The 144,179-nt window shown below is 41.7% G+C and overlaps 2 protein-coding genes and 1 pseudogene across 2 annotated transcripts; all 3 read left to right on the top strand.

The window, feature by feature from the left end:
* The first annotated feature begins 17,095 nt into the window (after positions 1 to 17,095).
* Positions 17,096 to 46,893, top strand: LOC132489440 (aromatase-like). Its single transcript, XM_060098376.1, has 9 exons — positions 17,096 to 17,240; positions 19,250 to 19,400; positions 27,647 to 27,801; positions 30,041 to 30,217; positions 32,974 to 33,088; positions 36,949 to 37,063; positions 37,500 to 37,662; positions 45,201 to 45,442; positions 46,645 to 46,893. Exons 1-9 carry the CDS (start codon positions 17,096 to 17,098, stop codon positions 46,891 to 46,893), a joined length of 1,512 nt encoding a protein of 503 aa, XP_059954359.1.
* Positions 46,894 to 82,002: 35,109 nt separating this feature from the next.
* On the top strand, positions 82,003 to 114,157 carry LOC132489439 (aromatase-like). The gene is made up of 9 exons (XM_060098375.1): positions 82,003 to 82,147; positions 88,212 to 88,362; positions 98,787 to 98,939; positions 101,596 to 101,774; positions 105,548 to 105,662; positions 109,345 to 109,459; positions 109,899 to 110,061; positions 112,491 to 112,732; positions 113,909 to 114,157. The coding sequence occupies exons 1-9, from the start codon at positions 82,003 to 82,005 to the stop codon at positions 114,155 to 114,157; spliced, it is 1,512 nt and encodes a 503-aa protein (XP_059954358.1).
* Positions 114,158 to 134,517: 20,360 nt separating this feature from the next.
* LOC132489438 (programmed cell death 6-interacting protein-like) lies at positions 134,518 to 137,464 on the top strand (annotated as a pseudogene).
* Positions 137,465 to 144,179: the final 6,715 nt, after the last annotated feature.

Genomic DNA, 144,179 nt, shown 5'->3' with positions numbered 1-144,179 from the left:
AGTGGCTAGCAGACAGCACAAGCTGGTTTCTGGGGTGCCAGTCAGGTTTGGTTTCTTGATCTGCTGCTTAAATGCATATGCATTCACTTTGTGAAAATTCACTGAGCTGTGCCTTTTTCTACGAGTTTTAAATTAGATTTCAATAAAAAAATAAAAACAAACGACAACACAAGCAGATCTTGGGGTCTTGACACAGCAGGTTTCAGGGAGAGCACTGAGCCACCTGGCACCCACCCCAGTGCCAAACAGGGGTAGAATGACCAGGGAGTGAGGTGTGACCACCAACTCCATAGCTGGCTTCCTAGGGTAATCAGCCAACTCACTCATGTCAAGATGTGGTTGGATTAAAGAAACTAAACAGGGATTTCTCTGGGGGTGCAGTGGTTAAGAATCCACCTGCCAATGCAGGGGACACAAGTTCTATCCCTGTTCTGGGAAGATCCCACATGCTGTGGAGCAACTAAGCCCATGTGCCACAACTACTGAGCCCACACACCACAACTACTGAAGCCTGTGCGCCTAGAGCCTGTGCTCCACAACAAGAGAAGCCACTGCAATGAGAAGCCTGCACACTGCAACGAAGACCCAACGCAGCCAAAAATAAATAAATAAATAAATAAATTATTTTTAAAAAGAAACTAAGCAGTGCCATGGCACCTTCATTTCCTGAGTGAAGGCTGAGTGCTGCAGCAGAACCAGCTGGCCTGGGTTTGAATTTCGGCTCCACCACATGACTGAACAGCATAACCCTGGGTCAGTGCCTTAAACACTCAGTGCCTCAGTTTCCACATCTCTAAAATAGGGGTAGTGATAGGTTTGACTACATTAAATTTGGATCCACGTCCCACACAGAGTAAGTAGCAAGTAAGGGTTTGGTTCTGTTCTATCTATGTACCAGGCACTTTAATCCTCACATCCATTGTAAGAAGTGGACTCAGTGAAGGAGGAATTTCAATGAGGCCACATGCCTAGTAAATGTAGAATTGAGGTCTGAACCCCAGGCTTGCCTGGTTCCCGGCCCACAATCTAAGGCTTCCTGACAAAGAGGGAAAACTCTCTCTTAAAAACCAGGAAATGGAAAAGATGACCAAGAAAATCATTCAAGTGTGAGGAAACATGTAAGATTTTGGAATAAGTAAAGGAAATTATTGAATAGCCTTTCAATGGGATGTTAGAGCCTTCTCAAATTATTCGATTCTATGAGGGCTTTGTGCTTTTTTTTGCCTTTAGTTACTTTACAACTCTAAAATGATAAATAAGGGATAGCAATACAAAGAATTCTTGACTAAAGACATGAAAGTAAATTCTGGACCCCCAAGAAAATAATACAGCAAGTTTCAAATCCATATACAAAGTTACTTCAACATTTCTTTACCCCATACAAACCTGTGGTCTTTTTAATTCTTCTTTGAACCAGTTACAATATTTTATAAGTGCCCTCATTCAATCAGTGAATTTGATAAAATCTTTCACATGTATTTGTTTTATGTTTGCATGAGAATCATGATTTTATTTTTTTTAATCCCCTAACACACAGATGAGGACAGGTTCAGGTTTGTGCCCCAGCGTCTTCTGAGGAAGGTACACTGTTTGCCATAAATACAGTATTTTAATGGACACCCAAGTAGCCTATCTTTATTTATTTAATTTTTGTCCTCACAGTGCAGCTTGTGGGATCTTAGCTCCCCAACCAGGGATTAAACCCAGGCCCTCAGCAGTGAAAGTACCAAGTCCTGACCACTGGACCTCCAGGGAATTCCTATAAGTAGCCTGTTTTTAGATTCGGCCATGAATGTTTCTATTTTATGAAAGTCTGTATTTTTTTAACTGACGTGTTTCAGCCTAAAGCCACATCTCTTTGAAATATTTTCTAGATTTTTGTCCTTACAAATACATACTTTGTCTCTCATGCTATAATTCCAGTCAAAGATGTCCACAGTCTGAGAAACATCTACACTGGACAAGTATATTATTAGACATATCAGTGTTCAGGTTGAGGTTTTCCTTTGGAAAATAACTTGTATATTGCAGCTGGAGGATGTTTCCTGAGCTATTATGCCACTAAAACCTCTTAATGAAGAACAAGAAATGAAATAGTTGGATAAGGGTGTTGGCACTGTAATGCGGACCCAGATGAAGGACCTAGAAATATGGATGGAGGCTGCCTTGAAATGACTGAAATTCTCTGTCCAGAGAGTCAGGAATGGGGAGGTGAAGAATTTATTGACCATGCATCCAGGAGTAGAGGGTAGGCTCAGCCCTCTTGGATGTTCCAATCCAGACCCTGACCAGCCTGACAGAGATTCCTGAGTCCTTGAAATACACTGGGGCCTCTTTCAGCTCCCCATCATGGAAGGAGGGCCAGAGAGTGCAGGTCACAGTGCCACTCCCCACCTATGCTCAACTGAAGATGCGTCCCTCTCTAGGAGAAACCAGCTGAGACATCTGCCCCTGCCTGAAAGTTCTGGGGTCTACCACCACCGCCCTCATCTGAATTTAGACATTCCCTGTCCCTGGCTGTATATGGCCCCTGATATGTTCCATGGTGCTGTTTGAAACAAAGGAACAAGAAGCTTTCAGGGCCAAGGAACACGTTGTGCTCAACAGGAGGCCCCAGCAGCTCCTAATTGAATCAGCATGGGGCATGACACAGACTCCTTCATTTTAATTCCTGATCTGCTACCAACTGTGAGATCTTAAGCAAGTTGCTTCACCTCTCTCATGAGGCCCACATTTCTTCATCTATAAAGTGCAGATAATACCGTATAGGGGTGTGGTGGCCATACTGAAAGTATGCACAAAGGAAAGTATTATGAAAACACCCAGTACAATTATTGGTCTGGCAATATGTTGATGCTAGCCTTGAACAGTCTAAAAATAACTTTCTAAAAATAAAAAAGGCTGCTAGGAAAATTTTATGAGATTTCATCTTTCCACTTGTATAATTTTCATAAAAACTCTGAAAGTGTTAGCATGTAAACAATGCCAGATACTCATTTTCTTTATAAATATATCAGCTTTACAAAACAGAACAAACCCAAGTAAATTATATGCACATGATTAATTATAAACCTTTTGTCTCATGGACAAAAGCTTATCGAAATGTGAATTAGGAATGTAAGGAGCATCCTTGAACTTTCTGATCCATTTCTTCAAGCTTAACTGCAAAAATCTTAAGAACCATACATTCTCCCTCCCTGAACTAAATTCAAAGGAAGAGAGAGAATGGAGAATGAGCCAAACCCCAAGACTTGGGGATGTCTATGGTTAAAAAGTTGGGGAAGAATGCTCCAAGTCATTGCCATTCAAAAAAATAAAAATTAAAACTACTAGAATAGCTAAAATTAAAAGGACTGAAAATACCAAATGTTGATGAGGATGTGAAGCAACTGAAACTCTCATAAACTGCTGGTGGGAGTTGAAAATGGTACAACTTTGGAAAGGTTATTTTCTTATACAGTTGAGGACGTACCTATTGCACATCTGCACCAAAGTGTTTGCTCAAAAGAAATGAAAATGTATATCCACAAAAAGACTTGGATAAGAATATTCATAGCAGTTTATTCATATGGTCAAAAAAGAACACAACCCAAACTAATACCCCCAGGAAAATAGATAAATGAACTGTGGGTAAGATACATACTACTCAGCAATAATCATGAACAAACTACTGATAGATGATGTATGAATTTCACAGACATTATGCTGAGCGAAATAAGCCAGTCATAAAAGAGTAGACAATGTATGAATCTATTTACATGAAGTTTTACAAAAGAAAAAACTATCTATAGTGAAAAAAAATCAGAAAAGTGGTTTACTCCGGAGAGGCATGAGGGGACTTTCTGGGGTGATGGAATGTTCTATGCATCAGTAGGAGGAGTATGTGTGTGTTCCTGTGCCAAAATATATCAGATTGTACACTTATGTGCATTTTACCCTATATAAATTTTACCTAAAAAATGACTGAAAACAAATGCTGAACTACAGTTAGCAGACTGCATTTCTCAGTTCATGGGTTAGTAACTCTGAAACTACTTTCTGTGTATCCTAGTTTTGAGCAAATGAGTAAATTTTTTAAGAGGACTCAGGGCCAGATTTCTTACTATCAGAGAAAAGAGTTACAAACATGGATAAAGGAAACATTAGCATGTTCCCTGAGGCTATAGATTGAAACTGGAGGTATCCAAATGAACTCATGCTTTTTAACAGATAAATAGGTATATAAATAATTTTCTAGCTCTGTCCACTGAGAGCACTTAAAGCAATGACACCCCAATAGCAATGAACACATCTAGCACTTATGTCTTGTTTTCTAGCTACCATTCTTCACTAAAATGACCTGGGCTCCTTGGAGAAAAGCCTTGTATTCCAGAACTGGATCATGAAAAGCACAAGGTGAGCCTGGGACAACTTTTTGTACCAGAAACTAAGGAGATGCTCAATGAGTACTTGGGAAAATGACCCAGGATCAGCTCAAAGGAACTTCTACAGGACAAATCTGCAACAATTTGAGCATCAGTAATAAAAGTGTGTTATATTCCACTGTATAAAGTAAGAATCCATGAAAGCACGCTGTTATGAATAGATACAAACATATATACATATATACGTAGGTGAACAGAAAAGCTCTTCCTTATGGAAAAATGCTAATTCAGAAATATAGAAGAAATGGTAGAATTAAAAAATCATCAAAGGACACTAAAACTAGTTTGATAAGGGTGAAAACTTAATGAGGAACAGATATTTATCTAGTCTCAAAGTACTTCCTTACAAATTATTTACTTCTTACAAAGGGAAAATGGTAACTTTATGGTGGAGAAATATGGCAGACGCCACCTGTTCCAGTTACTAGGGCTGCATAACAAATAATCCCCAAACTCACCACCATTAATCAGCCATTTATTATGCTCGTGGATTCTGGGGTTTAGGAATTTGGACAAGGTACATCAGGAATGGCTTGTCTCCGCTCCATGATGTTGGAGTTCTCAGCTGGAAAACGTGAAATCTAAAGGCTGGGATCATTCAAAGGCTCCTTTACTCACATACATCACGTACTTGATGTCTGTCACTGGGAGATTCAGGTCTTCTACGTGTGGCAAGTTGGGCTTCCTTACAGGATGGTGGCTGACTGGATTCACTACTGTACAGTTACTACTTCTCACTTTGTTATTAATAAGTAGAGTTTTCTAGCTATAAGTATAAATACTCTGTATCTCAGTCATGACTTTTCCACTCTTTAGCATCTACTGATGATTTTTGCCTGCAACAATTACAGTTGTAGCATTGTTGCAAACTGTTTTTTTAAAATAAATTTATTTATTTTTGGCTGTGTTGGGTCTTTGCTCCTGCGTGTGGGCTTTCTCTAGTTGCGGCGAACGGGGGCTACTTTTCATTGCAATACGCCAGCTTCTCATTGTGGTGTCTTCTCTTGTTGTGGAGCAAAGGCTGTAGGCACATGGGATTCAGTAGTTGCAGCATGCAGGCTCAGCAGTTGTGGCTCTTGGGCTCTAGAGCGCAGGCTCAGCAGTTGTGGCGCATGGGCTTAGCTGCTCTGTGGCATGCGGGATCTTCCCAGACCAGGGCTCGAACCCGTGTCCCCTGCACTGGCAGGCAGATTCTTAACCACTGCAACACCAGGGAAACCCACAAACTCTATTTTTAAATGCCAGTTTACTTCACAGACATCTACATTTCTTCAAGAAGTCCAAAATCCAAACAGAGTATAGGTTGAATCTTGGAAGCATAGAGTTCATTTGTTTGGCTCACTAGTCTTCATCTTTGATAAAGCCCCTAGTTTTTCTAGTTTGACAATCTTCGTTAATCCAAAAGGCAACCAAAAAAGACATCTCATACATTTAATTGCATTTCTATTATTAAACACTGAAGTTGAGCATCTTTTCATGTTTAAATCGTTTATATTTCCTTTTCTAATAACTATTTGTTCTTATCGTTTATCCATTTCATTTTTACTTGCAGGAGCTTTTTTATATATGAAGAAGTAATTATGGAACAAAGAAATATATTATGGAAGATAGCTCTTTATCAGTTAAACAAGTTGCAAGCATTTTTCTCAGTTTTGTGTTTGTCCTTTCTCTTTTAATTTTGTTTGAGTATTCTTTCTTTTTGGGGAGGGGGGACCATAGCATAGTTTTAATAGGTACCACTTTGGACATTTTTTTTTCTTGAATTTTTGATTTTATTATTTTTTTTATACAGCAGGTCCTTATTAGTCATCAATTTTATACACATCAGTGTATACATGTCAATCCCAATCTCCCAATTCATCACACACACCCCACCCCACCCCACCCCGCCGCTTTCCCCCCTTGGTGTCCGTACGTTTGTTCTCTACATCTGTGTCTCAATTTCTGCCCTGCAAACCAGTTGATGTGTACCATTTTTCTAGGTTCCACATATATGCGTTAATATGCGATATTTGTTTTTCTCCTTCTGACTCACTTCACTCTGTATGACAGTCTCTAGATTCATCCACGTCTCTACAAATAACCCAATTTCATTCCTTTTTATGGCTGAGTAATATTCCATTGTATATATGTACCACATCTTCTTTCTCTATTCATCTGTCCATGGGCAATTAGGTTGCTTCCATGACCTGGCTATTGTAAACAGTGCTGCAATGAACATTGGCATGCATGTGCATTTTTGAATTGTGGTTTTCTCTGGGTATATGCCTAGTAGTGGGATTGCTGGGTCGTATGGTAATTCTATTTTTAGTTTTTTAAGGAACCTCCATACTGTTCTCCATAGTGGCTGTATCAATTTACATTCCCACCAACAAATCAAGAGGGTTCCCTTTTCTCCACACCTTCTCCAGCATTTGTTGTTTGTAGATTTTCTGATGATGGCCATTCTGACTGGTGTGAGGTGATACCTCAATGTAGTTTTGATTTGCATTTCTGTAATGATTAATGATGTTGAGCATTCTTTCATGTGTTTGTTGGCAATTCCCATTTCTCATGCTCATCAAGAAGCAGTGTGATTTTCATCTGCATTTCTGTATACCTGCAGACAGAGAGTGCCTGAATGTGCAGTCCATCTGGCAGTTACACTTTCTTATTTTTAATTATCACATTGATATTCAGGCTTGGAGTCCACCACGCAAATTCCATCAGCCTGAGTGGACTGATGGGTGCTGAGTGGGGAAGATATATGTGGAAGCCCACAAGGCAGAGCCTAAAACTTGGATGACAGTCAATTCACCATGGCAATGCCCTTCTGGGGGTCTCTTGGTACACAGTCAACTTCTTCTTATGATACTTTAGCCTAGACTTTCAAATGTCCATGGACTTAACTCAGAGGGAACACAGAAACAGTTATGCTTTCCCAGTGTAGCCCCTTCTCAGACCAAACTCACTAGGAAACAAACCTCTTTTCCTTCAGATGTCAGGGGAGATGGCTGTTGGGAGGTTAAAGAGCTTTTTCACAAGCATAGGAAAGGAAAGGAATTGAGAGCTTCCCCTGGAGTGAAATACGACTAAGGTCCTCCTGTGAGGAGATATGGTTGGTATATTAAAGCAAGATTTCTGTAAGTAATCCCTTGAAATAAAGGAGATGATTTTGCTGGTAACTGCTTTCTGAGTTCACTTTAAACCTCAACAGTAAATTGACTGATGTTGGTGAATAAAAATTCACATTTTTAAGGCAAGACTAGAAAAATTTCAACATAAAGCTTTTTCTCTGCCCTTTGGCCCCTTTCCTCCTCTCTAGTGTTCACTGTGCATCTCCATTATGCATTAACCAGACCTCCCTAATGGCAAAAATACCTGCTTAACCATAAAGATCCCTTTTTCTTCTTCTGACGTCAACCAGGTAACTCCTTAGAAGATAACATTCCTTTCTCAATGCTGTGAGGTGTCACAATGACCCACTACTCACTTTTTACCTGTGGATATCTTGGTAATTTTTATGTACAGTGACATTATATCATTTTCCTTAAAGATAGCAGTTGATGATCACACTGGTCAGATGACCTGGGGAGACACTGGGCCATACCTAAGCTAACTTAACTACTTACTTGTGACCCTATTAATATTATTAGCTATATTACTTGTACTCTGCCTCTTTTAGAAGATGATTATTTCTTGCATTACCAAATGTGTGATTGAGCCTCAGATACAATTATTGATGATTAGATGACTTGAATCTATTGACCAAATATACAGTCCTATAAGATCAATGACTTTAATAGTGTAACTCCAGATATGAGAAGAAGCAACAAGAGGGAACCATTTCCTAGACCATAATGGACTAGTAAGTCAGGCAGTCCAGAGGCTTTTGGCTACTGTTAACAGGGCCTAGTCCAGTAATAAGTGGCCTATCAATGAAATCCTCACCTGACATGGGCATAAACATTCCTAGCCCCTTGGGACAAACTGGTCATGAAATGCTTCCAAACCTTGGTTGAAATTAAAACCTAAATAAACGGAAGGGACTGTAAAATAAAGCATGTTACCCACCATCCAGTTCTACAAGAATCAAATTATTAGCCACTGCCATCACTGACACGCAATGTACCCTGAAAGGAATTCAGGGTGAGGATCAGGGTGAGGCACTCTATGCTAAGGGAAAACTGGCAGAACAAGAGTTTAGATAGTTGGATATTTTCAACAGAAATTTTTTATTAACCCAGTTTCTTATATCTTCCCATAGTTAGAAAAGCACTGAAGCCATTAACTGTTTGTTCCTCATGAATACTAGCAATCTTCTACTGAGATGACTGCTTCATTTCATGTACACCATTGCCAAAATCCCAAGTACACTGACCTCTCCCTGTATCTCTTTGAAACAGTTCTCAGGGTTCTTGGAGAGACTGTCTACTGGGTTATTATCCTCAGGATTATTGGCTCGAATAAAATTTTCCATCTCTTCCTTAGATTGACTATCGATTAACTGTTTTCACTGACAAAACTGTAAGTAAACAGCAAGTCAAAATTGTGTCTGCCTAGCCTGCTTGATGCCATGAAGAACATCAACTCAGCTTCCAGTCCCTGAGAGCAGGAGGCCAGGAAATTACCTTCCAGATTCTGTCTTTGAAAAATGGAATTCTGGATAGACATTTCCTGTCTCTCACCATCTGGTGTGTCTTGGTGGGGAGAGGGGTATCCTCCAAGTCTCTGCTTTTGAAAACTGACTTCAAAATGGAATTTAGGAAATCACTCTCATCTCTACACCACCTCTATCTCCTCCCTAATCTCTCTCCTCAACACCGCATTACATCCTGCTCCTCTTTGACGTGTGGGTCCCCAGAGGTCTACCAGAGGAGAACACGTACGACCTCTTGTCATTTGGTCAGTTGAGGTGACTTTCGCCTGGAAAGGTGTCTGTGCCATCTGGACCTGGTGACATGACAGTAAAGGTGCCGGAAAGGCTTGTCTCAGAGTGGCAGTGCTGGTGGAGAGCTCCAACTATCTCCCCAAGCCCCTCTCTTGCTCCTTAGGCAAAGGAGGCTCAGGGAGTGTTGTGAGCAGAGCCCAGAACTGATTCTTAGACCAGGGCACCTTCCACCAGGACATTTGATGAGCTGTTTCACTAACACACTAACCAATCACTCTTTAGACAACTACTTAGTCCACAAATGTTCACTAAGCCCCTACCATGGGAAAGCACAGAGCCTGGGTCACTAAAAGGAGTGGGAAGAAGTGTGGGTGCTGGTGGGGGGAGCCATAGATGGGCACATGCAGAAGGACACCTAGTAGACCCTGAAGTAGTAGCCCGTGTCTGCAGGAGGCCTTAGCTCCCAGGTGACAAAAGAGGATTCGAAAGGTCATATGAATGGCCAGGGGAAACATCCTCACCTCACAACTTGGTAGAGGGCTCCAGGCCCTTGGAACAGAGGACAGGCACTGCCAGCCAGGACCGGCTTCACAATCTGTGGGACCCAGAGCAAAATTAAAATCTGAGGCCCTTTGCTCAAAAAAAAAAAAAAAAGTATTAAAATCAAGAAAGTAAGAGCAGAACATTAATCCAAGCATGGGGCTCTTTAAGTACAGGACCCCATGTGATGGCACACTTCACATGCCCATGGAGCTGGCCCTGATGCTACTCATATTTACCATTTCATTCATAAAGCCAAGCAATGTCAGACCACCCAGTACCTAATCCAGGCAACTCCTGAGCAAAAAAGGAAGCAGAGGCCCAGAGAAATGAAGTGACTTGTCCACGGTCTCACAGCTGGTTACTGGCAGCCAGATCTCCTTAGAAAACAGCTACACCCTGCTTTTGCCAATCAGAATTATATCCTATAGATTTGTCTACCTGCTTGTTTACTTCCTACTGTAAAGCTGGCTAGGTATAGGATAAAAAGAAGAAAATATGCTCGTTTGAACATAAAATAAGGCCCCCCAAACCTGAAGGCAGAACACTTTATCTGCCCCAGATTCTCCAGCCACCATTGATGGCTCCCTCTTTCTAGGGAAGTAGCCCAGGTCCACCCAGGAAGTCTCTCCACTGTCCAGATGCTCAGGCATGGCTCATGGCACTCCACCACGTGACTGGCATCTTTCAAGGGTCTCCTGACCATCCTTGATGAGGGTGAGGCGGGGCAGAGCACAAATCACGACCTGTCACCGCTGAAAGGACCACGGAGATGAGCAGAATAACACTTCCATTCTATAGATCAGAGACCTGAGGCCCAGAGAAGGGCTGTGGAGAGCTGGGAGAAGCACAAAGGTCTGCTGGTAGAGAGCTTCCCAAATGCCAGTCTTGGCTCAGAAACTGTGTGTGACCATATTGCCAGCTGTACTTCCTTCTCTACAACATTGGGAGGTAAGCGGAGAAGAAAGACAAGAAGGTGTGATGGAAGGGGCTCCTGAGCCAGATAGACCTGGCCAGTTCTGCTGCTTTCCAGCTGTACAAGTTTTCCTATCATGGAAATACTAAGTCTCACTTTCCTCATCTAAAAAATGAGCATAGAATGCATCCCACACATTGAATGCAATGAGATGGCCTAAGAGGCCCTGACCCTGACATTAGAGCATGTGCTCAACCAAGGTTGTGTCCTGCCCACCCTCCCTCTCTTCCTCTGCATCAGGAGTTCCAGCTGGGGCCACAAGCAGATTTGGAAACCTTTCATGGGTGGTGTGAGGTGAAGCATCCCAGCATCTAGTTGCATCTCCTGAAAGATATGGACCTGAAGACCTTATGAGAAAAGACTTTAACCATGTATACAACTGGGGTTCTGACTCACTGGCAAACTAGGGTTCAGTGGGAAGCCATAGGGAGAAGCACAGGGATCCTCATTATGGATCAGCAAAGGCCTGGCATCACATCAGACACACCCAGAATGCCCAGAAATCTTTGAGGGAAGAGGGAACCTTGAAATAGCTGCTAAGATCCTGTGTGCCAGCAGGGGAAGTTAATAAGTAGTAAAATCCATGAGTTCCCATTAAGGGGGTCTCCTGGTTACTCAGGCTGCTGAGGCCTGCAACTGCCTTCACCCCACACAATGCCATCAAGAAGCCTACAGGGGCCCCTATGGGTGGGGGACTCCAAGGATTGCCCATTGGCCATTTCTGTCCCCAAAGCTGCTCCTTTCCAGCTCACCACTCATGCACCCACCTCCATGTACCTTTCATCCCCTCCTGCCTTCACTCCTGCTGACTCTCAGCTTAAAAACCCCTTTGTACCCAACGAAGTCTTCTCCTGTCTCAGCGCCTCTCCTTGGGGAAGCTCTTCTCACCCCATCAGCAGGAACCTCCTACACATTTGTGGTCCTTCACACTGGCCTGGATCTCTCTCCCGTGGCAGCCTCTCCCTGGGGCTAGGACCCAGGCCTTTGTCCCCAGACACTGTGAACCTCCTGGGGCAAGAAACTTTGAACTGGTCACCTCTGTACACTGCTCAGTGCCTGACACAGTGTTGGTGAGTGTCTTTGGTTCAATAAAATGGGATAATTGGGTCACTAATTATTCCACACACGTGCAAGTGTCTGCCCTCTACACTTCAGTCCCAGCGTTTGAGAAAAACAGAAAAGCAGGGCAAGAGGCCCAGATGCATCCCTTCCTGTGCTGAGAGCAGCACTGGGGGAGTAAGCAGAAGCCCACGGTACCCTTCCCCACCTCCTGCACCACACACACCAACCAGCACATGCACACTGCAGAGCCTTCACTGCTTTCCGGGCATTTCATTATCTTTGTCATGTTTCCCATGGCCTATGGGTCACAGAAAGGGGTCACACATGAGGTCACTGGGAGGGTTTACACCACAATCTCCCAGCAATTCACTGGGGAAATCCACCCCTACAGACCCACCACCTACAGGTTTTCCACAGCCCTGGTCTCCGACGTGCCAGCCCTCAAGACCCCTTGCTTCTGCATATCCTCAGGCACTTGGAGCTCCCCAAGGCTTCCATGTCCTGAGCAACCCCTCCTACCCAGAAACACCTGTCTCTGATCCTGTGTATCCAGCCTTGGCTCTCTCTGCAGTGCCATGGACTCTGATTACAGACACTCCCGTCAGAGTTCCTGCAGGGGACGGGGGCACATTTAAAACCATGCACACAAGGATGGAGGACTGAGTTCTGGAGCACAGGCACTTCTGCGGAGAAAAGAGGGGGTGAGGGCTTGGACTTAGTTGTACAGTTCTAGTTTTCTAAGGCGACGGGTAGGGATTCTAAAGCCAATGTGGCAAATGGGAGGGGTGTCCATGGTTGGCAAATTACTCTGTGTGTGTGTGTGCCCACATATTTCATAAATTTTTTAAAAAGAACAAAAGCACTTGAGGATATAAATACAACATACTTCAGAAACACATGACAGCACTAGGACTCTCCTAGACCTTCTGTTCATTCTTAGGCATTGGAATAATTTTGGCCTCAGTCTGCTCCCCAAATCAGCTCTCCTGAGGGACCTCCCTCCTCTCCTCTTCCCTAGCTAACCCTGGGCCCCTGCTCCTTCTTCCCTCCTGCCTGTGGCTGGCCTGCACCCCTTTCTTCCTGGGGCCCAATCATCTCTGCTTCCAAGACCAAGCCTGGCCCAACCAGCCCCCAAATTCTCCCACATCCTGCACATTCTTACCTTCTTCCCAGTGGCCCTCAGGCTGCTTAGGGCTGCCAGCCACAGAGCCCACACTGAAATTAACAAAAGGAATGCCTACGGAATCTTCACACATTCCTTCAATCTCATAGGAAGGAGGGTGTGGCCAAGAAGATCCTGAACTCCTTTCCTCCAGGGTCACACCAAAATTACGACTATTTACAGAGCAACTACTGATGAGAAAGGTCTGAAGACTAGCAGAAAGGATCTTCTACAACTAAAAATATAAAGAAGGAACCACAACGAGAGACAGGTAGGAGGGACGGGAGACATGGTTAAGATCTCTGCACCCCAGGTGTAATGAGAGGATAGTTATGACTGCAGATGTCTTCCCCAATGAGTCAGGCATCTGAAACCCACATTGGGCTCCCCAGCTGGATGTTCTACACCAAGAAGATGAGCCCCCCCCCCAGAACTTCTGTGTTTTTGTAATGGCTAAAATCAAACTTACTAATTTTTTTCTTTAGTTTTTATTGAAATATAGTTGATTTATATGTATATACTTTTTTAGATTCTTTTCCATTAGTGGTTATTACATGATATTGAGTATAGTTCCCTGTGCTATACAGTAGGTCCTTGTTGGCTATCTATTTTATATATAGTAGTGTATATATTTTAATCCCAAACTCCCCTTTGGGATTGATCCCTCCCCCAACCTTGCCACTTTGGTAACCATAAGCTTGTTTTCTATGTCTCTCAGTCTGTTCCTGTTTTGTAAATAAGTTCATTTGTATCTTTTTCTTAGATTCCACATATAAAAGCAATATCATATGATATTTGTCTTTGATACTAACTTCACTTAGTATGTTAATCTCTAGGTCCATCCATGTTGCTGCAAATGACATTATTTCATTTTTTTTTTTTTTTACAGCTGAGTAAGATTCCATTGTGTATATATACCACATCTTCTTTATCCATTCATCTGTCAACGGACACTTAGGATGCTTCCATGTCTTGGTTATTCTAATAAATAGTGCTGCTATGAACATTGGGGTACATGTGTCTTTCCGAATTACAGTTTTCTCTGGACATATGCCCAGAAGTGGGATTGCTGGATCATATGTTAGCTCTATTTTTAGTTTTTTAAGGAAACTCCATACTGTTTTCCATAGTGGCTGCACCAATTTACACACCCAACAGTGGTATAGGAGGGTTCCTTTTTCCCCACAACCTCTTCAGCATTTATTATTTGTAGACTTTTTCATGATGGCTATTCTGACCCATGTGAAGTGATACCTTACTATAGTTTTGATTTGCATTTCTCTAATAATTAGTGATATTGAGCATTTTTTCATGTGCCTGTTGGCCATCTGTACGTCTTCTCTGGAGAAATGTCTATTTAGATCTTCTGCCCATTTGTTTGATTGGGTTGTTTGGTTTTTTTTATATTGAGCTGCATGAGCTGTATGTATATTATGGAAATTAATCCCTTGTGGGTCACAGCATTTGAAAATATTTTCTCCCATTCCTTAAGTGGGCTTTTTGCTTTGTTTATGGTCTCCTTTCCTGTGCAAAAGTTTTAAGTTAAGTTAGGTTCCATTTGTTTATTTTTGTTTGTATTTTCATTACTCTAGGAGACAGATCCAAAACGATATTGCTGCGATTTATGTCAAAGAGTGTTCTGCCTATGTTTCCCTACAGGAGTTTTACAGTATCCGATCTTACATTTAGGTCTTTAATCCATTTTTAGTTTATTTTTGTATATGGTGTTAGAGAATGTTCTAATTTCATTCTTTTACATGTATCTGTCCAGTTTTACTGTGCTGTCCAGTTTTCCCAGCACCACTTTTGGAAGAGACTGTTTTTTCTCCATCATATTTTCTTGCTTCCTCTGTTGTAGATTAATTGGCCACAAGTGCATGGTCAATGCACTTTATTTCTGGGCTCTCTATCCTGCAGAACATTTGCCTTTAAGGCCAGTAGGGCTACTTTTGGGAGAGCCAGAGGTCTGTGGAGAATAGAGAATCCAGTCCTAAGAGGTGCATATAAAATTTTACATGCTCCAAGTCCAAGGGCAGAAGAAGTAATTTGAAAGAAGCCTGGGTCAAACCCACTTGTTGATCTTAGAGAGCCTCCCAGAGAGGCAAGAGGCAACTGAAACTCAGCCTAGGAACTTAGATACTGGCAGCAGTCACTAATGAGAGCACATCCCACTAAGAGAACACTGGTGCTGCTAATCACCATTGTGGAATTCTCTGTCTAGATTATTAGTGCAGTGACCTGCCCTTGTCCACTTGCGAGTCTGCCTCAGTCCCGGGAAGCCCCAGTCCAGGCAATTAGCTGGGCAGGGATACTGCCCCACTTACCAGCAGGCCTGCTGCCGAAGGACACCCTGCGTACCCAGTAACTCCAGGACTGGCCCTACCTACCAATAGGCCAGCAAAGCCCCAGGACCCTGACACTAGCCATCAGACCCAGGCCCACACACCAAAGGCCTACATTAGCCCTAAATCCATCCTCACCAACCATAGGTAGGCCCCAGCACTGGTCCCAACCACCCTCAGGTTGACGCCCACTCCTGAAACCCAGGGCACTGCAGCCAGAGACCCTGGGACCCAGCTCTGCCCACCAGAGGGTCAGCACTAGCCCTGAGGCCCCTCCTCAGCCCTGCCGCTGCCCACCAGCCAGTTAACATCTACAACAGAAACTCAGGACCTTGAATCCAGACACAGAGCCACCCACCAGTGAGTCACCCCTAGGCCTGGGACTGTCCTCACCCATCACTGGGTGGACAATAGCCCTGGGAAAACCATGGCACTGCAGCCAGTTGTGTTGGGGTCTGGTGCACTCACCAGTGGGGTATCACTAGCTCTGGGTCAGTCCGGAGCCCACGGTCACACAAGTCAGGAATTGGCCCTGCCCACCAGTGGGCGTACACCAGGCCCAGATACCCCTAAGCCATGGCCCCACCAATCAACAGGCGGATCCAACTCTGGGAGCCCTGAGCCTACTGCTGGCCACCCCAAGACAAAGCTTTGCCCACCACTAGACCAGCATTAGCCCAAGGACCCCCTTTCCCAGGGCTCTGCAGCCAATCATTTCATGACACGGCCCTGCCCACCTACCAGGGGCAGCCTATGCCCAAGGCAGGGCCTGGCAACCAACCTGACACAGGTGCAGCTACACCAACCACCACATCTACAGTAGTCAGCCTGCCACAACAGACAGACCCACGCAGTTCACATAGAGGGCACCACTAAATCTTACTGCTTGGGTGACCAGAGGGGAGTGCGCTGATGGGCCCCATAGGACATTTGCTCATAAGGCCACTTCTCCAAGATTGAAAACAAAACCAACCTACCAAACATATAGGACTAAAAATGGTGATTAGGCAAAATGAGGCACCAGAGAAATGTTCCAAATGAAGGAATAAGATAAAACCCCAAAAGAAGAACTAAGTGAAGTGGAGATAAGCAATCTACATGATAAAGAGTTTAAGGTTATGGTCATAAAGATGGTCAAAAACTCAGAAGAAGAATGGATGAAGAGAGTGAGAAGTTAGAAGTTTTCCTTCTTACTGGAAAACCTTACTCTTTGGGGGAAGTAATTTTGAACAGGAAGCAGGTGAGGGATTGTTTTTTTTTTAAAAAAACTGATTTGGCCTCCAGAGGAAAAGATTGCCTAAACCAGATGCTGATGAAGTCACAGAATGACTCCACCTCTGCAATGAGCTTCATTTTCATGTATTTTGGTAAGAAATTTGGCTCTCAGTTGAGAATTCAGTCACTCTACCTGTTCAAGGGCAAGACGATAAGGTTCTATCCAACCAAGTGTCTAAACAAAACTAAGACTCTACCAAGGTCAGAAATGCTGCACTTCAAGCCAAAAGATCTCTCTTGGGCTTGATTGTTTTGACTGATAACTACAAATTTGTCTTGTCTAAATGTCCAATCATATTATAAAACAAAGCACCCATCTCTACAGTACAGCATCCTCTGAAGTAACAGGAATCCTAGATGTACCTTTGGGGATTCTCTAATTTTTCTGCCACTCTGATTCCCACAGGACTTTAAATTGCTTCCCCTGAGATCAAGCAACACAAGATGGTTCTGGAAGTGCTGAACTCAGTGCATTATAACATCACCAGCATGGTGACCGAAGTTGTGCCTGTTACCAGCATTGCAATCCTGCTGCTCACTGGCTTTCTTCTCTTGGTTTGGAATTATAAAAACACATCCTCAATACCAGGTAACACAGTCATTTAGTTCTGTATCTAAGGAGAGTGTTTCCTTGGGCTTTTGGTCCATGAGGGTAAAGACAATTTTGCAAAACAGTGAAGAGTAAACCTGAGGAGATGGCTGAAGCCCAAGGCATATTAGCAAATGAATTCAGGTGAACATTTTTCTACCAGTTATCTGCATATGTTAAATGAAAGCATTAAAAAAATCTTAGATAATCCCTTCCAGTCTGCATTTTGTTTTGGTAAAATAGACTTGGCAAAAGTATCCTTTAAAGTAAATTTTAGATGGGGTGGAACAAAGTAAAATTCCAGGTTTTGGATTTTTTTTTAATTTAAATTCATTCCAATTTTGGTCTAAAGGTGAAAATGTCTCTGGAATGCCTTCTGTACTCCTTTCTGTCTCCCTCCCACTTTGCCTCATCCATGTCCTCTACACTCTCCCTTCTTGAATTTATTCCTTCTCTTTACCCCACGCTTCATTTTCTTTTATTGTTGGGCGTGGAGGTGCTGTGAGTACCACCATAAGGGCTGGATGGGACCTGGACAGTGGAAGAAAAATGGGAACACTATGGCTCCTTTGGAACCTCACACCTTGAAAGAATCTTCCACAAGCTCTGTGGATCAATCAAAAGTAGAGTATAATATAATTATCCAGATAATTCCAGTAGAAACAACACCACTCTACACTATCAGATTAACTCAGAATTCCCAGAATTATCAGATGGCTTTGTAGTTTCTTGGAAAATTCCTCATGGCAGGCATGTGTCCCCAGTCCCATAAAAAATTCTGTAAGTCAACCATCTACATATAATGTTATTAGAACCACCCTAAGATTAAGACCCCTTTACCCCAAGACTCCCAAACTTGTTTTGGTTATATAGAGATTAACAGACTTTCCATTAAGGGCAAAAAGAATACCCTGATAATCTTTTCCACATTAACCCAGCTACTTCAAAGTTAAGGAATAAACCTTGTTTGCCAGATTTGGGCTTAGACATCCAATTTAAATGATTCATCCAAAAACTTAGATTATCTAAATTATCAGCACTGTACTGTCTCAGATAGTTGTGTGAGTTTGGGCTGAACGACTATTTCACTGACAGAATGGAATTAAAGGAGTAAGATACAGAAATGGTATAACTTTACAGTAAAACTCCTAAAACCATTCCAACAAGCTTCTGACGTACTTTTCACCACCACCACTAAAATCAAGCTACCAAGTTCGTTCTCTGATACAAGCAACAGCAACTCCCCTGGCTGCTCACCAGATTCATACTCCTCACAATTCTGTCATAGCCTACGTCAGCAAGGGTGTAAGGGCCACGGCTCTTCACTAAAACCACATCACTGGACTCAGACTCTGGTCTAGACACTGATCAGACACACTGCCTCATTCCTCAATGCTTAGCTTTATTTTGTCTCATGAGATTTAGCTTAAGATTCTCTTCTTAAACCAAATCCTTTTTGAAGGAAATAAAAAAGGAATGCATGCTTTTTGTTGGGACATTGTCTTTGCAGACCGTGTCTCTCACAGTTAAAAAGATGACACCCAAACCACAGACTAATTCAAACTCACCCATTCCATTGACTGGTGCTTTCAAACCCAAAGTTTTCAGACAAAACTAGGCAGCCAGACAGACCTGTCAGCTTGTCACTTGTCCTGGTTTTCGTGCCTGTTACCAGAGGGACTGATTGACTTGTATTTGAAACTCATTGACACCATTTAACACAGCAAGAATAGAGTAGACACCTATTTCAGGTCTGTTCAGACTGAAATGCGTGAGACCAAATGGAACTGGAGTGGTGTAGACTCTGGATTACTTTTTACTCATGGAGCTGTGAAGAGTGTCATGTTAACTTGTGTTGTTGTTTTAATCATTTTGTGTGTGTGATTCACCTATATACATCAGAAGATAAAGGACAGCCAGATCAAAAGAACAAGAATAGCAGTTAATTTAAAGTAATTGCTCTTTTTGGTGTTGCAGAAATACTGATTGTGATCTGATGACTTTCCTAGGTCCTGGCTACTTTCTGGGAATTGGACCCCTCATTTCCTACTTCAGGTTCCTCTGGATGGGGAATGGCAGTGCCTGCAATTACTACAACAAGACATATGGTGAATTCGTAAGAGTCTGGATATGTGGAGAGGAAACCCTCATTATTAGCAAGTAAGTCTGTTAATAATCGGGGACATATTTAAAAATCAAGGCTGGGATTTTCATATTAAAAACCAAACAAACTTATTTCGATATCTTGATGTCTGTTGCTAAAGATGTGCTTTTACTACTTTTTAAATGAAGGATGATGCCTGCAGCTCAGGATCTAGGACAGTGCTTCTCACCCTGGCTGCATATTAAAGTAACCCAAGGAGCTGTTCAAAACCCCACTGCCCAGGCCACAAACCCAAGTTTTACAGTCTCCTGGGAAGGAGGGACCTGGGCATCAGTAGTGTTTAGAGCCCCCAAAATGATAGCAACGTGCTACAGAGCTTGAGGAGGAAAAAAGGTAAGAAGCTTCCAGAGTAGAGGGCCTTTCCCTGGGGTTGGGGAAACACCTAAGCAGGTTGGAGGGGTTCTGTCTAATTTTCTTACCCTTAAGTGTAGTTCAGGTGCTGGGAGTGCAAGACTAGACCTGGAGGGAAGAATGAAGCACATGTGAAAGGACCAGAGGACCAGGAAGAAATTGCTCTTAGACACTAGGTACTTAGATCACCAGATAAATTCCCAGGAACCCTGACCAGTTGCTGAAATAGGATCCTCGTTACAGTGCAGGTAGCACCTAGCAACGCTGCTGTCTTAATTAGGAAAGTGACCTTAGCGACCCTGACAGGGTCAGGTGCTGATTCACGCTGAGAACATGACAAAACTCACGCTGCCCTTCCCCCAGCTTTCCCAGTTCTTTCCCTTTTCTGTCCTCACAGGCTTTTCTCTGGTTGGAGTCTCTGTGTTCTCCTTAATTGCCGCCCAGCCGCTCAATTTTCTTAAGGGATGAGCTCCCCGCAGGAATAGGACATGTTTGTCCCCATCTCCTTCCCTTGTCTGCTCTTCAGGTCCTTCCAGAACTACCCATACCTCTTAAAAAGACCCCACTGGACGTCAGAAAGCTCTTCCTTTTTCTCTGAATAATATGCCAGGTATTTTCTCTTCTGAAAATTTTGACGTCTGTAGTTATTACACCTGTGTAGAGATTATGGGCCAACTTTTCCAAGCAGCTCAGTTCTGAAGTGGGGGGCTGCAGAACTTCGGAGCACGATGGGGTGGGGAGTCAGGCACCAGTGCTGCCACGATTCTGCCTGAGCAACTGGGGGCTATGGGGAGAGGTCCATCTAATCACCTGTAGATAAAGTGCATGATTCCCCAGGCAGAGATGCTCTAAATTATTGAGGGTCTACAGAAGTTATGCATGACACTATATGTCATGTGTATATGTGTTTGTCACGAATATCAAAAATAGAATGTGAATAGCATCCATAAAGAGGAACTGGCATTTAACATGATAATTAGGATGATACTTGGCCATATGTTAGCAATTAAAATAACAATTAAGGTTATATTATTTGTATACCTGTTTTAGTCATTTCCAAATTTATAGGAAATTCATTCTTTTATTCTGTAACATACATTCATTTATTAGAATTTACTCTATACTAAGCACTGGATGACCCTAAACTATCATAGAAATTATTGGCTCTCCATTCATTCATTAAATAAATATTTATTGAGAACTTATTACGTACAATAGGTATCATGAACAAATCACTCCCAAATCCCTACCCTTGTAGAGGAATATATTGTTACAGTATTAATATACCAACAATAAAAGGCTAAAACATAGTATTATCAGTAGGATGAACAACTGTCTTGGTTTACTTGGAACCAGAGGATTTCCCATGTTGTGGGGTTTTTAAGCTGGGCAAACCAGGATGGTTGTCCACACCATTATCAGGTAGATATGGGCTATATACAAGATAAGGTGGGTGGAGCAACTTTGGGATGGGGAGAAATCAGGATTCTATTTCAGATATTTTGACTTGACTTGCCTAGTACCACTGAATAGGATACTAAGAAGGAAGTTCTAACCATTCAAACCTTCGACTGTAGTCAGAAACTAGCAAAGGAGGGCTTCCCTGGTGGCACAGTGGTTAGGAGTCTGCCTGCCGATGCAGGGGATGCGGGTTCGTGCCCCGGTCCGGGAAGATCCCACGTGCCATGGAGCGGCTGGGCCCGTGAGCATGGCCGCTGAGCCTGCGTGTCCGGAGCCTGTGCTCCGCAACGGGAGAGGCCACAGCAGTGAGAGGCCCACGTACAGCAAAAAAAAAAAAAAAAAAAAGAAACTAGCAAAGGAGGCTGAGAAGAACAGCCACACAGATAAGGGAAAGCCAGGAGAGTGTGGTGGTTTGAAAGCCAGGCGAGAATGCATGTCAGGGAGGATGGAATAGTCAACTCTCCAGATAGGGCCACATGACTGGACAGAGATGTGAGCATTGCATTTAGCACCAGGGAGGTCATGGGTGACCTTGACAAGGGCAGTTTCAATGGAGTGCTGGGGGCAAAAGTCTGACCACTGTGGAGAATGGAGAGAGAAGAATTGGAGGCAGCAGGTATAGACACTCTTTCCAGGAGTTTGCCATAAAGGAGGCAGAGAAATGGAACAGAGTTGAAAGGGATGTTTGGTCCAAGGAGTTTTTATTTGTTAAGATACAAGATATTAGGACATGTGTGTTTTGATGGGAATGATGAGTTACAGAGGAAATTGTTGATGCAGCACACAGAAGGAGTGTGCCAGGTGAGATGACAAGGGGGTCCAGGTAACAACTGGACGTGGCCTTGAAAAGGGACACGCAAGTTCATCCACAGTAACAGGAGGGAAGGTTGAATATATGGGCACTGATACTGGTGGTTGGACTTGCAGAGGTTCCAGTTGATTCTGTCTTCTCAATAAAATAGGAAGTAAAGTCTGTAGCTGAAATTAAAGGTGAGGAAGTACAACACTGGGGGACAGAGGAGACCGGATATAACAGTCATCCAGGAAAGCGAGAGTGACGGAACTTGGGAAATTTAGTAGAACTGGCAGCTCCACTAAGGGCCCACTTGAATTTTTTTTATTAGTTTCTGCTTTATAACAAAGTGAATCAGTCATACGTATACATCTGTTCCCCCATCCCTTCCCTCTTGCGTCTCCCTCCCTCCCACCCTCCCAATCCCACCCCTCTAGCTGGTCACAAAGCACCGAGCTGATCTCCCTGTGCTATGCAGCTGCTTCCCACTAGCTATCTACCTTACGTTTGGTAGTGTATATATGTCCATGCCTCTCTTTCGCTTTGTCACAGCTTACCCTTCCCCCTCCCCATATCCTCAAGTCCATTCTCAAGTAGGTCTGTGTCTTTATTCCTGTTTTACCCCTAGGTTCTTCATGACATTTTTTTTTCTTAAATTCCATATATATGTGTTACCATACGGTATTTGTCTTTCTCTTTCTGAGTTACTTCACTCTGTATGACAGACTCTAGGTCTATCCACCTCATTACAAATAACTCAATTTTGTTTCTTTTTATGGCTGAGTAATATTCCATTGTACATATGTGCCACATCTTCTTTATCCATTCATCTGGTGATGGACACTTAGGTTGTTTCCATCTCCGGGCTATTGTGAATAGAGCTGCAATGAACATTTTGGTACATGTCTCTTTTTGAATTATGGTTTTCTCAGGGTATATGCCCAGTAGTGGGATTCCTGGGTCATATGGTAGTTCTATTTTTAGCTTTTTAAGGAACCTCCATACTGTCCTCCATAGTGGCTGTACCAATTCACATTCCCACCAGCAGTGCAAGAGTGTTCCCTTTTCTCCACACCCTCTCCAGCATTTATTGTTTCTAGATTTCTTGATGATGGCCATTCTGACTGGTGTGAGATGATATCTCATTGTAGTTTTGATTTGCATTTCTCTAATGATTAATGATGTTGAGCATTCTTTCATGTGTTTGTTGGCAGTCTGTATATCTTCTTTGGAGAAATGCTTATTTAAGTCTTCTGCCCATTTTTGGATTGAGTTGTTTGTTTTTTTGCTATTGAGCTGCGTGAGCTGCTTATAAATTTTCGAGATTAATCCTTTGTCAGTTGCTTCATTTGCAAATATTTTCTCCCATTCTGAGGGTTGTCTTTTGGTCTTGTTTATGGTTTCCTTTGCTGTGCAAAAGCTCTGAAGTTTCATTAGGTCCTATTTGTTTATCTTTGTTTTTATTTCCATTTCTCTAGGAGGTGGGTCAAAAAGGATCTTGCTGTGATTTATGTCATAGAGTGTTCTGCCTATGTTTTCCTCTAAGAGTTTGATAGTTTCTGGCCTTACATTTAGGTCTTTAATCCATTTTGAGCTCATTTTTGTGTATGGTGTTAGGGAATGATCTAATCTCATAATTTTACATGTCCCTGTCCAGTTTTCCCAGCACCACTTATTGAAGAGGCTGTCCTTTCTCCACTGTACATTCCTGCCTCCTTTATCAAAGATAAGTTGACCATATGTGCGTGGGTTTATCTCTGGGCTTTCTATCCTGTTCCATTGATCTATCTTTCTGTTTTTGTGCCAGTACCACACTGTCTTGATTACTGTAGCTTTGTAGTATTGTCTGAAATCAGGGAGCCTGATTCCTCCAGCTCCGTTTTTCGTTCTCAAGATTGCTTTGGCTATTCGGGGTCTTTTGTTTTTCCAAACAAATTTTGAAATTGTTTTTTCTAGTTCTGTGAAAAATGCCAATGGTAGTTTGATAGGGATTCCATTGAATCTGTACATTGCTTTGGGTAGTAGAGTCATTTTCACAATATTGATTCTTCCAATCCAGGAGCATGGTATATCTCTCCATCTATTTGTATCATCTTTAATTTCTTTCATCAGTGTCTTATAATTTTCTGCACACAGGTCTTTTGTCTCCTTAGGTAGGTTTATTCCTAGATATTTTATTCTTTTTGTTGCAGTGGTAAATGGGAGTGTTTTCTTGATTTCACTTTCAGATTTTTCATCATTAGTGTACAGGAATGCCAGAGATTTCTGTGCATTAATTTTGTATCCTGCTACTTTACCAAATTCATTGATTAGCTCTAGTAGTTTTCTGGTAGCATCTTTAGGATTCTCTATGTATAGTATCATGTCATCTGCAAACAGTAACAGCTTTACTTCTTCTTTTCCAATTTGGATTCCTTTTATTTGCTTTTCTTCTCTGATTGCTGTGGCTAAAACTTCCAAAACTAAGTTGAATAAGAGTGGTGAGAGTGGGCAGCCTTGTCTTGTTCCTGATCTTAGTGGAAATGGTTTCAGTTTTTCACCATTGAGGACGATGTTGGCTGTGGGTTTTTCATATATGGGCCCACTTGAATTTAACTGAGACCTGTGTGTGTGTGTGTGTGTCTGTGTCCATGTGCATGTATAGTTTTTTTCCCTGGCCCCATTCAGCTGCCAGGTGTAAGCACGGAGTAAGCTAAACTGAGAGTTGGATTTGGCCAGGGTTGAGGTTTTACCAGGCAATTAGGACAAAGTAAGCAGAGGGTCAAGGGACTTGAGGATGCATGAAAAGGAGAGACTCTAAAGATCGACAAGAAAATATTTTTCCAACTTTCTAGTAAGAAAAGTTCTTCTAGTTCTTCTAACAGGAAAGTTAGAAGAGCAGTCCTCTGCCCTTTTTCACCATGACCTTGACCTTCTGAAGAGACCACATCAGTTGTCTTACAGGATGGCCCACATTCCAAATCTCTCAGTGTCTCATTATGGTGTCATTGAACATATTCTTCTATTCCTGGTATTGCTTATAAACTGAACACTAGGTCTATAGGCTCTATTCAATTCAGGTTAATTGTTGTGTAATAATACCTTCCTGTTAGTCCTAGGCACTTCACATTGCATCACATCAAGAGACCGGGGAAGGTGGTCTCGTATTAGTGATACTAAATTTGATCAGCTTAGGGTGGTTACAGTCAGATCTCTTTGTTACAAAGATTCTTTTTCTCTTGCAGTGACCTCAGTATCAAACCTGGGTAAGGATAGAGGGCAAAGGACAGGGAAAATGTGGTACGATTGATGGAGTGTAAGTCACAGGCACAGAACAGGGCTACACAAGGCACGTGTTTTTAAATGTTTGGTACCAAATATTCCATTGATTGTCTCCCCTCTATTTCTAGTACTCATCAATCTTGAACCTGACCACAGGTGTGTGAGTTCTTTGAACTCAGAACGGGAGGGTGGCTTTTTCTTTACCACCTAAGGACTTACTTCCTGGCTACTTTTCATCTTGAAGAGACATTAGGTTTGCCATCTTTAGGGATGTCTTTTGACTTCAGTCACATTTCAAGAAGAATAATGACCCCAGGGATCAGGCACCTTACACTACCCACTGTCCCTTCTGAGCTTGGGGACTCACTCTGTCTCTCCTCAGTGGTAAGAAGTCCTCACTCTCCCAGCCAGTCAGTCACTCTGTCAGTCAATGTAACAACTCCCTCACCTGGTGTTACAGGCCAGTCCACACTGTGGGAAGGAGATCTCTAGTGTTCTCCTGAATATCAGGGGAGCTCTGGGCTGACATCCCTAGTTCATCACCAACCTTCCCTTCTTCACTTTCCTGATTTACTCCAGTTAGATAAAGCCAGCCTACTTTTGATAAGTGACCTTATTTTAAAGTGCTCATCCTTGGTGACACTTTGCTTGCTGTATCACTTCTGTCTTCCCTACTTTGTTCTTTGCCAAGTCAGAGCCTCTGTCTCAGGATAACTGAGATGTTGGTGCCCCCTAAAGGACAACTGACTTAATTGTTCGCTCTTTATTAACTAACATTTAATTCGGTTGAAGTTTTTAATTGTCCAGTAATTCCTCAAAACATATGGACAGACCAATGTGTTTTATGATATACTCAAAAGCACTAAAGGTCAGAGCAGAAAAATAGCATTCTATCTGTCAACTAATCACTCAAAATTTGTAGATCTGAGTTTGTGAGTAAAGAGTATACAAATTACTTGCTGCTTTGATTATAGAGTGATTTAGGGGATGGTACGAATAGCTAGAATTCTGAAGTCTATTAATTAAATAAGAATTTCAGTCCTTTCTATAGCATGATGTCATATACAGGACAAAATTTTATATATGTATCAGTCAAATTAATTCCCTGGAATACAAATTGAAGTATCTCGATTTGTGTATTGAAAATACAATACATGAAATAAAGCCACCCCACCTTTTATCCTGAAGAGACTAACTATCCATTTATCCTTTATGCTCTCAAATGTTAAATTATTTAAATGATTCATTTATACTTCCAATGCCATAGCCTAATTTATAATCAATCTTAATAAAACGTCTTCTCAACAAAGTGAGTCTCTCTGCAGTAGAATTCTGTACCACTGTCCTAAGAAGACAATATTCTCCTCACACATGGAGGCCCCATGACGTCTTCAGCTAGGATTTTACAACATGTTATAATGCTCATTGCCTTATCGTACCCCAATTAGAGTAGGATTTGGGGCAGGAAGCAAGTCCTGAAGGAGGACATGGGTGGGGAGGGGCTGCCTGCTCCTTCCTAGTTGCTCTGAAGGCCCAGCTCAGGCCTTAAGAGCCAGGCCTGGGTTGGGAATGGAGGGCAGAGCAGTGGAAGAGGAACCAGGAAGTTCAAGGAAGCCTGGGTTCCTGGCAAGGTCCCAGGGTTGACACAGCAAGGGCTTTCTAACGGCTCAGCGTGTCCTATGTCCTGGGAGAACTCTGTGACCCTGGAGACCTCGGTGAATCATGATGGATGCAGAGCCCCAAGACAGCTGCTGTCACCACCACAGAGAGCCTTCCAGGCCCAGCCCAGTCAGCCAAGTCCAGGGCCAGAGGTGCCCAGGAGATGTCCTTCTGTCCTAGAATGATACTACCCTGGAGGGGCCAGGCCTGATTAGAGCCTCTGGGAGATGGGTGGTACAAGGCAGAACTGCTGCTTCCAAACTAAAGAGATAAGATTTCAGTTACTCCAGCAACTTCCGATTATGAGGTTCATTTCTGCATGGGGAGCACTGTCTAGAGAGGGACTGCTTGGGTGCTGGAGGCTCTCAGGAATATGGTGGTGTGGAGGGTTCAGTTTCTTACAGGCTTGCAGCTTTGATAACATTAGAGGGTCGTATTTTAGTGACTTGGAGTTAGAGAAGGTGAAATAACGAATAACTGTGTGTGTGTGTTCGATCTTTAGGGATGCTCAAACAGAGAGCTAGTATGTAGAAATGTTTCAACTGGAGAAGGAGGTTCTTGTGCTAACACAAGTGCTTAGTTAATCTGAATACTAGAAATTATGCATTGCATTTAGATCCACAGGCATTTGGTATGAGAGCCACCTGGTAGGCAAACTCATCACACTGAGTTCTCCTGACCCTCAACAAGTAACCCCAAGGTTTGCTTTCTCTGCAGATCCTCAAGTGTGTTCCACGTAATGAAGCACAATCACTACACATCCCGATTCGGCAGCAAACTTGGGTTGCAGTGCATTGGCATGCATGAGAAAGGCATCATATTTAACAATAATCCAGTCCTCTGGAAAGCTGTTAGAACTTATTTTATGAAAGGTATTCAGATGTCCAGCTACATTCTGCTCTTTTGTCTATGAATATGCCTTCTTGAAATCATTTTTAACTTCTGCTGCTTCACAGTTTTGAAATAGTAAGAGCTAACATTCATTATACATGTACTATGTAGTAGGCACTGTTTAAGCCCTTGATAACTTTAATCCCACAGCAACCCCATGTGTTAAATACCCTTATCACCTCCATTTTACAACTGAGAAAACTGAAGCATAAAGAGTTTAAATAGCTTGCCCAAGTTTCCACCAATAGCAAATGGTAGCACAGGATACAATCCCAGAGCCTACGTATTCACCCAACACAAACTCTGTCCTTCTTGTTGACCCACAATTTCATGAATGTGAAGGAGAATTGGCACCCTACATACTTAAGATCACTTCAGTTAAGAACTTAGTATGTCAGCCATATAGTTGATTTAGCATAACTAACATGTTTGCTGAATCATTGGCTGACATCCCAGATGTCTTAAGATAGCAATTTGCAAATAAATTACAGAATTTTAGAACTGAGAAGAGTTGTATATGTCATTTCATCCAGACTCTGAGTTTTATACTTAAAGAGTACATTTCTAGAGAGCTTGTGATTTTTCCTCCAGGCAACATAGCCAGGTATGGAGGAGCAGAGACTGGATTACAAACCTCCTTATCTAGTGATTTCCCCCTTTACTATATGCTGCTGGAATGGAAGCCTTTGGCTTCAAACCACACATTCATTATCTTACAGTTTTATGGGTCAAAAGTCTGACATGGGTCTCACCGGGCTAAAATCAAGGCACTGGCAAGCCTGTGTTCCTTTCTGGAGCTTCTAGGGAGAAAGTGTTTCCTCACCTTTTCCAGGTTCTAGAGGCTCCCCATTCCTTTTATACGTTTGAAATGTGTTTTATACATTTGAAATGTGGTTTCAAGCTCTTGAACATAGAGGCAAATCATACATCAGTCTGGGAGTGGCAAATCATGCATCAGTCTGGGAGTGATAAACAAAGCCAACACTTCCATGCAAAGGATTGATTCACTGAGGAATCATTTATCTCACTTGTGATTTTGACAGTCTCCCAGGAAACAGCATCCTGGCCTTTCATATCTCCAGGTCCCTCCTAAAGTCAGAAAGTATGTTGCCAACCCAAACTCCCTTTTTATACATGGGTGGAAATGCTTAGACTCTAGGACCACTCACCAGGTTTCCTTTCTTATTTGCCAAGTGTGCCTTCAGGGGCTTCTGCAGCACAGCTGATTTGTTTTGTTTGAGGGCTCTGACTTTAACAGCAAGTCTGAATAAAAAAGACATAAAAAAGAGAGATTACTCCTAAAGAAAGCTTAAAGCAACCTTGAACAAACAGAGAAAGGAGGACTTTAAGAGTTAAACGCATGTTAGACCACCTACCATTAGGACCACTAGATGCTCAGATGGTCAGGAGCCAAGAAAGAGAGAGATCAGAGCCAGTTCACTCTACCTGGTTTCATTCATTCATTCATCTATTCATTCACTCATTCATTCATTCCTCCTTTTGACAAATATATATCGAGGGCCACCCTGTACTATGGACTTGAAGTACAATGCTAATAGGTTATCACTGTCCCCAGTGTTCCCAGTCCTGTGAAGAAGACTGTTCAACCAACAAAGTTTTGTTTTGTTGATAAGACATTGATTGAGTACAATAAATCTGGATGTAGTTTGAAGAGAAACCAAAACTAAGAGAAGGGTACATTTGGTAATTTATAAGACTAGGACTTTACACATATGAACTACAATTAAACAGGAAGCCCCTTAGATCTGAAAGGTAAGATCCAATTTGAATAGTTCTGTAGCAATATTCTGCCACCCATTGAAATATAAAATATCACCCAAGTGAAATCCAAACCTTCTTTAGAGAGAAATGTACATAATATAGAAAATTACTAATTTGTAATTTATGATCACAAATACTAAATGTTTCATTTGCAATCTCACAAATGATTTGTCATAGGTAGAATAAAAGTTTAATTTTGAATCATTTGTTTTAAAAAGATTTGTCATTCATTCATTCATTCATTTTTAATCATAAAACTGATACTTTCTAGTAGACAATTAGTAGAATATAGAAAAATGAAAAGAATATGAAAATTTCCACCCATTTATTGAATAAAAATTTGTGGTCAGTTAAGCTCCAAACGTAAAAAGTCAAAATTGCCTGATAGTTTGTATGCCCTGGAGTTGGAGGCGGCTCACTCTGACGTGTACCCTTCAGCTTTGTCTGGCCCCAGCCTGGTGCGCATGGTGACCATATGTGCTGATTCCATCACCAAGCATCTGGACAGACTGGAGGAGGTCCGCAACGAGTTGGGCTATGTGGATGTGTTGACCCTCATGCGGCGCATAATGCTGGACACCTCTAACAAGCTCTTCCTGGGGATCCCCTTGGACGGTACTGAAATTTTCACTTTTTTTTAATATATATATGTGTATATATATATATATATACATATATATATATATGTATATATATATATATTTTGGCTGTGTTGGGTCTTCGTTGCTGTGCGCGGGCTTCCTCTAGCCGTGGCGAGCAGGGGCCAATCTTCATTGCGGTGTACGGGCTTCCCATTGCTGTGGCCTCTCCTGCTGCAGAGCACGGACCCCTGGCACGCAAGCCTCAGCATCCGCGGCAGGCAGGCTTCAGCAGTTGTGGCCCGCGGACTCCAGAGTGCAGGCTCAGCAGCTGCGGCGCACCGGCCCAGCCGCTCCGCGGCATGTGGGATCCTCCCAGACCAGGGCTCAAACCCATATCCCCTGCACTGGCAGGTGGACTCCCAACCATTGCGCCACCAGGGAAGCCCTGAAATTTTCATTCTTATGACTTGACATTCAGCCCTGTATTAAACAGGGCATAAGAAGGATAACAGACTCAAGCAAAGATATGCTCTTTTGTACACTGCTCTTCTTTAAACCCTTCTAAGTATTCCCAAATATTTTTCCTGGTATGTCTGCCTTGTTCACTTATAAGGTCATAAATATCCACAGCAGGGGCCATCTTCTATTTCTTTTGTATCTCTCTTCATTGCTCTAGGAAATAGGATTCTACCCACAGCTGAAACTTAACAGATGTGATCATGTGATTTGGTCATAAATATATCCTACCACCAAACCTATGTATTTAACCATTACCAACCATTCTTTTGGGCATTGTATATATAGTTATATATATACACACACAAACACATATACACATTCCATCTATCTACACACACACATAAATGTACATACACACCTCTCCCTCAAAGCCACTAAGTATGAAAATTTTGACTCTATATGATGATAAGGGTACTGAGGCTGCTGGAAATGATGATGAAAACTAACATAAATTTAGTATCTACTATGTGCCAAGCAGTATAAAAAGTTGCTTCACATAAAGTTTGTCACTTAGCATTTACAACAATCCTGGCAAGATGTCTCACACAAGAAACTGCTTTCCTCACTATATTACAGAAACAAATATTAAACACATACATGCAACTCTACCGCCAACAAAATAACAAACATTAATCATGTGGATCCATTCCATTCTGCTGCTATCAGCTTAATGTAATTTCTCCTGACTTGATTTCTAGCAGTGTTCATTGATTCATACATTCATTCAACTAATATTTATTGATTGCCTATTTTATGCCAGGCTTAGGTTCTGGGGATAGACCAGTGGACAAGACGAAGTCCTTGCCTTCAAAGAGTTTACATCCTAGTGGGTATATGGACAGTAAAAAACTATCTATCTAATAATATATTAGGCTATAATAAGTGCCTTAAAAAAAAACAAAGCAGGGCAAAGGGCTAGAAAGTGAAGGGGGAGGTCAGTGGGAGGCTGAAGCTCTTGTGGAGAGAAAGGGTGGTCAGGAAAGCCTCTGTGGAGACGATGTGTGAAAATAGCCCCAAATGAAGTGTGACCATGAGCCACGTGCAGATCTGAGGGAAGAACATCACAACCATAAGAACAAGGCACGAGTTTCACACTTGCCCAGACCAACTGAGCTATCACACCTGCTCCCTGATTGACCATGTCTGGAGAAGCAGACAAGCGACAAGCCCTCCCTTTCTCTGCTCCACTCTCCTCGCCTCATCTCCCCAGCTCTTTAATGATTCCTTACCAGAGTCATAGGAACCCCATCTGATTGACATTAGGATGGGAGCCCCATTCACTCGGAAAGTCACAGCCTCTTGCCTCATCCCCTTTCACACAGGGACTCTGAAAGTCCTGTTTGCCTGTTCCACGCACATCTCTCCTAAGGTATGACAGGTACCTATTTTAGAAGTCCCTGCTCTTTGGTTCCCCACTGGCCTTGATTCTTAGGAGGGATCAAGTAAAGGGAATTGTACAGCTCTCTGTTAACTTATGGATACAGACTGCAGTCTAAGAACCTGCATAACCCATACAGACTTATGTGTATTTCCCTCTGCTCACCGGGTCCTTGTTAAACTCTCATTTGGCCTGAGGGACTCAGTGCACCAAAGAGGAAAGGACATGGCCCTAAGGTCAAACAGAATCGAGCTCCAGCCTAGGGACTTCCTGCCACTCTGGCTGTATGGTGCTGGGCAAGCTTCTTCATTTCTGTGAACTGCAGTTTCTGCATCTTCATGTCTCTTCCCTTCTCTTGTATATAATTTGAAAAAAGCAGGGGTTTTCTTTTTTCTAGTATTCAGTTTAATTCAAGAACATGTTAAGATCTGACTGTGCACAAGACTCAGGACAAGGCACTGAAAATTCCAAGATGAATTCTACACTCTGGACTGAAATATAAACAGCAGAGCAGCATGGCTTTTTGCCTTTCCAGGTGCCAGAATTGAGCCCGTAACAGCATTAATTACTTATTTCCCATAGTCAGGAAAACAGGAGGGATTTGGAGGCTCAGCCATGGAGAAGGATGTGAGATTCTAGGCTGTGTCTCTAGCACAAACTTGAAAACTGGCAAATCTTTGGTTAACGTGGCGAATTTAGATGCCAAGCAGAATAAATTAGTGTTGATTTGTTTAGTGGCATTCTTCTGGCTGAAACACCCAGTGAAGGTGGAACCTTGCCCTGCTTAGAGTCCCAGATGGTAGGAGAGTCTACAGGGGATTTTCTCTGAGCAGTGTACCATTCTTGGGCTCGCATTTTTGCTCATCTGTTCTGATCTTTTTCTGTTTTTCCAGAAAGGGCTATCGTGGTTAAAATCCAGGGTTATTTTGATGCATGGCAAGCTCTCCTTCTCAAACCAGACACCTTCTTTAAGATTTCTTGGCTCTGCAGAAAGTATGAAAAGTCTGTGTAAGTAACATATTTTGGAATTTTTATTGCTGAGATTGGATTGATCTGTGTTGTGTCTTAGTTATTGCTGGCCTCTTCGGCAAGCTTTCTCCTCTCCAGAACCGCACGGGAGCTGTTAAGTTGCTGGTGAAGCATTTCTTACAGCAATTTGGCTGCATGTGGCCAGACCACAGAGGAAAGGAAGACTTCGGCCCAGGGCAGTTTTCCCCTAGGAGGCTGAGAGCTCCATCTCTGGAATTAGGACACTGCCGTGTATTTTGAGTTGAAGAGGGGTTGGCTGAACCTATCCTTATTATTAGTCAAAATTTTCTTTGCATGTCTGGAAAAATCAATCATTTTATTGTTGTGTTGCTTCTGAATGAATTTAACTTAATTCAACTTGTAAGCACTGACAGTAGTTGCAAGAGAATTTTTTCATGATTAACTTTTATAAGATGGGTTGTTTGTTTAGTTATGCATCTTACATCTTTGGGGGATCCTATAATTGTCATTAAATGGCTTTGCTTTGATCTCAGACTAGTCTAGCAGAAGACGAGACAAATGCCCAGAGACCTACTGGATAATCAATGGGTTTTTAGAGTGTAAGTAGCCAGCCACTATACATGCCACCTCTAACCACCAGTGGAAAGCACAGGGGATCTAGAGGTAGACAGACCTGGTTTGTATCCTATCTCTACCACTTAGTAACCAAATGTCCTTGGGAAGTTCTTTGAAATAAAATATAACATATCCTCCGTGGTGGCAATATAGGTTAATGAGATCCTCTATGTAGGGCAATCAGCACAAAGCATGACACACAGTAGGTAGTAAACATGTTAGCTTTCCCCATCCCTCTGTTCATATCTTTCCCAGATGTCCCTGACTATATTAAATTCTCCATCTCTACAATTTCCCAAACTTGTTTGAAGAGCTAACTTCATCCTGTTTGCATGTTTTGAAATTCAGTAATATTAGTCTCCAGGAAGTCAGCTTGATGTTGCTTTGTATATTTCAAGCGGATGATGAGTATCAGGTGGATGATTTGGACACTTGGTCCTTTAAACATTTCTCTTTGTTTCTACTGGAGCTTATTGTGACTTGAATCGATGAGATAAATGGTTCATCTCTTCACTGCTGTCAGAAATTGTGGTTATCTAAAGCGTCTTACTGGTCCGCAGTTAAACTTGTTCATTAGTTTAGCTTCAGTATGGTCAGCAGGCCCATAGAAACTTATAACATGAAACTGTATAACAGTTTCTCTTTGGTTTCTTTAAAATTATCTCAACAACATTCCCTCTCTACATAAATTTGCCAATGGTTAGTTCACTATGTACTTTCTCCTCTGATCTAGAGCAGTAAAAACCTAGAGAAATCTTTTAATCTTCTTCCCCTGCATGCCTTTGCAATAATGCCGATACTTTTTTTGAGGCATAATTGACATATAACATTATGTTAGTTTCGGGTGTACAGCCTGATTCAATATTTGAATATATTGAGAAATGTTCATCACAATTAATCTAGTTAACATCTTTCACCATACATAGTTACAAAACTTTTTCCTTGTGATGAGAACTTTTAAGATCTACTCTCTTAGCAACTTTTGAATATGCAATACTGTATATTAACTGTAGTCACCATGCTGTACATTACATCCCCATGATTTATTGATCATATAACTGAAAGGAAGTTTGTACCTTTGACCCCCTTCACCCATTTCACACCCAACCTACTCCCAGCACCCATGGCAATCACCAATCTCTTCTTGTAAAACTGAGGTTGGGATTTCTCCTTTGGTTATTGTTTTTTTTAAGATCCCACATATAAGAGAGATCATATGGAATTTGTCTTTCATACTAATATTTTAAAAATTATATTTATGTAAAGGTTTCTGGGACATCTACTTCCATCCCAATTTATTCAATTTTGTATTTTCCCTCTTTGAATTCCCAATATTAGAACAGTATTGTTTCTACATTTTGTTTCGTCAAACGTAGGCTTTTCAGTCTCAGAATACATTAAGTAAGTGTTTGTGGCCTGGACTAGGAGCCCAGCCACCATTATTTTCATACAAACAGAGGAATTCTTGCAATATAATTTGTAAGTCACGGACTTCCTATTTCCTGGAAACTGACATTTAACTCAATTCTCCTTGTTTTTAATGACATACAAATTCAAATACATACATTTAAGCAGAAGCAAATTTTAACCTGAATAGGAGGAATACCAGTGGATATTCACAGGCCCCTGATTCTGTCCCAGGGAGGAAGGAGATGCTTAGAAGTGGATGCAGCTCCATCAAGAAATTCTCTAGGAATTCAAAGTCTAGGGGCATTTCAATACATCCCAGGCCATTTGGGGGCCATTGCTTAGGTAGGAATACTATGAGCATTCTAGCCCATTATTGAATAAATGTAGGAGATACTCAACAAATATTTGCTGAACAAATGGATGGGCAGGTAAATGAATAAACGTGAATATATCCCTGCTGTATATCTGGAATGGTGAGTGTGTGTGTGTGTTTGTGTGCACGCCTATAAAGCATACTCACAGAGATACACAATAGTAGGCATCCTTATTTAGAATGACACAATGAAAATACTACCCTGAAGAATATCTCTCAGAATGTTTAAACATCTTCCTTGAGATGCACCCCCCAAAACTTTTAAAGATAGGAGGTATCTTGGGCTTCCCTGGTGGCGCAATGGTTGAGAGTCCGCCTGCCGATGCAGGGGACACGGGTTTGTGCCCCGGTCCGGGAGGATCCCACATGCCGCGGAGCAGCTGGGCCCGTGAGCCATGGCCGCTGAGCCTGCGCGTCCGGAGCCTGTGCTCCGCAACGGGAGAGGCCACAACAGTGAGAGGCCCGCGTACCGCAAAAAAAAAAAAAAAAGATAGGAGGTATCTTAAAGAATCCTCCATTACTTTTCCTGCTGAACGGGAGTAAACATAGAGGCTATTTAGGTCAACAGAGTATTTAAGCATGTAGGCAACTGTGTCAACAAGAATTTCAAAGAAAGATTTACTGTACATTTAACATAATACAGAATACTGTTCCCTGAGATTGGGGAACAATACAATTATACGTGAAGTAATACACTTAAAGACAAAGTCAAAGATAACAGAATTGAGATCTCAAGGTGGCCTTATTGTTCATCTAGCCTGATCCCTTCACTTTAAAAGAGACATAAAACTCAGAGACTTAAACTAGGTTACGTGGAACGACAACAACCTGGACCAGAACCTGACCCTTTGTCGAAGGTGTTTTTCCCTCCTCCACACTGTCAAAACGCATATGCATATTGATGCAGCCAGTCATTCATTCAATAAATATTTACTTAGTGTTACTATGAGGCAGAAACTGCAAGGTATGAGATAAATATCAGGAAAAATACTTCCTGTGTAGAAGAGGAACCTCAAACTCAATAGTCTTCGAAACTATGCAGATAAAAGTGGGCTGGGTGGATGTAAGACACAGGAAATGGAGGTGCCCATGGCAGACTAGAGAGTGCATGCTCCCACTAAAGGCATTCACTGGCTTTGGTTTTTGATGTTTAACTTAAGCACTGTGCTGGCCCAATCAAATAGCAAAAAACATAATTGGATTTAGCCATTTGGTACCAGTTTTTAACCCTTAACTAGTTACAGCCTTGATTTTGCTACCACTAATGAGATATATGGGCTAACTCTGGTCCCTTAACATGATATAATGTGTATGTAATTTAAGAATATCTGTGAAGAATTAAGTATAAATTCAGTTATTCATGAGCAATAATGGATTCCACTAAAGCAGATCATTTTATTTCTAAACATGCCAAACAAATCCATTTATCTAGATGTCATATCTGTGTACAAGTAGATAATATTTACACTGTTTTTTCCAGCGAGGAGCTGAAAGAGGAAATGGAAATTCTGGTAGAAAAAAAAAGACGCAGGATTTTCATAGCAGAGAAACTGGAAGACTCAATGGATTTCGCCACTGAGTTGATTTTGGCTGAGGTACAGACCTGAACCATAATTCCCACACAACATACGTGTATGACTGTTTGTATCAGTGTCTAAAAATTCTCTCCTGTTAATTGTTGCATGTTTCTGCTTTGACTATATGCTCCAGTATTTCTATAATGCCCAGTCCAATAGCCCCCTATTAGACAGTCAGGTAAGATTGACCTTTAAGACTGAAACTTCTGTGTTTCTGCACAATAAAAATATGAAAACTGGGGAATCCAAAGACACTAAACACACAGATATTTCGTTAACTTCTTCAGCTTTGAGATGAAGATTGTTAATGCAAATGTCCATCATCAGACTCAGAGACATATAATTTCTATGATTTCATTTTATTGAGGTTATTAATCCTTGAGTGCCACCGCCCCTCCTGTTCTGAACCGTTTATTCACGTTGCTAATGTTTCTCCCCGCTTTCAACTGTTCAGAAACGTGGTGACCTGACAGGAGAGAATGTGAACCAGTGCGTACTGGAAATGCTGATCGCAGCACCAGACACCATGTCCGTCTCTGTGTTTTTCATGATGCTTCTCATTGCAAAGCACCCCCAAGTTGAAGAGGCAATAATGAAGGAAATCCAGACTGTTGTTGGTAAGACTTTATCAAGCAAACAATAGAGATTAGAAAACAATTCCTTCTGAATATCAGCTTCTAGGTCCTATGAATCTTATGTCAAAATCTTTATTAGAATACACCCAGAGAACAATAGAGCAAGTCAATGTGCCATATTTTCATTACGCCAAACAGGTTTCTGTGTTTTTCTAATATAAAAAAAAATACATGCTGGTTGGAAAAAAATCCAAATAATAGAGAGATGTATAAAGCAGAAAGTATTATTTCCTGATCCCTTCCACTCTCCTTCCCATTCCCCAGGGGGAATCACTGTTAATATTTTGATGTGTATTCTTCAAGGTCTTTTTTGATGGGCACATAAACACATATATGCGGTTCTATTTGTCTGTGTTTAAAAAAACATGGGATCATCCACAAGGATTTGCTACCTTATCAGTGACAAAAGGCTTTTGAGGGTCCACCCAGGGAAATGGCTATCATTTTTTGCAGTGTTTTGGGTTTCAAGCAGCCTGTTCTTCCAGGTGGTGGCAGAGGGAGGAGGAAAGGGTGATGATAGCAGAGGCAGGGGAGCGATCAGTTTCCCTCCCTCACCCTCCCCTCCTCCTCTGCAGGAGAGCCTCCAGGTCCCTGCTCAGCTCTTCCCAACTCTGCCCCCTCCCTGCTCTGCCTCCACTTCAGCATCACTCTGCCACTGCTTCGGATATCCCCACCTTTCCCTGGAGACACTGCCACGTTCAGAAGTCAGAATTGCTTTCTGGAGAAAACAGAATGCCTTATTTGGAATGTGCTTCACATAAGTAATCTCTTTAGGAACACATTTCAGACACATGTGAAGGGGTATCAGTAACGATATATATTTTTTTTCTTGACTTTACAGGTCTCTGTGAAACAACTTATTTTGTTGTTAAAAGGCAACATGTATTTTTTAAACTTTTTATCTTATTTATCTTTAAAACCATTTGAGTGCTGCTTGAAACAGATGACAAGGGGAAATTTCATACACGGGTTAAATATGTGAAAGGGTTCTGCAGACGCGTTGCCATAGGAGGGCCACTGCCTGGGAAGGTAGATACCAAGGAGCCAGAATGACATCCGGGTTTCAAATTCTGGAATGTTTTCTCAAGCACCCTTTTCAGGTTATGGGTTCTGTGCCAGGTGCAAGGGCACCGCGGTGAACAAGCCAGTGCCATCCCTGCAGTCCTGGGGCTCTCAGTCTCATGAGAAAAAGAGAATTCAAGAAACAGCTCAGTGGAGTGAGAGAGAGTCACAGAATGATGGGGGTACAGGCAACACAGGGGAAATTGCTCTTGAGATCATAAATCTTTAATACAATTTCCTTGAGACGTAAAAAGTTCTTGTGCCCCATGATATCCTCCTGACACGACAGTCCTCTTGAAAGATAAAACTGGGACAACCACTAGTACCTGTATACTTGTTCCCCCTAGACCCACAGAACTGGTAATTACTTCTAAAAGTATGCCTTTTGTTACCTTCTCCATCATCTGCCCTCTAACTCCCCACCACAGATAAATACACCCATTAGACTCTTACTGTGTTCGAAAACCAGTATGTGAGGGGCTGTGTTGTTCAAGTTCTCTAACCAAGTGAGACCACTCCTGAATAACCTAACTGTACAGGAGACAGAGCTGCCTCAGGACCCTGGGTTGACTTTCATTCTGCAAAAACAGTACCCCAATTCAGGATGCTTTGAAGTTTTGCCAATTCTGAGAGTAATCCAAGCCTCTTTGACCAGTGTTGAGCCAAGCTGAGACATGGAGGTGTCCATCAATCCCCAGCTCACCTGGAGCTGATGAGGCACCCCATTTGTTGTGGTGGAGAGAGGGCATTCTTGCCACTTTACCACCCTGGTTGTCCCTGATGAGATGATGAGGAGAAACTAACAGTGTTATTTTCTTTTTTAAAAAAAAATTTCTTTACTTTTTTATACAGAAGGTTATTAGTCATCCATTTCATACACATCAGTGTATACATGTCAATCCCAATCTCCCAATCCATCACACCATGACCCGCACACCCCGCTGCTTCCCCCACCTTGGTGTCCATACGTTTATTCTCTACATCTGTGTCTCAATTTCTGCCCTGCAAACCAGTTCATCTGTAGCATTTTTCTAGGTTCCAAATATATGTGTTAATATACAATATTGGTTTTTCTCTTTTTGACTTACTTCACTCTGTATGACAGTCTCTAGATCCATCCACATCTCTACAAATGACCCAATTTCGTTCCTTTTCATGGCTGAGATATACTCCATTGTATATATGTACCAAATCGTCTTTATCCCTTCGTCTGTCGGTGGGCATTTAGGTTGCTTCCATCACCTGGCTATTGTAAAGAGTGCTGCAATGAATATTGGGGTGCATGTGCCTATCTGAATTATGGTTTTCTCTCAGTATATGCCCAGTAGTGAGATTGCTGGGTCGTATGGTAATTCTACTAATAGTTTTTTAAAGAACCTCCATGCTGTTCTCCATAGTGGCTGTATCAATTTACATTCCCACCAACAGTGCAAGAGGGTTCCATTTTCTCCAAACCCTCTGCAGCATTTGATGTTTTCAGATTTTCTGATGATGCCCATTCTAACTGGTGTCAGGTGATACCTCATTGTAGTTTTGACTTGCAATTCTCTAGTAATTACTGATGTTGAGCAGTTTTTCATATGCTTCTTAGCTATCTGTATGTCTTCTTTGGAGAAATGTCTGTTTAGGTCTTCTGCCCATTTTTGGATTCGGTTGTTTGTTTTTTTAATATTAAGCTGCATCAGCTGTTTATATAATTTGGAGATTAATCCTTTGTCCGTTGATTCGTTTGCAAATATTTTCTCCCATTGTGAGGGTTGCCTTTAGTCTTGTTTATGGTTTCCTTTGCTGTGCAAGAGCTTTTAAGTTTCATTAGGTCCCATTTGTTTATTTTTCTTTTTATTTCCATTACCCAAGGAGGTGAATCAAAAAATATCTTGCTGTGATTTATGTCAAAGAGTGTTCTTCCTATGTTTTCCTCTAAGAGTTTTATAATGTCCGATCTTACATTTAGGTGTCTAATATATTTTGAGTTTATGTATGGTGTTAAGGATTGTTCTAATTTCATTTGTTTACATGTAGCTGTCCAGTTGTCCCAGCACCACTTATTGAAGAGACCGTCTTTTCTCCATTGTATATCCTAGCCTCCTCTGTCATAGATTACTTTACCATAGGTGTGTGGGTTTATCTCTGGGCTTTCTATCTTCTTCCACTGATCTATATTTCGGATTTTGTGCCAATACCATATTGTCTTGATTACTATAGCTGTGTAGTATAGTATGAAGTCAGGGAGTCTGATTCCTCCAGCTCCATTTTTTTCTCTCAAGACTGCTTTGGCTATTCAGGGTCTTTTGTGTCTCCATACAAATTTTAAGATTTTTTTGTTCTAGTTCTGTAAAAAATGCCATTGGTAATTTGAGAGGGATTGCACTGAATCTGTAGATTGCTTTGGGTAGTATAGTCATTTTCACAATATTGAAGCTTCAAATCCAAAAACATGGTATATCTCTCCATCTGTTGGTATCATCTTTAATTTCTTTCATCAGTGTCTTATAGTTTTCTGCATACAGGTCTTTTGTCTCCCTAGGTAGGTTTATTCCTAGGTATTTTATTCCTTTTGTTGCAATGGTAAGTGGGAGTGTTTCCTTAATTTCTCTTTCAGATTTTTCATCAGTAGTGTATAGGAATGCAAGAGATTTCTGTGCACTAATCTTGTATCCTCCAACTTTACCAAATTCATTGATTACCTCTAGTAGTTCTCTGGTGGCATCTTTAGGATTCTCTATATATAGTATCATATCATCTGCAAACAGTGACAGTTTTACTTCTTCTTTTCCAATTTGTATTCTTTTTACTTCTTTTTCTTCTCTGATTGCCATGGCTAGGACTTCCAAAACTATGTTGAATAATAGTGGTGAGAGCGGACATCCTGGACTTGTTCCTGATCTTAGAAGAAATGCTTTCAGTTTTTCACCATTGAGAATGATGTTTGCTGTGGGTTTGTCATATATTGCCTTTATTATGTTGAGGTAGGTACCCTCTATGCCCACTTTATGGAGAGTTTTTATCATAAATGGCTGTTGAATTTTGTCCAAAGCTTTTTCTGTATCCATTGATATAATCTTATGGTTTTTATTCTTCAATTTGTTAATATGGTGTATCATCTTGATTGATTTGCATATATTGAAGAATACTTGCATCCCTGGGATAAATCCCACTTGATCATGGTGTATGATCCTTTTAATGTGTTGTTGGATTCTGTTTGCTAGCATTTTGTTGAGGATTTTTGCATCTATATTCATCAGTGATATTGGTCTGTAATTTTCTTTTTTTGTACTATCTTTGTCTGGTTCTGGTATCAGGATGATGATGGACTCATAGAATGGGTTTGGGAGTGTTCCTTCCTCTGCAATTTTTTGGAAGAGTTTGAGAAGGATGAGTGTTAGCTCTTCTCTAAATGTTTGATAGAATTCACCTGTGAAGCCATCTGGTCCTGGACTTTTGTTTGTTGGAAGATTTTTAATCACAGTTTCAATTTCATTACTTGTGATTGGTCTGTTCATATTTTCTATTTCTTCCTGGTCCAGTCTTCGAAGGTTATACCATTCTAAGAATTTGTCCATTTCTTCCAGGTTGTCCATTTCATTGGCATAGAGTTGCTTGTAGTAGTCTCTTAGGATGCTTTGTATTTCAGCGGTGTCTGTTGTAACTTCCCCTTTTTCATTTCTAATTTCATTGAGTCCTCTCCCTCTTTTTCTTGATGAGTCTGGCTAATGGATTATCAATTTTGTTTATCTTCTCAAAGAACCAGCTTTTAGTTTTATTGATCTTTGCTACTGTTTCTTTGTTTCTATTTCATTTATTTCTACTCTGATCTTTATGATTTCTTTCCTTCTGCTAACTTTGGGTTTTGTTTGTTCTTCTTCCTCTAGTTCCTTTAGCTGTAAGGTTAGATTGTTTACTTGAGATTTTTCTTGTTTCTTGAGGTAGGCTTACACTGCTATAAACTTTCCTCTTAAAACTGCTTTGCTGCATCCCATAGGTTTTGGATCGTCCTGTTTTCATTTGTCTCTAGGTATTTTTTGATTTCCTGTTTGATATCTTCAGTGATCTCTTGGTTATGTAGGAACGTATTGTTTAGGCTCCATGTGTTTGTGTTTTTTACTTTTCCCTGTAATTGATTTCTAATCTCATAGCATTGTGATCAGAAAAGATGCTTGATACGATTTCAATTTTCTTAAATTTACTGAGGCTCATTTGTGACCCAAGATGTGATCTATCCTGGAGAATGTTCTGTGTGCACTTGAGGAAAAAGTGTAATCTGCTGGTTTTGGATGGAATGTCCTATAAATATCAATTAAATCTATCTGGTCTGTCAATTAACGCTTGTGTTTCCTTATTAATTTTCTGTCTGGATGATCTGTCCATTGGTGTAAATGAGGTGTTAAAGTCCCCCACTCTTATTGTGTTACGGTCGATTTCCTCTTCTATAGCTGTTAGCAGTTGCCTTATGTATTGAGGTGCTCCTATGTTGGGTGCATATATATTTATAATTGTTATATCTTCTTCTTGGATTGTTTCCTAGATTATGTAGTGTCCTTCCTTGTCTCTTGTAACATTTTTTATTTTAAAGTCCATTTTATTTGATATGAGTATTACTCCTGCAGCTTAATTTGATTTCCATTCGCATGGAATATCTTTTTCCATCCCCCCACTTTCAGTCTGTATGTGTCCCTAGGTCTGAAGTGGGTCTCTTCAGCATATAGATGGGTCTTGTTTTTTGTATCCCCTCAGCGAGCCTGTGTCCTTTGGCTGGAGCATATAATCCATTCATGTTTAAGGTAATTATCGATATGTATATTTCTATTACCATTTTCTTAATGGTTTTGGGTTTGTTTTTGTAGGTTTTTCTTCTCTTGTGTTTCCCACTTAAGAGAAGTTCCTTTAGAATTTGTTGTTCAGCTGCTTTGGTGGTGCTGAATTCTCTTAGCTTTTGCTTGTCTGTAAAGCTTTTGATTTCTCCATCGAATCTTAATGAGATCCTTTGTGAGTCCAGTAATCTTGGTTGTAGGTTCTTCCCTCTCATCACTTTAAGGATATCATGCCACTCCCTTCTGGCTTGTAAAGTTTCTGCTGAGAAATAAGCTGTTAACCTTATGGGGGTTCCCTTGTATGTTATTTGTCAATTTTCCCTTGCTGCTTTCAATAATTTTTCTTTGTCTTTAATTTTTGCCAATTTGATTACTATGTGTCTTGGCATGTTTCTCCTTGGGTTTATCCTGTATGGGACTCTCTGCACTTCCTGGACTTGGGTTGCTATTTCCTTTGCCATGTTAGGGAGGTTTTCAACTATAACCTCTTCAAATATTTTCTCGGGTCCCTTCTCTCTCTCTTCTCCTTCTGGGACCCCTATAATGCAAATGTTGTTGTGTTTAATGTTGTTCCAGAGGTCTCTTAGGCTGTCTTCATTTCTTTTCATTCATTTTCTTTATTCTGTTCCATAGCAGTGAATTCCACCATTTTGTCTTCCAGGTCACTTATCCGTTCTTCTGCCTCAGTCATTCTGCTACTGATTCCTTCTAATGTACTTTTCATTTCAGTTATTGTATTGTTCATCTCTGTTTGTTTGCTCTTTAATTCTTCTAGATCTTTGTTAAACATTTCTTGCACCTTCTCGATCTTTGCCTCCATTCTTTTTCCGAGGTCCTGGATCATCTTCACTATCATTATTCTGAATTCTTTTTCTGGAAGGTTGCCTACCTCCACTTCATTTACTTGCTTTTTTGTGGTTTTATCTTTTTCCTTCATCTGTTACATAGCCCTCTGCCTTTTCATCTTGTCTATCTTTCTATGAATGTGGTTGTTGTTCCACAGGCTGCAGGATTGTAGGTCTTCTTGCTTCTGCTGTCTGCCCTGTGGTGGATGAGGCTATCTAAGAGGCTTGTGCAAGTTTCCTGATGGGAGAGACTGGTGGTGGGTAGCTATCAGTGATATTTTCTGACAGATGACTGCATTGGATACCAGAAGAGAAAATTTCTGTGAACATCATTAATCTCACCATCTCACTTGACTACAGGAGGAATGAATGTCTTCTAGAATTCAGAGTAGGGGACAAAACTCAAGAACCACACAGGTGGCAATAAACGTTTGAAGCAGATTAGGTAGGTCTACATGATGGTGCAGAGAGGAAGTTCCTCTAATGGGCTCAACAGCCACACAGCCTCAGCCAACTATTGCCATGTGGGGATGTGAGTCCAATGTAACCTGTTTTTTTATTTCTCTACAAGTCCAGACATTTCTATGAAATCCCTCAGATGTTAAGATAATTGACTTCAAATCTGAATTTTCATAAGACACTCTGTGGACCAAACATAAAGTATTTTAGAATTATATATATAAATTTTTTCAACCAAGACAGAACTGACCTATAAGTACACTGATGTGAAACTAGGAGTTTTATGCCCATCACATGTTGAAACTAACATGACCCCCTTTGTCCTTTTTATCTGATCGCACAGGTGAAAGAGACATACGGATTGATGACATACAAAAACTAAAAGTGGTAGAAAACTTTATTTATGAGAGCATGCGGTACCAGCCTGTTGTGGACCTAGTCATGCGCAAAGCCTTAGAGGATGATGTCATCGATGGCTACCCAGTGAAAAAGGGGACTAACATTATCCTGAATATTGGAAGAATGCATAGACTCGAGTTTTTCCCCAAGCCCAATGAATTTACTCTTGAAAACTTTGCCAAAAACGTAAGAGCCCTTCCCTAAAACTGAGTGTACCACTCTTGAAAATGTCAACTCTTAAGACCTCTCTGTTTCTGTGTTTGCACCATGTACATTTCATTCTGTTTACTCATTTTCTTCACACCTCACCAGGAAAACACATTTCTCCTAGCTTGGAACATGGCCACCATGTCTGTCCTCAAGTCAAGGAGGCTGGCTCTCCAGCTCTCAGAAATGTCTTCATGGAGGTACAAAATAGGTCAAAAGGTGAACAATTCAGGCCCTTAATTTGTTTAAAATAAGGCAAATTTTCTTTAACCAAGCCATTTAAACTTAACTTTTCCAATTAAACTTATCACCTTGTCATCATGTAGATTGAGCCATAGCATCATCTAAGTCAAGGAAATCCACTTCTGCTTCAGATGGAAATCAAGTGAGAAGAAAAGATTTGGTTTCCCAAATGGCCCCACAAGCACTAGGCCTCATTCTATATAAGACTTTGTAATTAGAAGAGCCTCAGCTTGTTCTTTTTCTTTATTGAGGTGTACTGGAGATTCTGCCTCCATTATGTCAATTCTAGGCAAAGATTTTTTTTAACCTGAATTATCCAGATAGTTCTCTCTGTGCCCCCTTTTTCCATTTGCATATGGAAATATGATCTTAGTTAAACCAGTTGTCTAATTCATTCCATTTCTATATAAGCAACCCATGCCACGTTGGCAATTGGTCAAAAATAACTTAACTGAGCATGTATTAAGTGCCAGGCATTATGTGATTACAAATGGGGACAAGACAGGCAGAGGTGTCCCATTAAATATTTGTATAACTAAATATATTTAGATCCTTGGCACTAATAGACAGGGAATCCACACCTTTGCCTAAATTTGTCCTTGTCATCATGTTATATGGCCTGGCACAAAAACAATCTTTGCCTCAATGACTGGCAGAACAGCAGTAAAGCCGTGGTCTTCCCACAGAGCTAGTTGAGTATTTACATGAAAAGCAAAACAGGGGATTGTTTGAAGTTGTGTCTGTATCACAAAGGGTGAATCAAACTGGAGGGAGAAAGAGGCTTATCTGAGTTACAGTCATTCCTCTCCGTGAAGGAGCAGTATGGCCAAGTCACTGAAACCGAGCATTCTGACTCACAGTGTTTTCAGGGTGAATCAAACAGATATGCATGGCTGTAGCTTTTACTTCTCTGGCTAATTGTCTGATCATTTTCCTAGGTTCCTTACAGGTACTTTCAGCCATTTGGCTTTGGGCCCCGGGCCTGTGTGGGAAAATACGTTGCCATGGTGATGATGAAGGTCACCCTGGTCACACTTCTGAGACGCTTCCACGTGCAGACATTGCAAGGTCAATGTGTTGAAAAGATGCAGAAAAAAAATGACTTATCCTTGCACCCAGATGAGACCAGCGACCTGCTGGGAATGATTTTCATCCCAAGAAATTCAGATAAGTGCCTCGACCACTAAAAAAGTTTGGTCAGTCCCTGCCCTGGAGCACTTCTCAACAGTATTTCACATGGAAACCACCCACCTTTGCCACGTAATCCTCCTCCCATGAACAACTGTGGCCTCTGGCCTTTTATACACTTACTTCCTGTGGGGTGTCAGCGAGCCGGGAGACGCCAGTCATCTGAGCGCATCCAAACCAGAAAGCAGACTGCAGGAGAAAATACGGAGGCCAAGATTTGTGCAGGAAATGGCAGCCCTAAAGGCCCAGTTCCACAAAACATGCTTTGGAAAAGATAAGCCATCAGCAAGACTCATGCCCGACTCCTCACTGTCCTGCCCTGAGATGGGAGCTTGGTAATGACTGGGGCAGAAGCACTCAAGTCAATTACAAAGGCCAGGCCGACACTGGGTACCTAGGGCTAAACACACCCACTAGTGTGAATAAAGGGCTTTTGATTTTGTTTTCAGTGGGTTGGGTACTGCAATATTCACACCCTTGGAGAAATGCTTACAAATTCAGCATTTGCCTTTTCCTATGAATTATGTTAAATTAACTCTTGTTTAACCTCATGTGATTTAACTGTGGCAAAAGTTAAATGGAAGACTGTCATTTCCCAGTCTCTCAATTTATGCCTCAACCAGATTATATATGTGTTCTAGGAAAGAAATTCATACAATGGGTTTGAAATTAAAATAAAATTCCTTTCTTCATTATCTGCATTGTTGTTTAGTTCCATGAGTGCACTAAGAAAGAGAATACCCTAGGTGGTAGCACCTATTAACTCTTACCACAGGTCCATGATTTGGGGGAGGGGAAGTCTCTGAATCTATATCTAAATCTACAACCCAGTGAGTTCAAACTTCTAAGGAGTGCTCCTCATATACCATTATCCTTCTCCCTCAACATTTCTCCCCATCTTACTTTCCATGGCCCCAAAAGAAAAGAGCAACAGATGAGTAGACAACATGGCCAGGGTAGATCCCCTACAATCACATTTTATCCTAGCTCAGATTTAACAATTACCTTAGAGATTTAACAGTTATCTAGTTTATCTAATCATTACATGTAGCCAGGGGTAAAATACAAACCTTGGAATTAGCTCTTGAGAGAATAAAATAGATGAGTGAATTTTCCAAATACCAGTTTTGTTCTGTTATATCACCAATATGGATGTGTATACTGAAGGCCACTTAAAAACTGAAAAATTAAACTCATTTAAACACTTGTAAATCTTGGCCATTGAGTCAACCTGAATATTCTTGTCATCCTGCTATTGGGCAGAGCTCTTTTCTTTTGGAATCCATGTCGGTCTCCCATTCTTTTTTTTTTTTTTTCGGCCATGCCTGGTGACATGCAGCTTCCTACCATCCTCCATTCTTACTCTCAAGATCAGTACTGAATCAACACTCTGGCTCAGAGACATTCTAATTGACCCAGAATCCAGGTGAAAGGGAGAGGTATCCAAAGTGGTCAGGGATGGGCATTAGTAAAGCAGGAAATATTTGCACTTTGATGTACACCTGAAACTAACACAATGTTGTAAATCAACTATACTTCAGTTTTAAAAAGTAGGAAATACTTGAACTTGGAATTATCTGGATCATCTACATGGCCTAAACATATGTTGAAATAGGCCTGTGCACATGGATATGTCTGTAGTCAAGTCTAGACAAGCATCCAAATAATCCAGATCTGCAAAAGACAGTCCAGGATTTTAGACTTAATATCTAAATTAATTAATTCACATTAACTCACTAGATGATTGTAAACACACACTTTACTGTGACTAGAGCTGTACAGTAGAGGAAAACAGATTTTGGACCATTGCACTTCACCCATCCAATTCCCTTGAACATCTACTGTATTTAATGTGTACATACGTAGCCAAGGCCATCATCTATACAGTCAAAGTGAGACAGAGGTGGATATAGTTGTCTATAGATAATGCAGATAAAAAATATGCTAGGGGAAAACAGGACTAGGAGGTGGAGACCAGAGGAGGACCGGAAGAGGGGAACTGCTGGTTTGCACGATGAAAGCAAACTCTTCCAGAATCAAATTATCTGGGTAATTACTCAACTTGAAATTCTCTTTGTCCGGTATTGACAAACCCCATATGTTTGTACAGGCTTGGTCTAAGAATCTGGAGTGTCATTGATTCTTCACTGGGCTGATGGGCATATATTTGAAAATCCTGTTTTCTCTTCAGAATTTTACCTAGTTATTAAGTACTTAATGTACTTAACATAGCACTCTGAATGTGTTGTGGATTCTGTTTTTACTAACTCTCAGAAAACTGGGATGTACCAAAATGAAAATAAATAAGGAAATACAAGCTTTAAATGACACATTAAACAAGATGGACTTAATTGATATTTATAGGACATTCCATCCGAAAACAACAGAATACACTTTCTTCTCAAGTGCTCATGGAACGAACAATCTCTAAGATAGATCATATCTTGGGTCACAAATCAAGCCTTGGTAAATTTAAGAAAATTGAAATCATATCAAATATCTTTTCTGACCACAATGCTATGAGACTAGATATCAATTACAGGAAAAAATCTGTGAAAAATACAGACACATGGAGGCTAAACTATAAATAACTAATACTTAATAACCAAGAGATCACTTAAGAAGTCAAAGAGGAAATCAAAAAATACCTAGAAACAAACGAAAATGAAAACACGACGAGGGGATTGGTTCAAGATGGCAAAGTAGAAGGACATGCGCTCACTCCCTCTTGCGAGAACACCGGAATCACAACTAACTGCAGAACAATCATCGACAAAAAGACACTGGAACTCACCAGAAAAGATACCCAACATCCAAAGACAAAGGAGAAGCCACAATGAGATGATAGGAGGGGTGCAATCACAATAAAATCAAAACCCATAACTGCTGGGTGGGTGACTCACAAACTGGAGAACACTTATACCACAGAAGTCCACCCACTGGAGTGAAGGTTATGAGGCACACATCAGGCTTCCCAAACTGGGGGTCCAGCAATGGCAGGAGGAATTCCTAGAGAATCAGACTTTGAAGGCTAGCAGGATTTGACTGCAGGACTGTGACAGGACTGGGGGAAACGGAGACTCCACGCTTGGAGGGCACACACAAAGTAGTGTGCGCATCGGGACCCAGGGGAAGGAGCAGTGACCCCATAGGAGACTGAACCAGACCTACGTGCTAGTGTTGGAGGGTCTCCAGCAGAGGTACGGGGTAGCTATGGCTCAACATGAGGACAAGAACACTGACAGCAGAAGTTCTGGTAGGTACTCCTTGGTGTGAGCCCTCCCAGAGTCCGCCATTAGCCCTACAAAAGAGCTGGGTAGGCACCAGTGTTGGGTCACCTCAGGCCAAAAAACCAACAGGGAGGGAACCCAGGCCCACTCATCAGCAGAAAAGTGGATTAAAGTTTTACTAAGCTCTGCCCAACAGACAAACACCCAGCTCTACACACCATCAGCCCCTCCCATCAGGAAACTTGCACAAGCCTCTTAGATAGCCTCATAAACCGGGGGGGGGGGGGGGGGGCAGCAGAAGCAAGAAGAACTACAATACTGCAGCCTGAGGAACAAAAACCACATTCACAGAAAGATAGGCAAGATGAAAAGGCAGAGGGCTATGTACCAGATGAAGGAACAACATAAAACCTCAGAAAAACAACTAAATGAAGTGGAGATAGGAAACCTTCCAGAAAAAGAATTCAGAATAATGATAGTGAAGATGATCCAGGACCACAGGAAAAGAATGGAGGCAAAGATCAAGAAGATGCAAGAAATGTTTAACAAAGAACCAGAAGAATTAAAGAATAAAGACCTAGAAGAATTAAAGAACAAACAAACACAGAAGAACAATACAATAACTGAAATAAGAAATACACCAGAAGGTATCAATAGCAGAATAACTGAGGGAGAAGAACGGATAAGTGACCTGGAAGACAGATGGTGTAATTCACTGCTGTGGAACAGAATAAAGAAAAAAGAATGAAAAGAAATGAAGACACCCTAAGAGATCTCTGAGACAACATTAAACACAACAACATTCACATTATACGGGTTCCAGAAGGAGAAGAGAGCAAGGCTCTGAGAAAATATCTGAAGAGACTGTAGTCAAAAACCTCCCTAACATGGGAAAGGATAGCGACCCAACTCCAAGAAGCGCAGAGAGAACCAGGCAGGATAAATCCAAGGAGAAACACGCCAAGACACACAGTAATCAAAGACAAAGAAAAATTACTGAAATCAATAAGGCAAAAATGACAAATAACATACAAGGGAATTCCATTAAGTTTAACAACTGATTTCTCAGCAGAAACTCTACAAGCCAGAATGGAGTGACATATTTAAAGTGATGAAAGGGAAGAAACTACAACCAAGATTACTCGACCCACCAAGGATCTCATTCAGATTCGATGGAGACATCAAAAGCTTTACAGACAAGAAAAGCTAAGACAATTCAGAACTACCAAACCAGCTCTACAACAAATGCTAAAAGAACTTTTTAAAGTTGGAAACAAAAGAAGAAAAGGACCTACAAAAACAAACCCAAAACAAATAAGAAAATGGTCACAGGAACATACACATCGATAATTACCTTAAACATGAATGGATTAAATGCTCCAACCAAAAGATACAGGTTCACTGAATAGATACAAAAACAAGACCCATATATATGCTATCTACAAGAGACCCAACACAAACCTAGGGACACATACAGACTGAAAGTGAGGAGATGGAAAAAGATACTCCATGCAAAAGGAAATCAAAAGAAAGCTGGAGTAGCAATACTCGTATCAGATAAGATGGACTTTAAAATAAAGAATGTTGCATGAGACAAGGAAGGACACTACAAAATGATCAAGGGATCAATCCAAGAAGAAGATATAACAATTACAAATATATATACGCCCAACATAGGAGCACCTCAATACATAAGGCAACTGCTAATAGCTATAAAAGAGGAAATCAACAGTAACACAATAACAGTGGAGGACTTTCACACCTCACTTACACCAATGGACAGATAATGCAGACAGAAAATTAATAAGGAAAAAGAAGCTTTAAATGACACAACAGACCAGATAGATTTAATTGATATTTATAGGACATTCCATCCAAAAACAGCAGATTACACTTTTTCTTCAAGGGCACACAGAACATTCTCCAGGATAGATCACATCTTGGGTCACAAATCAAGTCTCAGTAAATTTAAGAAAATTGAAAACATATCAAGCATCTTTTCTGACCACAATACTATGAGATTGGAAATCAATTACAGGGGAAAAAAAGCTAAAAGACACAAACAAATGGAAGCTAAATAATACATTACTAACTAACCAAGAGATCACTGAAGGAATCAAAGAGTAAATCAAATAATACCTAGAGATAAGTCACAACGAAAAAATGACCATCCAAAACCTATGGGATGCAGCAAAACCAGTTGTAAGAGGGAAGTTTATAGCAATACAAGCCTACCTCAAGAAACAAAAAAATCTCAAGTAAACAATCTAACCTTACAGCTAAAGGAACTAGAGGAAGAAGAACAAACAAAACCCAAAGTTAGCAGAAGGAAAGAAATCATAAAGATCAGAGCAGAAATAAATGAAATAGAAACAAAGAAAACAGCAGCAAAGATGAATAAAACTAAAAGCTGGTTCCTTCAGAAGATAAACAAAATTCACAAACCATGAGCCAGACTCACCAAGAAAAAGAGTGAGAGGACTCAAACCAATAAAATGAGAAATGAAAAAGGAGAAGTTACAACAGACACCGCATAAAAACAAAGCATCCTAAGAGACTACTACAAGCAACTCTATGCCAATAAAATGGACAACCTGGAAGAAATGGACAAATTCTTAGAAAGGTATAACCTTCCAAGACTGGATGAGGAAGCAATAAAAAATAAGAACAGACCAATCACAAGTAATGAAATTGAAACTGTGATTAAAAATCTTCCAACAAACAAAAGTCCAGGACCAGATGGCTTCACAGGTGAATTCTATCAAACATTTAGAGAAGAGCTAACACTCATCCTTCTCAAACTCTTCCAAAAAATTGCAGAGGAAGGAACACTCCCAAACCCATTCTATGAGGCCACCATCAATCTGATACCAAAACCAGATAAAGATACAACCAAAAAAGAAAATTACAGACCAATATCACTGATGAATATAGACGCAAAAACCCTTAACAAAATACTAGCAAACAGAATCCAACAACACATTAAAAGGATCATACACCATGATCAAGTGGGATTTATCCCAGGGATGCAAGGATTCTTCAATATATGCAAATCAATCAAGGTGATACACCATATTAACAAACTGAAGAATAAAAAACATATGATTATATCAATGGATGTAGAAAAAGCTTTGGACAGAATTCAACAGCCATTTATGACAAAAACTCTCCAGAAAGTGGGCATAGAGGGCACCTACCTCAACATAATAAAGACATTATATGACAAACCCACAGAAAACATCATTCTCAATGGTGAAAAACTGAAAGCATTTCTTCTAAGATCAGGAACAAGACAGGATGTCCACTCTCACCACTATTATTCAACATAGTTTTAGAAATCTCAGCCATGGAAATCAGAGAAGAAAAAGAAATAAAAGGAATACAAATTGGAAAAGAAGAGGTAAAACTGTCCCTGTTTGCAGATGACATGATACTATACATAGAGAATCCTAAAGATGCCACCAGAAAACTACTAGAGCTAACCAATGAATTTCATAAAGTTGCAGGATACAAAATTAATGCACAGAAATCTCTTATATTCCTATACGCTAATGATGAAAAATCTGAAAGAGAAATTAAGGAAACACTCCCATTCACCATTGCAACAAAAAGAATAAAATACCTAGGAATAAACCTACCTAGGGAGTCAAACGACCTGTATGCAGAAAACTATATAAGACACTGATGAAAGAAGTTAAAGATGATACCAACACATGGAGAGATATACCATGTTCTTGGATTGGAAGAATCAATATTCTGAAAATGACTATACTACCCAAAGCAATCTACAGATTCAAGGCAATCCCTCTCAAATTACCAATGGCACATTTTACAGAACTAGAACAAAACATCTTAAAATTTGTATGGAGACACAAAAGACCCCAAATAGCCAAAGCAGTCTTGAGGGAAAAAAATGGAGCTGGAGGAATCAGACTCCCTGACTTCAGACTATACTACAAAGCTACAGTAATCAAGACAATATGGTACTGGCACAAAAACAGAAACATAGATCAATGGAACAAGATAGAAAGTCCAGAGACAAACCCACATACCAATGGTCAACTAATCTATGACAAAGGAGGCAAGGATATACAATGGAGAAAAGACAGTCTCTTCAGTAAGTGGTGCTGGGACAACTGGACAGCTACATGTAAAAGAATGAAATTAGAACACTCCCTAACACCATACACAGAAATAAACTCAAAATGGATTAGAGACCTAAATGTAAGACCGGACATTATAAAACTCTTAGAGGAAAACATAGGAAGAACACTCTTTGACATAAATCACAGCAAGGTATTCTTTTATCCACCTCCTAAAGTAATGGAAATAAAAACAAAAATAAATAAAAGGGACCTAATGAAACTTAAAAGCTTTTGCACAGCAAAGGAAACCACAAACAAGATGAAAAGACAACTCTCAGAACTGGAGAAAATATTTGCAAATGAATCATCAGACAAAGGATTAATCTCCAAAATAAAGGCCCATGCAGCTCAATATTAAAACAAACAACCCAATCCAAAAATGGGCAAGAGACCTAAAGAGACATTTCTCCAAAGAAGACATACAGATGACTAAGAAGCACATGAAAAGCTGCTCAACATCACTAATTATTAGAGAAGTGCAAATCAAAACTACAATGAGGTATCAATTCACACCAGTTAGAATGGGCATCATCCAAAAATCTACAAACAACAAATGCTAGAGAGGGTGTGGAAAAAAGGGAACCCTCTTGCACTACTGGTGTGAATGTAAATTGATAAAGCCACTATGGAGAACAGTATGGAGGTTGCTTAAAAAACTAAAAATAGAATTCCCATATGACTCAGCAATCCCACTACTGGGCATATACCCAGAGAAAAACATAATTCAAAAAGGCACATGCACTCCAATATTCACTGCAGCACTACTTACAATAGCCAGGTCACGGAAGCAGCCTAATTGCCCATCGACAGACAAATGGATAAAAAAGATGTGGTACATGTATATAATGGAACATTACTCTGCCATAAAAAGGAACAAAATTGCGTCATTTGTAGACACATGGGTGGATCTAGAGACTGTCATACAGAGTGTAGTAAGTCAGAAAGAGAAAAACAAATATCGTATATTAACTCATATATATGGAACCTAGAAAATGGTACAGATGAACCGGTTTGCAGGGCAGAAATAGAGACACAGATGTAGAGAACAAATGTATGGACACCGACGGGGGAAAGTGGAGGTGTGGTGGTGGTGGTGTGATAAATTGTGAGATTGGGATTGACATATATACACTAATATGTATAAAATGGGTAACTAACAAGAACTTGCTGTATAAAAAAATAAATAAAATCCTAAAATTCAAAAAAAAATTTCGTTATTCAACGTTAAAAAATAAACAAAAAAACCCAAAAAAACCCACGATGACTCAAAACCTATGGGATGGGCTTCCCTGGTGGCGCAGTGGTTGAGAGTCTGCCTGCCGATGCAGGGGACACGGGTTCATGCCCCAGTGCAGGAAGATCCCACATGCCGCGGAGTGGCCGGGCCCGTGAGCCATGGCTACTAAGCCTGCGTGTCCGGAGCCTGTGCTCTGCAACAGGAGAGGCTATAACAGTAAGAGGCCCGCGTACGGAAAAAAAAAAAAGAAAAAGAAGAAAGAAACAAAAAACCTATGGTATGCAGCCAAAGGAGTTCTAACAGGGAAGCTTATAGCAATACAATCCTACCTGAAGAAGCAAGAAACATCTCAAATAAACAACCTAACCTTACACCTAAAGCAATTAGAGAAAGAAGAACAAAAACCCCCAAAGTCAGCAGAAGGAAAGAAATCATAAAGATCAGATCAAAAATAAATGAAAAAGAAATGAAGGAAATGATAGCAAAGATCAATAAAACTGGACTTCCCTGGTGGTGCAGTGTGAGAGTCCGCCTGCCGATGCAGGGGACATGGGTTTGTGCCCCAGTCTGGGAAGATCGCACATGCTGCGGAGCGGCTAGGCCTGTGAGCCATGGCCGCTGAGCCTGCGTGTCCGGAGCCTGCGCTCCGCAGCGGGAGAGGCCACAACAGTGAGAGGCCCACGTACAGCACACACACACACACAAAAAGATCAATAAAACTAAAACCTGGTTCTGTGAAAAGATAAAATTGATAATCCATTAGCAAGACTCATTAAGAAAAAAGGGAGAAGACTCAAATCAATACAATTAGAAATGAAAAACTACAAGTAACAACTGACACTGAAGAAATACAAAGGATCATGAGGGGTTATTGCAAGCAACTATATGCCAATAAAATGAACAACCTGGAAGAAACGGAAAAATTCTTAGAAAAACACAACCTTCCTAGACTGAATCAGGAAGAAATAGAAAATATGAACAGACCAGTGACAAGCACTGAAACTGAAACTATGATTAAGAATCTTCCAGCAGGGCTTCCCTGGTGGCTCAGGGGTTGAGAGTCCGCCTGCCGATGCAGGGGACACAGGTTCGTGCCCCGGTCTGGGAGGATCCCACATGCCGCGGAGTGGCTGGGCCCATGAGCCATGGCCACTGAGCCTGTGCTCCGCAACGGGAGAGGCCACAACAGTGACAGGTCCGCATAACGCAACAACAAAAAAAAAGAATCTTCCAGCAAGGGCTTCCCTGGTGGCACAGTGGTTGAGAGTCCGCCTGCCAATGCAGGGGACATGGGTTCGTGCCCCGGTCCGGGAAGATCCCACATGCCACGGATCAGCTAGGACCATGAGCCATGGCCACTGAGCCTGTGCATCTGGAGCCTGTGCTCCACAACAGGAGAGGCCACAACAGTGAGCAGCCCGCATACCACAAAAAAAAAAAAAAAAACTTCCAGCAAACAAAAGCCCAGGATCAGATGGATTCACAGGTGAATCCTATCAAACATTTAGAGAAGAGCTAACGCCTATCCTTCTCAAACTCTTCCAAAATATAGCAGAGGGAGAAACACTCCCAAACTCATGCTACAAAGCCACCATCACCCTGATACCAAAACCAGACAAAGATGTCACAAAAAAAGAAAACTAGAGGCCAGTATCACTGATGAACATAGATGCAAAAATCCACAACACAATACTAGCAAACAGAATACAACAGAACATTAAAAGGATCATACACCATGACCAAGTAGGGTTTAGCCCAGGAATGCAAGGATTCTTCAATATATGCAAATCAATCGATGTGATAGACCATATTAACAAATTGAAGGTGAAAAACCATATGATGATCTCAATAGATGCAGAAAATTCTTTGACAAAATTCAACACCCATTTATGATAAAAACCCTCCAGAAAGTAGGCATAGAGGGAACTTACCTCAACATAATAAAGGGCATATATAACAAACCGACAGTCAACATCGTTGTCAATGATGAAAAACTGAAACCATTTCCACTAAGATCAGGAACAAGACAAGGCTGCCCACTCTCACCACTCTTATTCAACATAGTTTTGGAAGTTTTAGCTTCAGCAATCAGAGAAGAAAAAGAAATAACAGGAATCCAAATCAGAGAAGAAGTAAAACTGTCACTGTATGCAGATGACATGATACTATACATAGAGAATCCTAAAGATGCTACCAGAAAACTACTAGAGCTAATCAATGAATTTGGTAAAGTAGCAGGATACAAAATTAATGCACAGAAATCTCTGGCATTCCTGTACACTAATGATGAAAAATCTGAAAGTGAAATCAAGAAAACACTCCCATTTACCACTGCAACAAAAAGAATATCTAGGAATAAACCTACCTAAGGAGACAAAAGACCTGTATGCAAAAAATTATAAGACACTGATGAAAGAAATTAAAGATGATACAAATAGATGGAGAGATATACCATGTTCTTGGATTGGAAGAATCAACATTGTGAAAATGACTCTACTACCCAAAGCAACCTACAGATTCAGTGCAATCCCTACCAAACTACCACTGGCATTTTTCACAGAACTAGAACAAAAAACTTCACAATTTGTATGGAAACACAAAAGACCCCGAATAGCCAAAGCAATCTTGAGAACGAAAAACGGAGCTGGAAGAATCAGGCTCCCTGACTTCAGACTATACTACAAAGCTACAGTAATCAAGAAAGTATGGTACTGGTACAAAAACAAAAAGATAGATCAATGGAACAGGATAGAAAGCCCAGAGATAAACCCACGCACATATGGTCACCTTATCTTTGATAAAGGAGGCAGGAATGTACAGTGGAGAAAGGACAGCCCGTTCAATGAGTGGTGCAGGGAAAACTGGACAGCTACATGTAAAAGAATGAAATTAGAACACTCCCTAACACCATACACAAAAATCAACTCAAAATGGATTAACGACCTAAAGGTAAGGCCAGATAGTATAAAACTCTTAGAGGAAAACATAGGCAGAACACTCTACGACATAAATCACAGCAAGATCCTTTTTACCCACCTCCTACAGAAATGGAATTAAAAATAAACAAATGGGACCTAATGAAACTTAAAAGCTTTGCACAGAATAGGAAACCATAAATAAGACGAAAAGACAACCCTAGAATGGGAGAAAATATTTGCAAATGAAGCAACTGACAAAGGATTAATCTCCAAAATATACAAGCAGCTCATGCAGCTCAATATCAAAAAAATAAACAACCCTATCCAAAAATGGGCAGAACACCTAAAGAGACATTTCTCCAAAGAAGATATACAGATTGTTAACAAACACATGAAAGGATTATCAACATCACTAATCTTTAGAGAAATGCAAATCAAAACTACAGTGAGCTATCACCTCACAATGGTCAGAATGGCCATCATCAAAAAGTCTACAAACAATAAATGCTGGAGAGGGTGTGGAGAAAAGGGAACCCTCTTGCACTGTTCGTGGAAATGTAAATTGATACAACCACTATGGAGAACCTTATGGAGGTTCCTTAGAAAAATAAAAATAGAAGTACCATATGACCCAGGAATCCCACTACTGGGCATATACCTGGAGAAAACCATAATTCAAGAAGAGTCATGTACCACAATGTTCACTGCAGATCTATTTACAATAGCCAGGACATGGAAGCAACCAAAATGTCTATCGACAGATGAATGGATAAAGAAGATGTGGTACATATATACAGTGGAATATTACTCATCCATTAAAAGAAAAGAATTTATTTGTAGTGAAGTGGATGGACCTAGAATCTGTCATACAGAGTGAAGTAAGTCCAAAAGAGAAAAACAAATACCATATGCTAACACATATATATGGAATCTAAAAAAAAAAAAAAAAAAAAAAGGTCTGAAGGACATAGGGGCAGAAGAATAAAGACACAGACATAGAGAATGGACTTGAGGACACGGAGATGGGGAAGGGTGAGCTGGGATGAAGTGAGAGAGTGGCATGGACATATATACACTACCAAATGTAAAATAGATAGCTAGTGGGAAGCAGCCACATAGCACAGGAAGATCACCTCGGTGATCTGTGTCCACCTAGAGGGGTAGGATAGGGAGGGTGGGAGGGAGACACAAGAGGAAAGAGATATGGGGATATATGTATACATATAGCTGATTCACTTTGTTATACAGCAGTAACCAACACAACATTGTAAAGCAATTATACTCCAGTAAAGATATTTAAAAAAACAAACAAACTGGGATGTATAGATTATTAGTGAAATGCATGCATATAAGGTTTCTTTCATATAATCATTTTCAAATTGTGAGGAAAACTGTAGTTTCCTGTCTTTGGATGTTCCAGACAACTGCCTCTGCCTTCACTGACATCTTACTCTTCCCTCCCCCAAATGGAAAATCATCTCATTCAGAAAGGCTCCACGTATTCAGAAATGCCAGCTGGGAGTTGTCACTTTTTATTTCTAAGCAGAAGCCATTCATGGCTAATGAATGGCTCACCATTCATGGCTCACCATTCATGGTGCTAATATTCCACAGTAGTGTGTGGCATTGGCTCACGGAAAGAATGATACCTGGACCCTCCTCAATCTCCTGTATTATTTGGTCTCTGGGACTGAAACTCTCACCTGTACTTGTAGAAAGTCGTGATAAATTAAACTTTTTCAAACTGACGAGTCGAATGGAATTTGTGTACTTTCAGCTGGATATGTCAAAGTCTTAAGTTCTTAAGTTATGAGACATGGAAGTTGAGCCTGTGGCCGAGGTGATTTTTTAGTTCCTTTCAGCTCTACAAATCTATAAAAAAAGGAGGCAATGAAGGCGAGAATCTGGGCTCAGCCATTTCTTAAATGTATGCTTTGGTCAAACTCTTTAGTCTTTCATACCTCACTTTTCTCATCAATCCAATGGGGATAATAAATTCCTCATAAGGTTGATGTTGTGATTACAAGGGATAATTTATGTGAGCTCTCAGCACAGTGTCTGGTATAGGGCAAGTTCTCAATAAGCCTTGGGCCTGAAAATGATGATGCTCAGTAATTAGGCTGATCATGACACCCTGAAACCTCTTTTCATGCAGTGGAGGGGGCTGAAGATGTGCCAGATGATTCAACATTATGATCTCATTTTAAGCTTCATGACAACTCTCACATTAGTATGATTGCCCCAGGAAGCCCCACATTATTGATGACAAGACAGAGGCCCAGGGATTTGGGGAGAATTGCTCTCAAGGACCCAGCCAGTAAAGGACCTGGATTCTAGTCCATTTCTCATCCCAAAGTCTTGGCCCCTCCATCATGCCACCTCTTTGCAGCAGGACTCACTGCTGGAAGGCTGAGGAATGCAGTCCCAGGTTCCTGGCTCTCCCCCATGTGGTGCTGGGTAAACTCCTTTCAAGCTTTGCTCATTCCCTGCCTCATTACCCAAGGAATCTAAGTCAGGAAATATTTTAATTCCTTCATCCAGAAAATTACCTGCCTTACCCACTTCCATGCGTGTTTGGAGGCTCTTTCTCAAGAGAGGTAGTGCACGGGAAAGTGTTGTAAAACTTCACTTAGTGTAAGGTGGTAGTATTAACATGTGGATTCCATCAGCTGCCTCAACTGGAAATTATCAGATTCCATTAAGCTATTACCTGACCCACTAGGAACACTTCTAGTTTTGCACAATTTCAATTCATTTCAAATGTGGTACTGCATGAAAAAAAAATAGACAGTGGAGAAAAAAGTAGTAATTTACTATAAACGCAGAGGGGGCAAACCAGACCTTATGGTGGCCATAAAATTCTCTCCATTTACGCCAAACTGACAAGTTCTAAGAAGCCCATTATGATGGAGACAGCTGTTAGGCAATCTCTTCTTTTGGCAAGGATGTCAGCTATGAAAGAAATAGTCAGTCCCTCATCTGATTATCTCCAAATGGCCAGGTGTTTGGCATGGAGGAGACCCAGCCAGACACAGGCACGGAGGCTTCCTCTTCTAGCCTAGTGCAGCCTGGATGGATAAGGAGGTGAGAACACTTCACTCTTCTGCCTCTTTCCCATTCCAGTTTATTGTGACATGTGTTCATTCTTTCAGACCAAGAAAAATAATAGTAACTGTACTTACTTTCTTATTATATTAAGTCCTTTACATAATCATTTCATTTAATTCTCCGAACAATACTGTGAGGCAGGTACATCCCCGTTTTACGGATAAATTCTGCCCTTCCAATCCATTTATATTCCTTTGCTACCTGCTTCATAGAGTTTCTCAAACCTACCCACACAAACCCCAACACACAGGCTCAGTGTCTCAAGTTCTCTTAACAAAACCTGCCCCCCACCAATTTTTTCTTGGTCTGCTAAACTTATCTACTCATGTTATAAAGCACAGCTAATATTCAAAATGTTTTCCTCCCTTCCAACATAGGCTTTTGTTTTTCTAAGGAATTGTCTAAAAGAATTATAAGCATCAGCAAGCAGGTCTCATGGAAGTAAAGGAGGGAAGAAAGGAGGTGCTGCCTTCCAGATACCCCTAAAATAATAGCACCTACTTTACCTACACATGAAGCTGGTCCTACCTATGGAGTGGTGTCTAGCTAGTAAGGGTTCCCCAATCAGAATGTCTAAAGGAGTGAGACACCTATGATCAGGCCAATTGTAAGCAGAGCCTGTGGGAGAAAAGGAGCACGTCTCACCTATAGGCATTGAACATAGGTTCGGTGTTCTAAAATTCAGTGTCGGACAAATAGAAGTCATCCATGAGCTGGATCAGGCTCACTAGTACCTCCCTCACCAGGGGAAATTAACACCTTTCCTGGCCATCAACACCTTCCCTCTGGCAAGCTTACCACCTTCCCCAAATGCAGCTTGCTACTTTTACTACTCATAGAGATTTAGAAACAACCAAAAACTGGAAAAGAGAAATCAGTTGTCACTTTGGAGAGATCCCTGCCTGTGATATAGCAGGTGTGGATGACATTTCTTTGTGTGTTGTCCTTGAGGCAAGTGGAAGATGAAAGAATTGTTATAAATTGTTAATGAGCCACAACTAATAGCTCTCCATCTCCAAGTGCTTACCATGGACCAGGTTATCTCATTTAAACCTCACAACAATCATGAAAGGTAGAAATTATTCACCATTTTACAAATGACAAAACTGTTTCTCAATGAGTAACTTGCCCAAACTCCTTTAGTTAGAAAATTGAACCCCTGACTTACCCTAAAGTCTATGATCTTTCTGGAATGCTACAACAACAAAAAGTAGGATTTGGTTCCTTGTAAAATCAAATATAGTATAAATATATATACCTGTAATTTTTCATTGGTATAGATGTTAAAATTGTGGGATAGAGTGCCAGAAATTCAGGTACTGAGAAAGTGATAAATTTTTGCTGCTATTTTAGCTCTGATTAGCCACTCCACCATGGAAATGAGCCCAACAACAATGACCTGGGACTTTAGCCTGTTTCTCCAACCACCAGCCAAAGGTGGGTCAAACCAGTTATATCAATTTCTCTATATTAAGGAATCAAAGGAAATTAACTGAAATGTTTTCTCTAGTCATTTATGTTTTATTCATCTCACTATATGACACAAAGCCTGAATTCAATACATTTTTGGTGGATGAATGAGGAAAGAATCTTTGAGCCAACAAGAAAAGCAAGTTCTACTAGATTCACAAAAATAACTGGTGTCACGTGTACATATTCTAAACTGTGTCCTTTGCACTTAAGGCCACTAAATGCCAATGAACCAGCCTGACATGGACAGTGAACAAGATCTGGCTACACATTTAAAACAAGAGAAACATGGTCAAGCAGGGGGAGCTGGATACCTCGCCATCAGGGCTACTAGGGAAGGGGTTCCTGTTCATTAGGGAGTTACACTACATGAGCCTTAGGACCTCCTCTGCCACTGAGATTCCACAAGTCTGTGAGTTGGTACCAGTTCTAAAACGAAGTGGTCAGCACTTGAACATTTTCTAAAGGAAGCCAAAGAACTGGTCCTGTGGAATATACAGTCTCAAGAGGCCATCTTCCAGAAGAATCTCTCTTAGCTTCATCATCAGTCCTGACCACAAGGATCCCAAGTATGTGCTATTTTGGGCACAACGATCACATTTGATCATACTGGTTACCAGGAGAGGTAACACTATGTGTATTTGTAAGTATAACTCATTTGCAAATCAACTAGAAGAACACATTTTGTCATATTTCAATGCAATTATTGCTGGTTCTCCGTCTTAGATCTCATTCTATTCTCTACAGTAACCTGTGCTCCTACTTCTGGTAGATCTTTTGCAGCTACTTCCACAGGAGTTCTCTTGGTAGCCCCTGCCTTCTGTAGTGCCCCTCAGCCTGTCTCAGGTCAGGGAACCCCTGCCCTGGCTGCTGGTCCCAGGTCTGCTGTCCTCTCCCCTCAAATATGCCATGTGTTTGTATTTGCTTTTAGTTCTTCTCTTTCTTCTTCCTCTGCAAATCCACCTCCCACATTTCACTCGTCTTCCTGAACCTCTGCTATCTCCCTTTTCTTTGTTTTTTCACATATTTATTGGAGTATAATTGCTTTACAATGGTGTGTTAGTTTCTGCTGTATAACAAAGTGAATCAGCTATATGTATACATATATCCCTATATCCCCTCCTTCTTGCATCTCCCACCCTCCCTATCCCACCCCTCTAGGTGGTCACAAAGCACCGAGCTGATCTCCCTGTGCTATGTGGCTGCTTCCCACTAGCTATTTTACATTTGGTCGTGTATATATGTCCACGCCACTCTCTCACTTCGTCCCAGCTTACCCTTGCCCCTCCCCGTGTCCTCAAGTCCATTCACTACGTCTGTGTCCTTATTCCTGTCCTGCCCTTAGGTTCATCAGAACCATTTTTTTTAAGATTCCATATATATACGTTAGCTTATGGTTTTTCTTTTTCACTTTCTGACTTACTTCACTCTGTATGACAGATTCTACGTCCATCCACCTCACTACAAATAACTCAATTTTGTTTCTTTTTATGGCTGAGTAATATTCCAGTGTATATACATTCCACATCTTCTTTATCCATTAATCTGTCAGTGAACATCTAGGTTGCTTCCATGTCCTGGCTATTGTAAATAGAGCTGCAGTGAACATTGTGGTGCATGACTCTTTTTGAATTGTGGTTTTCTCAGGGTATATGCCCAGTAGTGGGATTCCTGGGTCATAAGGTAATTCTAATTTTAATATTTTAAGGACCTCCATACTGTTCTCCATAGTGGCTGTATCAATTTACATTCCCACCAACAGTGCAAGAGGATTCCCTTTTCTCCACACCCTCTCCAGCATTTATTGTTTCTAGATTTTTTCATGATGGCCATTCTGACTGGTGTGAGGTGATACCTCATTGTAGTTTTAATTTGCATTTCTCTAATGATTAATGATGTTGAGCATTCTTTCATGTGTTTGTTGGCAATCTGTATATCTTCTTTGGAAAAATGTCTATTTAGGTCTTCTGCCCCTTTTTGGATTGGGTTGTTTGCTTTTTTGACATTGAGCTGCATGAGCTGCTTATAAATTTTGGAGATTAATCCTTTGTCAGTTGCTTCAATTTGCAAATATTTTCTGCCATTCTGAGGGCTGTCTTTTCGTCTTGTTATGGTTTCCTTTCCTGTGCAAAAGCTTTGAAGTTTCAGTAGGTCCCATTTGTTTATTTTTGTTTTTATATCCATTTCTCTAGAAGGTGGGTCAAAAAGGATCTTGCTGTGATTTATGTCATAGAGTGTTCTGCCTATGTTTTCCTGTAAGAGTTTGATAGTGTCTGGCCTTACCTTTAGGTTGTTAATCCATTTTAAGTTGATTTTTGTGTATGGTGTTAGGGAGTGTTCTAATTTCATTCTTTTACATGTAGATGTCCAGTTTTCCCAGCACCACTTATTGAAGAGGCTGTCTTTTCTCCACTGTATTAAATGTGTTTTTGATATATGTCTATTTAGATGATTACATTTATTTGGGGGGGGGGGTATTTTATCTGTTTTGTCACTATTTCAAATGAATTATTTTCTCCCATCTTCTGATTGCTGCTCGTATATAGTTAAATGTTTATAAATAGTTAAATAGTTCATAAGTTCCCTAAGTTTATATCACTTAATGGAAGGAAGAAAATTTTATTTCTTTCTATATCAGTCACCAACACACAGTAGTAGAAAATGAATCTAGGTCTACATACAAAAGCTAAAGAACATTTTGTGCCCTCTTCTTATCCAATCTTAAAACAACCTCATGAGAGAGATGTTATGATAATCCTCATTTTACAAGAAATATGAGATCAGTGCAGTTTGATGGCTCACCCAAGCACCACAAAATCAAGGATTCTGTTCAGGTAGCTTACACAACCTTCTCGGTCCATCTTCAACTGGTTCAAGAAGTCACCCCTACCACAAGGCTTTCGTCCCTGTGTTTTGTGTGAAAATCTGTGTAGGAAGAAAGCGGAAGACAGTGCAGTTTCTTTCAAACCTCAGAAAAGGCAGAAATAAACTTCACAAAATCCTAGAACAGAAGCTGAGGCAGATGGACAGAACTCAGAAAGAGAGCCAGCTAGAACCCCTGGAGGGATGAGTTTCTCAGGAAAAGTCAGGCAGGATAGTGCCTGGTTAGAGAAAAAAAGTCGCTACATTTGCCTGTATGTTTATTCTGAATGGTTTTTCCACTCCATATATATATATATATCTTTGGTAAATTTTCAACTGTTTTATATAACAAAGGTTTTTTTTTTTTATGGCTGTGTTGGCTCTTCGTTTCTCTGTGAGGGCTTTCTCTAGTTGCGGCAAGTGGGGGCCACTCTTCATCGCGGTGCGCGGGCCTCTCACTATTACGGCCTCTCTTGTTGCGGAGCACAGGCTCCAGACGCGCAGGCAGATTCTCAACCACTGCACCACCAGGAAGTCCTATAATGAAGTTTTGTGTGGCGTTTTACAAAGAGAAACCTATTTTTATGGAGCTAGAATATGGTGAGGCTAATTTTGTAGCTTATCAAAAAGCAGGTGCTCTGCAGGGAGGCAAGTGAGCCTCTGTGGACACTTAGTGAACATTTCTAAATGGGAAATAGCAAAGGAAGGTTCCGAGTGACAGCCACTGAGAGGCCAGGGCAGTCTGGGCAGGAAACTCATAGTCGTCATTTCTGAATAGAAGCGCATGGTATTTGAAAGATCTTGAAAACTTGCTTGCAGTATTTAAGGTGAAGCAACACAAATAGAACCGGAGCTCTCACCTGATCTATGTGCCATGCTTCTCTTCTGCTCTGCAATATGATTTCCACATTTTCTCCTAACTAGAGTGCTGCTTTGTTGACCTAAATATCCGTATTCAGTGTACGGACCCTGTGAGCTGACTGTACTCTATGTTCAAACCTGATTTACTTGATTCTTCCACCTTCAAACCTGCCTTCGCCTGTGACACGTGCCCTCCTTGTTCTCCAGCTACTACAGCCTGTCATCCAAGCCTATCATTTTTGCTTTCAAAATCAATTAAACCTTTCTCCTCCAGCTAGATCCCAATCTTGCCTTTTATCCCTGAATTCTGGATTCTCTCATTTATTAAACACATTTTGACTGGGCACTACTGCTGGTATATTCAGCCACAGCACTGGGCACAGGGTAGAGGAATGAGGGTGGTACCACCTGTGGACACAGGAAAGGGCGTATTGACAGAAGGTTTCAGGTGAAACTGTGCAGCTCAGGTCAAGAAGGATGAGGAGCTTCCCTGCTGAGCTTCCTGACTCTTTCTAGTTCAATCCACCATGCCTTCTCTTCAGCCTGACTGCTCTCCTTCATTCCTGACTCAAAGCTTTCAAGTTCCTTCCTTCATCCATTCAGCTCATGCACCGAGTCTGTATGGCTCTGTGCTCAGAGATGCATATGGGGTGAGATCCAGCCCCTGGCCTTAAGGAGCTCAGCAAAAGAAAGACCAGCAGAACCACAATTATGGAGAGAACAGCCTGAAGCAGGAATAACAGGTGCTCCGGGGTCTCAGAGGGGGCATGAGAAACTCTGCTTGGCAATGGAAAGAGCTGGCCTGAAAGATGACCCTGAAGAAGTTTATCAGCCAGAGGTGGGCTAAGGTTAGGCAGAGAGCATCCCAGGCACAGGGAGCTGCAGGTGGAAAGACACAGAAGAATGAATGGAGGGCTCAGGGATAGTAGTCCCTCTGCACGGTGGGGGAGGAGGTGTATGGTTAGTGTGGTAATGACCCAGATTCCAACCACACCACTGGATGTGATGGCCATATGTTCCCTCCACCATGTGGATTTATCATCCCTGAGGATGTCTGAGGCCATAACAACTACTAATAAGGTTTCAAATGAATGAAATCTCATGCAGCCACTTCTGACTCTGAACTCACATGCCACTGCACGGACATGGCTGGGCTTGTACGGGGCTCAACAGTCACTGTGAATCAGGCTCTGGGATCAGGGCTTATATTCACAAGTCACAGTGTGGACTGAAGGAGTATAAGTTGTAGAACTGAGGCACCTATTGCCCTAGCTGCAGGAGTGTTGGCATCTTATGGCTCAGATGAATTTTCCTCTAGGACTTGCTCTCATTTGAAGAGAGTGGACTAACCCAAAGCCATGACCCCTTCCCATAACTCCTGTCTAGTGATAATCCACAGCCAGCGATGGATGCAGGGAACAAAGCCTGGGCCCTTTACCTTGATACAGGACAACTCTAAGGGACCACTCCAGCTCCAGGGCCTCCCATGGGACTGGCTGACCTTGTCACTCTGCATGGCAGTTCAGCTCCCTCTTCCTAATCCTGCTTCCTTCACTCCACCATAGGTGTTCATCCCAAGAGCACTCCCAATGCACACACTCTGTCTCAGAGTCTGCTCTCCAGAGAACCTGATCCACAATAGATACCCTAGGCAGCCTGGTTCCCATTCAAACAAGACCAGATAGTATTAACATAGTTTCAGAAAGACTGTATCAATCTGAAGGAAGCTGGTCAGCCATGGAAACTAGGTAAGGTAGTTACTGGCAGTGCTCACTCATGCATGTGATGGAAGAAGGGGACATGTCAGGGCCTCACAAGCTCTGTTCCACCTGGGAGAACAAGTCCCTCCTGGGAAGATGGGTCTGTAGGGCTGTTGAAATCTGGTGCCATTAAATGAACCCACATCCTGAAACTAAATCCTCTTTTCCCCTCTCTCATGCTCATCAAGAGACAGTGTGATTCTCATCTGCCTTTCTGTGTACCTGCAGACAGAGAGTGCCTGAATGTGCAGTCCATCTGGCAGTTACACTTTCTTATTATCAATCAGCAGATTCACATTTAGGCTTGGAGTTTGTCTCTGCAAACTCCATCAGCCTGAGTGGACTGACGGGTGCTGAGAGTGGGGAAGACATATGCACAAGTCCACAAGGCAGAGTTCAAAACTTTGATGATAGTCAATCCTCCATGGTAATGCCCTTCTGGGGTCTCTTGGTGCACAGACAGTCCACTTCTTCATATGATATCTCAGCCTAGACTTTCAAATGTTTATAGACTTAGCTCAGAGGCAACACAGAAACAGTTATGCTTGCCCCACTGTAACCCCTTCTCAGACCAAACTCACTAGGAAACAGACCTGTTTTCCTTCAGATGTCAGGGGGAGATGACTATTGGGAGGCTAAAGAGCTTTCTCACAAGCAAAGGAAAGGAAAGGAATTGAGAGCTTCCCCTGGAGTGAAATACGACTAAGGCCCTCCTGTGAGAGATATAGTTGGCATATTAAAGCAAGATTTCTGTAAGTAATCCCCTTGAAATAAAGGAGATGATTTTGCTGTTAACTGCTTTCTGAGTTCACTTTAATACCTCAACAGTAAATTGATTGAAGTTGGTAAAATAAAAATTCACATTTTAAGGCAAGACCAGAAAAATTTCAACATAAAGTTTTTTCTCTGCCCTTTGGCCCCTTTCCTCCTCTCTAGTGTTCACTGTGCATCTGCATTATGCATTAACCAGACCTCCCCAATGGCAGAAATACCTGCTTAACCATAAAGATCACTTTTTCTTCTTCTGACGCCAATCAGGTAACTACTTAGAAGACAACATTTCTTTCTCATTCCTGTAATGGTTATAATAACCCACCATTCACCTTGTACATGTAAACATCTTTGGAATACTTTATGTACAATGCCAATGTATCATTTTCCTTAATGATAGTGCTTGGTGCAGGTCAGACTGGTCAGACAACCTGGGGAGATACTGGACCAAACTTAATGGAAGTCCTTAGCTTAAATACTTACTTATGATCTCACCAATGTTATTAGCTATATTACCTGTATCTGCCTATTTACAAGATTATTCTTTTTGCATTACTGAACATGTGACTGAGCCTCAGATAAAATGAATGATGATTAGGCAATCTGAAACCATTCACCAAATATATAGTCCTACAAGATCAATGATCTCAATACTGTAACTCTAGATATGTGAAGAGCACAAGAGGGAACCATTTCCTTCACCATAACAGACTAGTAAAACAGGCAGTCCAGAGACTTGGTTACTGTTAACAGAGCCTAGTCTAGTAATAAGTAATAAAATCCTCACATGACATGGGAATGAAGCTTCCTGGCACCTTGGGACAAATTGGTCATGAAATGCCTACCAAAACTTGGTTGAAATTAAGACCAAAAGGAAAGTGATTGTAAAATAAAGAGGGTTGCCCACCATCCAGTTCAACAAGAATCAGGTCATTAGCCACTGCAGTCACTCACCTACAGTACCCACTGAATGGAATTCAGGCACAGACCTTCAGATAATTGGATATTTTCCAAAGAAATTTTTTTATGAACCCAGTTTCTTGCATCTTTAAATAGTCACAAAAGCACTGAAGCCATTAACTGTTTGTTTCTCATGAATAGTAGCAAGCTTGTACTGAAATGAGTGCTTCATTGCACATACCCCTTCACCAAAATCACATATACGCTGACTTCCCCACCGTGACTCTTTGAAACAGTGCTCAGAACTTTTGCAGAGACTGTCTCCTTGGTTATAAACCTCAGTTGGCTCAAATAAAAGTTTCCATTTATTGCTTACATTGATTATTCTTTAATTTTTCCATTGGCCATATTGTAAGTAAATAACCAGTCAAAATTGTGTCTGCCCAGCTGCTTGATGCCATGAAGAACATCAACTCAGCTTCCAGTCCCTGAGAGCAGGAGGCCAGGAAATTACCTTCCAGATTCTGTCTTTGAAAAATGGAATTCTGGATAGACATTTCCTGTCTCTCACCATCTGGTGTGTCTTGGTGGGGAGAGGGGTATCCTCCAAGTCTCTGCTTTTGAAAACTGACTTCAAAATGGAATTTAGGAAATCACTCTCATCTCTACACCGCCTCTATCTCCTCCCTAATCTCTCTCCTCAACACCGCATTACATCCTGCTCCTCTTTGACGTGTGGGTCCCCAGAGGTCTACCAGAGGAGAACACGTACGACCTCTTGTCATTTGGTCAGTTGAGGTGACTTTCGCCTGGAAAGGTGTCTGTGCCATCTGGACCTGGTGACATGACAGTAAAGGTGCCGGAAAGGCTTGTCTCAGAGTGGCAGTGCTGGTGGAGAGCTCCAACTATCTCCCCAAGCCCCTCTCTTGCTCCTTAGGCAAAGGAGGCTCAGGGAGTGTTGTGAGCAGAGCCCAGAACTGATTCCTAGACCAGGGCACCTTCCACCAGGACATTTGATGAGCTGTTTCACTAACACACTAACCAATCACACCTTTAGACAACTACTTAGTCCACAAATGTTCACTAAGCCCCTACCATGGGAAAGCACAGAGCCTGGGTCACTAAAAGGAGTGGGAAGAAGTGTGGGTGCTGGTGGGGGGAGCCATAGATGGGCACATGCAGAAGGACACCTAGTAGACCCTGAAGTAGTAGCCCGTGTCTGCAGGAGGCCTTAGCTCCCAGGTGACAAAAGAGGATTCGAAAGGTCATATGAATGGCCAGGGGAAACATCCTCACCTCACAACTTGGTAGAGGGCTCCAGGCCCTTGGAACAGAGGACAGGCACTGCCAGCCAGGACCGGCTTCACAATCTGTGGGATCCAGAGCAAAATTAAAATCTGAGGCCCTTTGCTCAAAAAAAAAAAAAAAAAGTATTAAAATCAAGAAAGTAAGAGCAGAACATTAATCCAAGCATGGGGCTCTTTAAGTACAGGACCCCATGTGATGGCACACTTCACATGCCCATGGAGCTGGCCCTGATGCTACTCATATTTACCATTTCATTCATAAAGCCAAGCAATGTCAGACCACCCAGTACCTAATCCAGGCAACTCCTGAGCAAAAAAGGAAGCAGAGGCCCAGAGAAATGAAGTGACTTGTCCACGGTCTCACAGCTGGTTACTGGCAGCCAGATCTCCTTAGAAAACAGCTACACCCTGCTTTTGCCAATCAGAATTATATCCTATAGATTTGTCTACCTGCTTGTTTACTTCCTACTGTAAAGCTGGCTAGGTATAGGATAAAAAGAAGAAAATATGCTCGTTTGAACATAAAATAAGGCCCCCCAAACCTGAAGGCAGAACACTTTATCTGCCCCAGATTCTCCAGCCACCATTGATGGCTCCCTCTTTCTAGGGAGGTAGCCCAGGTGCACCCAGGAAGTCTCTCCACTGTCCAGATGCTCAGGCATGGCTCATGGCACTCCACCACGTGACTGGCATCTTTCAAGGGTCTCCTGACCATCCTTGATGAGGGTGAGGCGGGGCAGAGCACAAATCACGACCTGTCACCGCTGAAAGGACCATGGAGATGAGCAGAATAACACTTCCATTCTATAGATCAGAGACCTGAGGCCCAGAGAAGGGCTGTGGAGAGCTGGGAGAAGCACAAAGGTCTGCTGGTAGAGAGCTTCCCAAATGCCAGTCTTGGCTCAGAAACTGTGTGTGACCATATTGCCAGCTGTACTTCCTTCTCTACAACATTGGGAGGTAAGCGGAGAAGAAAGACAAGAAGGTGTGATGGAAGGGGCTCCTGAGCCAGATAGACCTGGCCAGTTCTGCTGCTTTCCAGCTGTACAAGTTTTCCTATCATGGAAATACTAAGTCTCAGTTTCCCCATCTAAGAAATGAGCATAGAATGTATCCCACACATTGGATGCAAGGAGATGGCCTATGAGGCCCTGATCCTGACATTAGAGCATGTGCTCAACCAAGGTTGTGTCCTGCCCACCCTCCCTCTCTTCCTCTGCATCAGGAGTTCCAGCTGGGGCCACAAGCAGATTTGGAAACCTTTCATGGGTGGTGTGAGGTGAAGCAACCCAGCATCTAGTTGCATCTCCTGAAAGATATGGACCTGGAGACCTTATGAGAAAAGACTTTAACCATGTATACAACTGGGGTTCTGACTCACTGGCAAACTAGGGTTCAGTGGGAAGCCATAGGGAGAAGCACAGGGATCCTCATTATGGATCAGCAAAGGCCTGGCATCACATCAGACACACCCAGAATGCCCAGAAATCTTTGAGGGAAGAGGGAACCTTGAAATAGCTGCTAAGATCCTGTGTGCCAGCAGGGGAAGTTAATAAGTAGTAAAATCCATGAGTTCCCATTAAGGGGGTCTCCTGGTTACTCAGGCTGCTGAGGCCTGCAACTGCCTTCACCCCACACAATGCCATCAAGAAGCCTACAGGGGCCCCTATGGGTGGGGGACTCCAAGGATTGCCCATTGGCCATTTCTGTCCCCAAAGCTGCTCCTTTCCAGCTCACCACTCATGCACCCACCTCCATGTACCTTTCATCCCCTCCTGCCTTCACTCCTGCTGACTCTCAGCTTAAAAACCCCTTTGTACCCAACGAAGTCTTCTCCTGTCTCAGCGCCTCTCCTTGGGGAAGCTCTTCTCACCCCATCAGCAGGAACCTCCTACACATTTGTGGTCCTTCACACTGGCCTGGATCTCTCTCCCATGGCAGCCTCTCCCTGGGGCTGGGACCCAGGCCTTTGTCCCCAGACACTGTGAACCTCCTGGGGCAAGAAACTTTGAACTGGTCACCTCTGTACACTGCTCAGTGCCTGACACAGTGTTGGTGAGTGTCTTTGGTTCAATAAAATGGGATAATTGGGTCACTAATTATTCCACACACGTGCAAGTCTCTGCCCTCTACATTTCAGTCCCAGCGTTTGAGAAAAACAGAAAAGCAGGGCAAGAGGCCCAGATGCATCCCTTCCTGTGCTGAGAGCAGCATTGGGGGAGTAAGCAGAAGCCCACGGTACCCTTCCCCACCTCCTGCACCACACACACCAACCAGCACATGCACACTGCAGAGCCTTCACTGCTTTCCGGGCATTTCATTATCTTTGTCATGTTTCCCATGGCCTATGGGTCACAGAAAGGGGTCACACATGAGGTCACTGGGAGGGTTTACACCACAATCTCCCAGCAATTCACTGGGGAAATCCACCCCTACAGACCCACCACCTACAGGTTTTCCACAGCCCTGGTCTCCCACGTGCCAGCCCTCAAGAACCCTTGCTTCTGCATGTCCTCAGGCACTTGGAGCTCCCCAAGGCTTCCATGTCCTGAGCAACCCCTCCTACCTAGAAACACCTGTCTCTGAACCTGTGTATCCAGCCTTGGCTCTCTCTGAAGTGCCATGGACTCTGATTACAGACACTCCCGTCAGAGTTCCTGCAGGGGACGGGGGCACATTTAAAACCATGCACACAAGGATGGAGGACTGAGTTCTGGAGCACAGGCACTTCTGCAGAGAAAAGAGGGGGTGAGGGCTTGGACTTAGTTGTACAGTTTTAGTTCTCTAAGGCAACGGGCAGAAGTTCTAAAGCCAATGTGGCAAATAGAAGGGGTGTCCATGGTTGGCAAAATACTCTGTGTGTGTGTGCACGCATATTTCATAATTTAAATTTTTTAAAAAGAACAAAAGCACTTGAGGGTATAAGTACAACATACTTCAGAAACACATGATAGCACTAGGACTCTCCTAGACCTTCTGTTCATTCTTAGGCATTGGAATAATTTTGGCCTCAGTCTGCTCCCCAGATCAGCTCTCCTGAGGGACCTCCCTCCCCTCCTCTTCCCTAGCCAACCCTGGGCCCCTGCTCCTTCTTCCCTCCTGCCTGTGGCTGGCCTGCACCCCTTTCTTCCTGGGGCCCAATCATCTCTGCTTCCAAGACCAAGCCTGGCCCAACCAGCCCCCAAATTCTTCCCCATCCTGCACATTCTTACCTTCTTCCCAGTGGCCCTCAGGCTGCTTAGGGCTGCCAGCCACAGAGCCCACACTGAAATTAACAAAAGGAATGCCTACAGAATCCTCACACGTTCCTTCAATCTCATAGGAAGGAGGGCGTGTCCAAGAAGATCCTGAACTCCTTTCCTCCCAGGGTCACACCAAAATTACGACTATTTACAGAGCAACTACTAATGAGAAACGTCTGAAGACTAGCAGAAAGGATCTTCTACAACTAAGGATATAAAGAAGGAACCAAAACGAGACAGGTAGGAGGGACGGGAGACATGGTTAAGATCCCTACACCCCAGGTGGGCAACTCACTAATGGGAGAATAATTATGATTGCAGATGTGCTCCCCAATGAGTCAGACGTCTGAACCCCACATTGGGCTCCCCAGCTGGGCATCCTACATCAGGAAGAGGAGCTCCCAGAACGTTTGGCTTTAAGGCTAGTGGGGCTATTTTCCAGAGAACCAGTGTGCTGCGGCAAGAGAAACTCCAGTCTTAAAGGGCGCACATAAAATCTCACATGCTCCAGGACCAAGGGCTAAAACAGTAATTTGAAAGGAGCCTGGGTCAGACCTACTTTTTCATCTTGGGGAGCCTCCCAGAGAGGCAGGAGGCAATTGAAAGTCAGCCTAGGGACTTAGACACTGGCAGCAGTCATTAATGACAGCACATCCCACCAAGAGAACACTGGTGCTGGTAATCACCATTGTGGAATTTTCTATTTAGATTATTAGTACAGGGAGTTGCCCTCACCCACTTGCGAGTCTGTGCCAGTTCTGGGAAGCCCCAGTCCAGGCAATTAGCTGGGCAGGGATACTGCCCCACTTACCAGCAGGCCTGCTGCCGAAGGACACCCTGGGAACCCAGCAGCCCCAGGACTGGCCCTACCCACCAAGAGGTCAGCAAAGCTCCAGGACCTCCAAGACCCTGGCGCTAGCCATCAGACCCAAGCCCACCCACCAGAAGGCCTACATTAGCCCTAAACCTGGCCTCACCCACAAGGGGTTAGGTTCCAGCCCTTGCAGGCTGACACCAATTCTGGGACCCCCAGGGCCCTGCTGCCAGAGAGCCAGGATCCAGCTCTACCCACTAGGGGGCTGGCACCAGCCCTGTGACTCCATTGGCCCTGGCACTGCCCACAAGCAGGCCAACACCTGTTCCAGAAACTCCAGACCTTGCAGCCAGAGACCCCAGCACACAACTCCAGCCACCAATGAGCCACCCCAGGCCTGGGACCTGGCCTCACCCATGGGTGGACACCAGCCTTGGGACCACCATGAAATGCAGCCAGCTATGTTAGGATCTGGGGCACTCACCAGTGGGCCATCACCACCCCCAGGACACCCTGGGCCCCGGCACCACCCACCAGTAAGCCAACACCAGGTCCAGGAATACCAGACCCATAGCCAGAGAAGCCAGGACTCGGCTCTACCCATTAGTTTTCAAGCACAAGCCCCAGACCTTGGTCTCACCCACCTGTGGGTGGAAACAATCCCTAGAAAGCCCTGGGCCCCAGCTCCAACCACCAGTGGGATGACAGTGGCCCTAGAACCACCATAGCCTTGCAGTCAATGTGTCAAGACTCAACTTACCCACTAGGAGCCCAGTATCACCTCCCAACCATGCCCTGGGCCCCAGCTTTGTGCAACAGCAGGACTGAACCAGCTCCAGGACACCTTGGGCCCCTCAGCCAGCAATGACAGAATCTGGCCCCAACACCAGCATGCTGTCACTAGCCAGACCCCACAGTCACCCAAGTCAGGAATTGGCCCTGCCCACCAGTAGGAGGACACCAGGCCCATCTCCTTCTGAGCCATGGCCCTATCATCAACAGGCTGATCCAACTCTGGGAGCCCTGGACCCACAGCCAGCCACCCCAGGACCAAGCTCTGCCCACCACCAGACCAGCATTAGCACAAGGACCCCCTTTCCCAGGGCTCCATAGACAGGCACTCCCAGCCCTGCCCACCTACAGGTGGCAGCCTATGCACAAGGCAGGGCCTGGCAACAAACTGACGCGGGTGCAGCCACATCAACCCTCACACCCACAGTAGTCAGCCTGCCACAACAGACAGACACACACAGTCCACATAGAGGATACCCCTAAAGCATATTGCTCAGGTGACCAGAAGGGTGTGCACTGCTGGGCCCAGAGGGGTGTGCACTGCTGGACATTTCCTACATAAGGCCACTTCTCCAGGACTGGGAAACAAAACCAACCTACCAGTTTAAGAGAGGTTTGGCAAAACATTAAGCATACTAGCATTCACATTATAGGGGTCCCAGAGGAGAAGAAAGGGGCAGAGAACACATTTGAAGACATAATAACTAACAAATTCCCTGCCCTGGGAAAGAAAAGAGACATCCAGGTTCAGGAAGCACAGAAAGTCCCAAATAGAATCAACCCAAAAAGGACCACACCAAGGAATACTGTAATTAAAATGGCAAAAATTAAAGATAAAGAGAGAAATTTAAAAGCAGCAAGGGAAAAAACAAACAACAAGTTACGTACAAGGCAAATCCCATAGACTATGAGCTGACTTTTCAGCAAAATTATGCATGCTCAAGAAGTGGCAGGATACATTTAAAGTGTTAAAAGAGGAAAACCTACAACCAAGAATACCCAACAAGCGTTTTCTTCACATTAAAAAAAAAGAGAGCAAAAGTTTTACAGACAGGAAAAAGCTAAAAATGAGTTCAGCACCACAAAACCAGCTTTAAAAGAGATGTTTAAAAGACTTCTCTAAATGGATAAGACTCCCAATAACTAGAAATATGAAAATTTCATTAGCAAAGAAAAAAAATCTCATTAGTAAAGGCAAATATACAGTAAAGGTAATAGATAAACCACTTATAAAGCTAGTGGGAATTTCAAAGACAAAAGTAGTAAAATCTTCTATATCTACAATAAGTAGTTAAAGGATATGAAAAACAAAAGGATCTAAAATGTAGTTCAAAAACAGTAAGTGGGGTGGTGGGGGGGGGGAATGCAGGGTTGTTAAAATGTGTTCAAATATAAGAGATCAGTAACTTAAAATAATCATGTATTTTACATAGATTGCTATACTTAAACCTCATGGTAACCACAAACCAAAAAATCTATAATAGATACACACACTCAAAAACACAGGAATCCAAACATAATACTACATATAATCATCAGATCAGAAGGGAAGAGAGCAAAAGAAGAAGAAAGGAACAAAGGAGAACCATAAAAACAACCCCCAAACAATGCACAAGATGGTAACAAGGACATACCTATCAATAATTACTTTAAACATAAATGGACTAAATGCTCCAAGCAAAAGACACAGAGTGGCTAAATGGATCCAAAAACAAGACCCCCGTATATGCAGCCTACAACAGATTCATTTCAGCTCTAAAGACACATGCAGCTTGAAAGTAAGGGGATGGAAAAGATATTCCATACACATGGAAATGAAAAGAAAGGTGGGGTAGCAATATTTATATCAGACAGAATAGACTTTACAACAAAGACTGCAACAAGACACAAAGAAGGACATTACTTAATGATAAATGGATCCATACAATGAGACGATATAACAATTGTAAATACATATGCACGTAAAAAGGAGGACCTAAATATACAAAGCAAATATTAACAGACATAAAGGGCGATTAATCTACAAAATAAGGGGACTTCCCTGGTTGTGCAGTGGATAAGACTCCATGCTCCCAATGCAGGGGACCTGGGCTCGATCCCTGGTCAGGGAACTATATCCCACGTGCATGCCACAGCTAACAGTTCATATGCCACAACTGAGGAGGCTGTGTGCTGAAATTAAGGAGTGGGTGAGCTCCAACTAAAGCATCCCTGGAGCCACAACTAAGGAGCCCACGTGTACAACTAAGACCTGGTGCAACCAAATAAATAAATAAATAAATATTTAAAAAATCTACCACAGAAGAGACAAAAATGTACAATGGGGAAAAGACAGCCTCTTCAATAAATAGGGTTGGGAAAACTAGACAGCTACATGCGAAAGAATCAAACTGGACTACTTTCTGCACCACATACAAAAATAAATTCAAAATTGATTAAAGACTTAAATCTAAGACCTGAAACTATAAAACTTCTAGAATAAAACATAAGCAGTATGCTCTTTGAGTTCAGTCTTAGTAATATTCTTTTGGATATGTCACCTCAGGCAAGGGATACAAAAGCAAAAATAAAGAATAGGGACCATAGCAAACTAAAAATCTCTTGTGCAGCAAAGGGAACTATCAACAAAACAAAAAGACTACTGAATGGGAGAAGATATTTTCAAATGACATATCTGACAAGGGGTTAATATCCAAAATATACAAAGAACTCATATAACTTAAAAAAAAAAAAACCTACTTAAAAATGGGCAGGGCTTCCCTGGTGGTGCAGTGGTTGAGAGTCCGCCTGCCGATGCAGGGGACACGGGTTCATGCCCCAGTCTGGGAAGATCCCACATGCTGCGGAGCAGCTAGGCCCATGAGCCATGGCCACTGAGCCTGCACGTCCAGAGCCTGTGCTCCGCAACAGGAGAGGCCACAACAGTGAGAGGCCTGCGTACCGCAAAAAAAAAAAAAAAGGCAAAGACATTTTGCCAAAGAAGATACATAGATGACCAACAGGCACTTGAAAAGATGCTCAACATCACTAACCATCAGGGAAATGCAAATAAAAACCGCAATATCACCTCACATCTGTCAGAATGGCTATTATCAAAAAAACAACAAATAACAAGTGTTGGCAAGGATGTGGGAAAGAGGGAACCCTCATGCACTGTCGGTGGGAATGTAAACTGGTACAGCCACTATGGAGAATAGTATGGGGATTCCTCAAAAAATTAAAAATAGAGCTACCATATGATCCAGCGATTCCACTTCTGGGTATTTATTCCAAGAAAACAAAAAACTAATTGGAAAAGATATATGCACCCCTATGTTCATTGCAGCCAAATTATGGAAGCAACCTAAGTGCCCATCAATAGATGAGGATAAAAAAGGTAGGTGTGTGTGTGTGTGTGTGTGTGTGTGTGTGTGTGTGTGTGTGTGTGTGTGTGTGTGTGTGTGTGTGTGTGTGTGTTTAATGGAATATTGTTAAGCCATAAAAAAGAATGAAATCTTACCACTTGCAGCAGAATGGATGGACCTAGAGGGTATTACGCTAAGTGAAAATAAGTTGGACAGAGAAAGAGAAATACTCATGATTTCACTCATATGTGGAATCTAAACAGCAAAACAAATGAACAAACTTAGTCAAACAGAAATAGAGTTGTAGATACAGAGAACAAACAAATAGTTGTCAGAGGGGAGGAGGTTGGGGGGAAGAAAGAAAGAAGTGAGGCAGATTAAAAGGTACAAACTTTCAGTCACAAAATACATGAGACATGATTATGAAATGTACACTTGGGGTATATAGTCAGTAATTATGTAGTATCTTTGTATGGTGACAAATGACAGCTAGATTTATCATGGTGATCATTTCTAACTGTATAGAAATATTGAATTACTATGTTATGTCTAGATACCAACATACTGTTGTAGATCAATTATACTTCACAAACAAAGAAACAAACTCACACAAAAGAGATCAGATTTGTGGCTACCAGAGGTGGGGGTTTGGGAGAGGGGTGAATTAGATGAAGGTGGTCAACAGGTACAAACTTCCAGTTGTACGATAATAAGGACTAGGGATGTAATGTGCAACATGATAAAGATAATTAATACTTCTGTACATTATATATAAAAGTTGTTAAGACAGTAAATCCTAAGCGTTCTCAGCAAAAGGAAAAAATATATTTTTTCTATTTCTTTCATGTTGTATCTCTACAAGATGATGGATGCTCAATAAACCTATTTTGATAATCATTTCAGGATGTATATAAGTCAAATCATTATGCTGTACACCTGCTGTATGTCAATTAAATCTCAGTAAAACTAGAAAAAAATATATCTGCACTCTGATTTAAAAACAAAGAAACAGAATCATCAAATCAAACTGAAAATTGTCCTCCACGGGAGACTGGCTGCTGTGGGGAGCTTGGTTGCTGAACGGCACCTGAGCCTATTTCTGGTGGCAACTACTATGTCTGTCCTCTCTTTCCTTCCGGCTTCCCTATTCCTTCTCTTTCTCCTCTCCCTTTTTCCTTCCTCTTCTATTCTTCCTTCCTACTCGCTCTGACATTGGCCCCCATATACACTGCTTCATCTAGCGTGGTGCAAGGGATTTTAGGCCTCACCAAAGCCAACAGAAAAAGACTGTCCTGAGTGAGTTACGTTGAATTCAACAGACAACTTTATGGGAGGCTCTGAGATTGCCTCAATGATGCCCATAAAACACCTTCTTACTGGAGAAGCTTACCCTTTTGGGGAAGTAATTTTGAACAAGGAAAGGAGTTGGGGGGTGCTTTTTTTTTTTTTCTAGTTGATTTGTCCACCAGGGAAAAGGACTGCCTAAACAAAATCTGCTGATGAAGTCACAGAATGACTCCACCTCTGGAATGAGCTTCATTTTCATGTATTTTGTAAGAAATTTAGCTCTCAGTTGAGAATTCAGTCACTCTGCCTACTTAAAGGCAAGATGATATGGTTCTTTTTTTTTTTTTTAAGTACCTAGGGGTAAGACGGGAATAAAGACACAGACCTACTAGAGCATGGACTTGAGGACATGGGGAGGGGGAAGGGTAAGCTGTGACAAAGTGAGAGAGTGGCATGGACATATATACACTACCAAACGTCAAATAGATAGCTAGTGGGAAGGAAGCAGCCACATAGCACAGGGAGATCAGCTCAGTGGTTTGTGACCACCTAGAGGGGTGGGATAGGGAGGGTGGGAGGAGGGAGACGCAAGAGGGAAGAGATATGGGAACATATGTATACGTATAACTGATTCACTTTGTTATAAAGCAGAAACTAACACACCATTGTAAAGCAATTATACTCCAATAAAGATGTTTAAAAAAAAAATAATAAGAAGCACAATCTAGTCACATATTAAAAGGCTAATACACCAAAAAAAAAAAAAAAGATGATATGGTTCTATCAGACCAAGAGTCTAAACAAACATGAGATTCTACCAAGGTCAGAAATGCTGCACTTCAAGCCAAAAGATCTCTCTTGGGCTTTATTGTTTTGACTTGTAACTATAAATTTGTCTAAGTGTCCAATCATGTTATCAAACAAAGCACCCATCCCTACAGTACAGCATCCTCTGAAGCAACAGGAGTCCTAGATGTACCTTTGGCGATTCTCTAATTTTTCTGCCACTCTGATTTCCACAGGACTTTAAATTGCCTCCCCTGAGATCAAGCAACACAAGATGGTTTTGGAAGTGCTGAACTCAGTGCATTATAACATCACCAGCATGGTGACCGAAGTTGCACCTGTTGCCAGCGTTTCAATCCTGCTGCTCACTGGCTTTCTTCTCTTGGTTTGGAATTATAAAAACACATCCTCAATACCAGGTAACACAGTCATTTAGTTCTGTATCTACGGAGACTGTTTCCTTGGGCTTTTCGTCCATGAGGGTAAAGGAAATATGCAAAACAGCGAAGAGTAAACCTGAGGAGATGGCTGAAGCCCACAGCATATTAGCAAATGAATTCAGGTGAATATTTTTCTACCAATTATCTGTACATGTTAAATGAAAGCACTAAAAAATATATCAGATAACCCCTTCCAGTCAGCATTTTGTTTTGGTAAGATGCATACAGGTCTTTTGTCTCCTTAGGTAGGTTTATTCCTAGATATTTTATTCTTTTTGTTGCAATGGTAAATGGGAGTGTTTTCTTAATTTCACTTCCAGATTTTTCATCACTAGTGTATAGGAATGCCAGAGATTTCTGTGCGTTACTTTTGTAGCCTGCTACTTTACCAAATTCAATGATTAGCTCTAGTGGGTTTCTGGTAGCATCTTTAGGATTCTCTATGTATAGTATCATGTCATCTGCAAACAGTGACAGCTTTACTTCTTCTTTTCCAATTTGGATTCCTTTTATTTTTTTCTTCTCTGATTGCTGTGGCTAAAACTTCCAAAACTATGTTGAATAAGAGTGGTGAGAGTGGGCAACCTTGTCTTGTTCCTGATCTTAGTGGAAAAGGTTTCAGTTTTTCACCACTGAGGATGATGTTGGCTGTGGGTTTGTTATATATGGCCTTTTTTATGTTGAGGAAAGTTCCCTCTATGCCTACTTTTTGGAGGGTTTTATTATAAATGGGTGTTGAATTTTGTCGAAAGCTTTCTCTGTATCTAGTGAGATGATCATATGGTTTTTCTCCTTCAATTTGTTAATATGGTGTATCACGTTGATTGATTTGTGTATATTGAAGAATCCTTGCATTCCTGGAATAAACCCCACTTGATCATGGTGTATGATCCTTTTAATGTGCTGCTGGAAGATGGACTTGGCACAAGTATCCTTTAAAGTAAGTTTAAGAAGGAGTGGAGCAAGGTACAATTCCAGGGTTTTTTTTTTTTTTTTCATTCAAATTCATTCCAATTTTGCTCTAAAGGTGAAAATGTCTCTGGAATGCCTTCTGTACTCCTTTTGTCTCCCTCCCACTTTGCCTCATCCATATCCTCTGTCCTCTCCCTTTCTTGAACCTCTTCCTTCTCTTTATCCCATTCTTTATTTTCTTTTATTTTGGGGCATGGTGGTGATGATGGTGCCACCACAAGGGGTGGATGGAACCTGGACAGTGGAAGAAAAATTGGGATCACTATAGTTCCCTTGAAAACCTAAAAAAAACTTCCACAAGGCTCTGGGGATCAATCAAAAGTAGAGTATAATATAATTATCCAGATAATTCCAGTAGAAACCCCATCACTCCACACTACCAGATTAACTCAGAATTCTCAGAAATATCAGACGGTTTTTTAGTTTTCAGGGAAAACTCCTCATAGCAGGCATCTGTCCTCAGTTCCATAAGATATCCGATAAGGCTTTATTTCAAGAGCAGAGTCATTACAAACTTTCAAGCATCGTGGGCCTCTTCACAGAGTGATGTCGAGTGGGAGTGTGGTGCTGCTGCAAAGTGCCCTGGGTCTGGATTCTCTATTGTTTTCCAGAGAACTGTCTGTCTCTCTGCTCAATTCAGCCTGGTATTTTAGTTTACTTTAAGGCCCAATGGAATGGCATGTTTAGTTTGTTTTGTTCTCTACTCCTGATGGGGGTCTGAAGGAAGACTGTTCCACAGTCTTTTAACTTGAACCCCTTCCCCACCACTGCTCCTTCCTCACTGTATTTCTCCTCCCCCAGTGGGCACCCAAGTCAGGGTCCGTGAAAGGTGGAGGTGAGGGAGGAGGTATTTTTTAACAACTCCCCCCAGATGTTTATGTTGCAGGTGATGGTAGAACTCCCTTGGACCTTTGGGGAGGGGCAAACACAAGAACTGGCATCCTTGAAGCCCTGGACCAGGAGCCTAGGTGGTAGCTCACTCTGTCTACCACCTCTGGGCTGGGGACATCATGCTGTCATACACTGAGAGTCTATGACACTATCACATAGTCCTGTGGTTCTCAGCCCTGCCTGAGGACGGTCCCCATGTGGGTTTTTGGTTTTTTAACATCTTCCCAGGTGGCTTTCCTGAGCAGTCAGGGTTGAGAGCCACGGAATGGAGCCCAACCCGTTCATTTGACACAAGGGGAAACTGAGCCTCAGAGAAGGGCTCTGCCTTGTCCAGGCAAACCGTTGTGACAAGTATGAGTAACTGTGGAGTTCAAACTCCTCATTTCACGGGGGAGGGGTTAAAGCCACAGAAGGAAGACGGCTTGCCAGCATCTCAACTGGAAGGAAAGTGGCAATAGGGGGAGCAGGGGGACCACCAGGAAGACCTAAATCCCAGGTAGATGATCATTTTGCTACCAGGGAGCTTCTAGTTCCATGCTTTCCTTGGGAAAATGTGAGATCTGGTCAGAACCTTCTAGTTCTAGAAACCTCTGGCCCAGGCTGACATCCCGCGACTCCTGGTTGGGGAAGGGAAGGTGAGGACACTGGCCTTGTTGGATGGGTCTTGCTGACCAATACTTCTGAACTCCTTTGGCCAGATCCCTCCCATCACTGGCTCTCTGGGTTCTTAACTTTATACATATGGGGAATCTCAGGGTCAGTGAAGCCAAAGAGTTGAGAGGGTACAATGAGCCAAAGCCCTCTAGTAAGTTACAGTTTTCAAAGCAGTTTCACACCCACTTTCTCTTGTGAACCTCTGGGCACTCTGGTGAGTTGAGTGTGTTGATGCCTATTTTACAGATGAAGAAACTGAGACTTAAAGAGGCTAGGTGTCCATAACTAGTAAGTGATGAAACTGGGACTCAAATCTACGTTTCTTAAACCCACACTTACTGAGAGGCCCTGCATTATCAGGTGATGGGGACAGGGGGGTCGAGGAGTGTGCAAAGGTGACACACATAGGCAGAGGACTTAGTGCCAGCGAGGGCCGTGAGGGTTCGGAGAGGAAAGAATCGTTCCTATTTGGGGGTTCTGTAAGCTTCAACTTGGGGAAACTGCCCCAGTTCACTGATCTCTGCCAGGACTACAGTTACCTGGCACCTGGCAGCTCTCCCTCCCCCAAGGATACAGGGCGATGCCCAACCTTGCACATGGGTCCTCTACCCCAGAGGCCCTCTCTGCCCTGGGCACCACATTCTTTATGGGAGCACTGGAAAAAAAAGGACATGGCAATAGTCTCCTTTTGCCCATTAAAAATACAGAAAATGCACAAATAAACACGTCATCACAGACCAGGGCAAGAAGTAGGATGTTAGCAGCATCCTAGAAACTCCTCTTGTGCCTTTTCAATCATACCCTCTCTCATCCCCAGAAATAAACAATCTTTTATTTCTTAATGATCGCTCCCCTGCTTTTTAAATGATTTTTCACCTAATTTCATATTCCAAACAACGTACTTTAGTTTTGCCTGGTTTTACATGCTTTAGCAATAGAATCCTACATTATTCTTCTTATTATTATTATTCTTTTCTGTCTTGCTTTTTTGCTCACTTTTTTGCCTGTGGGTTTCATCCAGGTTGTGGCATGCAGCTGCAGTTCATATGATATGCAGTTATATGAACACCCCATGCTTTAATCTCCCATTCTACTGTTGATGGACATTTAGGGTGTCTCTAGCTTGGGGTTACTGTGAACAGTACTGCTATGAACATTCGTGTGCACAGGGTTCTCTAGGGTGTACACCCGGCATGGAACGTAACAGCTTCTTGATTAGGACAGAGGGTGGGAGGCCCCAGCTGTTGGCTTCATGGAGGCCATCTCTGCACAAAAATGCAGTGAAGTATTTACTGCTCCTCTGAGGTGTGCAAGAGACTCCTGCACTCACACATGCCTAGATGAGCATTCCCAAATCTGAGCAGAGAGCAGTGTAATGTGGACACAACCAGAGTATTTCCCTAATATTCTAACAAAATTTCTCCCTTCCTAGAGCATTCTTCTCTCCAACTGGAAGGTATAAGATATACATGTAACTGAAAGGATGATACTGTATGATAACTATTTCATTTCGTGCTTTTTTTCACATTCCTTTTTCCCTGCCCAGGATCTGATAGGGACCTAGTTATACTTATCGTACCATCACAGGTCTAACTTGGAGCTATATCTATACCTAGAAGGGTCTCAGTGTTTGTTGGATGAATTAAGCTGACATAAGATGGATCGCTAAGGACTCAAAACTCTAATTCTCTCTGGTTAGAACACTCAGGTTCTCAACCCCTAAGGGAGTTCAACACAATCACAATCTCCCTTGTTCAGGAGATACAGCTCTCCACTTTCATATTTTAAATTAGAATGGTGGTTCCCAAATACTAAGACTTTCTACATGGCACTAAACTTTTACATAAAAACTGAAAAGTGAAGCCTTGATTTGTATGTCTTTGTTCCTCATGGCCCTAGCATATGAAGTAAATGTTTGTTGAATAAGTCTATTCCCAAATAGACAGACGTTTGACTTCACGTGGACTAAATGTATGAGAAATAATATATTTTTCCATTTTTATCAAAATGTAAATACACCTAAAATATTCTAAATAAGGATAATATTTAAAATTTCATGCTTTACACAAGTCTAATTAACTTTTAAAATTCATTCAGGAAATATTTATTGACAGTCTACAATGTTTCAAGCTGTAAACATTCAGCAAAGTATTTTGTTATTATGCATAATATGTCAGTTGATAAGAGGTCAGTGTATCTGATGATATTTTAAGGAAATATGTATACAATCAAATCAGCTTGTTTAATTCTTTTAAGAACTTAATGAAATTATTTTAATATAAAGTCAGTCATCTATTCATAGTACTATTAGAACAATCCTAAGATTAAGACCCCCTGACCAAAGAAACTAAAATTCGTTTTGGTTCTGTAGACATTAACAAAGACCTTCACTTTAGAGACAAAAAAGCAGTCTTGTCCACATTAACCCAGCTACTTCAGATTAAGGAGTAATCCTTGTTTGTCAAATTTGGGGTTAAACTTCCAATTTAGATGATTCATGCAAAAACTTAGGTTATGTAGATTATTACAGAGCTCCAGACCAGGCAGTGAGAGTACTGTACTGTCTCAGACAGTTGTGTGAGTTTTGGCTCCACAACTATTTCACTGACAGAACGGAATTAAAGTAGTAAGATATAGAAATGGTATAACTTTACAATAAAACTCCTAAAACCACTCCAACAAGCTTTTGACGAACTTTTCACCACCACCACTAAAATCAAGCTGCCAGGTTTGTTCTCTGATACAAGCAACAGCAACTCCCCTGGCTGCTCACCAGATGCACAGTCTTCACAATTCTGTCATCGTCTGCATCAGCAAGGGTGTAAGGGCCACGGCTCTTCACTAAAACCACATCATTGGACTCAGACTCTGGTCTAGACACTGATCAGACCCACTGGTCATTCCTCAATGCTTAGCTTTATTTTGTCTCATGAGATTTAGCTTAAGATTCTCTTCTTAAATCAAATCCTTTTGAAGGAAAAAAAAGAGGAATGGATGTTTTTTGTTTGGACATTGCCTTTGCAGACCATGTTTCTCACAGTTAAACAGATGACACCAAAACCACAAACTAATTCAAACCCACCCATTCCGTTGACTGGTGCTTTCAAACCCAAAGTTTTCAGACAAAACTAGGCAGCCAGACAGATCTATTAGCTTGTCACCTGTCCTGGTTTTCATGCCTGCTACCAGAGGGACTGATTGACTTGTATCTGAAACTCACTGACACCGTTTAACACAGCAAGAATAGACAACTACTCCAGTCCATTTAGAATGAAATGACTGAGATCAAGTGGAACTGGAGTACTGTGTATTCTGGAATACTTCTTACTTGGAGCAGTGAAGAGCCTCATATTATGCTTATGTTGTTTTTTAAATCTTTTTCCTTTTTTCTTTCTAAGTAATTCACCTATATGTCAGAAGATTAAAAGAACATTTAGATAAAAAAGAACAAGAACAGCAGTAATTTAAAGCAATTGCTCCTTCTGGTGTTGAGGAAATACTGATTGTAATCTGATGACTTTCCTAGGTCCTGGCTATTTTCTGGGAATTGGGCCCCTCTTTTCCTACTGCAGGTTCTTCTGGATGGGGATCGGCGGTGCCTGCAATTACTACAATAAGACGTATGGAGAATTCATGAGAGTCTGGATATATGGAGAGGAAACTGTCATTATTAGCAAGTAAGCCTGTTAATAATCAAAGACATATTTTTAATATCAAGGCTGGGATTTTTCCTTTTAAAAAACAAACTGATTTTGATATCTGGCTGTCTTTGTTTCGAAGACTATGTTTTTACTACTTAAAGGAACGTGAGTGATTTCCAGGTAAAAATCTAAAACTGTAGACAAGTGGAATAATTGGGCTTTGCTTGAAGCCAAAGGTACATAGATAAAGAACTCTGGAAAGTTGAGAAATCATTCAAAATCTCCCTAAGCAGTGAATGTAGAAACTTAGATCCAGGTCATTTGGCTTTGACAAAACATACTTAGAGAGAGGTATTAACTTTTTGCTTTCCTAAGTTGTTAGTCTTATCTCTACCATAAGCATAAAACAAACAAACAAAAAAGAACAGTAACAGAAGCAAAAGCCTGAGACAGAAAAATCTGACTGTATCAATTTGCTGTCGTGTTTCTAATGCCAGGCTACCAAGAAATTCTAGGAGGGTAGACAGTGAAGAAGGCGCCATTCATAACACTGCTATCCCATTGGTGACTCTGTGCCAGTGTCCTTGCTGAGTGATTTTACATAAATCAGAAAGAATATTGCCGGTTAAAAGAAATGGTGTTCCCCCAACTCCCCCTGCTCTGTTATATTTTCTGGATAACTAGCAGATTGAATTCACTCCAGGGTTAACAAAATGTGCATCCACTGTGAAAAACTAGGCTTGTGAAATATTAGTTTTCTTATTGATTGGTCATAGAAAATGGAGAGTTTAAAAGAGAGCACACCTCACTAGATGTTCTAAACATTCAGCTCTCTTTCTTAGATTGTCAGCAAAGCTAGCTTCAAACTGTCTCATTCATGATTTTTTATACTTATAATCCCTGACAGGATTTACAAACTAAGACTGACCAGAAGGTTTTACTGATTTATTAGAATTAATTGTTCAGATACACACTATTGCCCAAAAGTAAGTAAAGCAATTCTAGAAACTACATTGATTGTTTTCAGGCCAAGATAATGAACATCATTTCATAAAACACCATGATGAACTCAAAGCCTAATTCCTTGAACCAAATACATGAAAGAAGGGGCCAGGGGAGAAAAATATTATTCTTCCAAATATTTCTTACTATCTTAAAATGTTATTTTCAACCAAACTAATATCTCGGGTTTTGCCTTTTTTTTTTTTTTCATTTCACTCAGTATGGTGTTGTAAAAGTCTGAAGAGTAGCTAAGGCAGACCATGTTACACATCTAACCATAAAATAGCTTCAGGTGGAAATGTCATTTCATTGGGTTCACAGCGAAACACCCCAGTGCAGCGGTTCTCAGATGGTGGCCCCCAACCAGCAGCATCCACATATCTGGGAACTTGTGAGAAATGCCCATCCTTGGGTCCCACCCTGACCCACTAAATAAGAAAATCTGGGGGCAGGGCCCAGCGATCTGTTTCCACGAGCCCTCCAGGTGATTCTGAGGCACACTCCAGTTTCAGATCCACTGCTCTAATGGCGAGGCCGGAGTTATTCTTGGATTTTACTTCTCTTGGTCTATGGAGCTCTGCCTAGCCAAATTTAAGTGAATTTGATATGCTCTCATTTTCAAAATCAACACTTTACTCACTTGTTTAACTGACTAGAGCCTCAAAAATGTCCTGGAACAGATGGCGATTGGGCTTGGAGGACTGGGACACTGCCTTCTGCTCTTTGATCCCCCAGCACAGCAAGTTGCCTTCCAGCCCTCCTCAAGTCAGTGTCTGCCTTCCCTGTCACCCCCTTCCCTCAGGTACAGGCAAAGGGACCTGCAGGATATTCATCCAAAAGGATGACACCTGCAGCTCAGGATCTAGAGCAGTGCTTCTCACCCGGGCTGCACATTAAAGTCACCCAGGGAGCTATTCAAAACCCCACTGCCCAGGCCACAACCCAACTGTTACAGTCTCTTGATGGGGTGGACCCAGGCATTGGTAGTGTTTAGAGCCCCAGGTGATTCCAATGTGCTGCAGAGCTTGAGGGAGGAGAGAAGGTAAGAAGCTTCTGGGGCAGGGGGCCTTTCCCTGGGGTTGGGGAAACACCTAAGCAGGTTGGAGGGGTTCTAATTTTCTTACCCTTAAGTGTAGCTCAGGTGGTGGGACTGCAAGACTAGACCTGGAGGGAAGAATGAAGCACGTGAGAAAGGACCAGAAGACCAGGACAGAAATTGCTCTTAGACACTAGATACTTAGATCACCAGATAAATTCCCAGGAACCCCAAAGGCAATTCCTGAAACAGGACCCTTGTTACAGCACAGGTGGCATCTGATCACTCTGCTATCTTAGTTAGGAAAGTGACCTTAGCCACCCTGACAGGGTCAGGTGCTGATTCACCCTGAGGACCTGGACAAGAACCCACTCTGCCCTTCCCCCAGCTCTCCCAGTTCTTTCCCTGTTCTGTCCTCATAGGCTTTTCTCTGGTTGGAGTCTCTGTGTTCTCTATAATTGCCTCTGAGCTGCTCAATTTTGTTGTTAAGGGCTGAGCTCCCCGTAGGAATAGGACATGTTTGTCCCATCTCCTTCCCTTGTCTGCTCTTCAGGTCCTTCCAGAACTACCGGTACCTCTTGAAAAGACCCCATTGGACCTCAGAAAGCTTTTTCTTTTTCTTTGAATAGTTCGTCAGATTTTTTCTCTTTTGAAAAGTTTGACATCTGTAGCCATTACAACTGTGCTGAGATTATGCCCCAACTTTCAAGTCAGCCGAGTTCTGAAGTCAGGGGAGCTGCAGAACTTCGGGGGGCGGGACGTCAGGCACAAGTGCTGCCGGGATTCTGCCTGAGCAACTGGGGGCTCTGGGGGGGGGCTCCATCTGATCATCTTAAAGTGCGTAAAGTGTGCACGATTCCCAGGCAGGGATGCTCTAAATTACTGAGGGTCCACAGACGTTACGTATGACACTTTATGTCGTGTGTATGTATTAGTGTTTGTAATAGTATCAAAAAGGAGAATGTGGGTAGCATCCATAAAGGGAAATTAGCAATTAACATGCTAATTGGGGTCATATTTGCACATCTGTTAGTCATTTAAATACTAATTATTGTTATAGTATTTGTATACCTGTATTAATTGTGCATAAATTTATAGGGAATTCATTCATTTATTTTGTAAGCATCCACTACTGAGAATTATATTAAGCACTGGATGATCCTAATCTATCATAGTCATTATTGGCTCTCCATTCATTCATTAAATAAATATTTATTGAGAACTTTATTATGTACGACAGGTATCATGAAAAAATCACTCCCAAATCCCTACCCTTGTAGAGGAATATATTGTTGCAGTATTAATATACCAACAATAAAAGGCTAAAACATAGTATTATCAATAGGGTGAACAACTGTCTTGGTTTACTTGGAACCAGAGGATTTTTAAGCTGGGCAAACCAGGATGGTTGTCCACACCATTATCAGGTAGATATGGGCTATAAGAAGATGAGGTGGGTGGAGCAACTTTGGGATGGGGAGAAATCAGGATTCTATTTCAGATATTTTGACTTGACTTGCCTAGTACCGCTGAATAGGATATTAAGATATCTAGGATATCTAGGATATCTTTTTCTCTTGCGGTGATCTCAGTATCAAACCATTCAGACCTTCCACTGTAGTCAGAAACTAGCAAAGGAGGCTGAGAAGGACAGCCACACAGAGAAGGGAAAGCCAGGAGAGTGTGGTGGTCTGAAAGCCAGGCGAGAATGCATGTCAGGGAGGATGGAATTGTCAACTCTCCAGATAGTGCAACATGACTGGACAGAGATGTGAGCATTGCATTTAGCACCAGGGAGGTCATGGGTGACCTTGACAAGGGCAGTTTCAATGGAGTGCTGGGGGCAAAAGTCTGACCACTGTAGAGAATGGGGAGAGAAGAATTGGAGGCAGCAGGTATAGACACTCTTTCCAGGAGTTTGCCATAAAGGAGGCAGAGAAATAGAACAGAGCTGAAAGGGATGTTTGGTCCAAGGAGTTTTTATTTGTTAAGATACAAGATATTAGGACATGTGTGTTTTGATGGGAATGATGAGTTACAGAGGAAATTGTTGATGCAGCACACAGAAGGAGTGTGCCAGGTGAGATGACAAGGGGGTCCAAGTAACAAGTGGACGTGGCCTTGAAAAGGGACACGCAAGTTCATCCACAGTAACAGGAGGGAAGGTTGAATATATGGGCACTGATACTGGTGGCTGGACTTGCAGAGGTTCCAGTTGCTTCTGTTTTTTCAGTAAAATAGGAAATAAAGTCTGTAGCTGAAATTAAAGGTGAGGAAGTACAACACTGGGGGACAGAGGAGACCGGATATAACAGTCATCCAGGAAAGCGAGAGTGACGGAACTTGGGAAATTTAGTAGAACTGGAAGCTGCACTAAGGGCCCACTTGAATTTAACTGAGACCTGCCTCTGTGTGTGTGTATGTGTGTGTGTGTGTGTGTGTGTGTGTGTGTGTGTGTCCATGTGCATGTATAGTTTTTTCCCTGGCCCCATTCAGCTGCCAGGTGCAAGCACAGAGTAAGCTAAACTGAGAGTTGGATTTAGCCAGGGTTGAGGTTTTACCAGGCAACTAGGACAAAGTAAGCAGAGGGTCAAGGGACTTGAGGATGCATGAAAAGGAGAGACTCTAAAGATCGACAAGAAAATATTTTTCCAACGTTCTAGTTAGAAAAGTTCAAATGAACAGGAAAATTAGAAGAGCAGTCCTCTGCCCTTTTTCCCCATGACCTTGACCTTCTGAAGAGACCACATCAGTTGTCTTACAGGATGTCCCACATTCCAAATCTCTCTCAGTGTCTCATTATGGTGTCATTGAACATATTCTTCTATTCCTGGTATTGCTTATAAACTGAACACTAGGTCTATAGGCTCTGTTCGATTCAGGTTAATTGTTGTGTAATAATACCTCCCTGTTAGTCCTAGGCACTTCCCATTGCATTACATTAAGAGACCAGGGAAGGTGGTCCCATATTAGGGATACTAAATTTGGTCAGCTTAGGGTGGTTACAGTCAGATCTCTTTGTTACAAAGATTCTTTTTCTCTTGCCGTGACCTCAGTATCAAACCTGGGTAAGGATATTAGAGGGCAAAGGACAGGGAAAATGTGGTACGATTGATGGAGTATAAGTCACAGGCACAGAACAGGTCTACACAAGGCACATGTTTTTAAATGTTTGGTACCAAATATTCCATTGATTGTCTCCCTTGTATTCCTAGTACTCATTAATCTTGAACCTGACCACAGGTGTGTGAGTTCTTTAAACTCAGAACGGGAGGGTGGCTTCTTCTTTACCACCTAAGGACTTACTTCCTGGCTACTTTTCATCTTGAAGAGACGTTAGGTTTGCCATCTTTAGGGATGTCTTTTGACTTCAGTCACATTTCAAGAATAATAATGACCCCAGGGATCAGGCATCTTACACTACCCACTGTCCCTTCTGAGCTTGGGGACTCACTCTGTCTCTCCTCAGTGGTAAGAAGTCCTCACTCTCCCAGCCAGCCAGGCAGTCAGTCAGTCAATGTAACATCTCCCTCACCTGGTGTTACAGGCCAGTCCACACTGTGGGAAGATCTCTAGTGTTCTCCTGAATATCAGGGGAGCTCTGGGCTGACATCTCTAGTTCGTCACCAACCTTCCCTTCTTCACTTTCCTGATTTACTCCAGTTAGATAAAGCCAGCCTACATTTGATAAGTGACCTTATTTTAAACTGCTCATCCTTGGTGACACTTTGCTTGCTGTGTGTATCACTTCTGTCTTGCCTACTTCGTTCTCTGCCAAGTCAAAGGCTCTGTCTCAGGATAACTGAGATGTTGGCGCCCCCTAAAGGACAACTGATTTAACATTCGCTCTTTATTAACTAACATTTAATTGGGTTGAAGTTTTTAACTGACAAGTAATACCTCAAAACATACGAACAGACCAATGTGTTTCACGATATATGCAAAAGCTCTAAAGGTCAGACCAGAAAAATAGTATTCTGCTTGTCATCTAAGCACTTAAAATTTGTAGATATGAGTTTGGGGATAAAAAGTATACAAATTACTTTCTGCTTTGATTATAGAGTAGGGGAAGATAAGAATAGCTAAAGTTCTGAAATCTATTAATTAATTAATAAGAATTTTAGTCCTTACTATAGCATGATGTTTCTACACAGGAGAAAAATTTATCTGTGTGTCAGTCAAATTAATTCCCTGGAATGTACATAAGAAGCATCTGCATTTTTGTTTTTGTTTTTACAGTTGCTAGCAAGAGAAAAACTTGTCCAAAACTCAGGATAATGTGATGAATATTATCTGGCATCAATACAAGAATATATTTGACTTAGTAGAGAGCATTTTGATTAAAAATCGATTTTTCTTCCTGAAACAGATATCAAGTAAACAATTCATTCGGGCACCAATCCTGTTTTCATTTCTCCCCATTGCCATTATTTCAGGGGCTTCCTTTTAAAGCTCTTGGAATACATCACAAATGTGATGGATTAAATACTTAGCCTACAGCCTAATCTACTCAGCCAGAGCTGAGCTCTTTGGCCCACTGTCTTCTATGGGAATATGTCCTCACAGACATTTACTGAACAACCTCACTGAGACGAAATCATCCTTTTAGGAGCCAAATGTCAACTCGGAGAGAGAGTAACTAGTGAGAAGATGGCCACTCTAGCCCAGTGTAAGAACACTTACATAGGCTATAGTAGCCACTCCCCATCTTTGAGGATTATGTGTTCAGAAAACACCCATAGTAGGAGAATTTGCAGTTGAGAAACAAAATTTCAGTGGAGAAGTGGGGACAAAATAGCAAAGCTGCAGTGAACACCTGTTCACTCGTGTTGAACTTAAAAACTTCAACAATAGTAAGTTCACCAAAATAAGAAAAGATAACATCTAAAATAAAGCTAACACCAGAAATGTTATGCATCTTGAATTTGCACAATTGAGCACTGTGCAATTCTTTCCATCTTCTATCCCCTGCACACCAGATTCTCCCTCATCTGCAGTATCAAAAAGATGTTCATGGGCTTCCCTGGTGGTGCAGTGGTTGAGAGTCCACCTGCCAATGCAGGGGATATAGGTTCATGCCCCGGTCCGGGAAGAGCCCACATGCCACGGAGCGGCTGGGCCCGTGAGCCATGGCCGCTGAGCCTGCGCGTCCAGAGCCTGTGCTCCGCAATGGGAGAGGCCACAACAGTGAGAGGCCTGCGTACCACAAAAAAAAAAAAAAGATGTTCATAAATATATTTTACTTTCCTGTAATAATGTGCATATTTTCTTTTTATTCCTCTGCCCAAATGTTTGGTTCCTTTCTGATGTCATGATCTGTGTCTCTGAACTCCACTCTGGCCTTGGAAACATGGGATAATGGGTAATCCTCATGTGGGAAAGTTCTGGAAGATCTATTTTAACTTCCCTAGCAGACCTGAGCAGGTTAGCTCTCGAGCCCCGAAGTTAAGGGTTCTATCACGTTAGCTCTGCCTATGGCAGCTCCTCACCAGAGCACACAGGATGGGCAACTTTTATATACGTTCTGGCTCCTGCCCTGTAAGCATGGCCAAAACACAGACTAATGCATTGGCTTTCTTCATGTCTCCTGTAGCTGCACTGCAGAAAACCTCTACTCCTTCTCTGCTCTCCACTCTTTTTAATTCCCAAACTCCACTTCCTTTTTCTGATTATCTCCAAGAAAAATGCCTATCAATTTAAAGCTACTTGAGTGGAAATTTTTTGAAGTTGCAGAACTGCCATGCTTACTTGTTACTAAGGGGAATTTGCACTTGGCCGTGTGGTCCATGTATAAACACTGTGACATAAAACCTGTAATCTGAAGAGCCTGTTGTCCTGCCCCACAGAGGAGTCTGGATAACGTGCTTGGAACGGCTTTGCCAGCACGGGGAGGTGGAGGGTGATACATGAGACTTTGTCTGTGCCTGAGCACAAACCCTGTGGTCCTACTGTCTACCCAGCAGCAGAGTCAGTCGAGGGCCCCACACCTCAGAGGTGGCATTACCAGGGTCACAGGTAGAAAGGCTGGAACTTGGAGGGAGGTGGCTGAGACATGGCTTCTCTTTCCTCCCTCCCTCACCATATCTAGGTGCCCCTGTGGGTAAGGATTTTGGGGTGGCTGTCTGCACCTCCTTCTGCCCTGGTCTGTCTGCCGTGTATCCTCACTGAACTGACTTTCTTCATTACCTTGAGATAATCTCGTTTGATTTCTCCAAGGGGTGTTTGGTGTTCAGTCTTCGCCTATAATACAAAACAACTGGCACTTATGAAAACAATGGACATACAAACACCACATGTCCTGCTTATACCTTCCTATGCTCTGATAAACTCCATCCCGTCTCTGTTCATACCCGCTCCATCTCACTCCTCATAAGGAGGGTCAATCACATAGCTTATTAACGAGGACATTTTGGACTTCCAGCTTCCTGAGCCGTGCTCATCATGGTCACAGACACCACTTAGCCCTCACCCAGGTAGCCTGCTTCTGTCTAGGCCCTGCATGAACCTTTTCCAACCTCAGCCCCTTTCCACAGGAAATGCAGTCACCTGCAGAATTTCTTTTATTTTCTTTCATTATTATTATTTTTTTTTGCGGTACGTGGGCCTCTCACTGTTGTGGCCTCTCTCGTTGTGGAGCACAGGCTCTGGACGCGCAGGCTCAGCGGCCATGGCTCACGGGCCCAGCCGCTCCGCAGCACGTGGGATCCTCCCGGACCGGGGCACTAACCTGTGTCCCCTGCATCGGCAGGCAGACTCCCAACCACTGTGCCACCAGGGAAGCCCTGCAGAATTTCTTAATTTTTCTCTTGGTAGATGAAAATTAGTTCATACCACCCACACCTGATTCTTAACTTCATGAGTTCCCAACAGACCTTCTCTTCTTCTACAGTCCCTCTTTTACTGAGCAGTGAATGAGGAGTCCCTCTCCTCCCCAAGTCCTCATATAGGCTCATCTCAGCTGTTTCCTCTCAAGCCTTCCCTGTGCTGCTTGCATCCACTATCTAATAAACCCACGCCACCTTTTATCCTGAAGAGAATAACTATCCACTTAACCTTTATCCTCAATCATCAAATTATTTAAATGATCCATTTATCCTTCCAATGCCAAAGCCTAATTTATAAGCAATCTTAATAGAACATTTTCTCGGGACTTCCCTGGTGGTGCAGTGGTTAAGACTCCACACTCCCAATGCAAGGGGCCTGCGTTCGATCCCTGGTCAGGGAAGTATATCCCACATGAATGCCACAACTAAGGAGCCCACATGCCACACTAAGGAGACCGCCTGCCACAACTAATACCTGGTGCAACCAACCAAATAAATAAATAAATAAATAAAACAAAACATCTTCTCAACGAAGTGAGTCTCTGCAGAAGAATTCTGTACCACTGTCCTAAGAAGACAATATTCTCCTCACACACGGAGGTCCCATGACGTCTTCAGCTAGGATTTAACAACATGTTATAATGCTCATTGCCTTATCGTGCCCCAATTAGAGTAGGATTTGGGGCAGGAAGCAAGTCCTGAAGGAGGACATGGGTGGGGAGGGGCTGCCTGCTCCTTCCTAGTTGCTCTGAAGGCCCAGCTCAGGCCTTAAGAGCCAGGCCTGGGGGTGGGAGTAGAAGGCAGAGCAGTGGAAGAGGAACCAGGAAGTTCAAGGAAGCCTGGGTTCCTGGCAAGGTCCCAGGGTTGCCACAGCAAGGGCTTTCTAATGGCTCAGCGTGTCCTGTCCTGGGAGAACTCTGTGACCCTGGAGACCTCGATGAATCATGATGGATGCAGAGCCCCAAGACAGCTGCTGTCACCACCACAGAGAGCCTTCCAGGCCCAGCCCAGTCAGCCAAGTCCAGGGCCAGAGGTGCCCAGGAGATGTCCTTCAGTCCTAGAATGATACTACCCTGGAGGGGCCAGGCCTGATTAGAGCCTCTGGGAGATGGGTGGTACAAGGCAGAACTGCTGCTTCCAAACTAAAGAGATAAGATTTCAGTTACTCCAGCAACTTCCGATTATGAGGTTCATTTCTGCATGGGGAGCACTGTCTAGAGAGGGACTGCTTGGGTGCTGGAGGCTCTCAGGAATATGGTGGTGTGGAGGGTTCAGTTTCTTACAGGCTTGCAGCTTTGATAACATTAGAGGGTCGTATTTTAGTGACTTGGAGTTAGAGAAGGTGAAATAACGAATAACTGTGTGTGTGTGTTCGATCTTTAGGGATGCTCAAACAGAGAGCTAGTATGTAGAAATGTTTCAACTGGAGAAGGAGGTTCTTGTGCTAACACAAGTGCTTAGTTAATCTGAATACTAGAAATTATGCATTGCATTTAGATCCACAGGCATTTGGTATGAGAGCCACCTGGTAGGCAAACTCATCACACTGAGTTCTCCTGACCCTCAACAAGTAACCCCAAGGTTTGCTTTCTCTGCAGGTCCTCAAGTGTGTTCCACGTAATGAAGCACAATCACTACACATCCCGATTCGGCAGCAAACTTGGGTTGCAGTGCATTGGCATGCATGAGAAAGGCATCATATTTAACAATAATCCAGTCCTCTGGAAAGCTGTTAGAACTTACTTTATGAAAGATATTCAGATGTCTGGCTACATTCTGCTCTTTTGTTTATGAATGTGCCTTCTTGAAATAAATTTTAACTTCTGCTGCTTCACAGTTTTGAAATAGTAAGAGCTAACATTCATTATACATGTACTATATGGTAGGCAGTGTTTTAAGCACTTGTTATTTTAATCCCACAGCAACCCCATGTGGTAAATACTCTTATCACTTACATTTTACAAATGAGACAACTGAGGCATAAAGAATAAGTATCTTGCCCAAGTTTCCGCCGTTAATAAATGGCAGCATAGGATACAACCCCAGATCCTACATATTTAACCACCACAAACTCTGTTTTTCTTGTTAACACACAAACAATTTCACGAATGTGAAGGGGAATTGGAACCCTATATACTTAAGGTCACTTCAGTTAAGAATTTAGTGTATCAGCCATATAGTTGATTTAACAATGCCAACATGTTTGCTGAATCACTGACTGACATTCCAGATATTTTAACAGAAAGAAATTTGCAAATTAGAGAATTTTAGTACTGAGAAGGGCTGTATCTTATCTAGCCTCTGAGTTTCATACTTAAGTAAATACATTTCTAGAGCGCTTCTGATTTCCCCCCAGGCAACACAGCGAGGAATCAATGAGCAGAGACCAGATCCCGAACCTCCCTATCTAGTGATTTCCCTCTTTACTATATGCTGCTGGAATGGAAGCCTTTGGGAAATAATCATGACCAACCTTTGACATTAACATCAGAGAAGATGGTCATGTACTAGAAACCTCATCATTGATGGAATCTGGCGCTAGATGGGTTGTAGGTCTGACCAGGGACCATGGATATTCTTCCCTCCAGCCAGCCTCTGCAGTGAACCTAGATGCCTCCTGTGTGGCTGCCGAGACAGGGAAAAACTATGCCTGTCCCAGTCTAGTGGTGATCCCCCTCCACAGAGCTGCCCATCACCAAGATTCAGCACAACTCTAGCACAGATTCCACTACCTTAGTTTCCTATTGCTGCTTAACAAACTGACACAGACTTGGTGGTTTCAAACCACACATTCATTACCTTACAGTCTGAAGGGTCAAAAGTCTGGCATAGGCCTCACGGGGCTAAAATCAAGGCACTGATAAGGCTGTGTTCCTTTCTGGAGGCTCTAGGGAGAAAGTGTTTCCTTGGCTTTTCCAGCTTCTAGAGGCTGCCCACATTCCTTGGCCTGTGACCCTTTCAGGGATATTACATTCTGTTTATATGTTTGAAATGTGGCTTCAAGCTCTTGAACATAGAGGCAAATCATACATCAGCCTGGGAGTGATAAAGCCGACCCTTCCATGCAAAGTACTGAGTCATTAAGGAATCATCTGTTCTACTTGTGGATGTGACAGTCACCCAGGAAACAGCATCCTGGCCCTTCATATCTCCAGGTCCCTCCTAAAGTCAGAAAGTATGCTGACAACCCAAACTTCCCTTTTATACATGGGTGAAAATGCTTATAGTCGAGGACCACTCACTAGGTCTCCTTTCTTATTTGCAAAGTGTGCCTTCAGGGGCTTCTGCAGCACAGCTGATTTGTTTTGTCTGAGGACTCTGACTTTAACAGCAAGTCTGAATAAAAAAGACATAAAAGGGACTTCCCTGGTGGTCCAGTGGTTAAGACTCCATGCTTCCAGTGAAGGGGGCGTGGGTCTGATCCTTGGTCGGGGAACTAGGATCCTGCATGCTACAAGGGGTGGCCAAAAAAAAAAAAAGTAAAAAAAAAGTGATTACTCCTAAAGAAATCTTAAAGAAACTTAGAACAAGGAGAGAAAATTTTTAAGAGTTAAACTCTCAGGTTAGACCACCTACCTTCAGGACCACTAGCTGCTCAGATGGTTAGGAGCCAAGCAAAGGGAGAAATCAGAGCCAGTTCAGTCTACCTGGTTTCATTCATTTCATTCACTCATTCATTCATTCATTCCTCAATTTGACAAATACAAATCAAGGGCCACCATATACTATGGACTTGAAGTACAATGTTAATAGGTTGTCACTGCCCTAAAATAGTTCCCAGTCCTGTGAGGAAGACTGCCCAAACAACAAAGATTTGTTTTGCTGTTATGACATTGACTAAGTACAATAAATCTGGATTTGTTTGAAAAGAAACCGAAATTAAGAGAAGGGTACATTTGGTAATTTAGAAGACTAGCATTTTACACATATGAACTACAATTAAGCAGGAAACACCTTAGATCTAAAAGGTAAGATCCAATTTGAATAGTTCTATACCAATATTCTGCCACCCACTGAAACATAATACATCATCACCCTGGCCAAATTCAAACCTTCTTTAGAGGAAAATGTATATAATAAATATGGAAAATCACTGATTTGTTATTTATGACAAGTACTGTTTCATTTGCTGTCTCACAAATGTCATCATATGAAGAAAAGTTTAATTTTGAATAGTTTGTTTTAAAAGTATTTATTTATTCATTCAGTCACTCATTTTAAACCATAAATGTGATAACCTGCTATGGAGAAAATTAAGAGAATACAGAAAAAGTATAAAGAAGAATATGAAAATCTCCACCCATAATAAAAATGTGGACAAGTAAGCTCCAAACACAAAACGCCAAAATTGCCTGATAGTTTGTGTGCCCTGGAGTTGGAGGCGGCTCACTCTGACGTGTACCCTTCAGCTTTGTCTGGCCCCGGCCTGGTGCACATGGTGACCATCTGTGCTGATTCTATCACCAAGCATCTGGACAGGCTGAAGGAGGTCCACAGTGAGTTGGGCTATGTGGATGTGTTGACCCTCATGTGGTGCATCATGCTGGACACCTCTAACAAGCTCTTCCTGGGGATCCCCTTGGACGGTACTGAAATTTTCATTCTTGTGACTTGACATTCAGCCCTTTATTAAACAGGGCATGAGAAGGATAACGAACTCAAGTAAAGATATGCTCTTTCATACACTGCTCTTCTTTCAACTTTTCTAAGTATTCCCCCCAATTTTTCCTGGTATGTCTGCCTTGTTCACTTACAAGATAATAAATATCCATAGCAGGGGCCATCTTCTATTTCTTTTGTATCTCTCCTCATTGCACTAGGAAATAAGATTCTACCCACAGTGAAACTTAACAGATGTGATCATTTGATTTATTCATATATATATCCTACCACCAAACCTACGTATTTAACCATTTCCAACCATTCTTTTTGCCACAATGTATAAATATGTACAGTATACGTATATATTCACACACATACACACATATACATACTATATATATATATGAATACACATACACACCTCTCTCACAAAGCCAGTAAGTATGAAAACTTTGACTCTATCTATATGATGATAAGGGTACTGCTGCTGCTGGAAATGATGATAACTAACATTAATTTAGTATCTACTATGTGCCAAGCAGTATAAAAAGTTGCTTCACATAAAGTTTGTCACTTAGCATTTATAACAATCCTGGCAAGATGTCTCACTCAAGAAACTGCTTTCCTCACTATACTACGGAAATAAATATTAAACACATACATGCAACTCTACCACCAACAAAAGAACAAACATTAATCATGTGGATTCATTCCATTCTGCTGCTGTCAGCTTAATGTAATTTCTCCTGACTTGATTTCAAGCAGTGTTCATTGATTCATACATTCATTCAACTAATATTTTTTAATTTTCCTGAAGTGTGGTTGATTTACAATGTTGTGTTAATTTCTGCTGTACAGCAAAGTGATTCAGTCATACATATATATATTCTTTTTCATATTCTTTTCCATTATGGTTTATCACAGGATATTGAATATAGTTCCCTGTGCTATACAGTAGAAGCTTGTTGTTTATACATCCTATAAATAATTATCTGCATCTGCTAATCCCAAACTCCTAATCCTTCTCTCCTCCACTGCCATCCCCCTTGACAACCACCAGTCTGTTCTCTATGTCTGAGTCTGTTTTTGTTTCGCTGATACGTTCACTTTGTCATATTATAGATTCCACACATAAGTGATATCATATGGTATTTGCCTTTCTCCTTCTGACTTACTTAGCTTAATATGATAATCTCTAGGTCCATCCATGTTGCTGCAAATGGCATTAGTTCATTATTTTTAATGGGTGAGTAATATTCCATTGTGTATAGATGCCACATCTTCTTTATTCCTATGTTGATGGACATTTAGGTTGTTTCTATGTCTTCGCTATTGTGAATAGTGCTGCTATCAACATAGGGGTGGATGTATCTTTTCGAATTACATTGATAGTTTTGTTTGGGTATGTGCCCAGGAGTAGGACTGCTGGATCATATGGCCACTCTTTTTTTAGTTTTGTGAGGAATCTCCATACTGTTTTTCATAGTGCCTCCACCAATTTACATTTCCACCAACAGTGTAAGAGGGTTCCCTTTTCTCCACACCCTCTCCAGCATTTATTAGTTGTAGTTTTTTTTTTTTTTTTGGCCACGCTGCACAGCATGTGGGATCTTATTTCCCTGACCAGAGATCGAACCCATGCCCCCTACAGTGGAAGAACAGAGTCCTAAACACTGGACCACCAGGGAAGTCCCTGTAGACTTTTTAATGATGTCCATTCTGACTGATCTGAGGTGGTACTTCACTGTTGTTTTGATTTGCATTTCTCTAATAATTAGCAATGATGAGCATCTTTTCATGTGCCTATTGGCCATCTGTATGTCTTCTTTGGAGAAATGTCTGTTTAGGTGTTCTGCCCACTTTTTTTTTTTTTCTTTGCGGTATGCGGGCCTCTCACTGTTGTGGCCTCTCCCGTTCTGGAGCACAGGCTCCGGACGCGCAGGCTCAGCGGCCATGGCTCACGGGCCCAGCCACTCCACAGCATGTGGGATCTTCCCAGACCGGGGCACGAACCCGTGTCCCCTGCATCGGTAGGCAGATTCTCAACCACTGTGCCACCAGGGAAGCCCTTCTGCCCACTTTTTGATTGGGCTGTTTTCAACTAATGCTTAACTGATTGCCTATTTTCTGCTAGGCTTAAGTTCTGGGGACAGAGCAGTGGACAAGACAACGTCCTTGCCTTCAAAGAGTTTACATCCCAGTAGAGATATGTATGGTAAACAAGTAACTATCTAGTAATATTTTAGGCAATAATAAGTGCCTTGAAGAAAAAACAAAGCAGGGCAAAAGTCTAAAAAGTAAAGGGGGAAGTCAGAGGGAGGCCGAAGCTCTTGTGGAGAGGAAGGGTGGTCAGGAAGACCTCTGTGGAGAGGATATCTGAAAATAGCCCTAAATGAAGTGTGCCCATGAGCAACATGCAGATCTGAGGGAAGAACATCACAACCATAAGAACAAGGCACGAGTTTCACACTTGCCCAGACCAACTGAGCTATCACACCTGCTCCCTGATTGACCACGTCTGGACAAGCAGACAAGCGACAAGCCCTCCCTTTCTCTGCTCCACTCTCCTCGCCTCATCTCCCCGGCTCTTTAATGATTCCTTACCAGAGTCATAGGAACCCCATCTGAGTGACATTAGGATGGGAGCCCCATTCACTCTGAGGACATTAGTCACAGCCTCTTGCCTCATCCCCTTTCACACAGGGACTCTGAAAGTCCTGTTTGCCTGTTCCACATACATCTCTCCTAAGATATGACAGGTACCTATTTTAGACGTCCCTGCTCTTTGGTTCCCCACTGGCCTTGATTCTTAGGAGGGATCAAGTAAAGGGAATTGTACAGCTCTCTGTTAACTTATGGACTACAGTCTAAGAACCTGCATAACCCATACAGACTTATGTGTATTTCCCTCTGCTCACCAGGTCCTTGTTAAACTCTCATTTGGCCTGAGGGACCCAGTGCACCAAAGAGGAAAGGACATGGCCCTGAGGTCAGATAGAACCAGGCTCCAGCCTAGGGACTTCCGGCCACACTGGCTCTATGGTGTAGGGCAAGCTGTTTTATTTCTATGAACTGCAGCTTCTGCAGCTGCACAATGATAACATTCTCACTCCCCTAGCAAGACTGTAAGGATTAAATGAAATCTCTTTTGTAAAGCACCTTACCCTGATCATGGTATTTAGCAGTTGAAAATAAATGCCTCTTCCCTTCCCTTGTTTATAATTTGAAAAAAGCAGGGGGTTTCTTTTCTCTAGTATTCAATTTAGTTCAAGAACATCCATTAAGAGCTGACTGTGCCCGAGACTCAGGACAAGGTACTGAAGATTTCAAGAAGAATTCTACACTCTGGACTGAAATATAAATAGCAGAGTGGTGAGGCATTTTGCCTTTCCAGGTACCAGAATTGAGGACATAATGGCCATAATTACTAGTACCCTTCTTATTTCCCATGGTCAGGAAAATAGGAGGGAGTTGGAGGCTCAGCCAAGGAGAAGCATGTGAGATTCTAGGCTGTGTCTCTAACAGACTTGAAAACTGGCAAATCTCTAACTTGGCCAATTTAGATGCCAAGCAGAATAAATTGGTCTTGATTTGTTTGGCGGCATTCATGTGGCTGAAACACCCAGTGAAGGTGGAACCTTGCCTTGCTTAGAGTCCCAGATGGTAAAAGAGTCTACAGGGGATTTTCTCTGATCAGTGTACAGTTCTTGGGCTCACATTTTTGCTCATCTGTTCTGATCTTTTTCTGTTTTTCCAGAAAGAGCCATCGTGGTTAAAATCCAGGGTTATTTTGATGCATGGCAAGCTCTCCTTCTCAAACCAGACATCTTCTTTAAGATTTCTTGGCTATGCAGAAAGTATGAAAAGTCTGTGTAAGTAACACATTTTGGAAAATTTATTGGTGAGATTGATTTGTGTGGTGTCTTAGCTATTGCTGGCCTCTTTGGCAAGTTTTCTCCTCTCCAGAACCACAGGGAGCTGTTGATTAAGTTGCTGATGAAACACTTCTTACAGCAATTTGGCAGCATGTGGCCAGACCACAAAGGAAAGGAAGCCTTTGGCCCAGGGTACTTTTCCCCTAGGAGGCTGAGAGCTCCATCTCTGGAACTAGGAAACTGCAGTGTTTTTTGAGTTGAAGAGAAAGGTTGGCTGTATCTATCATTATTATTTGTCAAAATTCTCTCTACATGTCTAGAAAAATTGAAACATGAAATCATATTGTTGTGCTGCTTCTGAATGAATTTAACTTAATTCAACTTGTAGGAACTGACAGTAGTTGCAAAAGAATTTTTTCATGATGAACGTTCATGAGATGTGTTGTTTATTTAGTTATGTATCTTTGGGGACCCTAAAATTGTCAATGAGTGGCTTTGCTTTGGTCTCAGACTAGTCTAGCAGAAGACCGGACAAATGTCTAATGGCCTATTGGATAATCAATGGGTTTTTAGACTGTAGGTAGCCGGCCACTATACGTGCCACCTCTAAACACCAGTGTAAAGTCCAAGGGATCTAGAGGTAGACAGACCTGGTTTGCATCCTGTCTCTCCCACTTAGTAACCATATGGCCTTGGGAAATTATTTAAAGTAAAATATAACCCACCTTCTGGGGTGGGGATATAGGTTAATGAGATCCTATATGTAGGGCAATTAGCAAAGAGCATGACATATAATAGGCAAGAAATATGGTAGCTTTCCCCATCCCACAGTTCATATCTTCTCCAGATGTACCCGACTATCTTAAATTCTCCATTTCTAAAATTTCCCAAACTTGTTTAAAGGCCCAACTTTATCCTGTTTGTGTATTTTGAAATTCAGTAATATTAGTCTCCAGGGAGGACGTCAACTTGATTTTGCTTTATATATTCTCAAGTGGTTGGTATCAAGTGGATGATTTAGACACTTGGTTCTTTATATTGAATACATTTCACTTAGCTTATTGTGATCTGAATCAATAAGATAAACGATTCATCCCTTCACTGTGGTCAGGTTTGGTGGTAGTCTGAAGAGTCTCACTGTATAGTTCTTGGAAGTTAGTTTAGCTTTGTTATGATCAGAAGGCCCATATAAATTTATGTGTAACAGTTTAACTGTATAACAGTTTCTCTTTGATTTTTTTAAATTTAGCTCAGCAACATTCCATCTCTACATAATATTTGCCAATGGTTAGTGAACTAGTTTATATCTTCTATCTCCTAGTACGGTAAAGACCTAGAGAAAGCTTTTAATCTCTTTCCGCAGAAAATGGAAAAATCTCTTTCCTGCAATAACGTCAATTCTTTCTTCACTGAGGCATAATTGACATATAACATTATGGTAGTTTCAGGTGTACAGCATAATGATTCAATATTTGAATATACTGAGAAATGATCATCACATTAACTCTAGTTAACATCTTTCACCATACATAGTTACAAAATTTGTTCCTTGTGATGAGAACTTTTAATATCTACTCTCTTAGCAACGTTTAAATATGCAACACAGTATTATTAACTGTAGTCACCATGCTGTACATTACATCCCCATGACTTACTGAGCATATAACTAGAAGGAAGTTTGTACCTTTGACCCCCTTCACCCATTTCATATCCACCCCAACCCCCAACCCTCATGGTAACCACCAATCTGTCCCCTGTAACAATGAGGTTGGGATTTTTGCTTTTGTTTTTGTTATTGTTTTTATAAGATTCCACATATAAGTGAGATCATGGAGTATTTGCCTTTCTCTATCATACCAATACTTTTTAAAAATATATTTATGGAAAGGATTATGTGACATCAGCTTCCTTCCTTATTTATTCAATTGTATATTTATGCCTCTTTGAATTCCCAATATTAGAGCAGTATTATTTTCTACTTTTTATTTTGTCAAGTGTAAGGCTTTTCGGCCTCAGAATACATTAAATAGGTGTTTGTGGCCTGGACTAGTAACCTAGCCACCATTATTTTGGTATAAAGTACATTCAGAGTTCCAAACAACAGACTCACAGAGACATTCATGTAATATAAGTTTGTAAGTCAGAGACTTCCTATTTCGTAGAAACTGCCCTTGATCTCAATTCTCCTAGTTTTTAATGGCATACATATTCAAATGCATACATTTAAGCAGAAGCAACTTTTAACCTGAATAGGAGGACCCAGTGGATATTCACAGGCCCTGAATCTGGCCCAGGGAGGAAGTAGACGCTTAGAAATGGATGCAGCTCTATCAAGAAATTCCCTATGAATTCAAAGTCTAGGGGCATTTCAATACATCCCAGACCATTTGGGGGCCACTGCTCAGGTAGAAATGCTATGAGCATTCTAGCCCCCAACTGAATAAGTGTAGGAGATACTCAACAAATATTTGCAGAACAAATGGATGGGTAGATGAATGAATGAATGTGAATATATCCCTGCTGTATATTTGGAATGGTGTGTGTGTGGGCCTATAAGCATACTCACAGAGATACACAACAGTAGGCATCCTTATTTAGAATGACACAATGAAAATACTACCCTGAAGAATATCTCTCAGAATGTTTAAACATCTTCCTTGAGATGCCCCAAAAAACTTTTAAAAATAGGAGGAATCTTAAAGAATCCTCCCTTACTTTTCCTGCTGAACTACAGTAAACATAGAGGCTATTTAGGTCAACAGAGTGTTTAAGCATGTAGGCAACCGTGCCAACAAGAATTTGAAAGAAAGATTTATTGTACATTTAACATAATACAGAATACTGTTCCCTGAGATTGGTGGGAACAATACAATTATACGTGAATGCATACACTTAAAGTCTAAGTCAAAGACAACAGAACTGAGATCTCAAGGTGGCCTTACTGTTCATCTAGCCTGATCCCTTCACTTTAAAAGAGACATAAGACTCAGAGACTTAAACTAGGTTATGTGGAACGACAACAACCCGGACCAGAACCTGACCCTTTATCCAAGGTGCTTTTTCCCTTCTCCACACTGTCAAAATGCATATGCATATTGATGCAGCCAGTCATTCGTTCAACAAATATTTACTTAGTGTTACTATGAGGCAGAAACTGCAAGGTATGAGATAAATATCAGGAAGAATACTTCCTGTGTAGAAGAGGAACCTCAAACTCAATAGTCTTCGGGACTATGCAGATAAAAGTAGGCTGGGTGGATATAAGACACAGGAAATGCAGGTGCCCATGGCAGACTACAGAGTGCATGCTCCCACTAAAGGCATTCACTGGCTTTGGTTTTTGATGTTTAATTTAAGCACTGTGCTGGCCCAATCAAATAGCAGAAAACATAATTGGATTTAGCCATTTGGTACCAGTTTTCAACCCTTAACTACAGTTACAGCCTTGATTTTGCTACCACTAATGAGATATCTGGGCTAACTCTGGTTCCTTAACATGATATAATGTATATGTAATTTAAAGATATCTGTGAAGAATTAAATATAAATTCAGTTATTCATGAGCACTAATGGATTCCACTAAAGCAGATCATTTCATTTTTAAGCATGGCAAACAAATCCATTTATCTAGATGTCATATCTGTGTACAAGTAAATAATATTTACACTGCTTTTTCCAGCAAGGAGCTGAAAGATGAAATGGAAATTCTGGTAGAAAAAAAAAGACACAGGATTTTCACAGCAGAGAAGCTGGAAGACTCTATGGATTTCGCCACTGAGTTGATTTTGGCTGAGGTACAGACCTGAACTACCCATAGTTCCCATACAACATATGTGTATGACTGTTTATCAGTGTCTAAAAATTCTCTCTTGTTAATAGTTGAATGTTTCTGCTTTTGAATTTATGCTCCAGTATTTCTATAATGCCTAATCCAATAGCCCCCAATTAGACATCAGGTAAAATTGACCTTTAAGACTGAAACTTCTGTGTTTCTGCACAATACAAAATCTGAAAACTGGGGAGATCAAAGACACTAAACACATAGGCATTTGGTTAAGTTCTTCAGCTTTGAGCTGAAGATTGTTAATGCAAATGTCCATCATCAGTCCCAGAGACATATAATTTCCATGATTTCATTTTGTTGAGGTTATTAATCCTTGAGTGCCACCTCCCCTCCTGTTCTGAACCGTTCATTCACTTTTCCAAAGTTTCTCCCCACTTTCAATTGTTCAGAAACGTGGTGACCTGACAAGAGAGAATGTGAACCAGTGCATACTGGAAATGCTGACCACAGCGCCAGACACCATGTCCGTCTCTGTATTCTTCATGCTGCTTCTCATTGCAAAGCACCCCCACGTTGAAGAAGCAATACTGAAGGAAATCCAGACTGTTCTTGGTAAGAATTTATCAAACAAATAGTAGAGATTAGAAAATAATTTATTTTGAATATCTGCTACTAAGTCCTAAAATTCTTATGTCAAAAATCTTTTCTGGAATCCACGCAGAGAACAATGAACCAAGTCATTGTGTCATATTTTCATTATGCTAAACAGGTTTCTGTGTTTTCCTAATATAAAAAAATACACGCTCATTGGAAAAAATCCAAATACTAGAGACATGTATAAAGCAGAAAGTATTATTTCCTGATCCCTTCCACTCTCCTTCCCATTCCCCAGGGGGAATCACTGTTAATATTTTGATGTATATTCTTCAAGGTCTTTTTTGATGGGCACATAAACACATATATGCGGTTCTATTTGTCTGTGTTTAAAAAAACATGGGATCATCCACAAGGATTTACTACCTTATCAGTGACAAAAGGCTTTTGAGGGTCCACCCAGGGAAATGGCTATCATTTTTTGCAATGTTTCTGGGTTTCAAGCAGCCTGTTCTTCCAGGTGGTGGCAGAGGGAGGAGGAAAGGGTGATGATAGCAGAGGCAGGGGAGCGATCAGTTTCCCTCCCTCACCCTCTCCTCCTCCTCTGCAGGAGAGCCTCCAGGTCCCTGTTCAGCTCTTCCCAACTCTGCCCCCTCCCTGCTCTGCCTCCACTTCAGCATCACTCTGCCACTGCTTCGGATATCCCCACCCTTCCCTGGAGACACTGCCACGTTCAGAAGTCAGAATTGCTTTCTGGAGAAAACAGAATGCCTTATTTGGAATGTGCTTCACATAAGTAATCTCTTTAGGAACATATTTCAGACACATGTGAAGGGGTATCAGTAACGATATATATATATTTTTCTTGACTTTACAGGTCTCTGTGAAACAACTTATTTTGTTGTTAAAAGGCACTATGCATTTTTTAAACTTTTTATCTTATTAATCTTTAAAACCATTTGAGTGCTGCTTGAAATAGATGACAAGCGGAAATTTCATACAAGGATTAAATATGTGAAAGGGTTCTGCAGACGCGTTGCCGTAGGACGGCCACTGCCTAGGAAGGTAGATACCAAGGAGCCAGAATGACATCCGGGTTTCAAATTCTGAAATGTTTTCTCAAGCACCCTTTTCAGTTTATGGGTCCTGTGCCAGGTGCAGGGGTACCGCAGTGAACAAGCCAGTGCCATCCCTGCAGTCCTGGGGCTCTCAATCTCGTGAGAAAAACAGAATTCAAGAAACAGCTCAGTGGAGTGAGAGAGAGAGTCACAGAATGATGAGGGTACAGGCAACACAGGGGAAATTACTCTTGAGATCATAAACCTTTAATACAATTTCCTTGAGAGGTGAAAAGTGCTTGTGCCCCATGATGTTCCCTTGATGCTTCAACAGACCTCTGCACAGATGGAAAGCCCAAACAACCACTAGCACATGTGTACATGTTCCCTCTAGACCTGCATGCCTGGTAATTACTTCCAAGGGTCCACCTTTGGTTACCTACTCCATCATCTACCCTCTACCTCCCCCCACCCGAGATAAACACAGCCCATTAAACTCTTAAGTGTACACAGAGCAGTATGTGAGGGGCTGGGTGGTCAGAGTTCTCTAAGTAAGACCACTCCTGAATAACATAGTTGCACAGGAGACAGAGCTGCCTCAGGACCCTGGGTTTTGACTCTGCAGAAGTGGTACCCCATTTGAGGATGCTTTGAAGTTTTGCCAATTCTGAGAGTAATCTGAACCTCTCTGACGAGTGTGAGTCCAAGCTGAGACATCGGGGGATCCGTCAATCCCCAGTTCACCCAGGGCTGATCTGAGGCACCCCTTTTGTTGTGGTGGGGAGAGGGGGTTCTTGCCACACTACCACACCAGGTTGTTCTTGATGAGATGAGGAGGAGAGACTATCAGTGATATTTTCTGACAAATGACTGCACAGGATACCAGAAGAGAAAATTTCTTTGAACCTGATTAAACTTACCATCTCACTTTGACTAGAGAAGGAATGAATGTCTTCTAGAATTTAGAGTAGGGGACAAAACTCAAGAACCCCAAAGGCAGCAAGTAAATGTTTGAAGCAGTTTGGGTAGGTCTACATGATGCTGCAGAGAGGGTGTCCCTCTAAAGGGCTCATCAGCCATTCAACCTCAGCTCACTGTTGCCATGTGGGGATGTGGGTCCAATTTTACCTGTTTTTTTTTTTCTAGAAATTTAGACTTTAATATGAAAACCCCAGGTATTAAGAAAATCGACTTCAAATCTGAATTTTCATAAGATACTTTGTGGACCAAACATAAGATATTTTACTGAGGTTGCTGGTTTACATTAGAATTATAGATATAAATTTTTTTCAACCAAGAGCAAACTGTTCTATGGAAAGTGCAGGATTTTTAATACCAACCGTATACTGAAACTAACATGAGCTTTGACTATTTTATCTTCTTCTACAGGTGAAAGAGACATAAGGAATGATGGTATTCAAAAACTAAAAGTGATAGAGAACTTTATTTATGAGAGCATGCGGTACCAGCCTGTCGTGGACCTGGTCATGCGCAAAGCCTTAGAGGATGATGTCATCGACGGCTACCCAGTGAAGAAGGGGACTAACATTATCCTGAATATTGGAAGAATGCATAGACTCGAGTTTCTCCCCAAGCCCAATGAGTTTACTCTTGAAAACTTTACCAAGAATGTAAGAACCCTTCCTTAAAACTGAGTGTGCCACTCTTGAAAATGTCAACTGTTAAATCCTCTCTGTTTCTGTGTTTGCACCATGTATATTTCATTCTATTTACTCATTCTCTTCACACCTCACCAGGAAAACACATTTCACCTAGCTTGGAACATGACCACCATGTCTGTCCTCAAGCCAAGGAGGCTGGTACTGCAGCTCTCAGAAATGTCTTCATGGAGGCCACAAAATAGGTCAAAAGGTGAAAAATTCAGGCCCTTAATTTGCCTAAAATGAGGCGAATTTTGTTTAACCAACCCATATTTCCATTTAAAGTTATCACCTTGTCATCATGTAGATTCAGCCGTAGCATCATCTAAGTCAAGGAAATCCACTTCCGCTTCAGATGGAAATCAAATGAGAAGAAAAGATTTGGTTTTTGCAGTGGGCCTTTGGTTTCCCAAATGGCCCCACAAGCACTAGGCCCCATTCTAAATAGGACTTGGTAATTAGAAGAGCCTCATATTGTTCTTTTTCTATAATTGAAGCGTACTGGTGATTCTGCCTCCATTATGTCAAATTCTAGGCAATGATTTTTTTTTTACCTGAATTATCCAAATAGTTCCCTCTGTGCCCCCTTTTTCCATTTGCATATGGGGAAGACATATGGTCTTAGTTAAACCAGTTCTCTAATTCATTCCATTGCTATATAAGCAACCCATGCCATGTTGGTAATTGGTCAAAAATAAATTACTGAGCATCTATTAAGTGCCAGGCACGATATGAGTCCAAAAGGGACTAAAAATATTTAGATCCTTGGCATCAATAGGTGGGGAATCCATAAGTTTGCCTAAATTAGTCCTTTTCATCATGTTATATGGCCTGGCACAAAAAAAATCTTTGCCTCAATGACTGGCAGAACAGCAGTAAAGCCATGGCCTTCCCACAGAGCTAGTTGAGTATTTACATGAAAAGCAACACTGGGGATTGTTTGAAGTTGTGCCTGTATCACAAAGCGTGAATCAAACTGGAAGAAGAGGCTTATCTGAGTTACAGTCATTCCTCTCCGTGAAGGAGCTGTATGGTCAAGTCGCCGAAACCGAGCATTCTGATTCACAGTGTTTTCAGGGTGAATCAAACAGATATGCATGACTCTAGCCTTTACTTCTCTGGCTAATTGTCTGATCATTTTCCTAGGTTCCTTACAGGTACTTTCAGCCATTTGGCTTTGGGCCCCGGGCCTGTGCGGGAAAATACATTGCCATGGTGATGATGAAGGTCACCCTGGTCACACTTCTGAGACGCTTCCACGTGCAGACATTGCAAGGTCGATGTGTTGAAAAGATGCAGGAGAAACATGACTTATCCTTGCACCCGGATGAGACCAGCGACCTGCTGGGAATGATTTTCATCCCAAGAAATTCAGATAAGTGCCTCGACCACTAAAAAAGTTTGGTCAGTCCCTGCCCTGGAGCACTTCTCAACAGTATTTCACATGGAAACCACCCACCTTTGCCACGTAATCCTCCTCCCATGAACAACCGTGGCCTCTGGCCTTTTATACACTTACCTCCTGTGGGGTGTCAGCGAGCCAGGAGACGCCAGTCATCTGAGCGCATCCAAACCAGAAACCAGACTGCAAGAGAAAATACAGAGGCCAAGATTTGTGCAGGAAACGGCAGCCCTAAAGGCCCAGTTCCCCAAAACATGCTTTGGAAAAGACAAGCCATCAGCAAGACTCACGCCCGACTCCTCACTGTCCTGCCCTGAGATGGGAGCTTTGTAATGACTGGGGCAGAAGCACTCAAATCAATTACAAAGGCCAGGCCAACACTGGGTACCTAGGGCTAAACACACTCACTAGTGTGAATAAAGGGCTTTTGATTTTGTTTTCGGTGGGTTGGGGACTGCAATATTCACACCTTTGGAGAAATGCTTACAAATTCAGCATTTGACTTTTGCTATGTATTGTATTCAATTAACTCTTGTTTATTCACATGTGATTTGTTGGTGGCAAAAGTTAAATCAAAGACTATCCTTTCCGAATCTCTCAATTTATGCCTCAGCCAGACCATATATGTGCTATAGGAAAAAAATTCACACGATGTGCTTCAAATTCAAATAATAGATCTTTTTTCATGTCTACATTTTTGCTTAGCTCCATGAGTGGACTAAGAAAGAGAATACTTTAGGTAGTAGCACCTATTAACTCTTACCGCAGCTTCAATGATTTGGGGGAAGGGAAGTCTCTGAATCTGTATCTAATTCTACAACCCAGTGAGTTCAAACTTCTAAGGAGTGCTCCTCATATACCATTATCCTTCTCCCTCAACATTTCTCCCCCTCTCTTTCTTTCCATGATCCCAAAACCAAAGAGCAACAGATCAGTAGAGAACGTGGCTAGGGTAGAACCCCTGCAATCACATTTTAAACTAGCTCAGATTTAACAGTTACCTTAGAGATTTAACACTTATCTAGTTTATCTAATCACTACACGTAGCCATGAGTAAAATGTATACCTCGGAATTAGCTCTTGAGAGGAAATGAAATAGATGAGTGAATTTTCCAAATACCAGCTTCCTTGTGTTATGTCACCAATAGGAACGTATCTACTGAAGGCCAGTTAAAAACTGAAAAATTAAATTCATTTAAAAACATGTAAATGTTTGCCAGTATGTCAATCTGAATATTCTTCTCATCCTGCTGCTTGGCAATAGGGCAACAGCTGAGTGTAAAATGAGAGTGTAAGCTCCTCCAAGTGGGAGCTCTTTTCTTTCTTTTGGAATCCATGCCTGTCCCCCATTCTTACTTTCAAGATCAGTACTGAGGATTACCTCAAGATAGCAGAGTAGAAGGACAGGCACTCATCTCTTCTTAAGAGAAAACCAAAATCACAACTAACTGCTAAACAACCACTGACCAAAAAAAATGCTGGATCCTACCAAAAAAGACACCCTACATCCAAAGACAAAGGAGAAGCCACAACGAGACAGTAGGAGGAGCGCAATCACGATAAAATCAAATCCCATACCTGCAAGGTGGGTGACCCACAAACTAGAAAACAATTATACAGCAGAAGCTCTCCCACTGGAGTGAAAGTTCTGAGGCCCATGTCTGGCTTCCCAGCTGGTGGGTCCAGCAATGGGAGGAGGAGTCTCCAGAGAATCTGGCTTTGAAGGTCAGTGGGATTTGACTGCAGGACTTCCACAGGACTGGGGGAAACAGAAACTCCACTCTGAGAGGGCACTCTCAAAACTTTTTGTGTACCAAGACACAGGGGAAAAAAGCAGTGACCCCGTAAAAGACTGGGCCAGACTTACCTGCTAGTATTGGAGGATCTCCTGCAGAGGCAGGGAGCAGCTGTGGCTTGCTGTGGGGACACAGACACTGGAAGCAGCAGTCCTGGGAAGTACTCATTGGTGTGAGGCCTCCCAGAGGCCACCATTAACCCCACCAAACAGCCTGTAAACTCCAGTGCTTGGTTGCCTCAGGCTAAACCAACAACACAAGGAAAAAGAGCCTCACCCATCAGCAGACAAGCAGATTAAAGTTTTACTGAAGAGTAAGACGCAGAGATCACCTTCCTCCCCACAGATACACCAGAAATACAGCTACACGTGGAACAACTGCTACAGAACACCTACTGAACGCTGGCAGAAGACCCCAGACCTCCCAAAAGGCAAGAAACTCCCCACATACCTGGGTAGGGCAAAGCGGAGAGATTCCCGCGCGGAGGAGCGGTGCCGGGCGGCACTCACCAGCCCAAGAGGCTTGTCTGCTCCCCCGCCGGGGCGGGCGGCGCTGGAGCTGAGGCTCGGGCTTCGGTCAGAGCGCAGGGAGAGGACTGGGGCTGGCGGTGAGAACTCAGCCTGAAGGGGGCTAATGTGCCACAACTAGCCGGGAGGGAGTCCGGGAAAACTCTGGAGCTGCCGAAGAGGCAGGAGACATTTTCTTCCCTCTTGGTTTCCTGGTGCGCGAGGAGAGGGGATTAGGAGCGCCGTGTAAAGGAGCTCCAGAGACGGGCGCGAGTCGCGGCTGAAAGCGCGGAGCCCAGAGACGGGCGTGGGACACTGGGGCTGCTGCTGCCGCCGCCAAGAAGCCTGTGTGCAAGCGCAGGTCACTGCCCACACCGCCCTTCCGGGAGCCTGTGCGACCTGCCACTGCCGGGGTCCCGAGGTCCAGGGGCGGCTTCCCTGGGAGAGCGCACGGCGCGCCTCGGGCTGGTGCAACGTCACGCCGACCTCTACCGCTTCAGGCTCGCCCCGCACTCCGTGCCCCTCCCTCCCGCCCGGCCTGGGTGGGCCAGAGTCCCCGAAGAGGCTGCTTCTTTAACCCTGTCCTGTCTAAGCGAAGAACAGACGCCCTCCGGCGACCTACACGCAGAGGCGGGGCCAAATCCAAAGCTGAGACCCAGGAGCTGTGAGAACAAAGAAGAGAAAGGGAAACCTCTCCCAGCAGCCTCAGAAGCAGCGGATTAAAGCTCCACAATCAACTTCATGTACCCTGCATCTGTGGAATACATGAATAGACAACAAATCATCCCAAATTGAGGAGCCAGGAGTCAGTGCTGTGCCTCTGAGGTGGGAGAGCGAACTTCAGGACACTGGTCCACAAGAGACCTCCCAGCTCCACATAATATCAAACGGCGAAAATCTTCCAGAGATCTCCATCTCAACACCAGCACCCAGCTTCACTCAACGACCAGCAAGCTACAGTGCTGTACACCCTATGCCAAACAACTAGCAAGACAGGAACACAACGCCACCCATTAGCAGAGAGGCTGCCTCAAATCATAAAAAGTCTGCAAACACCCCAAAACACACCACCAGACGTGGACCTGCCCACCAGAAAGACAAGATCCAGCCTCATCCACCAGAACACAGGCAGTAGTCCCCTCCACCAAGAAGCCTACACAACCCACTAAACCAACCTTAGCCACTGGGGACAGACACCAAAAACAACAGGAACTACGAACCTGCAGCCTGCAAAAAGGAGACCCCAAACACAGTAACATAAGCAAAATGAGAAGACAGAAAAACACACAGCAGGAGAAGGAGCAAGATAAAAACCCACCAGACCTAACAAATGAAGAGGTAATAGGCAGTCTATCTGAAAAAGAATTCAGAATAATGATGGTAAAGATGATCCAAAATCTTGGAAATAGAATAGACAAAATGCAAGAAACAGTTAACAAGGACCTAGAAGAACTAAAGACGAATCAAGCATCGATTAAAAACACAATAAATGAAATAAAAAATACTCTAGATGGGATCAATAGCAGAATAACTGAGGCAGAAGAACGGATAAGTGAGGTGGAAGATAAAATAGTGGAAATAACTGCTGCACAGCAAAATAAAGAAAAAAGAATGAAAAGAACAGAGGACAGTCTCAGAGACCTCTGGGACAACATTAAACGCACCAACATTCGAATTATAGGGGTTCCAGAAGAAGAAGAGAAAAAGAAAGGGACTGAGAAAATATTTGAAGAGATTATAGTTGAAAACTTCCCTAATATGGGAAAGGAAATAGTTAATCAAGTCCAGGAGGCACAGAGAGTCCCATACAGAATAAATCCAAGGAGAAATACACCAAGACACATATTAATCAAACTGTCAAAAATTAAACACAAAGAAATCATATTAAAAGCAGCAAGGCAAAAACAACAAATAACACACAAGGGAATCCCCATCAGGATAACAGCTGATCTCTCAGCAGAAACTGTACAAGCCAGAAGGGAGTGGCAGGACATACTTAAAGTGATGAAGGAGAAAAACCTGCAACCAAGATTACTCTACCCAGCAAGGATCTCATTCAGATGTGATGGAGAAATTAAAACCTTTACAGACAAGCAAAAGCTGAGAGAGTTCAGCACCACCAAACCAGCTTTACAACAAATGCTAAAGGAACTTCTCTAGGCAAGAAACACAAGAGAAGGAAAAGAACTACAATAACGAACCCAAAACAATTAAGAAAATGGGAATAGGAACATACATATCAATAATTACCTTAAATGTAAATGGACTAAATGCTCCCACCAAAAGACACAGACTGGCTGAATGGATACAAAAACAAGACCCATATATATGCTGTCTACAAGAGACCCACTTCAGACCTAGAGACACATACAGACTGAAAGTAAGGGGATGAAAAAAGATATTCCATGCAAATGGAAACCAAAAGAAAGCTGGAGTAGCAATTCTCATATCAGACAAAATAGACTTTAAAATAAAGACTATTAGAAGAGACAAAGAAGGACACTACATAATCATCAAGGGATCAATCCAAGAAGAAGATATAACAAATGTAAATATTTATGCACCAAACATAGGAGCACCTCAATACATAAGGGAAATATTAACAGCCATAAAAGGAGAAATCGACAGTAACACAATCATAGTAGGGGACTTTAACACCCCACTTTCACCAATGGACAGGTCATCCAAAATGAAAATAAATAAGGAAACACAAGCTTTAAATGATACATTAAACAAGATGGACTTAATTGATATTTATAGGACATTCCATCCAAAAACAACAGAATACACATTTTTCTCAAGTGCTCATGGAACATTCTCCAGGATAGATCATATCTTGGGTCACAAATCAAGCCTTGGTAAATTTAAGAAAATTGAAATTGTATCAAGTATCTTTTCCGACCACAATGCTATGAGACTATATATCAATTACAGGAAAAGAGCTGTAAAACATACAAACACATGGAGGCTAAACAATACACTACTTAATAACGAAGTGATCACTGAAGAAATCAAAGAGGAAATTAAAAAATACCTAGAAACAAATGACAATGGAGACACGACGACCCAAAACCTATGGGATGCAGCAAAAGCAGTTCTAAGAGGGAAGTTTATGGCAATACAATCCTACCTTAAGAAACAGGAAATATCTCGAATAAACAACCTAACCTTGCACCTAAAGCAATTAGAGAAAGAAGAACAAAAACATCCCAAAGTTAGCAGAAGGAAAGAAATCATAAAAATCAGATCAGAAATAAATGAAAAAGAAATGAAGGAAACGATAGCAAAGATCAATAAAACTAAAAGCTGGTTCTTTGAGAAGATAAACAAAATTGATAAACCAATAGCCAGACTCCTCAAGAAAAAAAGGGAGAAGACTCAAATCAATAGAATTAGAAATGAAAAAGGAGAAGTAACAACTGACACTGCAGAAATACAAAAGATCATGAGAGATTACTATAAGCAACTCTATGCCAATAAAATGGACAACCTGGAAGAAATGGACAAATTCTTAGAAATGCACAACCTGCCAAGACTGAATCAGGAAGAAATAGAAAATATGAACAGACCAATCACAAGCACTGAAATTGAAACTGTGATTAAAAATCTTCCAACAAACAAAAGCCCAGGACCAGATGGCTTCACAGGCGAATTCTATCAAGCATTTAGAGAAGAGCTAACACCTATCCTTCTCAAACTCTTCCAAAATATAGCAGAGGGAGGAACACTCCCAAACTCATTCTACGAGGCCACCATCACCTTGATACCAAAACCAGACAAGGATGTCACAAAGAAAGAAAACTACAGGCCAATATCACTGATGAACATAGATGCAAAAATCCTCAACAAAATACTAGCAAACAGAATCCAACAGCACATTAAAAGGATCATACACCATGATCAAGTGGGGTTTATTCCAGGAATGCAAGGATTCTTCAATATACGCAAATCAATCAATGTGATACACCATATTAACAAACTGAAGGAGAAAAACCATATGATCATCTCAATAGATGCAGAGAAAGCTTTTGACAAAATTCAACACCCATTTATGATAAAAACCCTGCAGAAAGTAGGCATAGAGGGAACTTTCCTCAACATAATAAAGGCCATATATGACAAACCCACAGCCAGCATCGTCCTCAATGGTGAAAAACTGAAACCATTTCCACTAAGATCAGGAACAAGACAAGGTTGCCCACTCTCACCACTCTTATTCAACATAGTTTTGGAAGTTTTAGCCACAGCAATCAGAGAAGAAAAGGAAATAAAAGGAATCCAAATGGGAAAAGAAGAAGTAAAGCTATCACTGTTTGCAGATGACATGATACTATACATAGAGAATCCTAAAGATGCTACCAGAAAACTACTAGAGCTAATCAATGAATTTGGTAAAGTTGCAGGATACAAAATTAATGCACAGAAATCTCTGGCATTCCTATATACTAATGATGAAAAATCTGAAAGTGAAATCAAGGAAACACTCCCATTTACCATTGCAACAAAAAGAATAAAATATCTAGGAATAAACCTACCTAAGGAGACAAAAGACCTGTATGCAGAAAATTATAAGACACTGATGAAAGAAATTAAAGATGATACAAATAGATGGAGAGATGTACCATGTTCTTGGATTGGAAGAATCAACATTGTGAAAATGACTCTACTACCCAAAGCAATCTACAGATTCAATGCAATACCTATCAAACTACCAATGGCATTTTTCACAGAACTAGAACAAAAAATTGCACAATTTGTATGGAAACACAAAAGACCCCGAATAGCCAAAGCAATCTTGAGAACAAAAAACGGAGCTGGAGGAATCAGGCTCCCTGACTTCAGACTATACTACAAAGCTACAGTAATCAAGACAGTATGGTACTGGCACAAAAACAGAAAGATAGATCAATGGAACAGGATAGAAAGCCCAGAGATAAACCCACGGACATATGGTCACCTTATCTTTGATAAAGGAGGCAGGAATGTACAGTGGAGAAAGGACAGTCTCTTCAATAAGTGGTGCTGGGAAAACTGGACAGGGACATGTAAAAGTATGAGATTAGATCACTCCCTAACACCATACACAAAAATTAGCTCAAAATGGATTAAAGACCTAAATGTAAGGCCAGACACTATCAAACTCCTAGAGGAAAACATAGGCGGAACACTCTATGACATAAATCACAGCAAGATCCTTTTTGACCCGCCTCCTAGAGAAATGGAAATAAAGACAAAAATAAACACATGGGACCTAATGAAACTTCAAAGCTTTTGCACAGCAAAGGAAACCATAAACAAGATGAAAAGACAACCCTCAGAATGGGAGAAAATATTTGCAAATGAAGCAACTGACAAAGGATTAATCTCCAAAATTTATAAGCAGCTCATGCAGCTCAATAACAAAAAAACAAACAACCCAATCCAAAAATGGGCAGAAGACCTAAATAGACATTTCTCCACAGAAGATATACAGACTGCCAACAAACACATGAAAGGATGCTCAACATCTTTACTCATTAGAGAAATGCAAATCAAAACTACAATGAGATATCATCTCACACCAGTCAGAATGGCCATCATCAAAAAATCTAGAAACAATAAATGCTGGAGAGGGTGTGGAAAAAAGGGAACACTCTTGCACTGCTGGTGGGAATGTGAATTGGTACAGCCACTATGGAGAACGGTATGGAGGTTCCTTAAAAAACTACAAATAGAACTACCATATGACCCAGCAATCCCACTACTGGGCATATACCCTGAGAAAACCATAATTCAAAAAGAGACATGTACCAAAATGTTCATAGCAGCCCTATTTACAATAGCCCGGAGATGGAAACAACCTAAGTGTCCATCATCGGATGAATGGATAAAGAAGATGTGGCACATATATACAATGGAATATTACTCAGCCATAAAAAGAAATGAAATTGAGCTATTTGTAATGAGGTGGATGGACCTAGAGTCTGTCATACAGAGTGAAGTAAGTCAGAAAGAGAAAGACAAATACTGTATGCTGACACATATATATGGAATTTAAGAAAAAAATGTCATCAAGAACATAGGGGTAAGACAGGAATAAAGACACAGACCTACTAGAGCATGGACTTGAGGATATGGGGAGGGGGAAGGGTAAGCTGTGACAAAGTGAAAGAGCGGCATGGACATATATACACTACCAAACGTAAGGTAGATAGCTAGTGGGAAGCAGCCGCATAGCACAGGGAGATCAGATCGGTGGTTTGTGACCGCCTGGAGGGGTGGGATAGGGAGGGTGGGAGGGAGACGCAAAAGGGAGGGGATATGGGAACATATGTGTATGTATAACTGATTAAATTTGTAAAATAAAAAAATATATATTTTCTGCAAAAAAAAAAAAAAAAAAAAAAAAAAAAAAGTTTTACTGAGCACGGCCCTGCCCACCAGAGGGACAAAACCCAGCTCTACCCACCATCAGTCCCTCCCATCAGGAAGCTTGCAAAAGCCTCTTAGACAGCCTCATCCACCAGAGGGCAGACAGAAGCAGGAAGAAATACAGTCCTGCAGGCTGCAGAACAAAAACCACAATCCCAGAAAGTTACACAAAATGAAACAGCAGAGGATTATGTCCCAGATGAAGGAACAAGATTAAAAAACCCAGAAAAACACTAAGTGAAGTGGAGATAGGCAACCTTCCAGAAAAAAAAATCAGAATAATGATAGTGAAGATGATCCATGATCTCAGAAAAAGAATGCAGGCAAGGTTCCTTGCCAGATCTGTGGATCTCTCGGGCAGTCGGGCTGTCTTTGAGGACCCTGCCCTGTGACTGGGAGAGACGCAGCAAGCCTGGTGTGGGGTGTGGATGAGGACGCAGTGGGGAAGCTGCCCGTTGGCATCCTCTGCACTGCCCTCTGCCCCCACCCCCACCCAGCGTGGGAAGTAAAGATCAAACCCAAAGGGAGGGAGGCTGGAGGCAGGAGCTGGAAGAGTGATGGGAAGGGCATGAACTGGGGCCGAGAGGGTCTTGGTGCTCCAGCCAGGTGTCAGGCCTGCGCCTCTGAGGTGTGAGAGCCGAGTTCAGGATATTGGTCCACCAGAGACCTCCCGGCCCCTCATAATATCAATCAGTGTGAGCTCTCCCAGACATCTCCGTCTCAACACTAAGACCCAGCTCCACTCAACGACCAGTAAGCTACAGTGCTGGACCCGCTATGCCAAACAACTAGCAAGACAGGAACACAACCCCACCTGTTACCAGAGAAGCTGCCTAAAATCATAATAAGGTCACAGACACCCCCAAACACAACACTGGACGCAGTCCTGCCCACCAGAAAGACAAGATCCAGCCTCATACACCAGAACACAGGCAACAGTCCCCTACACCAGGAAGCCTACACAATCCACTGAACCATCCTTATCCACTGGGGGAAGACACCAAAAACAAGGGGAACTACGAACCTGCAGCCTGCAAAAAGGAGACCACAAACACAGTAAGTTAAGCAAAATGAGAAGACAGAGAAACACACAGCAGGTGAAGGAGCAAGATAAAAACCCACCAGACCTAACAAATGAAGAGGAAATTGGCAGTCTACCTGAAAAAGAATTCAGAATAATGATAGTAAAGATGATCCAAAATCTTGGAAATAGAATAGAGAAAATGCAAGAAACATTTAACAAGGACCTAGAAGAACTAAAGATGAAACAAATAACGATGAACATCACAATAAATGAAATTAAAAGTACTCTAGATGGGATCAATAGCAGAAAAACTGAGGCAGAAGAACGGATAAGTGACATGGAAGATAAAATAGTGGAAATAACTACTGCAGAGCAGAATAAAGAAAAAAGGATGAAAAGAACTGAGGACAGTCTCAGAGACTTCTGGGACAACATTAAACACACCAAAATTCGAATTATAGGGGTTGCAGAAGAAGAGAAAAAGAAAGGGACTGAGAAAATATTTGAAGAGATTATAGTTGAAAACTTCCCTAATATGGGAAAGGAAATAGTTAATCAAGTCCAGGAGGCACAGAGAGTCCCATACAGAATAAATCCAAGGAGGAATATGCCAAGACACATATTAATCAAACTGTCAAAAATAAAATACAAAGAAAACATATTAAAAGCAGCAAGGGAAAAGCAACAAACAACATACAAGGAAATCCCCATAAGGTTAACACCTGATCTTTCAGCAGAAACTCTGCAAGCCAGAGGGAGTGGCAGGACATATTGAAAGTGATGAAACAGAAAAACCTACAATCATGATTACTCTACCCAGCAAGGATCTCATTCAGATTCGATGGAGAAATTAAAACTTTTACAGATAAGCAAAAGTTAAGAGAACTCAGCACCACCAAACCAGCTTTACAACAAATGCTAAAGAAACTTCTCTAGGCAGGAAACACAAGAGAAGGAAAAGAGCTAAAATAACAAACCCAAAACAATGAAGAAAATGGTAATAGGAACATACACATCAATAAATACCTTACATGTAAATGGCTTAAATGCTCCAACCAAAAGACATAGACTGGCTGAATGGATACAAAAATAACACCCATACATATGCTGTCTACAAGAGACCCACTTCAGACCTAGGGACACAAACAGCCTGAAAGTAAGGGGATGAAAAAAGATATTCCATGCAAATGGAAATCAAAAGAAAGATGGAGTAGCAATTCTTATATCAGACAAAACAGACTTTAAAATAAAGACTATTACAAGAGACAAAGAAGGACACTACATAATCATCAAGGGATCCACCCAAGAAGAAGATATAACAATTGTAAATATTTATGCACCCAACATAGGAGCACCTCGATACATAAGGCAAATGCTAACAGCCATAAAAGGGGAAATTGACAGTAACACAATCATAGTAGAGGACTTTAACACCCCACTTTCACCAATGGACAGATCATCCAAAATGAAAGTAAATAAGGAAACACAAGCTTTAAATGATACAGTAAACAAGATGGACTTCATTGATACTTATAGGACATTCCATCCAAAAACAATAGAATATATTTTCTTCTCAAGTACTCATGGAACATTCTCCAGGATAGATAATATCTGGGGTCACAAATCAAGCCTTGGTAAATTTAAGAAAACTGAAATTGAATCAAGTATCTTTTCCGACCACAACACTGTAAGACTAGATATCAATTACTGGAAAAAACTATAAAAAATACAAACACATGGAGGCTAAACAATATACTACGAAAGAACCAAGGGATCACTGAAGAAATCAAAGAGGAAATCAAAAAATACCTAGAAACAAATGACAATAAAAACACGATGACCCAGGCTTCCCTGGTGGCGCAGTGGTTGAGAGTCTGCCTGCCGATGCAGGGGACACGGGTTCATGCCCCGGTCTGAGAGGATCCCACACACTGCTGAGCAGCTGGGCCTGTGAGCCATGGCCGATAAGCCTGGGCATCCGGAGCCTGTGCTCCGCAACGGGAGAGGCCACAACAGTGAGAGGCCCGCGTACCACAAAAAAAAAAAAAAAAAAAAAATCTTCCAACAAACAAAAGCCCAGGACCAGATGGCCTCACAGGCAAATTCTGTCAAACATTTAGAGAAGAGCTAACACCCATCCTTCGCAAACTCTTCCAAAATATAGCAGAGGGAGGAACACTCCGAAACTCTTTCTACGAGGCCACCATTACCCTGATACCAAAACCAGACAAAGATGTCACAAAAAAAGAAAACTATAGGCCAATATCACTGATGAACATACATGCAAAAATCCTCAACAAAATACTAGCAAACAGAATCCAATAGCACATTAAAAGGACCAGGGCTTCCCTGGTGGCGCAGTTGTTGAGAGTCCACCTGCCGATGTAGGGGACACGGGTTCATGCCCCGGTCCGGGAAGATCCCACATGCTGCGGAGCTGCTAGGCCCGTGAGCCATGGCTGCTGAGCCTGCGCATCTGGAGCCTGTGCTCCGCAACAGGAGAGACCACAACACTGAGAGGCCCGCATACCGCAAAAAAAAAAAAAAAAAAAAGGACCATACACCACGATCAAATAGGGTTTATCCCAGAAATGCAAGGATTCTTCAGTATACGCAAATCAATCAATGTGCTAAACCATATTAACAAACTGAAGGGTAAAAATAGTATGATCATCTCAATAAATGCAGAAAAAGCTTCTGACAAAATTCAACGCCCATTTATGATAAAAACCCTTCAGAAAGTAGACATACAGGGAACTTAGCTCAACATAATAGAGGCCATTTATAACAAACACAGAGCCAACATCATTCTCAGTGGTGAAAAATTGAAACCACTTCCACTAAGATCAGGAACAAGACAAGGTTGCATGCTCTCACCACTATTATTCAACATAGTTTTGGAAGTTTTAGCCACAGCAATCATAGAAGAAAAAGAAATAAAAGGAATCCAAACCAGAAAAGAAGAAGTATAACTGTCACTGTATGCAGATGACATGATACTAAACACAGAGAATCCTAAAGATGCTACCAGAAAACTACTAGAGCTAATCAATGAATTTGATAAAGTAGCAGGATACAAAATTAATGCACAGAAATCTCTTGCATTCCTATACACTAATGATGAAAAACCTGAAAGAGAAATTAAGGAAACACTCTCATTTAACACTGCAACAAAAAGATAAAATACCTAGCAGTAAATCTACCTAAGGAGACAAAAGACCTGTAGGCAGAAAAGTGTAAGACACTGATAAAAGTAATTAAAGATGATACCAACAGATGGAGAGATATACCATGTTCTTGGATTGGAAGAATCACTATTATGCAAATGACTACACTACCCAAAGCAATCTACAGATTCAATGCAATCCCTATCAAAATACCAATGGCGTTTTTCACAGAACTAGAACAAAAAATTTCACAATTTGTATGGAAACAAAAAAGACCCCGAATAGCCAAAGCAATCCTAAGAAAGAAAAATGGAGCTGGAAGAATCAGGTTCCAGGACTTCAGACTATACTACAAAGCTACAGTAATCAAGAAAGTATGGTACTGACACTAAAACAGAAATATAGATCAATGGAACAGGATAGAAAGCCCAGAGATAAACCCATGCACGTACGGTCACCTTATCTTTGATAAAGGAGGGAAGAATATACAGTGAAGAAAAGACAGCCTCTTCAATAAGTGGTGCTGGGAAAACTGGACAGCTACATGTAAAACAATGAAATTAGAACACTCCCTAACACCATACACAAAAATAAACTCAAAATGGATTAAAGATCTAAATGTAAGGCCAGACACTATCAAACTCTTAGAGGAAAACATAGGCAGAACACTCTATGACATAAATCACAGCAAGATCCTTTTTGACACAACTCCTAGAGAAATGGAAATAAAAACAAAAATTAAAAAATGGGACCTAATGAAACTTAAAAGGTTTTGCACAGCAAAGGAAACCATAAACAAGATGAAAAGACAACCCTCAGAATGGCAGAAAATATTTGCAAATGAAACAACAAAGGATTATTCTCCAAAATATACAAGCAGCTCATGCAGCTCAATATAAAAAAAAACAACCCAATCCAAAAATGGGCAGAAGACCTAAAGAGACATTTCTCCAAAGAACATATAGAGATTGCCAACAAACACATGAAAGGATGCTCAACATCACTAATCATTAGAGAAATGCAAATCAAACCTACAATGAGGTATCACCTCACACCAGTCAGAATGGCCATCATCAAAAAGTCTACAAACAATAAATATGGGAGAGGGTGTGGAGAAAAGGGAACCCTCTTGCACTGTTTGCGGGAATGTAAATTGATACAGCCACTATGGAGAAGAGTATGGAGCTTCCTTAAAAAACTAAAACTAGAACTACCATATGACCCAGCAATCCCACTACTGGGCATACACCCTGAAAAAACCATAATTCAAAAAGAGTCATGTACCACAATGTTCACTGCAGCTCTATTTACAATAGCCAGGACATGGAAGCAACCTAAGTGCCCATCGACAGATGAATGGATAAAGAAGATGTGGTACATATATACAATGGAATACTCAGCCATAAAAAGAAATGAAAATGAGTTATCTGCAGTGAAGTGGATGGACCTAGAGTCTGTCACACAGAGTGAAGTTAAGTCAGAAAGAGAAAAACAAATACTGTATGCTAACACATATATATGGAAACTAAAAAAAAAAGAAAGAAAAACTGGTTCTGAAGAACCTAGGGGCAGGACAGGAATAAAGACACAGATGTAGAGAATGGACTTGAGGACATGGGGAGGGGGAAGGGTAAGCTGGGACGAAGTGAGAGAGTGGCATGGACTATATACACTACCAAATGTAAAACAGATAGCTAGTGGGAAGCAGCCACATAGCACAGGAAGATCAGCTCAGTGTTCTGTGACCACCTAGAGGGGTGGGATAGGGAGGGTGGGAGGAAGATGCAAGAAGGAGGGGATAAGGGGATATATGTATATGTATAGCTGATTCACTTTGTTATAGAGCAGAAACTAACACAACACTGTAAAGCAATTATACTCCAGTAAAGATGTTTAAAAAAAAAAAAAAAAAGGAGGAGCTATGCCTGATCTGTGAAAATCAAAGGAACACATTTGTAGGTATTCCTTAAGAAATTAATTGATATTCAGAAAAAATCAAGGATGATCCAAAATTTTCCCTTTTCAACTTGTTTATGACATTTCTTCCATTGGGAATCCCCTGCTTATCTCAAAATAGGTACTTGATAAGCACCGAATTAGTATAGCAAACACAATTCTTTTTCTGGATTACTGTTTTCATTTTTGTAGCCTTAGCATTATTATATTTTATTATAATTTTAATGTAGTCTAAAATTTACTTTTAACCATCTCCATTATCCTCTATATTTTACATCTATTTAGGGAGAAATGATATATTAAAATCTGTTGCTATATGAACTTATGGGCCTAAAGGGAAAGCTGAATTTCCTTTTGAAACAAAACTGTATTTTGTTAGAGGGAGAAAAAATTGATAGATTGTAAAGTTGTAAAAGATAAGTATAACATAAATCAGAGATATTTTAGGCATAGATTTAAATGACTACATAGTAAAGTGATAAGTATGTGACATTGATGGCATTAGCAGGGACATTGTTTTGTTTTGTAGGGTTGGTTTGCTTGTTTTATTTTAGGTTTCGTTTTGTTTTGTGGGATTTGTTTGGGTTTTTTATGGATTTCATAAGAAGCAGACATGCAAGTAGGAGGCTTAGAACTTCAAGTGGAAATGGTGAGGGATTCCATATGGAGAAGAAGGCTTGTATATTTCTAAGAACAGTGATGTGTGAGATTAGATTGAATATTGTTTAACTATTAAACCCTCTCTTTTATACATAAAATGATTGGTAAAGGTCTATTACACATTAACTTTATGTATGCTGTCCTTCAACAAATGAAGGGAAAAGGAAGAGCATCCTGGTGATCCAGGCAACGGCCAGGGATAAAGGGAGCAGAGAGGCCTGTGGTAGAGCTGGGACATGGTTCCGAGATCAGCCATCATGGATAAGTGAGATGCAGAGAGAAGTGAACCAGAAGTAAGCATTAAACCAACCACACCCAGTATCACAAGTGGCCACTGACACTGGTAGTGGAGGGATTGGTGAGGGAGGGTCATGACCCTCTTATGTATAGAATGAGTATTTGAGCTGTTTAATTTGACTAGTAAAGGGAAGGATGATGTCAGAAAGCAGGAGAAAACTTGTGATATTCAAGTAACATACACTCTGATTCCATAGGTGTAAGTTGTATAAAACATTTTGACACATTTTATTGATTTGGGCTTATTAGAGTTGTCTTTGTCAACAAACAAACAAAACAAGAAAACCCATATTGTTCATCACTGTCTCTTGGAGAATCCATCATTTTGGGATAAATGAAATAAAGCCGGTTATTTTTCTCCTAGGGCCATTGAGTGAGGTGAGGTGTGTGGATATACATACCCACAAACACACATAATCATATATTCTAAGATAATGTATTTTTTTCCCCACTGGTCATGTGAGAGTTCAACAGACTCACAATTTAATAGACTCACTTATGCAAGGGGTTCAAAATATCTTGGTTTTCCTTTTTTGTCTCTGACCACCTTTACTGATACCCCTTATCTCCAGTAGATCAGTCATGTGCTATACAGCTGGAACAGTTTGCAAGTATCAAAGGAAAACTGTCACTGCTTGTTATGTCAATCATGTGTGACAAATTTTATTGCTCTCCCAAATCTGAAATTGGTCTCTATTTAACAAGGAAACGCTTCTCTGTAAATTGGCTTCTCGTTTCCATTACTGTTCACTGCGGCAATGATGTTCATCACTGAGAGACAGGCAGATGCGCCCCTGCAGGGAATAATATCATCGACCTCTCATGTGGTAATATCTTCTTCAACTTCCTTAGCTAATTAATTCTTTCATTTACTATTTGTTTTCTTTTTCAAAATATGCATAAGTTGTAAATTTGAGATAATCTTATTTTGTGGAGGAATTCAGAGTTGGCCATATATCTTAATTATCCTCAACACTGAAGAAACTCTCAACAACTACAGTTTTGTTTAATTCACCTTCTTAGTCAAGGTATTCTATTATTAAGTGATCACCTTTCTCCCTGCCCAATCTATAATATATTTTCTTTTCAATAGAAGAGTCCTTTTCTTTCAAATAAATGGTTGAAATCTCTTACAGATATGATTTTCTCTTGGACTATTTATATTATATGAGTCAATTCTGGACTGTTTGTATTATATGAATCAATTAAATTTATGTGAACCACATTTCTAAGACCGGGATTCTCTTCTGTGATTCAACTTCCCTATAGAGCTGTAGTATCTGACAATGATTTTTTTTTGTAACTAAGATTTAAGTGCCAAGTCTCACAACTCTTGGCATATAGAAAAATGCCATTTAACTGATCACTGTCTAGTTGTCTTACTGTTACTCTGCACTCTTAACAAAAGAACTTTGGTTGGGCCAAGTCATTATAACTCCAGTGGCGAGTTTTAGTGTCAAAGTGAGTAACATGTGGTATCAGGAACAACAAAGAACAACTGAACGTGATTGGATTGACAGTGCTGCCACTTGACACTTTTTACTTTCTGTTTATAAAAAATAATATAAATTTTACAACTTCTTTCTAATTTCCAATATTCTATAAATGTCTTCTTTGATGTCATTAGTGTGATTTTCTTATCTTCCCATTTCGATTATATTCATTATTCTATCAATAAATAAAATATAACTGTAAAATAAAAAAAGAAATGAAAAGCTGAAAGCATTTCCTCTAACATGAGGAACAAGACAAGGATGCCCACTCTTGCCACTTTTATTCAACATAGTTTTGGAATTCCTAGCTATGGCAATCAGAGAAGAAAAGGAAATAAAAGGAATCCAAAATGGAAAAGAAGACGTAAACCTGTCACTGTTTGCAGGTGACATGATACTATACGTAGAAGATCCTAAAGATGCTACCAGGAAACTACTAGAGGTCATCAATGAATTTGATGAAGTTGCAGGTTACAAAATTAATACACAGAAATCTGTGGCACTTCTATACACTAACAACTAAAGATCAGAAAGAGAAATTCAAAAAACAATCACATTTACCACTGCATGAAAAAGAATAAAATACCTACAAATAAACCTACCTAAGGAGGTAAAAGAACCTGTACTCAGAAAACTGTAAGATGCTGATGAAAGAAATCAAAAAAACCCACAAACAGATGGAAAGATATACCACGTTTGCAGATAGGAAGAATCAATATTCTCAAAGTGACTATAGTACCCAAGGCAGTCTACAGATTCAATGCAATCCCTATCAAATTACCAATGGCATTTTTCACAGAACTCGAACAAAAAATCTTAAAATTTGTATGGAGACACAAAAGACCTCGAATAGCCAAAGCAATCTTGAGAAAGAAAAACAGGGCTGGAGGAATCAGGCTACCTGACTTCAGACTATACTACAAAGCTATAGTCATCAAAACAGTATGGTACTGGCACAAAAACCAACACATAGATCAATGGAACAGGATAGAAAGCCCAGAAATAAATCCACACACCTATGGTCAATTAATCTACAACAAAGGAGGCAAGACTACACAATGGTAGAAAGGCAGCCTCTTCAACAAATGGTGCTGGGAAAACTGGACAGGTACATGTTAAAAAAATGAAATTAGATCATTCTTTAACACCATACACAAAAATAAGCTCAAAAAGGATTAAAGACCTAAATGTGAGACTGGACACTATAAAACTGTCAGAGAGGCAGAACACTCTCTGACATAAATCACAGCAACATCTTTTTTGATCCATCTCCCAGAATAATGGAAATAAAAACAAAAATAAACCAATGGAGGGACTTCCCTGGTGGCGCAGTGGTTGGGAATCTGCCTGTAAGTGCTGGGGACACAGGTTTGATCCCTAGTGTAGGAAGATCCCACATGCCGCGGAGCAACTAGGCCCGTGTGCCACAAGTACTGAGCCTCCGCTCTAGAGCCCATGAGCAACAACTACTGAGTCTGCATGCCAAAACTACTGAAGCCCACATGCCCTAGAGCCCACGCACAGCAACTACTGAGCTCACACGCCGCAACTACTGAAACCCATGTGCTCTAGGGCCCGCATGCCGCAACTACTGAACCTGCGTACTGCAACTACTGAAGCCTGAGCACCTAGAACCCATGCTCCCCAACAAGAGAAGCCACCACAATAAGAAGTGCGCGCACCTCAACGAAGAGTAGCCCCCACTCGCTGCAACTAGAGAAAGCCCACGCGCAGCAACAAAGACTCAATGCAGCCAAAAAAACACAAACAAATGGGACCTAATTAAACTCAAAAGCTTTTGCAAAGCAAAGGAATCCATAAACAAAACAAAAAGACAACCCACAGATTGGGAGAAAATACTTGCAAATGATGTGACTGACAAGGGATTAGTCTCCAAAATTTACAAACAGCTCATGAGGCTGAATATCATCAAAACAAACAACCCAATCAAAAAATGGGCAGGGGCTTCCCTGGTGGCGCAGTGGTTGAGAGTCCGCCTGCCGATGCAGGGGACACGGGTTCGTGCCCCAGTCCGGGAAGATCCTACATGCCGTGGAGCGGCTGGGCCCGTGAGCCACGGCCACTGAGCCTGCGCGTCCGGAGCCTGTGCTCCGCAACGGGAGAGGCCACAACAATGAGAGGCCAGCATACCAGGAAAAAAAAAAAAAGGGCAGAAGACCTAAATAGATATTTCTCCAAAGAAGACATACAGATGGCCAAGAGGCACATGAAAAGATATTCAATATCGCTAATTATTAGAGAAATACAAATCAAAACTACAGTGAGATATCACCTCACACCAGTCAAAATGGCTATCATCAAAAAATCCACAAATAATAACTGCTGGAGAGGGTGTGGAGAGAAGGGAACCCTCCTACACAGTTGGTGAGAATGTAAATTTGTACAGCCACTACGGAAAACAGTATGGAGGTTCCTTAGAAACCTAAAAATAGAGCTACCGTATAATCCTGAAAATCCACTCTTGGGCATATTTCTGGAGAAAAACATGGTCCAAAAGGATACATGCACCCCAATGTTCATTGCAGCACTGTTTACAGTAGCCAAGACATGGAAGCAACCTAAATGTCCAGCGAGAGAGGAATGGATAAAGATGTCTTACTTATATACATTGGAGTATTACTGAGCCATTAAAAAGAATGAAATAATGCCATTTGCAGCAACGTGAATCGACCTAGAGACTGTCATACTAAGTGAAGTAAGACAGAGAAAAAGAAATATCATATGATATCGCTTAAATGCAGAATCTAAAAAGAAATGATACAAATTAACTTATTTACAAAACAAAAACAGACTCAGGGACTCAGAACGAACTTACAGTTACCAGCGGGGAATGGTGGGGGGAAGGGATAGTCAGAGAATTTGGAATTGACATGTACACAATGCTATATTTAAAGTGGATAACCGGAACACAAGTCCCTTAGCCTGTCAATCGGCCAGTCCGCCAGCCCGGTACCCCGCGCGCCTTGGCCTTCGTCACCGACGCACAATCTCTTTGGCCTGAAGCGCGGACGAGGCGCTTGCCATGGCGACGTAAATCTCAGTGCAGCTGAAGAAGACCTCAGAGGTAAACCTGGCCAAGATGCTGGTGAAGTTCATCCAGCAGATGTACCCAAGCGGCTTGGAGGAGCAGGCCAAGTACTGCGCGGGGCAGGGAGCTCAGCAAGCTGTGCCATGCTGTGCTCGGCCGACTGCTGGACAAGCACAAGGGCGCACTTGAGATGCTGCTGAGATATTATGATCAGATCTGTTCCACTGAACCCAAATTCCCATTTTCTGAAAACCAGACCTGCTTGACATTTACCTGGAAGGATGTTTTTGATAAAGGTTCACTTTTTGGAGGATCTGTAAAATTGGCTCTTGCAAGTCAAGGTTATGAAAAGACCTGTGTGGTGTTCAGTTGTACAGCCTTAGCTAGCCAGATTGCAGCAGAATAGAACCTGGGTAATGATAAAGGATTGAAAATCGCTGCTAAGCATTATCAGTTTGCTAGTGGTGCCTTTTTGCATATTAAAGAGACGGTTTTATCTGCCTTGAATAGAGAGCCTACTGTGGACATATCTCCAGATACCATTGGGACCCTCAGTCTTATCATGCTGGCACAGGCCCAAGAAGTATTTTTTTTAAAAGCCACTAGAGATAAAATGAAAGGTGCCATCATAGCTTAATTGGCTATTCAGGCTGCAGATTATTCTGGTGATGTTTTAAACAGTGTCCATACAAAGATACTCTCCCCAAGTATTTGTATTTCCAGGAGGTGTTTCCTGCCCTGGCTGCAAAGCACTGTATCATGCAGGCCTATGCTGAATATCACCAGCCTATCCCGGCAAAACAGCAGAAGAAATTTGGAGAAGAGATTGCAAGGTTACAGCATGCAACAGAATTGATTAAAACAGTGACATCTCGCTATGATGAGTATGTCAATGTGAAGGAACTGTCTGACAAAATCAACCGTGCCCTTACTGCAGCAAAGAAGGATAATGACTTCATCTATCACGATCGAGTTCCAGACCTTAAAGATCTAGACCCTATTGGCAAAGCCACACTTGTGAAATCTATGCCAGTCAACGTACCCATCAGTCAGAAATTCACTGATCTGTTAGAGAAGATGGTTCCTGTGTCAGTACAGCAGTCTTTGGCTGCCTATAATCAGAGGAAGCGGATTTAGTTAACAGATCAATTGCTCAAATGAGAGAAGCCACCACTTTGGCAAATGGGGTGTTAGCTTCACTTAATCTGGGTGTTAGCTTCACTTAATCTTCCAGCAGCAATTGAAGATACATCTGGAGATACTGTACCTCAGTCTATACTGACTAATTCCACATGTGATTGAAAAGGGAGGCATTCAGACTGTTGATCAGTTGATCAAAGAGCTACCTGAACTTCTACAAAGAAATAAAGAAATCCTAGATGAGTCATTAAGACTGATGGATGAAGAAGAAACAACTGACAATGATTTAAGAGCAAAATGCAAGGAACGCTGGCAAAGGACGCCATCCAATGAACTCTATAAGCCTTTAAAAGCAGAGGGAAGCAACTTCAGATCTGTTTTGGATAAAGCTGTGCAAGCATATGGACAGGTGAAAGAGCGTTACCAGGCTCACTGGGGCACCACTGCACTTCTGTGTAAGCCGGAGCGGGAGCTGAATGCTGCCATCCCGTCTGCTAAACCGACGAAGACCATGCAGGGCAGCGAGGTTGTAAATGTCTTAAAATCCTTATTGACAAATCTTGATGAAGTAAAGAAGGAATGAGAGGGGCTGGAGAATGACCTGAAATCAGTCAATTTTGACATGATGAGCAAATTTTTGACTGCTCTGGCTCAAGGTGGTATGATAAATAAAGAAGCTATTTCTGTTACTGAACTGGATCGAATCTATGGGGGTCTTACAACTAAAGTCCAAGAATCTCTAAAGAAACAGGAAGGACTTCTTAAAAATATTCAGGGCTTCCCTGGTGGCGCAGTGGTTGAGAGTCCGCCTGCCGATGCAGGGGACACGGGTTTGTGCCCCGGTCCGGGAAGATTCCACATGCTGCGGAGCGGCTAGGCCCGTGAGCCATGGCCACTGAGCCTGCGCGTCTGGAACCTGTGCTCCGCAACGGGAGAGACCACAGCAGTGAGAGGCCCGCGTGCTGCAAAAAAAAAAAAAAAGAAAAAAAATATTCAGGTCTCACACCAGGAATTTTCAAAAATGAAACAGTCTAACAATGAAGGTAATTTAAGAGAAGAAGTTTTGAAGAATTTAGCTGCTGTGTATGACAACTTTGTTGAATTTGTAGCTAATCTGAAGGAGGGCACAAAGTTTTACAATGAGCTGACTGAAATACTCTTTAGGTTCCAGAACAAATGCAGTGATATAGTATTTGCACGGAAGACAGAGAGGGATGAACTCTTAAAGGACTTGCAACAAAGCATTGCCAGAGAACCTAGTGTTCCTTCAATTCTTACACCTGTGTATCAGTCCTCTCCAGCAGGGGGACACAAGCCAACACCTCCAACTCCAGCGCCAAAAACCATGCCACCTACTAAGCCTCAGCCCCCAGCCCGGCCTCCACCTCCTGTGCTTCCAGCAAATCAAACTCCTCCTGCGATGCTACTGCTCCAGGTTCAGCTCCAGCTCCAGCGAGTACTGGGACCACAGCACCAACTCCATCACAAACTCCTGGTTCAGCTCCTCCTCTGCAGGCCCAGGGATCCCCATACCCAACCTATCCAGGGTATCCTGGGTATTGCCAAATGCCCATGCCCATGGGCTATAATCCTTACGCAAACGGCCAGTACAATATGCCATATCCGCCAGTGTATCACCAGAGCACTGGACAGGCTCTGCACCCAGGACCCCAGCAGCCTTCATACCCCTCCCCTCAGCCACCACAACAGCCTTACTATCCACAGCAGTAATATGTCAGCTCAGAAGCTCAGCTGGTTCAGCTCAAAGGGAAAGAAATACCAACCCTGCAATAAGTGTACTAAACCCTTCACTCTGGTTAATATAACGTACTCTAATGTACTGAATGCAGTGTATAATTTCTGTCTGTGGCTAGAAGTTGTGCCCCAGTTCCACATTTGATTGCACATGGGCCATGTGCTGCTGTTGCAGTATAAAGACTAATTATAATAGGATTTGAAATAAATTACATTACAGTTCATAAAAGCTGAAAATGAGAAATTAAACCCACAAGTGAAATATTTGAAATTATTATACTTATGTCTACGTAAGACATGACTGGAACATCAGATGCTTACAATGATGGTTTCAGTACTGATATTCAAGAAAACTAAGTTACCTTTCTCCTTTGGTTTATTGCTTTGGTTTAATTTTCATTATGCTATTTTGCATAATCAAAACATTGTAAATCTTATAATTTAAAAATAAGTTCCTTAAGAACAGTTAAAAAAAATAAAATGGATAACCAACAAGGACCTACTGTATAGCGCAGGGAACTCTCCTCAATATTATGTAACAACCTAAATGGGCAAATAATTTGAGGAAGAATAGATACGTGTATGGGTTTGCCAAAAAGTTTGTTCATTTTTTTCCATAAGATGGCTCTAGTAGCACTTAGTTGTCTTTAACTTCATTCGAAACAATTTTGTTAGATTGTGTTCTGACAGCTGTCATAGCAGCATACATTTAAAAAAACTTATCAAAATTGGTGAATTTTTGGGTAGCCATTTTAATATTGAACATGGAAGAAAAAAGCAACATTTCTGGCATACTATGCTTTATTTCAAGAAAGTTAAAAATGCAACTGAAATGAAAAAAAAGATTTGAGCAGTGTATGGAGAAGGTGCTGTGACTGATCAAACACGTCAAAAGTGGTTTGCAAAGTTTTGTGCTAGAGATTTCTCACTGGATGATGCTCTACAGTCGGGTAGACCAGTTGAAGTTGATAGCGATCAAATTGAGACAGTAACTGAGAAAAATCAACGTTATACCACATGGGAGATAGTCAACATACTCAAATATCCAAATCAAGCAATGAAAATCATTTGCACCAGCTTGGTTATGTTAATCGCTTTGATGTTTGGGTTCCACATAAGCTAAGTGAAAAAAACCTTCCTGACCATATCTCTACATGCAATTCTCTACTTAAACATAATGAAAACGTTCCATTTTTAAAACAAATTGTGAAGGGAGATGAAAAGTGGATAGTGTACAATAACGTGGAACGGAAGTGATCGTGGGGCAAGTGAAATAAACCAGCAACCACACCAAAGGCCAGTCTTCATCCAAAGAAGGTGATGTTGTGAATATGGTGGGATTGGAAGGGAGTCCTCTATTATGAGCTCCTTCCTGAAAACCAAACGACTAATTCCAACAAGTACTGCTCCCAATTAGACCAATTCAAAGCAACACTTGAGGAAAAGCTTCCAGAATTACTCAACAGAAAACGCATCATCTTCCATCAAGATAACACAAGACCGCATGTTTCTTTGATGACCAGGCAAAAACTGTTACAGCTTGGCTGGGAAGTTTTGATTCACCCACCGTATTCACCAGACATTGCACCTTCAGATTTCCATTTATTTCAGTATTTACAAAATTCTCTTCATGGAAAAAATTTCAATTCCCTGGAAGACTGTAAAAGGCACCTGGAACAGTTCTTTGCTCAAAAAGATAAAAAGTTTTGGGAAGATGGAATTATGAAGTTCCCTGAAAAATGGCAGAAGGTAGTGGAACAAAATGGTGAATACGTTGTTCAATAAAGTTCTTGGTGAAAATGAAAAATGTGACTTATTTTTACTTAAAAACTGAAGGAACCTTTTGGCCAACCCAGTATATGTATAACTGAAGCACTCTGCTGTACACCTGAAACCATCACAACATTGTTAATCAACTATACTCCAATATAAACTAAAATGTTAAAAAAAATCAGTACTGAATTAATACTCTGGCTCAGAGATACTCTAACTGATCCCAGAACCCAAGTGAAGGAGATGCAGGCATCCTAAAAATTCAACGATGGGTATTAGTAAAGAAGGAAACACTTGAACTTGGAATTATCTGGATCATCTATATGGCCTAAACATATGTGGAAATACTTCTATGTACCTGGATATGACTGTACTGAAGTCTAGACGATCATCCAAATAATCCAGATCCCCAAAAGAAAGGCCAGGATTTTAGACTTAATGTATCCACATTAATTCACTGGATATTTATAAACACACAGTTTACTTTGCCTCTGGCTGCAGCTGTACAGTAGACAGAAACAGACTTTGGATCAGTGTACTTCACCCATCCAATTCCCTTGAACATCTACTGTCCTTAATATGTACACATGTAGCCAAGTCTATAGCCTATACAGTCAAAGTGAAGTGGAAGGTGGATATAGTTATATACAGATAATGCAGATTAAAAAGTATGCTGGCAGGGAGATCAGCTCAGTGCTTTGTAACCAGCTAGAAGGGTGGGATAGGGAGGGTGGGACGGAGGGAGACGCAAGAGGGAAGAGATATGGGGATATATGTGTATGTATAACTGATTCACTTTGTTATAAAGCAGAAACTAACACACCATTGTAAAGCAATTATACTCTGATAAAAATGTTAAAAATAAATAAATTAATTAATTAAATACCTAACCCTTAAAAAATAGATACAGCCATCACCTGACATGTCATAATATTAAAAATCAAACAAAATAAAAAACCTACATGGATAATTTTTTTTAAAAATAGTATGCTGGGGGAAACTGGGGTGAGAGTTGGGGGAAAGGCAAGGACAGGAAGAGAGGAAATGTTGGTTTTCAGGACCTAAGCAAACTGTCCCAATCAAATTATCTGGGCAATTGTTCAACCTGCAACTCTCTTTGTCCTATACTGACAAAATTCATATGTATATACAGGCTTGGCTTAAGGAATTTGGAATGTCATTAACTTTTCAGTGGGCTGACGAACATATATTTGAGAATCCTGTTTTCTCTTCAGAATTTTGCCTCATTGTTTAAGTATTAATTGTCACTCTGAATTTGCTGTGGATTCTGTTTTCACCAGCTCTCAAAGAACTAGGATGTATAAATTATTAGAGAAATGCATGCATATAAGGGTTCTATCGTTTTCAAATTGTGAGGAAAACTGTAGTCTCCTGTCTTTGGATGTTCCAGACACCTGCCTCTGCCTCTGCCTTCACTGACATCTTACTCTTCCCTCCCCCAAATGGAAAATCATCTCATTCAGAAAGGCCCCACATATTCAGAAATGCCAGCTGGAAGTTGTCACTTTTTATTTCTAAGCAGTAGCCCTCAACATTCATGGTGCTAATATTCCACAGAAGTGTGTGGCATTGACCCACGGAAAGAATGTTAGCTGGACCCTCCTCAATCTCCAGTATTAGTTGGTCTCTGGGACTGAAACTCTCACCTGAACCTGTAGAAAGTCTGGCTAAATTAAACTCTGTCAAATTGACAACATGAAAGGAATTTGTGTACTTTCAGCTGGACCTGTCAAAGTCTTAAGTTAAGAGAAATGGAAGTTGAGCCTGTGGCCGAGGTGATTTTTTAGTTCCTTTCAGCTCTACAAATCTATAAAAAAGGAGGCAATGAAGCCTTGAACCTGGGCTCAGCCTTTTCTTAAATGTATGCTTTGGTCAAACTCTTTAGTCTTTCATACCTCACTTTTCTCATCAATCCAATGGGGATAATAAATTCCTCATAAGGTTGATGTGGCGATTAAAGGGATAATTTACGTGCCACTCTCACCACAGTGTCTGGTATAGGGCAACATCTCAATAAGCCCTGGGCCTGAAAATAATGATGCTCACTAATTAGGCTGATCATGACACCCTGAAACCTCCTTTCGTGCAGTGGAGGGGGCTGAAGATGTGCCAGATGCTTCAACATTACGATCCCATTTTAAGCTTCATGACAACTCTCACGTTAGTATGAATGCCCCAGGAAGCCCCACATTACTGACGATAAGACAGAGGCCAAGGGATTTGGGGAGACTTGCCCTCAAGGACCCAGCCAGTAAAGGAGCTGGATTCTAGTCCATTTCTCATCCCAAAGTCTTGGCCCCTCCATCATGCCACCTCTTTGCAGCAGGACTCACTGCTGGAAGGCTGAGGAGTGTAGTCCCAGGTTCCTGGCTCTCCCCCATGTGGTGCTGGGTAAACACCTTTCAAGCCTTGCTCATTCCCTACCTCATTACCCAAAGAATCTAAGTCAGGAAATAGTTTAGTTTCTTCATCTAGAAAATCTGGATGATTCTACCTGCCTTACCCACTTCCATGCATGTTTGGAGGATCTTTCTCGAGAGGTAGTGCACGGGAAAGTGTTGTAAAACTTCACTTAGTGTAAGGTGGTAGTATTAACATGTGGATTCCATCAGCTGCCTCAACTAGAAATTATCAGATTCCATTAAGCTATTACCTATCCACTAGGAACACTTCTAGTTTTGCACAATTTCAATTCATTTCAGATGTGGTGCTGCATGAAAAAAAATAGACAATGGAGAAAAAAGTAGTAATTTACTATAAACACACAGGGGGCAAACTAGACCTCATGATAGCCATAAAATTCTCTCCATTTACGCCAAACTGACAAGTTCTAAGAAGCCCATTATGATGGAGACAGCTGTTAGGCAATCTCTTCTTTTGGCAAGGATGTCAGCTATGAAAGAAATAGTCAGTCCCTCATCTGATTATCTCCAAATGGCCAGGTGTTTGGCATGGAGGAGACCCAGCCAGACACAGGCACGGAGGCTTCCTCTTCTAGCCTAGTGCAGCCTGGATGGATGAGGAGGTGAGAACACTTCACTCTTCTGCCTCCTTCCCATTCCAGTTTATTTTGACATGTGTTCATTCTTTCAGACCAAGAAAAACAACAGTAGGTGTACTTACTTTCTTATTATATTAAGTCCTTTACATAATCATTTCATTTAATTCTCCCAACAATACTGTGAGGCAGGTACACCCCCATTTTACAGATAAATTCTGACCTTCCATCCATTTATATTCCTTTGCTACCTGCTTCATAGAGTTTCTCAAACCTACCCACACAAACCCCAACACATAGGCTCAGTGTCTCAAGTTCTCTTAACAAAACCTGCCCCCACCAATTTTTTCTTGATCTGCTGAACTTATTTACCCATGTTATAAAGCATAGGTAATATTCAAAATGTTTTCCTCCCTTCCAACATAGGCTTTTGTTTTTCTAAGGAATTGTCTAAAAGAATTATAAGCATCAGCAAGCAGGGCTTGTGGAAGTAAAGGAGGGAAGAAAGGAGGTGCTGCCTTCCAAATACCCCTAAAATAATAGCACCTACTTTACCTACACATAAAGCTGGTCCTACCTATAGAGTGGTGTCTAGCTAGTAAGGGTTCCCCAATCAGAATGTCTAGAGGAGTGAGGCACCTATGATCAGGCCAACTGTAAGCAGAGCCTGTGGGAGAAAAGGAGCACGTCTCACCTATAGGCATTGAACGTAGGTTCGGTGTTCTAAAATTCAGTGTCAGACAAACCGAAGTCATCCATGAGCTGGATCAAGCTCACTAGTACCTCTCTTCCCAGGGGAAATTAACCCGTTGCCTGGCCACCAAAACTTTCCCTCAGGAAAGATTAGCACCTTCCCCAAATGCAGCTTGCTGCTTTTACTACTCATTGTGATTTAGAAACAATGAAAAACTGGAAAAGAGAAATCAGTTGTCACTCTGGAGAGATCCCTGCCTGTGATATAGCAGGTGTGGATGACATTTCTTTGTGCATTGTCCTTGAGGCAAGGGGAAGATGAAAGAATTGTTATAAATTGTTAATGAGCCACAACTAATAGCTCTCCATCTCCAAGTGCTTACCATGGACCAGGTTATCTCATTTAAACCTCACAACAGTCATGCAAGGTGGAAATTATCCCACATTTTACAAATGACAAAACTGATTCTAAAAGAGTAACTTGCCCATATCTCTTAGCTAGAAAGTTGAATCCCTGACTTATGCAAAGTCTATGATCTTTCCTGAAAGCTACAACAACTAAAAGTGGGATTTGGTCCTTTGTAAAATCAAATACAGTATAAATATATATGCCTGTAATTTTTCATTGGTAGAGATGTTAAAATCGTGGTATGGGTAGGCAGAAATTCAGGTATTGAGAAAGTGATAAATTTTTGCTCCAATTTTAGCTCTGATACACTATGTGTATTTGTAGGTATCACTCATTTGCAAATCAACCAAAAGAACACATTTTGTCATATTTCAATGCAATTATTGCTGGTTCTCCGTCTTAGATCTCATTCTATTCTCTTCTGTAACCTGTGCTCCTACTTCTGGTAGATCTTTTGTGTCTACTTCCACAGGGGTTCTCTTGGTAGCCCCTGCCTTCTGTAGTGCCCCTCAGCCTGTCTCAGGTCAGGGAACCCTGCCCTGTGGTGCTGGTCCCAGGCCTGCTGTCCTCTCCCCTCAGACATGCCCTGTGGTTGTATTTGCTTTCTGTCCTTCTCTTTCTTCTCCCTCTGCAAATCCACCTCCCACATTTCACTCATCTTCCTGAACCTCTGTTATCTCCTTTTTCTTTCTCTTACACCCCAGCCACCTTCCTGAATTGCTCTGGGCAGGGGTCACCAGTTCACTGGTTTCATGGGCCTTCTTTTGTGAGCTGTGAAGCTGAGGCACCCAACCCCCTTTTACCACAACAAGCTCTTGCCTACATGAGGTGTGGCTTTTCCCCCCGAATCAATTTCCTGGACCATCC

The sequence above is a fragment of the Mesoplodon densirostris genome, chromosome 4 (genome assembly GCF_025265405.1).
Source record: "Mesoplodon densirostris isolate mMesDen1 chromosome 4, mMesDen1 primary haplotype, whole genome shotgun sequence".
NCBI lineage: Eukaryota > Metazoa > Chordata > Mammalia > Artiodactyla > Ziphiidae > Mesoplodon > Mesoplodon densirostris.
Note: the sequence above shows the minus strand (reverse complement) of the source record. Positions and strands in the feature narration are given on the sequence as shown.

What these genes read in the sequence shown, in the direction of transcription:
- LOC132489440 (XM_060098376.1), top strand. Translation starts at nt 17,096, where the DNA reads ATGGTTCTGGAAGTGCTGAACTCAGTGCATTATAACATCACCAGCATG. An exon ending in GAAACCCTCATTATTAGCAA is followed by an intron (nt 19,401 to 27,646) that starts GTAAGTCTGTTA and finishes CTTTCTCTGCAG; the next exon opens with ATCCTCAAGTGTGTTCCACG. An exon ending in TTGAAAACTTTGCCAAAAAC is followed by an intron (nt 45,443 to 46,644) that starts GTAAGAGCCCTT and finishes TCATTTTCCTAG; the next exon opens with GTTCCTTACAGGTACTTTCA.
- LOC132489439 (XM_060098375.1), top strand. Translation starts at nt 82,003, where the DNA reads ATGGTTTTGGAAGTGCTGAACTCAGTGCATTATAACATCACCAGCATG. An exon ending in GTTAGAACTTACTTTATGAA is followed by an intron (nt 98,940 to 101,595) that starts AGATATTCAGAT and finishes CGTGTACCCTTC; the next exon opens with AGCTTTGTCTGGCCCCGGCC. An exon ending in GGAAATCCAGACTGTTCTTG is followed by an intron (nt 110,062 to 112,490) that starts GTAAGAATTTAT and finishes CTTCTTCTACAG; the next exon opens with GTGAAAGAGACATAAGGAAT.